We start from the raw sequence: 118,211 nt of genomic DNA, 5'->3' as shown, positions 1-118,211 counted from the left end.
GCACCAATGATGCCCTCATCAGTAAGTTCACACAGGCAATATCAGAATGATATTTTGCACACCTCATTGCTACAAGCTGCAGAGTCCTTAGCCAAGAGCAGGAGTCTTAGAAACTGCTTTAAAAATGAAAGCCAAGCAAGTCAGATTTGGTTTTAGATTTAGATCTTAAAACCTGTCTCATATAATGTCTTACTAATAATCCGGAAAAGGGTGTGAACAGCACACTAGTGAAATTCACAGATGATAATTTGGGAGTCTAATTTGTAGATTCTAAAACCTGACAGGACACAAAGAAACGGAGCAAGGTACAGAATTAATATATAATCTACCAAGAGATATAGTGGATTCCCCATCATTTGGTGTCTTTAAAATCAAGATTGGATGTCTTTGTGAAAGATACACGTCAGATTCATGAGCAGTTATGAGTTTGATGTAGGAGGTACTGGATTAAATTCTATGGCCTATATTATGCAGGTAGTCTGGCCTTAGAATGCATGGGCAGAAAACAAAATCTAGGAAGCAACTTGGAAAAATATACTCAGCTACTTCTGGGGAAAATAATCCAGCGTACATATTTAAAAGGAGGGAGACACCTGGAATTATTAATGCTGAAAGAGACCTGGGGGTGACAGCCAAGTAGCACTACATTTGTATTGTGATATAGGGACAAAAGAAAGAGCTGATACAGGTTTGGACAGCATTCAGAAAGGCAGAGCAGGTGGTAAACCTTCATTTCTGCACAGCCATGGGGCAACAATATTACACAGCAGCACAAACATGAGGGATATAACTAGTAATAATGGGAATAAGTTAAGAAAGGGCATGTTTAGGCTGAATATCGGGATGGGAAACTTTCTGACAGAGAAAACATAGGGCTGGGGAATTGCCTCCGGAGGCGAGCATTATTACTTGCAACTTTTAGAACTAGATTAGAAAATATAGCATGGAATAATGTGTATGCACTGTAGTAGCTGTGTTGGTCCTGGGATATTAGAGAGAGAGACAAGGTGGGTGAGGTCATATCTTTTATTGGACCAACTTCTGTAGGGGAGAGAGATTGAGCTTTCACGCTTACACAGAGCTCTTCAGGTCTGGGAAACTGAAGAGTCTGGGGCACTCTGAGTACATTTCCCAGACCAGAAGAGCTCTGTATGAGCTCGAAACTTCATTTCAACATTAGCTAGCTAAAGGGAGGGACATGACATCCCCTAGGTAGACACCCCAAAATAAGATTGCCAAAGGAGGTCTTTTTAAAGAAAGAAATTGGAGGATAGCGTTTCAGCACTGCAATGCCAGGAAAGGGTGTTTAAGTAAGTAATAACTGGAAGATATAGCACAAAACTTGCATTTGCAGAGGATACTGAAACCCAATTTGCAACACTCACACTAGCTACTCAAGAACACTAGAAGAAAGTTAACTAAGCCTTCATAATACATGATCACAGTGAGTATAAAATAAGGTCACCTCTAAGCACCAGAGTGAAAGCTCATCTCTAAAGAAAGATATACTTAAGTGCTTGATACCAAGATACAATTCTAAATTTGAACCCCTTTTCCGATGGAAGTCTCAATCATGCCGACCCTCCCTTCGGCACATTTAAAATATGCATTATTTTCCCAGTTTAGTCATAGGTCCCCAAAAGTCTGAAGTCTTAAATGCACAATTAAAATCCATCTAAAATATCAAACGACTCTGCTATTTCTCTCACAATAGACCACACTCAAATTAGGCCACAACCTCTTTCATACCCACAACCTAGTTCTTCTAAGAAAAGAAGAAAGAAAAAACAGCAAAGGCCGACCTGTTGCTGTTTTATACAATCCCAGTATTTAGCTAATTAACTGACTGGACTAGTAAATTAGCATGAGGGTATATGAGGAACGTCTATCAGCTTAGACTACTAGGGGATGTGGTGTTTTAAGATGTTCACAAATTTCAGTGGCTGAATTACTCATGGGTAGCTGGAAGTAGTGTTAAAAGTTCTATCTACAATTCTTTAAGAATACCAGGAAAGGTCTGAGTCTCTAAGTCATGAACAAGAAATGAAGTTCAGTGCATGGCGGTCATAAACTCAAGAAGTAAGTCTGCTATGCCACAAGAATAGTAAGTCTTGCCATAGTAATACTTGCCATAGTAAGTCTGCTATGCCACACAAGAAGATGACAAGAAGTAGTAGTGTATTACAGTGAGGAGATATTCAGCTAAAACAGCTGAGCGAGAGAAGAAATTCTGGATTTTTCAGTTTAAACAGATATTTGTTGGTAAATCCTAGTTTATTTTCTGATTTTGTGGAAGAAACACTTGAGTTTGTGAAATGGAAGTTCTAGTTATGCTAAGCCAAATTTATCTCTAAGATCATTTTACTGAAGACAATGTAACTTCAAAGTGCAAAAAAGAAGAAAAAAGTTTCTAAATCCATTAAGATTGTTGAAGGACAACTGAATGCTCAGATACTAGTGGGATGGGTATAGTATATAAACCTGAATGGAACAGAATTATCTATTGCCTCATTTACAAACCACAAGTATTTAAAAGCAAGAAATGAATAGTTAAGAATTTCTTAAATCTTACCTTATCATCATCATCACAACCACAGTCACATTCTTATTAAATACTAGAGCTACTTCTGGATTTTTTGAACCTCTTTTTGTTCAAAATGGAACCAAAAGGAAAATTCTTATTGGATAAATTATTAGAAATGTAGTTCACATACTTTGCTTACAAAAAACATTTTTGGTAAATGAAAAACTTTAATAACCACTTCAGTAAAGTTTTATTTGTTAATAAATATTTCCCAAAAACTATTGCAAAAAATGATCTTTTGAATACTAGAGAATGAAAAGTTTGAAAAAATTGCACTGAAATATTTGTAAACAGAAACATTTTACATTAATTTATTTTGAAAAAAAAATCCGAAAAAACAAACAACAACCACCACCAAAAATGTTCAACTAAAATTTTCAACAACAAACTTAACTTTGCCCCTTGGATTTGTTTTTGTTTTCTTTAGTTTTTATCTTAATTTCAGCACCTCCATATTTTCTTTTAAGGCATATGCTGTTGATTGGGAAACACTAACCAGGTAATATATCTGACAGTAGATTTTTTTAAAATTACATTAACTGTAATTTAATAGGAAAAGTAACTATCATCGTATAGTAAAATGTACACATATGAACGTGTATTTGAAAATGACCAACGCATTGTGTACTTCTGTAATTTTTCTTTTCCAGAGATGTTTTTGACCTGTTTGTATCTTGATATTCTCAATGGAAGAATAGTGTTTGTTTTGGGTCAGATTATTGCATTATAGTCAAGTATCTTTTGTACGTGATAAGCGTAACTGGGTTGATTTTCAGAGACTGAACAATTCCATAACTCATACTGACTTTGGCCCAGATCCTCAAAAGTGTCCATTGGTGCTTAAATACATTTGAGGATCTGGGCCTTTTGGCCCCAATCCTGCAAAAGCCTTCATGCCTGCTTAATTTTATGGTCAGTGAGTAAATCTTTTTGAAATCAATGAAACTACATAAAGCTAAGTAAGCACACAAGTCTTGGCAGGAGGAGGGGCCTTCTCTTGAAATGGTGCATACTCAGCACCTCTGAAAATCAGATGCAATGTCTTTCAGAAATATGAACAGATAATTTAAATGGAACTGGACTATCTAGTGTCTGGAGTGTTTTCAGTTGTGTGACAGTTTCATAATGTACAATACCAATGATGAGGGATCTCTTACTGTTTTGTAAAGCAACATGTACATTTACAACACTATGTAATTGAAGAACTGAGAACGCTTGTTAAAAGTAAGTGTCAAGGTCTAACATTTATTTGATTTTCACCACACTTACTGAAAGCTGAACTGTGCTGTGTGACAACTGGCAGCTGATCTATGTGACTGCAGCAGATGGCTCAGTTCTGGCACAGAGCTAGCACTCGGCTGTTTGATTCCCCCCCGCACCCCTAAGACGTTTCCTAGCAGTACCAAGTAGGAGTAGCAATCCAGCTATCATTGGACAGTAGCACTGAAGTCAAACTCCAGCCTCTGCTGCTGACTGTATAGTCAGGCTGTCGGCCAATACCAACGTGCATAGTGTGGATGCTTGGGTAGGTACTGCTGCTGCTGCAAAGCCAGATGTGGAACAATGCAAGTTTGCAGTGTACTGTACTAAAATCAAGGGCTTAACTTAGCGCTGAACTGAATAAAGCCTCACAAGTATTATTCCCAGCTAGTCCACGGCCACAATGTTTCCAGCAGATTGATGTTCCTGAAGCCTCTAGGTCCTACTAGCTGAGCCTAGAAAGTGAAAAAACTCTCACCTGAGAAAGCCCTACCAGTGGTGAAGAGGGATCAAATTCATGAAATAAGTGCCACACCATTGATCCTAGTGGTACAGTCCAAAGAGAAGGACGGTCTCATAACTGTGATACTGACTGTATAGGGCTTTAATGATTATCAACACCTTCAATCGCATCTACAAAGGTAAATGGCCCTAATCCTGGTTTATTTAACATTACCATTTAACAGCCAAACCACAACAGTCCTCTCCTCCAGAAAGGTGAGATGGTCCAGAAGACTCCCATGGAGATTCAACCCACAGAGCTTTCTTCAAATCACCCCCTTGGGGAAAGATTTGGGGAGGATCACAAAGGAGGCTGAGAGTGTAGTACACCAGCCCTGTAGATCTCCTGCTCCTGATCACACACACCATCAAGATCACCGTGGCCCTAGATCCCATGCTGGTATTGTATCAAGCGGCAGGTAGGCACAAGTGGGAAGGTGGTCATGGAGAAAGTAGATCCTCCTATAGATCCAGCAAAGCCCAGTCCCTACTGTACATTGAATGGGGGAGTGCAGCGGAAGGAGGGGACAGTAATTGGCATGCAGTGGTGACTAATGGATGCAACTAACTCCTCTCCCCTCGTTTGCCTGCTCATTCAGCCATTGCTTGTATCTCTACGTTCTCCAGGCTTCATGCGCCAAAAGCTTAGGCGCTCCCAGCACTAGAGGAGTCAATTAGGCACCTTTATCTTTTTTTCCTCTCACTTTTCCCCTCATAGTTGAACTACAGCAAGTTCTCTGGAGTTTCTTCCATTGGTTTAGTATTAATCATAACGGACTAAAGAGCACAAGGAAGGAAACCAAGCATTAACTCGGTGTAAACCCGTTCCCCGCCCCCTTACCATACCGGAGCCCGCCACGCTGCCGCGCTGCCCAACAGGAGTGGCAGGCCAGAACGCGGCCCGCGCAGCTGCAGGGGAGGGGGGACAGCGGGGGAAGGGCCGGGGACTAGCCTCCCCGGCCGGGAGCTCAGAGGCGGGCAGGACGGGCCCCCGGGCCGTAGTTTGCCCCCCTCTGATATAGTCTAATTTGATTAGACTGCAGGGCAAGTGGAGACCCTCAAGAGGTCAGTATTAAGAGATTTCAGCTCTCGGTCACTGATTCAAATCCAACCCAGGTGAGCAGTGAAAGCTGTTGCCAGCCAAAGGCTGTTAAGTGATCTCTATGAAATGAGGCGCTGAGCTCAGGGTGATGGCAGGCAGCCGTCCATCCCACCGAAAAAGGCATCCTCCTTGTTGGCAGGCTGCAGGGCTTGAATAGGCTATAGTGACCTTACTACTGTCAGTGCCCTACTACTACTCTCAGTGCCTTCCACGTCAGTCTCTTCGATCTATGTCTGCAGCGGGCACCAGTTATGTTAAAGTGGGGAAAGTAATTAAACTTTGACTTAACAGCTAGAACTCTACATTCATTTTTAAAAAGGATTTGAAGAGGAGAAAGGAAGAGAAAAGTGATTGATGTTGGGTGAGGAGACTCATCTCACAAGATGTAATAACGAATACTGTCTAGTTTCTCTTGACTCACCAAATAGAGGACCCTTCCAAGGCTAGAGATCCAGAACCTGATAGGGTAGAAGAAGAGACCAAGACTAACCAGACAGCTTTCTATCAAGTCCCAACTTCCTCCTCCTTCCCTCCCTTTTTCCCCAGTTGATCTAATTCAGTAAAGCAGAAGATACCTGGTACAGACATTGAACCAAACATAAAACTGCTTGTTTGCTGATTAGGTCGCCATCTGGAGGTCATTTACCAGTTTTAGCTCATATTTATAAAAATACATAGAAAAGGAAGCCTTGTTTTTATTATTCAGCCTTACAGAAAACAGAAATATACATACTTTTTACAAAACTAAAGCTATGAGAAACCCTCAAAATCTGTGCGTCTGGCAGAAAGATGGCAAGTGTGCAGGCCCCAACAGTGTGGAATACGCCACCATGTTTAGAAACCCAAAAAGTCTTTAAAAAAAAAAAAAGTGAAGTCCTTTTCCCACACAGGTGACTTTAGGTAAATCGGCGTTTGCTGGGCTCAGGTACTGACAGTGCCATCATGTCCACTTTACTGGAGAACTCAGCCTCAAGAGCATTCTAGAGGAGAAAGAAGCAAGAGAAATCAGTGGCAATGCAAATAACTTTTACATCATTGTTAGACAACTATGTCTCTAACGGTCTACCCCATTGGACATCATTTGTATGCATTAACCCAGCTGACTGAAAGAGCATTACTGGTGTGGGATGTTTATCAGTACTCAGTACAGAGCACAGTTAGTTGAGAATATAATAGCATTCAGCAGCTCTTGAACAGAGAAAAATGACTCATTATAAACAGCCAAAATTAGCATTACTAATCCAAATGATGACCCAAAAAGATATACAGTATTCTTAAATATTATGACAATGTTGCATTGTTCCCAGGACAATCTCCAAATATCAAACCCTAATAAAGCATCCATTGTTTATGGACTATAACAAGACAAACTTGTTTGTTATACTAACATCTAGAGAGCTTATTGCCAGGAACCTAAAAGGCTAAATCACAGTAATTATTTCCAAACTGACACCACTGGTCCATGCTGTGTGATCCTCATGGTCCTTGGAATGCAACATTTTTAGAACCAAGCAGCTGGTGAACAGGGGGTGAATAGAGAGACCATGACACAATCTCTTACAATGTGATGCACAGAACGTGAATGTTGGAGAACCTTGTACTCTTTGTTTTACTGAGATTAACATACAAATTTCACACGTATGCACAAATGATAGTCATATGTGGTTGGCTTCCCATCATGCTCGGAAGGATTACTAGACACAGATAGGCTACCAAAGCAAATTACTAAGGTGAAAAAACTCTCACCTGAAAAAGCCCTACCAGTGGTAAAGAAGGATCAAATTCATGAAATAAGTGCCTCACCATTGATCCTAGTGGTACAGTCCAAAGAGAAGGATGGTCTCATAACTGTGATCCTGACTGTATAGGGCTTTAATGATTATCAACACCTTCAATTGCATCTAGAAGCAGATAGGAAGCTAGTGCAAAAACTAAAGCACAGGTTTTATGTATATATTGGTCCATGACACTCAGGAGGAGGGCAGCTGCAGTCCCATGTGGACTTCAAAAGGAAGCATATACACAGCACTTAGCAGCAATCAAGCCTGCAGGAGACAAATGCATGGATGACCATTGCGCAGTCTGTTTTATATAGAAATGGCCTTACTCCTGTCCAGCAGCTGATTAAAAAATGCATTACGGGCCACAACTACCCTCTGAGAATCCAAGAGCAGTGAGTGATGTATCCAAAAGGGCCTAGAGACTGCAAACCATTTTAGCAAAAAGCACCCTCGAAAAGTGGCGCAAAACTTCCGCACAGTTCTTCAAAGCTATTTAGGGGACTAACTTCCACTGATTGCAGTGAGAATAAGGCATCTAAAGAACTCTGAAAAGCTGGGCCTTCCTTCAACATCTGTTCCTCCCTATCAACAAGAATCACTTCTATCTAATCTGAGCCACGTTTATACCCAGATCTTTATCTCTGGAGAGCATCAAGATTAGAATCTGAGGCAGATGAACCCGAACCTAACCATCAGCTACGTTGGAGTTTTAGATGATTTTTTTCAGGAAGTGACAGTGTCCATTTAAATCTCTGTAAGTAACAAAAGCTCCTACCAGCTCCCGCTTTGCTTCTTCAATCTTCACTCGAGCAAGAGAAGGATTCTAAAAGGAAGAAAAATGGCACGTTAACTGCAAGTAGCGACAGTCCTATTTCAGCTTGAAAACACAGAGTTTCTCCTCACCCAAAAGATTTTAATAAAGGGTAGGAGAGGAGTGGGGGCTAAACAAATGGTCTCCATGCATTCCCCCAAGATGCAAAAAGTGCTGCAATTAAAGATAGAAAAACCCCAAATGTAATGGATTTTGAAAGAGCTGTTACGAGGCCTAATGTTAAAAGAAACATCTCCATGAAATTTGCAAAACTGTTGATCAAGAGAGCCTGGCTTTAAACATTTCCAGCAGTGTTTGCAGCCCAGACACTGAATAGGAAGGTGCCCACATGTGCACATAGCCTGCTTGTAGGAACACTCCTCGCCCCACTCAGCATCTCAGGCACTCAGCCAGTGGTGAGAGAAGCACAAAGGCTGAGGGGCAGGGGAGGCCGAGCCTTCCACATTCACTGAAAGCAAGATAGGGAAAATGGGAAGATTAAAAGCCAATTTTGGTGTCTCGAGTCCCTTGACAGAACCAAGCAAACTGCCTCTGGGGACTAGGATAGAGCCAGGCCCCACCCCTTCCCCAGGAATGACACAGCAGGAAGCTTTCTGTTTTTGTAGCAGGGGTAGCAATGGTCATCTAAGGCCGTGGGTCTCAACCAGGGGTACACAAACCCCTGGGGGTACACAGAGGTCTTCCAGAGGGTATGTCAACTCATTTAGATGTTTGCCTAGTTTTACAAAAGGCTTCATGAGAAGCTCTAGCAAAGACAGAACAAACTAAAATTTCATACTGACAATGACTTGTTTATACTGCTCTGTATGCTATATCAGTGTTTAACAACCTGGGGGGGGGGGGGGAGATCACGATTTAGTTTATAATTACATGGTAAAAATTTGAAAGGAAGCAATTTTTCAGTCATAGTGTGCTGGGACACTTTTGCATTTTTATGTCTGATTTTTTTAAGCAGTAGTTTTTAAGTGAGGTGAAACTTGGGGGTACGCAAGACAAATCAGCCTCCTGAAAGGGGTCCAGTAGTCTGGAAAGGTTGAGAACCACTGATCTAAGGTGAGAGAGTCAGGCCTGCAGCAAGGATGTGTGTAGTGGGGAACGCACGGCAAGGAGCGGGTTGGTGAAGACAAGAAGGATGGTCTAGTGGTTAGGGCATTAGCTGAGGACCTGGACTCAGTTCCCTGTTCCAGCACAGATTCCCCATGTGACCTTGGGCAAGTCACTTAATGGCTCTGTACCTCATTTCCCCATCTGGGATAGGGGATAATAGCACTTCCCTACCTCACAGGGTGCTGTGAGGATAAATACATTAAAGATTGTGAGGCGCCCAGAGACTACAAGAATGGGGCCAGATAAATACGAGAGGTAGAACTGTGAATCAACACATAGGTTCATTTAATAAATCACAGTGCTACCCCCCAATTGTTACAGCATCTTCCTTATGTCCAAGAGGGAGAATCCCTCACTGATTTGAGAAAGGAACATGAATTGCTTCTTTCATCCACTTGCAGAGGAGCTCTGCAAGTGCTGCAGTTAGATTGTCCCCCGACCAACACATACAGGTGACCTGTCCACTTCATACAAAGCAAGGGTTTGGATACCTCTCACGTTGTGGATCTATAAACTACTGTTGGCTCTAATATCTTTGAATTACTGTACAGTTCTTTACAGAGGTTCCCTTAACTGAACTCCAACTACTACACAATGCTGTAACCATTTATACGGCTACATACATGAGTAACAGTAATGGTGGTATGTACCAGCAGATTCAAAGTTTGACGTATATACCGTTTAAAATTATTGATAATCTTTGAAAAATAACCGTGCCATAGACTTTTGTTTTCCTCTCAACTTTTCCAGATAATTCACCTGATGCCTAGCTTATCCAACCAGTTTATTTGCGTTCGATTCCCATGCATTATGGTAGGAGAGAGCAAAATCTATCTATTGAAACTATTTAAACAGCCTTCTGTTTAAGCAAAATCCTTCATCTAGACAATTCATTAAGGGACATACACAGAGTTCGGACACAGCACAACTGTCAGCCTGTCAACTCCATTGCAACAGAATTTATTTACATTTTGATGTCTGTCTACATATAAAGTATTTCAGCTACAATCACAACCTCCACCCCCTGAAGTTAATTTGACAGTGAAATTAATGCTTAAGTATAGCACCTAAAGAGAAAGTTATTCCATTTTCTTATATATGCACATACACGTTTAGGATACTAGAAGATAGTAGTAGTAGAAGAAGAAATAATTACAGGAGTTAAGTCCAAATAGGACTCCAGTTTCTTCTTCAAAGGCACAGTCTGTTGCTTTAGTTCAGTCAGTTTCTGTGAACACAGCAAAGCACCAGGTTATATTTCTGCAATCTAATTTGGTATAAGTGATGCAAATCGGTAAAACAAAGCATTTATAAATTTCCAAATGTTTTATTCTGTATAGATTTTAAGGGAGCCCATTGTTGCTGTAATTCTGATTAAGGATCTATAACTCTTCCCAGGATTTAATATTCCAACAATTTTATTTAGTCAAATCCAGTTAAGTTTTATATTGAAGTAAAAATGCAAATTTTTGTATTACCCTTATGAAAAAATACAAGGTCTTTAAACACAGTGTACCATTTGATGGCTGTTCGCTGGTCTGTGTGAAAGGAGGTGTTGATCTCAATGTAGAACCCAGTGGACAGGTGTCCACGTCACAGAAAAACAACTTCGCAATGGGTACTACCTGAGACCCTTGCTGGTGATCTCAGCACAGGCCAAGACTGAATAGATCATGAAGAAATGAGTTACACACTAACACCTAGAGGCTGCCCTGACAGAACAGGGCTGAGCCACATAGGTGGGACAGTGTGGGGAACCTTCCACCACCGCTTTTGGTGCTGTACCCATTCAGTGCACAAAGGAAAGAATTAACTCTTGAGGGTTACTGATCAAGCAACTTTCACCAGCACTAAAGCTATTTTAAAAGTCAAAGATAAACCTATGATGCATTATGATGCAGTAATTTACAACCCCTCCACCCCAAACATTTGTTCTGCACTCTGCAAAACAGATAAAAACACTGTCAAGTCAAACTTGCCCCCATATTTAGGCTCTATGAGAAAACAAAAGTTTTACAAAACCAAGACCTACACAGAAGTTTATGATTTTTTTAAATTTAAGATTTAAATGGGAACATTTTTCAACCAGCATTTCTCCTGCAACATTTTGCAATCCAAATATGCCAAACAATGCTAGTTCATGACATCCACAAAGTGAAACTGACTAGACTATATTCATCATTCAAACTAACTAACAAGCAAGAAATAAAAACAACCTAAATGGCAAAAAGCACATTTCAAGTTTGGAATTCTCTCGGTTATGGTAACACGGTGGTATTAGTGTTGTGACAGTAGAAAGAACAGACTCAGACAGACATCATGTGCAGCAGCAAAGAGCTGGACAATCCACAATTAGAAACACAGGAAACACGTTTTTAAAAAATGAAAGTATTGTGACAGTGTCCCTTTAACAAATTACACCATTATTGTCTGATGTAGTCACAATTATATCCAAAAATGTTATATTCACATAAAACTGGAGGTGGCCTCAGGATGTAAAATTTGGATCACAGATTAGATTTTGGACACCCCCACACATCAGAGGCATTTGTATGTGGGATGTTGGTTTGGGCCCATCCCTAACATACACATGTACTCAAGTATCCATATGGAGAAATGTTATTTCCTTAAACTATCCAAACAAATGCTGATTCACATGCACCACTTCAGAAATGTCCCTCTTGTCACAACACACCCACCTCTGAGAGGCTCACTAATGACTGATGTGTCAAGGAAGGATCCATCCCGCTTGCCGAAAGCTGTTCCTACAAGAGAAAAAAAACAGTTCACAGTTTGTACAGCACACCCTGCTCCTCTACTGAACAGACATTATTCATCACAAGAATTTAAACAGAAAATGCATAGAGATATTTTGATGCTTACTTGTATTTTAACATAAGCAGGCAAAAAGAAAAAAAAGTTAACTATAGCAGGAATTTAGGGCTGTTTTAAGTGCTAATCTCCAAGCAACTTTAACTGTGGAGTCAGTGGCTAATGAAACATGCATAAACAGCAATATACCTACTAGAAAACCAGCATGACTAGAGCATTCAGAGAGGACATGAGTAGGTTTACCTAGTAAAATGTCATCATACTAATAAACATTTATCCCTCAAAATTGCCAGACTATCGTACATAGTCATTCTGTCAAAGTGGCCTGTAACACTCACCCTTACTTGCATCACAAGGGGGTTGAGAAACTTTATTTCTCATATAGTGCTTAACTAGTCCAACATTGGGTTTCAGAATCAGTCAAGTAACCAATATGCAATGCACGTTACACTGTACGACTACCAAAATCATGACACTGGAAGAGAACATGCTCTCTGATATCATCTGTATAGACAAATGTGAAGAGTAATTCCAACTATAATCCATGCTTATACATTTTTAAATTTATGAAGGTTCCGCAAATTTATGAAGGTTCCTGCTTTGAGCAGGGGGTTGGATTAGATGACCTCCTGAGGTCTCTTCCAACCTGAATCTTCTATGATTCTATACCAAGGAACACTGGAAAAAATAGTTATTTTTCTGTTGAATAAGAGCAATGGGGGACCTGAATTTACTCACGTTTAACTGTTGCTTTAAGGTCCTCCAACACTTAAAGCCCACGTGTAACTTTGACTTTAGTTGGACAATTCATGTGAGTAAAAAGCTACATACTTGCTTAAGTATTTGCATTTGTCCTCCCAGTATACAACTAAGGCTACATTTTTGGCACAGCAGTGTTCATGGTAATCATTAAAGTCAATTTAATAAAGCCACCATTGTGGGGTGAGCTCATTCTTCAACCCCCACACCCCCAGACAGTAACCTTTCTGTGAGTATGGTTCCTCCTATCCTCCCCCCCCCCCCCGTTGTGAAATGACTAAATATTTGTATGACAAAATCATAGCCTTATATATGATTAGCAGGAACTTCCCTAACTTTAAAATATTGGGGCAACTACTTGCCACCCCACTCCAGCAGGGGACACATTCAACCCCTAAGGCCTCTGTTACCTTTTAAGCAAAATGATCCAACCATCACAACATCCATCCACTTATCCCCAGCTCTGCAGGAAAGGCGACTGGGGATCAGTTACAACCAGTTCCCTTCAGGGACCAACCATACTTTATTTCCAAGTGTCAGCTGTAATAGATTCCCCCTCTTGGAGGCTAAGAAGCTCCAAAGATGTCTCTAACTAGTAGCGAAACCATACATTTTGGGGCCCACTTTGACATAATCACATATTCCTTTAAGAATACTGGTAGAAGACTTTTATCATCAACCTCTGCAGCCTTGATCCTGAATTTAAAGTCCTCAGATTTATCCTTCAGGAACTTCATGTTCTGGGTTCGGCTGTCAGCTTTGGCTTTTTCTGTTGCCAGATGTTCTTCTGTTTTTTTAAGGTCCCTTTAAGAAGAAAATTGTGGTGAATATATGTGGCTTACTAACCTTCAGCCAAATTAACGCTCTCAAGTAAATACCCACAGGAAGGACAAAGTGAAGCAGAAAATGGAGTTGCACTCAGTCTCTCCACCAGCTCAGTCTATTGGTGGGATGAGATTTCCACGTGCACAGATACCCCACAGATTCCCAAGACCCTAGGATATGCCTACTGATAGCAGGGCATCTGCATGAAAACTCTAACAACCGCCTGGTGGGTCACTATACTAGATTAGTTAGTGGAGAACCTAGGAATACAACTGTTAAGTGACTTAACTAAAATCACGCAGTGCAGTAATGGCAGAGCTGGGACAAGTACACAGGAATGCTAGTTCTACAACATTAGCTATGCTGCTGCTGCTCTCAGTGCCACAATAGTTAGAGTTTACTGTAGTGCCCCTCACTGTAGTATCCAAGCACTTCAATGTAAATTAAATCTGCATGGTGAGGTCGCTGGTGGACTTAGTGGAATTTTATAATCTTTTGGTTAAAGAAGAATCTCCTTGGGAATCTTTTTTGTTCTAACCCAGTCCTTTATTTTTACCACTAAACAACACTGCTCATGCTCAGAAAAATATGCTCACTTTGAACCTATGCACAAAGCAATAAATGGGAGATGCAGGCACGTACTTATGAGCACTATTCAACCCACAATATTTAAATTACATCATTGTAGGCTTGGGATTTTTAAACCTTTTTTGACTATTTGAAGTAAATTTGCTGCAAGGACCTTGACTAGTGGTTTAAATTGCTGTGAAGTAGAGCAATATTGAACTGAATGTTCAGATATCCTGGTTACTGTTCATAGACAATAAAGTTGCTGAGAACAGGGGACCAGCAAACCCCATTCAGCTCTTTCCCTTTCTCCCCCACTACTCACTCTTTGAGATGTTTTTCCAGCACCAGAGCTGCAGTTAGCTTTTTCCTAAGGCTGGTCAATTCAAGCTCCATTTCTCTGTTTCTCGATTCTGTCGCATGTAAATCTGAGGTCAAATCATTGATAGCGGAGATGAAGCTAATGAAACAAGAGATTTCATTGATCTGTTTAGAAGTCAACTCTGCTGAAGCTCAGGGTTATATAATCACTTATTTTCTTTCACACTTTCCATAAACTTTTCTCAAATAATGGCAAATCTGATAGGTCTCTCTAAGCTATCTTACAATCCAAATAGCTATGAACTTCTCTAAGCCAGTGTTTGACAATGTACATAAAATTCAAAATAGCTTAACATTTTAATTGCTATACAGCTCCTTTTATCATGAAGCATTTCACAAGCTATAAACATGCACTAACTGAACTGCAACCACTTCTGGGACAGATGATGGCATGCAGCCTGAGCACACCCCACTGCACAACAGCTGGAGTAGGAAGGAGAGGAACAGAGGCAGAAAGGGACATTTTAGCTAAAGGCACATGGAAAACCCCTACTTTTATTAAGAGAACCAGACTGAACCTCATTTTCGTATGGTTTCACTTGAGAAATCTACGCAGGGTACACAGCTAAATACTCAATTTAAATCTCTCCAAAAGGATGAAGGGCTGGGCAGACCCTGGCAGGTTTTGGGGAATCAGATTTGAAATAATGAGGTGTCCAACCCATGGCTCTTGCGGATGACTACATTAAGGAAAAGTCTATTTAATTATGAATTGAAAATGCAACCCCTGAAACTATACCCTGCAATTCTTCAGAAGCCTCTGAATCAGCCAAACACTGCAGCTGCCCAGGGAGCAGCTACGGGTCCTTCCCTGCTGCAAGCGCTCAGCAGCGCCCCTGCTGGCCACCTGCTGCACCACAGGAGTAGGAGGTGACAGTAACATTGACTACTCCATTGCCTGCTTCTTTGCTGGCTCTGGGGGCCCCAGGAAGAGCATGACAGCAACTAGACTGGCTCCCTCTGTGCCTATGGCTAGCAAAAGATGGCTCCCACCTCCACACACTGACTCAGAGCAACCCAAGAGAGGGGGAAAAGAGGAGAAGCTGGGAATGAGCAGCCAGTTACAGCTCCCTGATTCTTTTGCTGAGTCCAGGTTAGAGTAGTCTGGGAGCTGCTGTAAATTGTGCCAGCTAGCATAAGAGCCCCCAGGGAGGGACCATATGCCAGCAGGGGATAGCTGGAGTGCAGCATCCTTCAACTACTCCCTCTCCTCACCCCTGACCTGCCACAGGGAGTATAGGGAGGGAGGAGTAGGAGATGGCCATTTCATCTCTACATCCACTGGGAACTCCTCCACCCCAGAACTGCAGGTGCTTTCCACTCCCTTTGTGCTGCATGAGTGGCACAGGGCAGAAAGTTGGCCCCAAAGTACTGATGGTGGCCTCAAGCTGAGAAGGTTGGACACCACTGACCCAGACTTCAGCAAACTGTGGAAGAATTACCTTGCTAGGGAAGTGTCCTTTGTTTCAAGCGCCATTGCACTATCTACCAATGCGTTCAAATAGCTGGTGCCTGCACTAGAGAGACTGTTGAAGGAAAGATTCACACTCTCCATGAGAAGATCCTGTAGATAGTTGACTGAAAAACCAAATAGTTACCTTCATTTAATATTCGTCACAGGTGTGCATGGGACTGTACACATTTAGAATACACAGTCTCTGCTTCAAGGTGCTTACAGTCTAATCAGACACAAAAGACACAATTTAAGGTTCAATGTGCTGTGCTCCATTCTGTAAACATAAACAATCTATTGGATGGATCTTAAAAAAAAGAGTCCTACAAAAAGTGAAAACTAGGTCAAATTACACAGGATGGATATAAAATAATAACACAGGTATGTAGGGACAAAATTAGAAAGGCCAAGGCACAAAACAAGATTGAACTAGCTAGCAACATAAAGGATAACACAAAAACATTCTACAAATGCATTTACAGCGGTTCTCAAACTGTGCATCAGGACCCCAAAGTGTGTCGCCATCCCATTTTAATGGGGTCACCAGGGGCAGCATTAGACTTGCTGGGACCCAGGGCTGAAGCTGAAGCCTGAGCTCCACCCCCACCTGGGGCGGGACGCAGGCTGCGGCCCCTTCTCCCACCCTGGGTCATAAAGTAACTTTGTTGTCAGAAGGGGGTGGCGATGCAGTAAAGTTTGAGAATCCCTGAAGCAAGAGGAAGACCAAGGACAGGTTAGGCCCTTTACTCAATTGGGGGGGGGCGGGGGTGCAGCACGGGCAATAACAGAAAATGTGGAAATAGCAGAAGTGCTAAATGACTTTTTTTGTATCAGTTTTCACCAAAAAGATTAGTAGCAATTGGATGTCTAACATAGTGAATGACAGTGAAAATGAGGTGGGATCAGAGGTAAAAATAGGGAAAGTTAAAAATTACTTAGACAAGATAGATGTCTTCAAGTCACAAGGGCCTGATGAAATGCATCCTAGAATACTCAAAGGAGATATATGAGCCATTAGCAATTATCTTTGAAAAGTCATGGAAGAAAGGAGAGATTTCAGAGGACTGGAAAAGGGCAAATATAGTGCCAATCTATAAAAAGGGAAATACAAACAACGTAGGGAATTACAGACCAGTCATCTTAACTTCAGTATCCAGAAAGATAATGCAGCAAAGAGTCCTGTGGCACCTTATAGGCTAACAGACGTATTGGAGCATAAGCATGCATCTGACGAAGTGGGTATTCGCCCACGGAAGCTTACACTCCAATACATCCGTTAGTCTATAAGGTGCCACAGGATTCTTTGCCGTTTTTACAGATCCAGACTAACACGGCTACCCCTCTCATACCAGAAAGTTAATGGAGCAAATAATTAAGCAATCAACTTGCAAACACCTAGAAGATAATAAGGTGATAAGTAACAGTCACCATAGATTTGTCAAGAACAAGTTGAACATAATAGCTTTCATTGACAGGGTAACAAACCTTCTGGATGGGCGGGGTGGGAATGGAAGTGGTAGATGTGGTATATCTTGACTTTAATAAGGCTTTTGATTCTGTCTTGCATGACCTTCTCGTGAACAAACTAAGGATGGAGCTATTATAAGGTGGGTGCATAACTGGTTGTAAAACCGATCTCAGAGAGTAGTTATCAGTGGTTCACAGTCAGGCTGGAAGGGCATATCAAGTGGGGTCCCGCAGGGATCAGTTCTGGGTCTGGTTCTGTTCAATATCTTCATCAGTGATTTAGATAATGGCATAGAGAGCACAGTTATAAAGTTTGCGAATGATACCAAAGTGTGTACGGTTGCAATTGCTTTGGAGGATAGGATTAAAATTCAAAGTGATCTGGACAAACTAGAAGTAAATAGGATGAAATTCAATAACGACAAATGCAAAGTACTCCACTTAGGAAGGAAAAATCAGTTGCACACATACAAAATGGGAAAAGAGTGCCTAGGAAAGAGTATTGCAGAAAGGGATCTGGGGGGTCACTGTGGATCCCAAACTAAATATCTGTGAGGAATGTAACACTGTTGCAAAAAAAGAAAAGGTCATTCTGGGATGTATTAGCAGGAGTGTTGTAAGCAAGACACAAGAAGTAACTCCGCTCTATTCCGTGCTGTTTAGGCCTCAGCTGGAATATTGTGTCCAGTTCTGGACATCACATTTCAGGAAAGATGTGGACAAACTGGAGAAAGTCTAGGGAAGAGCGACAAAAATGATTAAAGGTTTAGAAAGTATGACCTATGAGGGAAGATTGAAAAGATTGGATTTGTTTACTCTGGAGAAGAAAAGACAGGAGACATGATAATAGTTTTCAAGTACAAAAAAAGTTGTTACAAGGAGGTGGGAGGTAAATTGCTCTCGTTAATCTCTGAGGATAGACAAGAAGCTAGGTTGGACATTAGAAAAAACTTCCTAATTGTCAGGGTAATTGTAAGCACTGGAATAAATTGCCTAGGGAGGTTGTGGAATCTCCATAATTGGAAATTTTTAAGAGCAGGTTAGACAAACACCAGTCAGGGATGGGCTAAATAATACTTAATCCCGCCATGAGCATAGGGGACTGGACTAGATGACCTCTCGAGGATCCCTTCCAGTCCTATGATTCTATGATTCATTGGGAGACTACACAGGGAAAAAAAAAAAAAACCAAAAAAAAACCAAAAACATATTTTTTGGGAGCGATTAGGAAAGAAGAAAGAAATTCTCCTGCATACAGTATCGGAATTCTTATGATATCGTAAAATTATAGAATCCTACCTAATTAAAACCTTGCAAGTGATTTTTATTAGTATATGAAATGTTAAAATAAAAATGATTACGGTGGCCTGAGCTGTGGGGTTGCTCGAGAAATACTGATCGCTGTTCTCCATTTTATCCAATGCTCACGCCCTATGATTAGCTAAGGAGTTGCTAAATAACATAGCTGCTGTTTCAGAATCCTAAATTGCTTCCTTTAGTTAGAGATTAGCATTGGCTCAGACACTTGAGATCAATACTATCCCTGACCCCCACCCTTGCACATACAGTATCACTATTTCAGTGCTGTGCCATCTAGCTTGGCAGTGTAGGAAGTTTAGCAGCTAAGCTGCTTGTCAGTCTTTACAGCCTGCTCAAGTTGATTTAAGAAACTGTTGTGGGCCAATCTGATGTCACTTTTGGGAGAAAAGTATTTGTGTACGCAGTGTATGACAATATATAGCTGGATTTCAGGAAAACCCTAGCCTATTGCTACTTTTTTACACTTTTTATAAGATATTACAGTAAATAGAAACCCAAACCCTATAGTGTCACTTAGAAAAAGGCGTTTTTACTGTAACTGGAGTTTGAAGCTCCACACTCACCTTCTGACTCATATTCAGCAGTCTTCTGTTTCATGTCATCTATCACTAGGGAGACATCCCTGTCTCTGGTTTCATTGCATTCCGCAAGTTCATATAAAATATCAACAGTCCGTGAATTCACTTCGTACTGTGGAATGGGTTGATCCCCAAATGTCCTTTTTAGCCATAAAGTAACCTGCCAGGAAAGTGGGAGTAAAAAAGGTAAATGGTTTAATTTAAGGAACTGGAATTAAATATCAGGCAAGAGACTGGAATGTAGAGCCATCAACCACAAATCTTACTCCTGTCTGCGGGGTTTTGTCTACACTATACTTTTTGAGGAGGATCTTCCATTGTTGCACTATCATTGGTTGTAGCAATGGTAGAAGCGCAAATGTAGACTGGAAGCACAGGGTTCATCCCCAAATTTAGTCTGCTGATTGGATCATTAGCTTCCCTGGCCCTGGCCGGGTACTGATGGGGAGCACGGCATGAATGCTTATCCATGCCACCCTTGGCAACCATGAAGGAGCACATAAAGCTCACATGCAACGTGGGATAAGATTTCAGGACAACACTCTCAAGACAATGAAACAGTAGACAACATCTGGTAAAATCTAACAGTCTGGAATTTCCAGTACTATACAAAACTGTTTGGCATGCTAACACAGATAAGCCTAAACAATTTCGAAGGTACATTGTGGTTAAATGCAGTTCTTTAATTCATATTTAAAGAAATTTTTTAAAACCATAATTGGCTTTTAGGCAACCCAGTTACCTTGCCAGCAAGTGGTGTTAAATATAGTTTTTCTTCAGAATTCAACTGTAGCCTTGATTAGAAGCTGTTTGGCTCATCTGCTCTAGCCAGACAAAGAGGCAGAACACACTGTGGCTCCTGTTGCCATAGTATCTCAGCCTCCCACAATGTTTAATGTATTTACCCTCTCAACAGCCCTGTGAAATAGGGGGATGTTGTTATTCCCATTTTAAAAAAGGACCAGATCCTCACACTTCCTCCAGGGACATTAGGACCCTAAATACCTTTAAGGATCAGGGGTCTAATTGATGTGCCCAAGGTCACAAAGGAAGTCTGTGGCAGAGTAGGGATTTGAACCTAGGTCTCCCAGATCCCAAAGCAGAGCCCTAATCACTGAACTATTCTTCCTGTCAGGTTAGCCTGAAATGGTTTTATATTGAATTTAAATGTGGTATGAATCCACAGAAAAAAAGCCCAGAAAATGGGAGACTTAACATCAGCAGTGATTTCAGGTTACAAACAAACCACATGAACACCGCAGCATGAACTAGACACTTCATAAACAAAATCCTTGGAAAGAAGTGTGAGATTTTAAAAAGTCATTTCAAAATATCTTTATGAAATCTAAAACCCATTTTCATATCACCCTTGTTCACCTCAACAGACCAAGCAGAACTTGGAGAGTTCAAAAGGCACACTCTTTTTTCTGTACTCCCACCAGAGTAGAATATTGACCTTGAGCTTTGTACCTCTCACTTAATCAGTGGCCTTCATCCTAAATCATACTGGAGAAAGCAAGGTTATAGCCCTGGGGGAAAAGCCAGACCTCCTGGAAATGTACAGCAATGACGTTTTATTGTAGTGAAATATTACAAAAATTCCAGGGGTCCATCGACAGACGATGGAATGTATCTTCCTGACAGGAACCTGGCACAACATAATGTGATGCTGGCAAACCCAGTGCTAGCTCCTGACAAAGTCCCCATAAGTCTCAATGGAACACTGACAAAGATGAGCCAGACTGAATCCAGCTATGTATATGGGTTAGTATTGTTTACAAGAATTATAAGAATGTGTTTAGACTTTATTGAATGCCTGTGAGTTGCTGCCTGCATTAATTTCATTTATAACATCTGTATCCCATATTGTAAGGTAATATTTGAGCATTTGTATTGTGAGCCTCTCTGACTGTAAATAACCAGATAGTAGAAAGACATGAACCAGTGTGAAGTGCTGGTTTCCAACAGAAGGTGTTACATCCTGCCCTACATCCTACCGATGGACTATTGTGGGACATTAAAGAGGACAAAAGACGTTGGTTGTTTTGTCCCCCTCATTTTAAAGACAAGCCATGCAAGTGGATTCCGCCGATCAGCTGAGTCTGCAGCTCAGAGCACAATGGAGGAGGGGGAGAAAGACACCTAACAAGAAGGAACTGGATCTCTATGCTGCTTAAAGTCTGAAGGGCAAAGTTTTCTAAGCATAAACCAGAGGTCCACAGCCTCTTAGCCTGGTTAGCCCTAAAGCAGTAGTTTTCAACATATTTTTATTTGTGGACCCCTAAAAAATTTTGAATGGAGATGTAGACCCCTTTCGAAATTCAACCTGTAATTCGTGGACCTCTACCATAGAAGTCTTAGATTGAAAACTGACTGAACAGAATTCAACTATAAATGTTGCGTGTGCTTGGCACAGCATTTGACGTAGTGTGAGAAACGGTGCTAAACAGTGGGCTTCTATGGTAATGACAACACTTCCAGGTTTTGACATGCATGTGGGGGATTCACATACTTTTGATTGAAACTTTGTTTTCATAGTATCAGAGGGGTAGCCGTGTTTGCCGCTTTTACAGACCCAGACTAAGAGTCCTGTGGCACCTTATAGACTAACAGACGTATTGGAGCATAAGCTTTCGTGCGTGAATACCCACTTCATTGGACGCATTTCGTCGGGTATTCACCCACGAAAGCTTATGCTCCAATACGTCTGTTAGTCTATAAGGCGCCACAGGACTCTCTGAAAATAAAGCAGCAGTCACCTTTTGCAGACCCTTTAGATATAGTCTGCGGATCCCCCAGGGTCCTAAAGGACATATAGAACTTGCTGAATAGAGAAGCTTCTATTATCTTTGGAAACTTAAGACTGTAACTCATCTGGATGTGTATGTTCAACTGTTTTAATTTTATAAATAACTCTTGTTTCCTTTTCCTACTTAATATATTTTCTACAGTTTATTATAAAATTGGCTACAAGCATCATCTTTGGTGTAAGATCTAAGGGTCTTGGATGAAGAGGGGTAAGTAACTGATCCTTTGAGACTGGGTGTAACCTGAATATCACTGTGATTCTTGGTGTAAGGAACCATCTATCACAAAGGTAAGCTTACTTGGATGGCAAGATAGTGCCCAAGGGGACTGTCTGTGACTGCATGTTAAGGCTGTATAGCATCTGAGGAGCTTACACTTGATAATTGGTTGGTGTAATCTAATTATAGAACTCTCAGCCAATTTGGTGTTTGTGCTCTGCTTCCTAACAGTCTGCCCTGAGGCTGGTACTCCTGGTTTAGAATCACTGCAGGCAGCTTTACATCAGCAAATCACAATTTTCTGACACATAAGAAATACTGTTGGATCATATTAAAGAAGTTCTGTATTAAAAATCACAAATGAGTTTGATTCCCCATAGTTTAAATTCCAGGGTATTACTAATTAAGAGGTCTCTTGGTTTTTGGTCTCTTGTTTTTACTATTTCTCTCCCTCTCTGTGTGAAACTTGCAAGCTGCTAATTGTGTTAGTACATCCTAAGACAGAGTCTGTTCTCAAAGCAACACTTTGTAACAATAGAAACAGCACACAGAGACTCCCCGCCCTTTTGTTGTATTTATCTCGCTTTGTTAACAATTGTGATTAAAATAGAGATAGAGGATGGATGTTTGGTGTGGATAATAACTGAATGATCAGGGAGGTGCTAGCCTAGGAATCTAGTGTCCATCGGCCGAAGAAGGCATCAAGTGGAAATAATCAGAGGACCCCCGGACGGCAGACTGGAATCCACCTAACAGCCTCAAGGATGGGAGAACCAAAGAACAACACGGAGCCGTCAGAAATGTACCATCTGCTGATTAATTCAGCAACAGCATGATGAAGCAATTCCCATAGACTGGCATAGGAAGAAATTCCTATAAAAATGGACTCTAGAAAGTAAGAACTTTGGGGTCTGATTCTGCAAACCAACTTCCAGGAGCGTCAGATGTGCATCTAACAAGGCCCTGCTCCCTCCTCGTGTCCAGGCCACCTGGTCAGTGGCTTGGCATGAGCAACTCTAAGGCTGGTAACTATGATAACAACCTTGCAGAACCTGTATCTGTGTGTGTGTATGAATGAATGTGTGAATAAATATGAAATTGAATGGAATGTTATAGCTATAACTAACTGCTTACTATGATTCTTTCTGTATTCACAATAAATGTGGCATTTTGCCTTTTCTTCTTTAATAAGATCATGCTGGTTTTTATTTTATTGGTATAACACCATCTTAATAGTACAGTACCTTAAACCTACCAAGGCTACCAGCCCAGACATCATTTAAGGCACACTGAATTAGGGCTGACTACTTTTTTAATGGGACTTTGTTTTGTTTTAAACATTCCCCTTCCTTTCTTCTGGTTACAACCATAATAAGAAAGAAGGGTTTTTTGGTTTAATGCTCCATACAAACAGGAGACAGGAAAGCACTATCTAGGAGACAGGAAAGCACTATCTAGGATAACATAGGTGTACATCAGCCTGTGCTACTGAAGTGGGATGTGGAATCTGCATCCCCTGTTCTTCCTGAGCACATATCTATTTCTCTACAAACTTTTGTGCAAAGCACAGTGTCTAGTTAAACACAGCTCATAAGCTACAGAGTTCCTCTCCCCCAAAATAGTTGAGAAGGGTCAGGGGGCTTCAAGTAAGCCCAAGTGACCCTACCCATTAGTAAGTAATATACAGAGTATATTATGAATGTACCCCTCCACATTCCATAGGATGGATGGATATTTGTGGCACACTTGGGGGCGGGAGGAAGGAAAGGGGAGAGAAGGCCTTGAGGAGATTTGGGGCACACAGTGGGGATTTGAGGCACACACTAGGAGCAAGGGAGACCACAAGGGGAGAATATTTAGCGTACACACCAGGGAGCAGGAGAGGCCTGGGATGGGAGAATATTTGGTGGCACACACCGAAGAGAGGAGGCCCATGGCAGGGGCACAGAGTGGAGATGGAGCACGGGCTGGGGGGGGAGGCCCATTGTGAGCACATGGAGGGGACAGGGGCACAGGCTGGGGGTCCACTGAGGGCACACAATGAGGACAGGGGCACGGGCCAGGAAGGTGCCATTGGGTGCACACAGCAGGGACAGGAAGGCATTGGGAGCATATATCAAAACCAGGGCATGGGCCAGAGGACCACTGCGGGCACACAGCGGGGAACTGTGGGGAAGCTGGGGCAAACATGGGGGGGGGAGCCATCAGGAGCACATAGAGAGGAGCTGGGGGGCATGGACTTTGGGGAAGCAGAGGCAAACCCTGGGGGCCATTGAGAGCAGACAGTGGGGAGCTGGGGGGTGACAGCCTCGGGGGAAGCGGGGGAAAACACGGGGGAGGGCCATTGGGGGCACAGAGTGGGGAGCTGGGGGGGGTGACAGCCTAGGGGGAAGCAGAGGCAAACCCCATGGGGGCATTGAGAGCACACTGCGGAGAGCTGGGGGGGGGAGGGGGTGACAGCCTAGGTGTAAGCAGGGGCAAACACTGGGGGGGCATTGCGCACAGCAGGGAGATGGGGGGGTGACAGCCTAGGGGGAAGCGGGGGGCAAACACCAGGGGTCCACTGGAGGCACAGAGCGGGGAGCTGTTGGGTGACAGCCTGGGGGGAAATGGGGGCAAACATCAGGGGGGAGCATTGGCAGGGCACAGCGGGGAGCTGGGGGGAGGGTGACAGTCGGGGAGGAAGCGGGGGCAAACCCCGGGGGCCACTGAGAGCGCACAGGGGAGAGCTGTGGGGTGACAGCCTAGGGGGAAATGGGGGCAAACACCAGGGGGGAGCATTGGCAGCGCACAGCGGGGAGCTGTGTGGGGGGGGAAGCTGGGGCAAACACCGGGAGGGGGCCATTGGTAGCGCACAGCGGGGAGATGGGGGGGTGACAGTCAGGGGGGGAAGTGGGGCAAACCCCGTGGGGGGGCATTGGGACCACACAGCAGGGAGACAGGGGGAGGGGGGAAGCGGGTCAAACCCCAGGGAGGGGGGGCATTAGCAGCGCACAGCGGGGAGATGGGGGGGTGATGGTTGGGGTGGGAAGCGGGGACAAACCCCGGGGGGGGCACTGGCAGCGCACAGTGGGGAGATGGGGGGTGACAGTCAGGGGGGAAAGCGGGGGCAAACCCCCGGGGGGGGCATTGGGAGCACACAGCGGGGAGACGGGGGGAGTGGGGAAGCGGGTCAAACCCCAGGGAGGGGGGGCATTAGCAGCGTATAGCGGGGAGACGGGGGAGGATGACAGTCGGGGGGGGGGAGAAGCGGGGGCAAACCCCGGGGGGGGGCATTGGCAGCGCACAGCGGGGAGACGGGGGGGTGACAGTCGGGGGGGGAAGCGGGTCAAACCCCGGGGAGGGGGGACATTGGCAGCGCACAGTGCGGAGATGGGGGGGTGACGGTCGGGGGGGGGGGAAGCCCGGCAAACCCGGGGGGGGGCATTGGCAGCGCACAGCGAGGAGACGGGGAGGGGGTGACGGTCGGGGGGGGGAGAAGCGGGGGCAAACCCCGGTGGCGGGAAGGCCTGATGGGGGAGACCGTGGCTGCGTTGCGAGGAAGCGGCCAGGGGGCGTCGGGGGCCAGGAGCCGGGGCGGCGGGGGGAGGTGGGGGCTCGGGGACGGAGGACGATCCCGGGCGGACTCGGGCCGGACATGCTCCTCTCTGCGGGGCCCCGCGGTGACCGTTACCCGTCTGAGCTTCTCCTCCATCCCGGCCTCCGCCGCGCTGAATCCCGATTCCTCCCACCTCCTTCCCGGCCTCCTCCGCGCACGGCCCCGACCGGCGCAGCGAGCGCCCAGGCCCGCAGAGATGACCTCACGGCCGCGGGGCTTGCTGGGAGTTGTAGTTCGCAGCCGGTGTCCTTGTCTCAGGCCCCGCCCCCTCCCGAAACCACGCCCAGAAGGGACTGGCAGGCTGGTGGCAGCTCCCATTGCCCCAGAGACGGCACACGAGCTGCCTGGGCTGTGACCCGCTCTCTGTCTGCAAGGAGGGGCCTCGCCTTGCTCGGCCTGGGGCAAGAAGAATGTTGCAGAATATGCAAAAAAAAACCCATGTCACGGTACAGTAACAAGTCCCCAGCAGGGAACCTGTCACTATGTCAGCTGTAGCTCACGAAAGCTTATGCTCAAATAAATTGGTTACTCTCTAAAGTGCCACAAGTACTCCTTTTCTTTTTACAGTGTAGTCAGATTGCTAAAACGTGTTATCAGGTCACAATACAATGGAACAATGCCCTGAAAAAAGTCACCATAATATAGGATTTGGACATCTTGAAGAAAATAACATCACACCATGATATGATGTTGCCCATCTCCTCAGTACCACTAGCCGCTATGAACACATCTGTCAAGGTTCCTTCCCCACTCTGAACTCTAGAGTACAGATGTGGGGACCTGCATGAAAGACCCCCTAAGTTTATTCTTACCAGTTTAGGTTAAAAACTTCCCCAAGGTACAAACTTTGCCTTGTCCTTGAACCCTATGCTGCCACCACCAAGCGTGTTAAAGAACAGGGAAAGAGCCCACTTGGAGACGTCTTCCCCCCAAAATATCCCCCCAAACCCTACACCGTGTTTCCGGCGGAAAGCTTGATAAAAATCCTCACCAATTTGCATAGGTGAACACAGAGCCAAAACCTTGGATCTTAAGAACAATGAAAAAGCAATCAGGATCTTAAAAGAAGAATTTTAATTAAAGAAAAAGTAAAAGAATCACCTCTGTAAAATCAGGATGGTCAATACCTTATAGGGCAATCAGATTCAAAACATAGAGAATCCCTTTAGGCAAAACCTTAAGTTACAAAAAGACATAAAAACAGGAATATACATTCCATTCAGCACAGCTTATTTACCAGCCATTTAAACAAAAGGAAATATAATGCATTTCTAGCTAGATTACTTACTAACTTAACTAACTGAAGAGCATTCCTGACCTGGTCCCGGCAAAAGCATCACACAGACAGACAGACCCTTTGTTTTCCCCACCCCCCGTCCACCTTTGAAAATAACTTGTCTCCTCATTGGTCATTTTGGTCAGGTGCCAGCAAGGTTATCCTAGCTTCTTAACCCTTTACAGGTGAAAGGGTTTTGCCTCTGGCCAGGAGGGACTTTATAGTTCTGTATACAAAAAGGTGGTTACCCTTTCCTTTATATTTATGACAACATCAAACCTGTCTTCCTCTCCCTGCATTGCCTTCCCATAGACTAACAACTGAAGTTCAAGGTCAAGTCCTTCTCTTCATGATGCTCAATGGCCTGGACCAGGGTATCTGAAAGATCACCTAAAGGTCTGAGATGAAGACTGTTTTCAGCAACTTTGCTCCTCTGGTACAGAGAAACTTGACAGTGGAAAAGCTCATCTATGCAAGACACAAAGCTTTCTCTGAGGCTTGCCCAAGTCTGTGGAATGAAAGTCCCCAGCAATTAAGGACCATCATAAACCTCGCCACTTTCTGCTCTAGGTGCAAGAAGCATTTCTTTGACTTTGCCTTTTCCAACAAATGTATAACAACGTGTATATTTGTTATCAAAAAACATTTCCTAAATAAAACAGTCCACTGCATGTACTTCTCCCCATGAAGAGAGGATGAGACAACAAACCCATGACAGATGTTAGTCGTGTTGCATAATGCACTACTGGAAGGCGCTCAGATACTACCATGGTGGGTACAGTAAAGAACCTGAACAGAATATATTAGAATAGCATGTTTTACAGGTTTGGATATAATTTTATGATGGTAAAAAGATCTTTCACTATGCAAAATCGCCCCAGTAAAATCGAGACAATCCCTCTAAAATTCCAGACAGGTGGCAATCCTGGTTTAGTATCATAAAGACGGATCATAGGTAGGGCTCTGTGTCTGTCACAGTGGTCATGGAATTCATGAATTCTGTGACTTTCCGTGACCTCCTTGACTTCTCAGGGGTCCCACAGCCAGCTGCACTGGTGGTGTTCAGGTTACCCTGGGCATCTGGCAGGTGGGCAGACCCGCAACCAGCCACAACAGTGCTGCTGCAGCAGCCGAGGGCCAGCCGCACGGGCCGCTTCTCAGGTGGTCCCAGGAGGCTGACCACAATCCCTGGGGCTGTGGGAGCAGCGGCGGGTGGGCAGCCCCGGGGGCAGACGGAGCAGCCACTGCTTGGTGGCCCCCCCCAGCAGCTGGTGTCACTTGCCTTGGTGGCCCCCGGCTAGGGTTGCCAGGTATCCAGTTTTCGACCAGAATACCCAGTTAAAAAGGGACCCTGGTGGCTCGGGTCAGCACCGCTGACAGGGCCGTTAAAAGTCCAGTAGGCAGCGCAGTGGGGCTAAGGCAGGCTCCCTACATGCCGTGGCTCTGTGCGGCTCCCAGAAGCAGCGGCCTGTCCTCCCTCCGACTCCTACGCGTAGGGGCAGCCAGGGAGCTCCACACGCTGACCACGCCCCAAGCGCCGGCTCTGCAGCTCCCATTGGCCAGGAACCACAGCCGCACCTGGCCGCTCCTCTGTGTAGGAGCTGGACAGGGGAGATGCCGCTGTTTCTGGGAGCTGCTTGAGGTAAGCGGCGCCGGGAGCCTTCCACCCTGAGTCTGCTCCCATGCCCCAACCCTCTGCCCCAGCCCTGATCCCCCTGCTGCCCTCCGAACCCCTCAGTCCCAACCCGGAGCACCCTCCTGTACCCCAAACCCCTCATTCCCAGCCCCACCCCAGAGCCCACACCCCCAGCCGCAACCTTCACCCCCTCCAACACCCCAACACCCTGCCCCAGTCTGGTGAAAATGAGCAAGTGAGTGAGGGTGGGGAGAACGATCAACAGAGGGAGGCGAGATGGAGTGAGCGGGAGTGGGGCCTTGGAGAAGAGGCAGGGCAGGGGGCAGGGTAGGAGTGTTCAGTTTTGTGCGAGTAGAAAGTTGGCACCCTGCCCCCGGCCGCTGGTGCTGCTGGCCCCTGGGACCCCTCCCCCAAGAGCAGCAGCCCCTCGCCCCTCCCATAGCAGTGCCCAGCCCCAGCCCCCCAAAGCAGAGTTCCCCTCACCCCGCAGCTAGTTGGGTATATAGTAAAAGTCATTTCTGAATTTTAGTTTATTGACTGTGACCTGTCCATGACTTTTACTAAAAAGACTCATGACTAAATCGTAGCCTTAATCATAGGTACTGAGTAGGATAATAGATAGATAATACTTTGCTTTTCTGTTTAGAAGTCCTAAATTCCAAGCTTTCAAAATTCATGAGTCAGGCCACCAAAAAAACCATGAGATATCTAAGGTGCCACAAGTACTCCTTTTCTTTTTGAGAATACAGACTAACACGGCTGCTACTCTGAAACCTTAAAAATAATGACAGTCAGTATCCGCAAAAAAACCCAGGAGTACTTGTGGCACCTTAGAGACTAACCAATTTATTTGAGCATAAGCTTCCGTGAGCTACAGCTCACTTCATCGGATGCATTCAGTGGAAAATACAGTGGGGAGATTTATATACACAGAGAACATGAAACAATTTATATACCTGATCACTCTCGTTACAGTGTGTATGGTAACACCCATTGTTTCATGTTCTCTGTGTATATAAATCTCCCCACTGTATTTTCCACTGAATGCATCCGAAGAAGCTTATGCTCAAATAAATTTGTTAGTCTCTAAGGTGCCACAAGTCCTCCTTTTCTTTTTTCAGAATCCCATGACTCCAGGATCTGGAGCTTCAAGAAAACCACCAAACATAGGGATATTATTGTGAGAGCTGGTGACACTGCGTACCAGTGTGGAATGGGCACTATCATGTTGGCTATGGAACAGGGTGGCAGGGGTCACAAGTTAGCTCTACCCTCTGCCAGCCTGGACTGGCCTCACCCCTTAGACGCGGCCTGCCTGGGGGAGGGGGAGCTGCTTCTGCTTACGATGGGTGGGGCCATTTCAAGGGCAACGGACAATTTTTTTTTTAACGATTTCAAACTGTTTTTTTTTTTTTTAAACAGGAAACTGCCTAAAAACGGTGACAAAACCCAGAGATCGTGAAATAAAAGTGTAAGAGCTCACTCTACGGGAGGGGCTGCAAGAACCGCTTCCGGGTCAGGGCCCGCGCTTGCCCCGTCGCGGCGGGGCGAGGGGCGTGACCTTCCCGCAGAAGGGGCGGAGCGGAAGCGGCCATTTTGTGCGGAGTGTGTAAGGCGCCGGCGGCGGCAGCAGCTGTAGGAGACGCTCCTCACTCGCCCCTCAGCTCAGCAAGATGCTCTCGGTCCGCGTGGCTGCTGCCCTCGCCCGCTCGCTGCCCCGGCAGGCCGGCCTGGTGAGAACGCGCCGGGCGCGGGGGAGCCGGGCGCACCCGCCGCCATCTTGGAGTCCGGGCTTGGGGTGACATTGAGAGGGGCCCGCGGGGCTGCCCGGAGCCAGACCCCCCCCACCATCCTCCTCCTCTGGCTGGGCGCTGCGCGGGGCCCGGCCCCAGCGAGGGCAGGCCCGGCCCGGGTCCCTAGGGCGGGAGGAGAGGCGCGGGGGTCTGGGAGGGCAAGCGCAGGAGTGAGCTCCGGGCTGGGGTAGCCCTGGCACCCTCCCGCCCCGGAGCAGGCGCCTTGGGATCCCGGGTGGGGGCTGGGGTGGGAGCGCAGGGATCTCTGAGGCTACTCAGCCCCAGGCAGTGACCCTGGCGAAGGTGAGTGAGGAGCGGTAGGGGCGTCCCGGTCTTACTGGCCTGGCATTTGCTTGTGTTAACACTGTGGATTAGACCGTCTTCTGGAAGCCGTAGTGCTGCTTTATGTCTTGTGCAGTCTGCCTTGGTAGCGCCAGCTTCTTTGTTGTTGTCTTTTACCCAAACTCATGTTAATGGATCTCACTTATGAGGGTGAGAACTTAAGGAGGACACTCTGTGCTTAAATTTATTACATTTTTTTTAAAAAAAATCCCAGTTTCTGATAGTGCTCTTCTAAAAATCCTTAGAAGAAGAAAAATCAAACGGTCTTGTGGCTTAAAAACCGTTATAGCAAAGAAGAAAGTCATTAAACCCAAAGTGCTGTGAGTGATCACCTTGCTTAAAGCAGTTCTGGAAGATGCTCATACACTACAGTGATGAGGACAGCATAGAATCTGAATAGAAAATGCATTAAGTAAACTAAAAATTAGGAACTCTTTACTAGCTACTTTTTAATTATACTAATCTTGGGCCTGATCCTTCAAACTGTGTAGGAGGCCTTCTGTTGAAGTCAGTGGGGTTCTGCATGGGATATCCCCAGGAAGCAACTTGTGAAATTGAGGCATTAGGTATTGGGTTTCTGTAGGGAAACTTTTGTACATGCAGATGGCTTTCAAGGTGGTGGTGTCCTTTAAAATATTGTTTCTCCTGCATGTTTTTACACAGTCAGTAGAAACCCCAAAAAATTACTGACTCTTTAAACAAAATGCTTTTTGTTGTTAGGTTTCCAGAAATGCCCTGGGTGCAACATTTGTTGCTACAAGGAACATCCATGCCTCCAAAACTAGTCTTCAAAAAGTTGGTGAGTCCAAAGAAACTTCTTAACATAAGACACACGCTATTCATGCAAATGTACAGGTTCAGATTTGCTAACCAAACGGCAATATTCACAGCAGATAGAAAGATGACCTTGTGATATGAGTGCTACGTTTCAGTTTGTAACAATGTCTCCCATCTCCTTGTTTTGTGGAGATTTGTTTATATCAAACCATCTTTTAGAAGTTTCATAGATATTAAGCTGTACCTTAGTTATTTTGTTTGAATGACTTGGTCAATTGTCAATGGTATGCTCAAACTAGAGAGAATGGTGTGATAGTCTTAAGCATCAGATCTAGTTTACCTAGACTACCTGGAACTGAAGGTTGAATTTAGCCCTTCTAAAAGAGATAAAGGGAGTACCATGCAGAAGAGCTTTGAAGTGTTAAAGTTCTGGTTCCTGTTGGTTCAGTATTCGTGCTAAACTCATGGCTTTCTCCAGTGTTTGGCTTTGACCCTGTGTCCTTGGTCATAGTTTCCCTGTCCCTCCAGCAGTATGCTTTCTCTGGTTGGCTGTATTTTTCAGTGCTGCTGTAGACCACTAGTCAAGTGGTTTAATACCTTTCAGGATGAATGACGTTTTTTTTTAAAATGTAAATGTCTTAACAGCATGGGCCTAGTTTGTCTACTCTGTTGATACAAGCTTTTGACCTTAGTTTGGCAGTGTACCATAACCAAATTCTAATGGAGTGAGACACAACTCATTCGATTAAACATAAATTAAAACAAAGAACTAAACAGACTAGATTAATCCTGCTTTGGGGAAAAAAAAATTTGTTAGACTAAACAGATTGAAACAAATCATGTTTTGTGTGTGTGGTGTTTGTTTAAAAAAAAAAAAAAAAAGGCAAATTAATCTAGCCCAGGGGTGGGCAAACTTTTTGGCCTGAGGGCCGCATTAGGGTGCGAAATGGTATGGGCTGCGTAGGGAAGGCTGTGCCTCCCCAAACAGCCTGGCCCCTGCCCCCTATCCGCCCCCTCCCACTTCCTGCCCCCCTCAAAACACCTGACCCATCCAACCCCCCTTGCTCTCTGTCCCCTGACCTCCCAGAGCACTGCCTGTGCAGTGGTGTGGCTGTGGGGGAAGGAGGGGCAGCGGGGGAGGGGCTGGGGGCTAGCCTTGTGGGCCAGGAGCTCAGGGGCTTGGCAGGACAGTCCTGTGGGCCGTAGTTTGCGCTCCTCTGATCTAGTCTTAGTTCTTTGTTTTGTTTTTTTCCCTTGCTTTGCAATAATGAAAATAAACTGTTCAGTTTCTTCAATTGTACTTCCATATGCCAATGCAACACTACTACAGTCTGAGTTGTGAATTTTAGGGGAATGTTCACTTCTTAAACTATCTGCTTTTTATGGGAACACTTCTCTGGGCTTTTTTGTAAAACCTTGTTTTTGCATTTACAGAATTTTAATATTTACCCAGTCCAAGTGAATGCTATAGTAGTCTAGCCACAGTGGAACTAGGTTTAGATCCTGCAACTGGATTAGCCCAAGTGCTCCCAAGTGGAGCCCTGTACACCTTGTTACTACCTGTTCACCAGCTTCTAACCCCTCAGTGGGTCCAAATCTAATAGTTTTTTTGAGAATTAAGTGGTCGCATCTTAATACACTTTAGCCAGCATCACTCCTGAATTCATCATGCTAAGCCTGGCAGAGGCGCTGTGCTGTTATGGTGATAGCAAATTCCCATTTAGATAAGGGAGCAGATAAGGCTACCATTGGCTGTTCTCCCCAGCAAGCTGTAGTTCTAAAGAACAGTTGTGCCTAAGATCTTGCATTATGCCAGGTTTAACTTGTATTTTCTTGAATTAATGCTCCTAAATTCATACAACTGTTTCAACAAGGTACTGTTCTAGTTTAAAATTATTCGTTCTTACCAGGCACTGCTGAGGTATCCTCTATTCTTGAGGAACGTATTCTGGGCGCTGACACCTCCGTTGAGCTAGAAGAGACTGGGCGTGTGCTGTCCATTGGTGATGGTATTGCACGTGTATATGGCCTAAGGAATGTTCAAGCAGAAGAAATGGTGGAGTTCTCTTCTGGACTAAAGGTAAACTTGATACAACTAAAACTTTGTTTCAGTCTGAGTGATCCTCATGATGCTAAAAGTGTCATTGGAACTTCTGAGATTTTACTTGATGGCATACTATGTGCTGAAGCACTTATTCTCTGCTTCATATGGGAGTGCAGGGAATATTTTGAGTAACATTTGTTGTGGAGACCAGAATTTAAATTGGAATCTGAACAATGTCATGGTTTTAGCGTGTTGGTATTTAGTTTCCCTCTGATGTATCGCTGTCTTGCTGCTTTATTTCTTCACATTTTCACTTATCCAGTAAGTCTTAAGATAGAAACTAAACGGAACAGGTGAACTTGTGAGGGTCTGAAGGAGGGGCTTCCCTAGTTTCAGGGAATGGTTTTTTAGTTCAGTGAAGGAACTTTAACATGGATGAATACAGTGCACAGTAATTAGCTGGATTCTTTATTCAGGAGTCAGCAGTCCATTATGAACAAAGTAGTGAGATGAACATATTATTCTGATCCTCACAACACCTGTGAATGCTTGGTTAGTAACTTATGAGTGATTTTTGTTTTCCATATGTCTTGTCTTCAAAATAATGGGAAGGGGCTTGAACTTGATACTAGAAGCCTATGGCTACTCTGTTTCAGGGAGTGAGGTGGTTTTTAATCTAACTAGACATTAGATTGCCAAAAGTAGTACAGTGAAGGAGCTTTTAATTTAAAGATGACTTGGAAAACACACTTCTCAAAGACTACACTTCCCAGGAAAAGAGTTAATCCAGTATGTGCGCCAAAACTTTTTTAAAGGGGGCATTGTTTACCCCTTTGAACTGATATTTCAGTTGTCATAGTACTGAAATATTTACTTTGAGGGAAATTATTTATTAGTACGTCTCTTCTCAGAGCTAACTGTCAATTTTTTGCTATTCTTAAGCCAGAATTGCTTGTTTTAAGATCATAAGAATGGTCATACTGGGTCAGACCAGTGCTCCAGTGATGCATCCCCTGTTGTCAAGTCCAAGATTTTGGCAATTGGAGGTTTAGAAGCAGTCAGAGCATGGGTTTGCATCCCTGACCATCTTGGCTAATTGCCATTATGGACCTGTCCTCCATGAACTTACTAATTCATTTTTTTTAACCCACTTATACTTTTGGCCTTTACAATATCCCCCCACAAGGAACTCCGCAGGTTGACTGTGGGTTGTGTAAAGAAGCACCTTGATATTTTTTTAAACTTGCAGCCTATTAATTTCATCAGGTGACTTTTTTTGGTTCCTGTGTTATGTGAAGGGGTAAATAATACTCGCTTTCTCCACGCATCCATGATTTCATAGACTTCTGTCATATCCCACCTTAGTCACTCTTTTCTAAGCTGAACAGTCCCATTCTTTCATCTTTCCTCTTATAGGAGTTGTCCTGTATTCTAATAATTTTTGTTGCCCTTTTGTTTCTTTTCCAATTCTAATATCTTTTTAGAGGTCCAGTGACAAAAATGGATTTATGTAATAGCATTATATTTTTCTGTCTTAGTCCTTATCCCTTTCCTAATGGTTCCTAACATTTCGCTTTATTGACTGCTGCTGCACATTGATCAAATGTTTTCAGAGAACTATCCACGATGACTCTAAGATCTTTCCTCTGTGATAAGAGCTAACTTCGTCCCCATCATTTTATATGTATAGTTGTGGTTTTCCAATATGCATAACTTTGCATTGTCATAGTGTCTTGTCATTAATTTAAAACATACCTCTAGAGGTCCCTTTCCTTCTAGAACCAGCTTAACTATAGATGCACATCCTCAGTCTACCTGTTGAGGCAGCTTTATCTATGGAGAACTCAAATGTGTTTAAGCCTGTTATCATTCAGAATACCTTCATTTTTTGTAATTCTCTTAGTTCTTGCAACAGTTTAACCAGATATTAACTGAATTCCTGGCTGCATCGTGTTCCATAATGGCATCACCTCTGTTTTAGGGTATGTCCCTGAACTTGGAACCGGACAATGTTGGTGTTGTCGTGTTTGGTAACGACAGACTGATTAAGGAAGGGGATGTTGTGAAGAGGACTGGTGCCATTGTGGATGTTCCAGTTGGTGATGAGCTCTTGGGCCGTGTCGTAGATGCGCTGGGTAATGCCATTGATGGAAAGGTAAATATGGCAAACAAATTTTGCTGTATCTTAGATTATATAGTCACAAATGCTTTGTGAATAGCTACAGAATCTTTCTTTGCTTTCAAGGGTCCACTTGGTTCTAAGATACGTAGGAGAGTTGGTCTAAAGGCTCCTGGGATCATTCCCAGGATCTCTGTGCGTGAGCCCATGCAAACTGGCATCAAGGCTGTGGATAGTTTAGTACCCATTGGCCGTGGCCAACGTGAATTGATCATTGGTGACAGACAGACTGGGTAAGCAATCTGTGTCTTCTAAAGCTTACTGTCTAATGTCTAAGCTGCTAAGGAGCTGTTGCTTGATGGAAGAAAAGGGGTGACTATACAAAGCTAATTTGTACATGTGGAGGGAAGAAAACAAAGTAACTTGGACAAATTAGCCCATCTGAGTTCTCACTTTCTACTACTTTGCAGCAAAACTTCAATTGCTATTGACACAATCATCAACCAAAAACGATTTAATGATGGAACTGATGAGAAAAAGAAACTGTACTGTATATATGTCGCAATTGGTCAGAAGAGATCTACTGTTGCTCAGCTGGTGAAGAGGCTTACTGATGCAGGTATAAAGAGTTGGAGAAAACACTGGAATTCTTTAAAGTGACTTTCCAATTCAGCTTTTACACTAATAGTATTCCTTCTGTGCATTTAATAATGGGTTAACTGGTGCAACTTGATTAACTAATGTCATGGGAGTGCACAAATCTCCCCAAGAGCAAACTGTCTGCTGAATCTCTGATGCACAAGAAAAGACCCAGCTTGATTTCAGATCCCAAATTGTGTTTTGCAGTACTTCCAGTTGGCAGAAAAAGCACATTCTGTTCTTTCCATGCTTGCCTCAGCAACTTCCAGTTTGACAGTGCTCCTGTCTGGGTGGCTTTTCAGAATAGAACTACGCTATTGATTTTAATGTCTAGCCAGCCCTTCTCTTTGGCAGTAGGCTGGTAACTATACCTGACAAATTGCTGTGCATTGTACACACTTCATAAAGCAGATAAGTGAATGTCAAATAACCTGTGTCTATACTTCATGTGCAGATGAGTTTGCACAAAATAAATGGGGCATTTTAAGAGTAATGATAGCAGGTCAGGCTGAAGGAAAGACCTTAATTGTAGTCTCATGATTAGTAACTACAAATGTTGTAGGTCGGTGGTTCTCAAAGCTGGTCCGCTGCTTATTCAGGGAAAGTCCTGGCGGGCCAGACAGGTTTGTTTACCTGCTGCTTCCGCAGGTTCGGCCGATCGCGGTGCCTGGACTTTGAGATCGCGGCGGACTGGCTTTGAGAACCACTGCTCTAGGTCAAAAAGAAGGTTCTCCTTTGCTTACCTCTATTTTGAATTCAATAGTCTTTCACTGCTATTTGAAAATACCTGACACTGATCATGGAGGTGTACTGCTTTGCTTCGTGGGCAAGTGGTGTCAACTTCTGGCAGGGGGGAAAAGGTTGAACTCTGCTGCAGTACGTTCTCACTCTAACATGCTGTAGTCCCATGGAGCAAAGGGCAGTGATAACTTTGCAGAAGCTGAGAAATTGTTACCTTGGAGTCACCTGAGGAAGGAGCCCTTAAGCTTATGCATACTTAAGCAGATAATGTAATACTATAGCAGCAGCTTCATTTCAATTTAAACTATAAATGTATCTCATTAGAGGGAGACCAAAACAGTGACTGAATTAGTCACGAGACTTCATTGCGATTGTAACAGGTTTCTATGAGATTTTATTTTCCTCTATCTAGGGAAAAGTTTTTTTTGTAAGCCAAAGATTGTTTTGCTTGCTGTTCTATGCATCTTAATTTGAGATTGGCAATTTGACTAAATCTTACAGTACATGTAAACATTTATCAGATGCAGTTCTTAAAGAAACCTATCCTGATAGGGAATTTGCTGCAGAAGAATTTCTAATTGGGGAGTCAGTAACTGAATTGTCTTTGTGTTTGCCAAACAATTACTGTTTTAGTAATATGACCTCAGACGTCCATTTTTATGTCCAATGGGGTATGTAATCTAAGAGCAAGAGTCTAAAGTTGTTTTTAAACAAAACACTTATCAATAACTGTCTCAAACTCTTTTCAGATGCTATGAAGTACACTATCGTGGTTTCTGCAACAGCATCAGATGCTGCTCCTCTTCAGTATCTGGCTCCTTATTCTGGTTGCTCCATGGGAGAGTATTTCCGAGATAATGGGAAACATGCTCTGATCATTTATGATGACTTATCCAAACAGGTAAAATGAAATATTCCCTATTTCAAGAAACTGACATAGCTTTGGGAACTTAACACTGGAATTTAAACAGATGTATGATTTAGACTTGTCTTTAGAAATTTGTTACTTTTCTAAAGCATTTTTCTTTTTATACAGGCTGTTGCCTACCGTCAGATGTCTCTGCTGCTGAGACGTCCACCTGGTCGTGAGGCCTACCCTGGTGATGTGTTCTACCTACACTCTCGTCTCTTGGAGAGAGCAGCCAAAATGAATGACTCCTTTGGAGGTGGCTCCCTGACTGCCCTTCCTGTCATTGAGACTCAGGCTGGTGATGTGTCAGCCTACATTCCAACTAATGTAATCTCCATCACTGATGGACAGGTAGGATTTAAGAATCTATTCCTTGTGTGCTGGTGTAATTGAGTGATCTGATAAGTAAGTCTGTTAGTATCTAGATAGAAACTTCAGAAATCTCTCTCTTCAGATCTTCTTGGAAACTGAACTGTTCTACAAAGGCATCCGTCCAGCCATCAATGTTGGGCTGTCTGTTTCCCGCGTGGGTTCTGCTGCCCAGACCAGAGCCATGAAGCAGGTGAGCATAGAATAACTTAAATGTTACCAGAACACTTGCTGCTTAAAAACAAGGACCTCTAGGTCCTGTCCTATACTCATTTTCACTTCTTTTTGCTAGCGTTTAAGATCGTAACACACAAAGTAGCTGCACGCTTAAACTGACTTCACTATTTACATGAAGCCAGTTGTAAATAACTGTAAACTCCCAAAGACTAAACCTCAAGAAACTGGCCTCAGCTTTCTGTTTTTGTAAATATTTTTGGAGTTATAGAAATCCCCCCCCTCTCAATTTAGACATGATGAAATCAAACAGAAGTATTAAACTATTGTCTATGTTGAATCCAGACCTGAAGGTATTATCTCTGATCAGACTTGTGGTAATCTGTTTAATCAAAATATGAAGGTTATAAATGCTAACTTCAGCTTTTAATGTAAATTGCAACATTGTTCTCCACTTACAGATTTACTTCAGGATGCAACACAGCTCCACTACCTGAACTTCTGCTTACCTTCTCTCTGTTCTTGACAGTCTGTTTTTCTTTCTTCTCATCCTTACACCCATTATGGTGCTCTTTTATGCTTAAGTGAATTTAATACCCATCATATGGACCTGAAATGAATCCATGTTGCTCTGATAGCTTTCTAAGGAAAATAAGTTAGAGGGGATTTTAGCTGCTTGCAAAATGGAGCATAAAACCAAACCCAATAATTTTTCTTGTATTTTAGGTGGCCGGTACCATGAAGCTAGAATTGGCTCAGTATCGTGAAGTAGCTGCTTTTGCTCAATTTGGATCTGATCTGGATGCTGCTACTCAACAGCTGCTGAATCGTGGTGTGCGTCTGACTGAGCTTCTCAAACAAGGACAGTATTGTGAGTTCCCTGTCTTTTTTTTTATCTAATACTTAACTAGCTGGGGAAGAAACAAGTCTGGGTCCATAGCAAGGTCGGACCGGCTGCAGCCAATGGGAAACATTTCAGTCCTTTTGGGTGACTTCTGGTTCTGATATGGTGTTGCTAGGCCACTAGAACTTTCTGACTACTAATCATTAGGTCAGCTTGATAGTACAGCTACAATAACATAAAGCTGAGTAGTTGTGAACAAGTTATGTGCAGAATGCAGTCTTCATTATTTTTGAATCATCTTGTTGCACATACACAATGAGCTTTCCAGGGACTCCTGCACAACTCTGAGCTATGTTCTGAGGCCAGAAATACAGGTTGGCTAACACTACCCTCTTCTGTGCAGCCCCCATGGCTATTGAGGAACAGGTTGCAGTCATCTATGCTGGTGTAAGAGGTTACTTGGACAAACTGGAGCCCAGCAAAATCACCAGATTTGAGAGTGCTTTCCTAGCCCACATTCTGAGCCAGCAACAGACCCTTTTAGGCACCATCAGGTATGTGTGTCATCAGTGTTCCCACTTTTATTTTAAAGGTGATGTATGCGTAAATACTTCAAACACAAAGATTAAGATTCTTATTGGTATGTAACAGTGAAGTCTTGAGCATTGAAATTGGATTTTTAAATTGTGTAAGTAGAGAAGGAAGGGATGAACTATTTGAAGGATAGCAATGGAGGGCACATGACCTGGTCTCTAAAACTTATCTGAAGCATATTGGATTATCTTGAAGTAAAGGTCACTGGCAACAAACAGAACCTCATTTAACCTAGATACTGAACTTTGTGCCAGAAGTGTACTTTCCTTGTCACCACAACTGAAGTCTTACTGTTTTTTCCACAAAATAGTATATTAACTTCAGTAGTACACTCTAAAGTACAACTCGATGCATTACCCTTGCATTCCTGTTCACTCACTTGCTAGCCTGCCACAGACCTCCCACTTACTAGTTAGCAAGATTCTAGATCGCAGTGGTGGTGGTGGTTTTTTTGTCAAGGGGGAGAGGTTAAGGAATGACCTTTCGGGTCTGAAGTGTAATTTGTGCCTGTCTTTTTTCTAATAGGACTGATGGGAAGATCTCTGAACAAACAGATGCCAAGCTGAAAGAAATAGTCACAAACTTCCTGGCTACTTTTGAAGCATAAACGCTTAACTGTTCTAATATGCCACACTGTTTGTCACTGAGAATTCTAGGGCTCTAACTCCATTCTTCAGAAGTTTGTGTGACTTGACTGTACAGATATCTCACTGAGAATAAAAGGTCCCATGTAAAAAAGCTCTAGACGTTCATTATAAACTGACACCTTTCTATCCAGGGATTCTAGGTGTGTATACATAAACTACTAAAACAACACAAATTTAAAATTTTAACTGACAAAACTCCCTGAAACTTTCCCTACTCATTGAAGTGCTGTTTAGAATTCTGGAAAGCATGTGGAAAATACAAGGCTCAAATTTTGTCACAATACTCGGATCAAATTTTGCTTAATGTAAACCTGTTTGTCCAGGGATGGCATTGAGAATCTAAAGTCTGGGTCCTTTCTGGGTCACTTATCAATAGGAATAGATTCTGTAGCTGAAATGAACAGCTCAGATACATGGTGGGCTGGTAGCAGGTGCCCAGATCATAATGATAGGTACTAGAAACCACTTAAATCACATTCTCCTATGGCTGTACTGGCCCTGCAGCATAAAATATCTGCTCAGTGCATGTATTTGGAACCTGGTGAAGCATGCATTGAGTTAGGACTGTCTAGGAACCTTGAGTATGGAGCTGTCAGTCTCCTGATCACAATCCCACTTTACAGTCTTCCCTTCTCCCCCCTAGTAACCAAGAGCCTGTATAAATGGAGTTTGTAGCAAGTCATGAACTTGAATTGAGGCTGAGAATTCTATCCGCATTTCTACCTAACACTTTTTGGGACACTTCCTAGAACAAATGGTTTCTGAATATGTTCAATTCCCTAATGTAGAAAACTCAAGAGGGGTAAAGGACCATTCTAAAACTCATGCATATGAAAGGCCCAGGTACTACTTGCCCCCATAACGCTAATTTCAGTTTGGGGTGGGGGGCGGGAGTGGAATGTAGCTATTTGGGGAGAGCAGGGAAATATTTAGTAATTTTCACTAAGTCTCTTAAGGGAACTAAGTTTACTGTAAACTTGCTATTTCATTCTTAATTGCTTTCAGCTCTGGCACTAGCCGTTTCTATTGCTTGAGGTACAATACACACAGCATGTGCCAGTAGCCTGTCTCAGCTTTCAAATCTGTATGTATATCTCCCACTTTTGACATGTTTCAAATAGCAACTCTTAGAAAACTAAACAGAAACTCCCTTGGCTGCAGGAAGCTCTGCATCGTGGGGTGGGGGCCTGATGGGGTCTGAGGCTCTGCAGAGGGGTTTGGGTCTTGGGGGGGGGGGGGGGTGTCTAGTGCACAGGGGTTGGACAGACAGGGGCAGCAGCTCAGTGGACAGTGACCCCCTCCCCCCACTTGCCCCATGGCTCCTTCGCTGCAAGGAGCAGGGTCACTGTATGGGGAGCTGTTCCCCATATCTGCCCAACCCCTATGCATCCAGGCCCCACCCAGCTGCACTCTGACCCCCCCCCCCATCCCAAGTCTCCCCTTTCCCAGCCCCCAGACTCTCAGCTGAGCTCCCCCCGCCACACACACATTGAGCCCTAGCCACCTTTACCTGGACTTTGCTGTGGAGTCCCATTCCCCCTGCATCCAGAACCCCCCCCCCCCCCCCCCCCCAAGAAGCTCCTGTGCATCCAGATCTCCACTGTTCCCAGACCCCGCACTGACCTGCTTGTACCCATATTGTGCCACACAGTACCCTGGTACTCCCTGGGGGAATTCTGCACCAAAAAATTAAAAACCTGCATACAATATTTTAAAATTCTGCACATTGTATTTGTCAAACATCACCCTATAAATTACACCACTTTCAAATATTTTGAAATAAATTACTAAAATATTTGAAAGCATAAATAACCCTCAACACTTTTCTCCAGGCATTGGTTCTGGATCACTGAGCACCCTTCAGCTTTAATTTACAGTGGTATTTTAAGTGCCTAAATAGGCAGATAAGTATGCAGACATCTAGTGGAATTTACAGTAACCACCTTATCTGCTTGTGTGCACACCTGCTTCTGGAGGTGCTTAGTGTAACTTAAGTGCTTAAATATGTTATGTAAAGTTGCTAAGTAACAGCAGTCCAACTCTTACTAATATGTGATTGTGGAGCAAATTGCAGTAGAAGCAATCGGTGTTCTCTCTAATTTTTTCCATCCATATGTGGAATGAATTTTATGTGCACCATCTTGAGGTAATGTGTGGATGTGCACCACCAGTAGAAACAAAAACCTAGATATATATTTAAAAAGTTACCATAGGGATAATTACTTCAGCCAGGACAGGTTAGGCATTTTAGAACTTACACTTAAATTTAATTCTGAGTAGTAAGAGAAATAATTATGGAAGGCATAGACCAGTCAAAGAACTAAAGGAGTACTTGTGGCTGCTACTCTGAAACCTGTCAAACTAAATATATGTTGAAAAGTGTCAGGTAACAATAATACAAACTTGTGTTGGGAGGTGAGTGAAAGACAACATGTGGCTGAGAGACGGACCCATGCTGCCCTTTTAAGGAGATCTGCACTCAACAGTCTGAAGCCTGCTTGTTTAGACACAGCAGCAGCTGTCAGCAAGCTCCCTCCCTCCTGAGTCGTGTCATGTCCTGTCCCCCTCTCCGACCCCATCTCCGCAGAGCAGTGGAGGGAGGGGGACACCCTGACATCAGTGACCCCCTCCTCCATTCCCTCCCGCCTGCTCTGCACAGAGAGCAGGAGGCTCCTGGGAGCAGCTGGCCAGGGGCTCCAAGGCAGAGGGCAGGAGCAGCCTGGCAGTGGGGAGAGGGACACCTGAAGTGCAAGGCACTTGATAGCCTGCTGAGCGGCTGCCTGGCCACACAGGTTAGTGGGAACTTAGGAAGCAGTACTCTATCCATAAAATCATTACATAAAATTACCACCTGTTTATAATAGGATGGCTATAATGAACAATGCTCTCAAACCAGCTTATCAATATGTAACTTCGGGGGGAGGGATAGCTCAGTGGTTTGAGCATTGGCCTGCTAAACCCAGGGTTGTCAGTTTAATCCTTGAGGGGGCCATTTAGGGATCTGGGGCAAAAATTGAGGATTGGTCCTGTTTTGAGCAGGGGATTGGACAAGATGATCTCCTGAGGTCCCTTCCAACTCTGATATTCTATGAACTTTCAGATATACTGTGCTTTCCTTGCATGTTATAAAAATGTAAGGGTCAGCTACCAGTACCATCTTAGTCCACATTCTTCAAACTCTGGGGAAAAATATAACTTACCTGCTTTTGAGAGTTTTAGGTATTAACCACCAGGAATTTAATTTGTGCTGTTGAAATAAATCATCTTACAAAAGAACCCTATTACAGTTAAGACAAAACTACAGACTTTAGCATGTGCATGAATAAAATAGCTATCTTTGCTTTTATTTTTTTATTAAATAATGAGCTCTAAGTTCCTCGGAGTCTGGTGGGTCAAATATTCAGAATTTGCTCCATAATATTCAGCTGCTTCATCCTTTTGCAAGGCTAAAATAGCACCACTGGTGCTAATTCATTGTTAAAGTTCTGTATGGAGCAATACTCCACTATCTAAGCATGCTGGGATTCACAGCTGAAAGGTCTTACAAGTGGGAAGATGTGACTATTTAGCATGGTGAAGTCATAACACAAACTACTAGGATTCTGTAGTTGACAGCAAAAACCGACTGTTGTATGTTAGCACAATATGAATGTTTAGTCCATTGCAGGAAAATGCACTGGCACTGAATATTCCATAGGTCCTCACTACACAGCAAGTGTCAATACCTGCCATATGTAGCACTTGTCTTCAGAGTGCTTCACAAACACTAATCAATACGATATTACCTACTTGTCTTCCAGGAATATCCCCTTTTATACAGGTAAGTGTCTGAGGCTCATTTTAATTGAACAGATTTGCCCAAGTGCTAGGGTTAGGATGTTCCTAGCTCCCAGATCTGTTCTCAGACTGCCAGACTTTCCAGTTTCCACATTCTACAGGGACTAGTTGCAGAGCAAGTAAGTATAATTTTTTTTGTTACTGTAGGGTCTGTAGATGTGACAGGATTTACTGACATTTTTTCACTATGAGCATTGGAGTATGTTGAGGGGTGTGCATATTGTATATACAGTCTGGTGCACTGGTTCTCAACCTATTTACTGTTGTGGGCCACATATGCAGCTCTCTGTTACGTGGGCCGCATCCACATATATACACTACCTGTATGGCCTTGAGGATGTTACATGGGCCGGAGCTGTGTGCTGATTGGGCCGTGGGTTGAGAACCACTGGTCTGGTGTGTAGTAAGATTGGGGGCTAAGGTAAGAGTTCGACAGCCTCTTAAATTCTGTCTACCATTGGTATGCCTTTGGACAAGTGTAAATTCTGTTTCCTCGTGGTGATGGAAAGCACCCCATATAAAGTAGGTACTAAGAGGCATACAAAAATGTAAGTTAGGACTTCCGAAAGGTTAGCTGAAAGTGAAGTGACATGCTTTGACCACAGGATGGTGCTAGATTAACAATGCTGTTATCATGGAGTACTGGGCGTGGATAAACTGTTAGAACGCAATATGGTGACAGCTTTGATTCACAGGGTGTTCATACTCTCTCTGGATACTGGTGTATATAAAAGGGGTGCTAGCAGACATACAAAAAATAAGGAACACTTCTGAGAGCTTATCCATAAAGCCCTGTACAAGTATTAAACAAGACTCAACCCTGGAAATCAAATACTGCTGAAAAGCAAACTTTTTTATCTCTGCAGTGGACTCAAGATTTCTGCAGTGTGGTGAAATCTAGAAGTGCCCTAGAGGAGACTGCTGGAACCTCCCCAGCTGTCTAAGACCTTGAACGCTGTCCAACTACCACTCTGAAAGGGGTAGTAACTGCTGTCAATAAGGTTGCAGAGCCATTTCCGTTACAAACTCCTATTGTTTTCAGCACAGTTCTCAAGAACAAAGTATAAATGTCCTCAGCAAATGCACTGTTTGCCGAATGGTGTCATCTTGGTTACAGTTGAGCAGCTTTGTTTCAGTAAAGGGGAAGATAAATAGGCCTTCAGCCCTCCTCTGTGTGAACATGCATTCATTGCCCCACGGGGGTTTATCTCAGACTGGATGACATGTTTTTAGGAGCCCTTTGTTAAAGTATTGACAGCACATCACGGCCGAGTTCAAGTGACAGGGACGAGGAACTGTCAGGAATAGATCAGCTGAACACAATGCGGTGACTCTAACCTCATGAAAATTTAATGGCTTTGATTCACTGATGACCGACCAAGCATCATGTGCCTTCTCCCTTCCTTATAGGGGAGAACTGATTTCTGAAATACCCAGCTGGAATTTCATATAGTTGCTGATGATGACAGAGGTGAATTAGTCCTCAAACTTACCATAGTTGCACAACAGAGCACACCTTACCCATCACTGCCTACAAGCTTGCTCAGTTTGGCTAATTTCGTTCCGCCTGCTGAAATTCCCCTTCCGTTCCAAAGGGCAGTTGTGGTTTTCAGTTTCTGTCCTTGACTGTGTGCTGTGGGCAAACAGCTGTCATGTTCCACTTGAGAGGTGGCTGCATCTCACTAGTGGGTGAAATAATTCTCAGCAGTGAATGGCATGCTCTACATCTGCTATTTTTATTAAACCTAGTTAACTGTGCTCTTTCTGGAGTTAGTGGCCTAAAAAAGGATTGCGTGGCAATTCAAAGCTCTGTATCTTAAAAGAAGCTTTGCTTTCCTCAGTTTCTCCATATGGAACTGCCCTTGGACCATACTGGAAACCCAGGTGCATATGGTTATCAATTCCCCCAATGCTGAGGCATTCGTGTCCTCTCTCAAGGTTAGGGATTGAAAGAATGACTGGAAACTTATTGGAGAAGAAGTGGAGATCTCAGCACAGTCAACACTATAGAGAGGAACAAGCAAAAGTGACACATCATAGACACAAGATCCAGAGGAGACAGAGTGGAAAAGACCCAGCAGGTCATAAAGTTCATCCACTCTGCAAAGGCAGGACATGTGCATTCCATTCATGGCCATGATAACCTAGTCAGTATTTCCTTCATGAGCCTCGCCCTGTATCTCTACAAGACGTCACATGCTCTGAGAAGCAGCTTTTGGCTCTCAACTGCATCCTGGCTTGTAGAAACAGAATCCAAGTCTGTTGGCATCTTTTTAGTTGTCTGTGAAAGAGGAGGAAGAGAGGACTAGATCTTAGCTAATGGTTTGGAACATGCCAAATGGAGGTTTTGATGGGATGACCCACATTTTCTCAGTTAAACCAGCAATGTGAAATGTCATGCTAATTAGCAAGAACCATATTGGGTCAGAAATTCAGGCTGCTTTAGAGTATGCTGCGCAGAAAGGACACTGGTTTCAAATTGGGTTTGGATAGCATTTAAATTTTTTTTGACTGCGGCATACAGTTATTCTATTTATGTTGTGACTTCCACCCCGAAGTGGATCTTTACAAACTTAAACGTAACACACACACCACTTCGTTCATGCTCTTCGGAGCTGTTGTTCCCAGAGAGCAGCAGAGGTAGGGAAGGAGAGCACTTGGCAAAGGGCGGGCAATGCAGGTAGGCAACTTCCATAAGCTTCACATAGAGGCGCTGTGCACAAGTATCTGCAGGGGGGCCCAGGCCCTACATGTATTAAGGGGGATTAAGGGCAGCTTTTGAGACTGAAAGTCAGTTCTGAACCACCCTAGCCATCTTCGGGGAGTCTGAACAGAGCTGATTATCCCCCCCTCACCTATGCCCCGCACAGCTGGCTAGGAGGTGCCTGCTTGGCCCCTGGCCATGCTGAGCACATTGTAATGGACTATTTCACTAAAACAGTAACAGATGAGGGCAACACAGTGAGGGCAATAGAGGCCTAGCAGCCGGAGGCTTGGCTCCAATGGATTCCCATGTGAAGTGATAGAGTAAAGCAGAGGAGCAGTTCCTGTAGCAAAATTTGGCTGTCCGTGATAAAATCACTGCTGGCTGTAGAAGGCTGCGTTACACACGTACACGTATAAATGTGGTGCTTCTCTTAAAAGCAATGTAGTGAATTCTCCATTTCCTGGACCCCCTGAGAATCCGGCAGTGGAGCACCGCACAGCTCTGAAGTCAAGGGAAAGACATTTTGCAACCCAATAGCTGCTTCCCTTCTGGAAAAGTACTTTGAATTCACAACCCAGTGCAAGGAAACAGGTTGCACAAATGCCTGGAGCATGGGGTATATTTGTTGCTTTCATCAGTCTCATGTACGAACATTCAGGTTTCTGGCAGGCCTGCAGATAGGATTATTATTTGTATTGTGGTAGCGCTAAGGAGCCTCAGTCATGAACCAGGACCCTGCTGTGCTAGCAGCTGCACAAACACAAGAAAAAGCCAGTCCTTGCCTCAAAGAGCTTACAGTCTAAGAGCGAGGGGATGATCCCTTATAGGGAGGCTTTTTAAGACTTGTTTTTATTGTCGTATGTTCAGTGCAACTCACAAAAGAAAGATCTGAACAACATTCTCAACTCCCTGACCTAAATATACCGTGGGGGGGAAAAAACCTGAGTGTCAGTATAGATTCGCTATATGTTGTATTTCCTTGCTCAATAATAATCTATCAGTGGTTTGCACTTCTGTGGAGTCGTTCATCTGAGGCTCTCTCAGCACTTCACATACACTAAGCAAGCCTCACAATACCCCTTTTAGGTATAAAAGGATACAGAGAGGTCACTTTACCCACAATGGAAATGCAGCCACCTCTGGGGTGGAACATGGCAGCATCCACATTATTTCATCTTATCGTTTAAACTGGTTTCTTATGTGAATAAGTAAACCTCCTCAAGATACCACCTCTATTAAGAATGTACTGGTTATGCTCATGAAGAAAATAATTGTAGGCCAGGCCTTTTCTAATGTGTCTGGTGTGTTCCACCCCTTTCCAGTTAATGAGTTATAAGCACCCAAAATATACTAGAACCTTTACAGACCAATATACAAACAAGGCTGCTTCCCCAAAGTGTTTACAATCTATGGCCTTGGTCCTGCATTCTCATCTTTGTCAGCAGATCTGCAGAGAAGTCACTAAGTCAACAATCATCCCTCCTGCCGCTGCAGCTCCCTGGGGCCTAAATAGTTGTGAATGATCTAATGGAAGTGGCTGAGTGATGAAATTAGCGCACAGCTATAGTGGGCAGGAGAAACCATACCCCACAGAAGTCAATGACAAAATTAATTGACTTCAAGAGGGCCAGGATTTCACACTCTCATGGTTTTTTGTTGAAGTGGGGTTTTTTTTTTTCTAATTTTAACTTGATTCTCAGATACTCGTTTCCATGCTGAGTGATGGATGAAAGTGCCTGTACCTAAATAACTTCTGTAAATTTCACTGATTTTTTTAAAATCAGTGAAAATAGTGAATGGTAATGGAGTGGAGGTATTTCAAGATTGACTGTGTTACTGATAAAAATTCCCCACACAGATCTTCAATTTACTTTAATTTTATTTAACAATTGTTTTAGAAGCATTAACAAATATACTCTCCTGTGCAGTAGCTTGCTTTATAGCTCAGGAAAATGAGCACATAGTGGTTAAGAGACTTGCACAAAGCCACAGAGATAATCCATGTCAGAGCTGGAGCAGTTCTCAGCTCCCCATCATGGGTTCAGCTGACCAGAGAAGGGTTTCTTGCAATAAACAGTACTGATTATAATAATTAGAGACATAACACTATTTCAGGACTGAGAAATCTGGGGAAACAAAGCACCGAAAAGAAAACAGGACAGTGGCTCTTTAAAAATATGAAAAGTGGAAGTTTGCAATAGCTAAGGATCATAATTGCAAAACTAGGAAAGGACCAGACTGAGATTGCTTCATATGCGCTAGCTGTTACAGTGACCTGAATCTCCCAATGGGGAAGGCATGCCTGTGACCTCACTTTGTGTTTTGATCAGCCCAGACTGGTTTCAGGTTGGCAGCATGAACGTTCTGTTTTGGAATCCGCAGGCCACCTTTTCTAGTTAACTTTTTTGTTGCCAGGCTGGACAGAAACCTCACATCCAGCTGAAATGTCAGGGTTTGTTGTTTGTTTTTGAGGTCAGTATATTGCTGCAGGGATTAAAAAGAGGTGATCTTTTAAAAAGGATTAAAAGCCTTCTAAAATAAGTTTGTCCTATTATATTGAACATTTTATTTTCATAGCGTTTCTTCATTTTCGTTCATCTATTCCTAAGCTTGCTTTTACTTGCTCACTCACTAGCATTAATTTCTGGACAATAATTTTTAGGTTTAGTGCATTGTGACGGCTAGATGAATTTCAAGGCAAGGATTGTCTGTGGGGGGATTCGGGCACTATTGTTCTATAAATATTTATTTATGCTATTACCAATGTGTGACGTTCCCCTGTGGTGTTATCTGGACCGGTGATCTGCTAGGTCACGCCAATCCTTGACTCTGGGAGCCAGCCTTACCCTGCTCTGCTGTGAGAACCCCCACTCCTGGGCTGTTTACGCACGTCGTCTGGCATGTAAGCTGCTCCTTGGATTGTGCAACCAAATGACACTAGCCAATATCTCTGGTCCCAGCCACAACTCTAGGAACCTCCGTCTTGCAGTGTCTAGTTATGCCTGCTGGACACTGCAAGCTTATATGAGTTCATGAATTTAACAAAGAAATTGATATTCACCAGGCTTGTTATCCCAAGGGGAGTCTCTGACATGCTTCAAACCAAACAGATTTATTAAGTACAAAAGATAGATTTTAAATGATAAGTCAAAAACAACAAATCGGATTTGGTCAAATGAAATAAACGCAAAACGCATTCTAAGCTGCTCTTAACACTTGCAGTTCCCTTACAAACTTAGATGCCTCTCACCACAGGCTGGCTGGTTGCCCTTCAGCCAGGCTCTCCCCTTTGATCAGTGCTTCAGTCGCTTTGTGGTGATGTCTGTAGATGGAGGTGGAAGAGAGAGGTAGAGCATGGAAAATGTCTCTCCCTTTTATCATGTTCTTTCTTCCCTCTGGCTTTGCCCCTCTGCCCCCTTCAGGGGCAGGTGAGCATTACCTCATCATAGTCCCTGAGTGACCAAGGGAAGGGGGGTGACTTACTCGAGAGTCCAACAGATCCTTTGCTGCTGCCTAGGCCAGTGTCCTTTGTTCCTGTGAGGGTGGGCTGGGTTTGTCCCATACGTGTCCTGATGAGGTGTGAACTGCCCCTCTGTTCCTGGAGAGTTTTGCCTAGGCTTATTTTAAGTCATGAGGGCACATTTTCAGCCTCATAACTATATACATGAAATTACAACCTATAACATTACTGTAACAACAATGCTCAGTGCATCATGAGCCTTCCGAAGACACCCGACATGACAAACTGCATTGGATACCACACAATCATATTATAAGGATGAACATGGGGGTGCAGGGTGTTCCCCCGAGATACATAGTGTCACACAATGGATATGACTTATTTTCTGCCCTGAAAAACTTGCATTGTCAATAAGGCAAGACAAGTCTCCGGTGAGCAGAGCTGATTTAAAAATGAAAATAAAATAAAAAAAGTTTGTGACCATTTTTTAACTAGACGTTATTTTTTGTTTCACAGGGATTGAAAAGGGCAAGTTTTTCGTGAGATTTCTCTCCCCCCAACTCACATTTCTTTTATCAAAAATTCTGTTGAAAGCATTATTGGCATTCTAAATAATTCAGTTACCATTTTGAAACATTCTTGTTTACCAAAAAAACCAGGGGTTTTGGTAAACAAACCATTTTGATAAAAAAAGATTTCAAAAATATTTTTAAAAATTCCAAACAAAAATGATGTCAGTGCTATTTTTTGCAAATATTTTGATTGAAAAAGAACTGTTTTTTAATTAAAAAAAAAAAAAAGTCATGAAAAATTTCAAGCCGTTCCATCCGCGAAGCACTTTGTGGGGATTGCTTACCAGGCTGGATACTGGCAGGGTTCTGAAGGTGCAGAGAGTAACTGGTAAATGAAGATAGGTGTTTTGGGAAGCGTGACAACAGAAAGGGGGAAAAGCAGTGAAGTTCCAGTCCATGTTGGTATGAATGACTCTTGACTGATTATTTTTTCCACACCCCCCCGTTAGCACATTTCCGTTCAGTGACACTTCTTGCAGATGGCTCAAAAGGGAGCATGAGCTGTGCAGTCAGTTTCCATGCAGAAGCAATGCACAATCCTGGCTCTGTTTAACAGTAAACATTCAAGGTCCATTTCCCTGACAGGTGGATATAGCTGAAACAAGAAGTACTGTCAAGGTGGGAAACTGAGCAGAAATGCTAAAGAGGCCTGTCCTACATGATGAAAAAGAGGCCGTGTATTTCCCCACCCATGGTAGCAATGGTGGAAGCTTCATAGTGTAGTCAAAGTAGGGTTAGATAACCCAGTGCTAAAAACACCTGTGCTCTATCTGGACTACAGCTTCTCCCACTGTGACCACTAGTAGAGCTGTGCCATTGGAGAATTGCAGGTGTGAATTTTGACTGTGCAGATGCGGCCAGGTCGGTAGTTACAAATTGCCACCCAAGGTCAGACCAATGGCCCAGCTAGTCTCCAGCAGTAGCCATTGCTGCTGCTTCAGAGCAAGGTAAATTCCCCCAAAATGCTCCTAATTTTGCAAGGCTCTCCCTTGGATATTTTGACCAAGAATCTCAATGCACCTTAGACGCATTGATTAAAGCTTTTGGAAGTTATCAAAGTATTTCTGTTCTCATCTGATAGGTAGGTCAGCTAAGGTTAAGTGACTTGTCCAAGGTGAAACAGTAAGCCAATGGTAGCATAGAGATAGGGTGACCAGACTTCGTGATATTGGGGGCTTTGTCTTATATATGTAACTATACTCACCCTCCGCCCCCCCCCCCCAAAAAGAAAAAGAAAGATGTGTCCTGATTTTTCACACTTGCTGTCTGGTCACCCTACTAGAGGTTGACTAGAACCAGGAGTCCTGATTTCCTATCTATAGTACTACCCTGCCTCCTTAACAGAGAATATTGTATTAACTGTTCCATATTAATAGCCTGATCTAGGTCCCACTAGCAGGAGGGTACATACCCACTGCTACACCCTTCAGAGGATTCTTCATAGTTCCCCCACATGCTGGTTCTGCTCCAATGCCATTGATTTTAATGGTGGTTGGATCAGGGCCTAACGGAGGATAAGCAATTTTTGCTTGAAACTGCAAGTACTTAACAGTGTAGCAATGTACAGGAAGGGTGACCAGAAAATACACTATTACAGTAGTAATCCTCCCCATCAGCACAGACCACATGGCCCAGTGGTTTGGGCACTAGCCAATGACCTGAGTTCAGTTCCCTGCTCTGCTACAGACTTCCTGTATGACCTTGGGGCAAATCACTTAATCTCTCTGTTCCTCAGTTCCATGGGGACAGTAATACTTACCTGCCTCCTGGGGATGTTCTAAAGATAAATACATTAAAGATTGTAAAGTGCTTTGAGGTCTAGTGATAACACGGGCTATATCAGAGCTACATAATATTACTTTAGGAACATGCTTGCTTGACTAGAAAAATATGATTAGGTCAGAAATACAATACAATCTGGAGAGTAGGTCTTGCGGCATGTACTGCATAAGCAAATTCTGATCTGTCTGGCTCTCTAGTGTTCTGAGACAGTTAAAGAAAATGAACACTCTTGTCATGTTGATCTCAGATGGAAAAATGATATACAGTAGGTGGGTGAATATGAGCCATTCACTGGGTTAGCCTCACAACAGAACATACTCCAGAAAGGACCACTAATCCACCTGGTGTCCCTGTGCAACGGATTTAGCCTTTGGAGTTGGAGCTGGCTGCCGGATGTCATGTCTGAGAGGTGTCTACACACAAAGTTGGCACAAGTTGGCACAAGAACAAATTGGTATAAACTGGCCATGGATCAGTTTAGGCTGGAAATTAGAAGAAGGTTTCTAACATCAGAGGAGTGAGATTTTGGATCAGCCTCCCAATAGGAGTAGTGGGGGGCAAACAACCTAACTAGTTTTAAAATGAAACTTGATACATTTATGAATGGGATTGTATGACGGGATTGTCTGCAGTGGCAGAGGACTGGACTTGATGACCCAGAAGGTCCTGTCTAGGGTGACCATATTTTCCCAAAGGGAAAAAAAAGACACTACACTGGGCTGGCCCAAGGCCTGCCTCCCGTGAGCCCCCTCCTTCCAGCCCTCCATGCCTCCTACCCATGCGGGGCTGGCCCAAGGCCCACCTCTACCCCCTGCTCACTTGGGACCAGCCTGAGGCCCCCATACCCTCTGCATGCAGGGCCAGCCCAAGACCCCCTGCTGCCAACCTGTGCAGGGCTGGCCCAGCCTGAGCCGCTCTCCTGAACCCTCCCTCCTCTGTAGGTCTGGCGTTGCCACTTGCCCCTCTCCCGTACATGTTCCTCTGCACCCCACTACAGGTCACACCCCCCCCAAGGGTTGCACCCTGCTTTTTGGGCAAAACTGGGCATTTGTCCAGTTTGCTCTTGTCAACTGACCATCAGTTGGCAAGAGCAAAAGGGACAAATGCCCAGTTTTGCCGACAAAGTCAGGATGGCTGGGATAGGGCTTAAAAAAAGGACTGTCCTACCCAAATTGGGACACATGGTCACCCTAGTCCTGTCCTATGTCCCTGTGCAGCCACATGGCTCTCTATTAGTATTGCGTCTAAGCAGGCTCTGATGGCAGTTATTTGAACTACAGATCCACAGTTACCTATGCTCCTCCAGGAGGTGCACACCTACTGCTGAGGCGTGAGCGAGGAGTTGAGAAGAAGCAGCATGGTCCTGCCCCTTTGGGGTACTGCATGCTCATCAGGGTGTATGGAGGACGCGGTCCTTGCACTCAGGGACTGCAATGTGTCTGGCTCTTACATGGGCTGCACAAGGACAGGAAGGTTCATCCATCCTCCCCATGTGTACAAGGGCCAGGCCCAGATCAGCTACTAAATGAAAGACATTATCTAGTGCACTGAGGGCCTTTGACACCTGGATCCCCCGATCACTGACTCTCTCTGTGGCCTGGGGATAACGCTGCTTCCACACCTCACAGACAGGGCTGGCCTTACCATGGGGCGAACTGAGGCGGTCGCCTCAGGTGCCAGACTGTGGGGGGTGCCACTAAGACCCAGTGTGTAGAAAATTGTGTCTGCTGCTCGTGCACCTGTATTCTTTCTGCTCTAGATGCACAGAGATGGTGGAGCGCTGTGCTGGAGGAAGGAGGGCACAAGAGACATAACAAGCAGGCAGGAGAAAAGGTGAGAGGGAATAACAGAAAGCAGCAGGAGCTGCAGGGAGAGAGAGAGGAGGAGGAGCCTCTTATGTACCTCTCTAGCACCCCCAGGGCCTGGACTGATTAACCCCAGCTTCTCAGGGAGCTTCCTGTTTCCTGCTGCTTCCCTGAACCCACCTGAGGAGAACAGGCAGTCAACTGAAGTAGTAGGAGCCAGTTAGGCCCTTAAGACGTTGATATCTTCCCTCACTCAGGCCCTGCTACCAGCCTGCTTATTTGTCCCCTTCAACTGAGTGTTGAGAGCCACTATAGCTGGCACAGAACAGCAGTCATGAGCGAAAGGAGAAAACGCCCCTCCTAGGCAGCATTCAGAAAAAGAAAGAAAGCAAAGGAAGCTTTTCTATCTAAACAGGAAGGAGCTCTCCTGAGATACAGAGACACAAATGTTCACGGTGAGACTTCCGGCCCCAGTGAAGATGTGAGTGGTGAGGAGATGCCTGATCTTCCAGTTAGTCAGATTGCAGGTGACCTGGCAGCTACTGCAGCATCCATATCTCCATCTCAAATGGATGTAACCATGCACATTCCTCAAGAAAAGTGTAGATCAGAGAAGAGTGTGGTGGAGGCGCAAGAAACAGCTGCTGCTGAGTTTAGTTCCTTAGGTCTAGATGATCCAGGACTGTGGACCCACTTGAGCAGTGGTCTGAGGGACTTCCTTATACTGCATGGGCCACAGTAAATTAAAAACTTCATGTTCCCCAAAGACAATGAAAATAGAAGTTTCCATCCAACACATTACTGGCTTGAAATCCCCAATGGTGACAAAGTGGAGAGAGCATGGTTTATGTACTCAAAAACCCAGAATGCTGCATACTGTTTTTGTTGCAAACTCTTCCAGTCTAATGTTCCAGCCACATTGGGTTCTACAGGAACAAAGGACTGGAAAAATCTGGCTAGAAATCTGGCATGCTATGAGAAGGCAGCAAATCACCAGAGAGCAGTCCACAGGTGGAAAGAGCTTGAGATGAGACTAAGGTTAAAGGCCACCATAGATGATCAGCATCAAGAGAAGATTGCATCAGAGTCTCTTTACTGGCAAAATGTTCTGAAAAGGCTCATTGCCATTGTGAGAATGCTGGCTACCCAAAACCAAGCACTACGTGGCACTTCAGATCAGCTGTATGTGCCAAACAATGGAAAGTTCCTTAAAATTGTGGAGCTGATGGCTGAGTTTGATGCTGTACTCCAGGAGCATCTAAGAAGAGTCACCACCCAATAAATGTACACACATCACTACCTTGGAAAAACAATTCAAAATGAGATCATACAGTTACTGGCAACAAAAGTCAAACAGAAGATTGTGGCAGATCTGAAGTCAGCAAGATATTATTCTGTTATTCTGGACTGCACACCTGACATACGGAACAAATGACTTTAACGGTGCGTTTTGTAACAACAACAGCTAGAATTTATTGACATTGATGATACTACAGAAGCTCGTATGACAAATGTGTTCCTTAAAAAGCTGGAAGATATGGGAATTGCGATAGGTGACATGAGAGGTCAGGGCTACGATAATGGTGCCAACATGAGAGGAAAGAACAGAGGAGTGCAGACACGGATCCGAGAGTTAGACCCGTGAGCTTTTTATGTCCCATGCAGTTCTCATTCATTGAACTTGGTGGTCAGTGATGCAGCATCAGCTTCTAGTGAGGCTGCTGAATTTTTTTATATAATTCAAAGCATCTATGTATTTTTATCTGCATCAACTCATCGATGGCAAATTTTGAAGCAACATCTGGGAACATCCTCTCTGACACTGAAACCACTGAGTGCCACACGATGGGAAAGTCGAGTGGAGGTGATAAAGCCTATCAAACACCAATTTGGGAAGATAGATGATGCCATAGTTGCCATTATGGAGGATAATGCTATGACAGGAACGGTTCGTGGGAGAACAGCGGCAGAGGGAAATGGAATCACCAGAAACATACATAACTTCAAATTTCTGTATGGCTTAGTGTTGTGGCATGACATACTGTTTGAAATAAATGTTACAAGCAAGAGACTCCAGGGTGTTGACCTTGATATATCTGGAGCAATGGAACAACTGGACAAAGCAAAGTCATACCTAGAGTCTTACCGGTCAGATGAGGGATTTCAAAACGTTCTGAAGAGTGCATAGAAGTTGGCAGAGGAACTTCACACTGATGACATTTTCCCACCCATTCAAGAATACAAGGGTCACCAAAGAAGAAGACGACATTTTGATTATGAGGCACGGGATAATCCCATAAGAGACCCCAAACAACAATTCAAAGTTGAATTCTTTAACCAGGTGCTAGATTATGCAATACAGTCAGTTGAAGAACATTTCATGCAGCTCAAGGAACACAGCAGCATATTTGGGATGTTGTATGATATTCCAAAACTCCTCACTATACCTGAAGAAGACCTACACCAGCAATGCAGGGCACTAGAGACAGTGTGGACACATGATGACATGCGCGATATTGATGCGAGTGATTTAGGTGATGAACTGAAAGCCCTTTCAAGATACATTTCAGCACGATCAACTCCAAAGGCTGTTCTGGAATATATGTGCCACTTCCTGTAACAGTTGCCGGTGGAGAATGCAGCTTCTCCAAGCTGAAGTTAATAAAAACACATCTACGCTCCACAATGACACAGGAGAGGCTGGTCGGCCTTGCAGGCATCTCAATAGAGCATGAGCTGGCCCAGACTGTGGACCTTCAGGAAGCAGTTCAAATCTTTGCAACCAAGGAGGCACAGAAAGCACCACTTTGATTATTCAAACAGATAAAAATGCCAGTGTTTACTATGGAGACAAGAAAAGTTACATTTGCTATTCAGGCGTTTGAAAGTTTAGTGTTATTTAAAATTTTTGAACAAGGAATTTTAAGTTGTTAGTTCTCCTTTATTGGGGTAGGTAGCAGAGCAGTACCATGAGAGGAGTAGAACAGGAAGAAGGCAGAATTGAGACCTTTCAAAGTTTTGGCCCAAGCAAGGGGGCATGGGGGCATCATTTGAGCTCCCCGCCTCAGGTGCCAAAGTGTTGTGGGCCGGCCCTGCTCACAGAGGTGGTGAGAATGAATTAGCTGGGTTTGTGAAAGCACAGAGCTGCTCCATGGTGAGTGCTGAAGCTACTTCTCTGTAGCTACCCCGTGCCCGAATATCTCCTTCCCCCACCAGCTTTCCCAAGAATTAACCAATTCCCCTGGGATGTCACATGTGCCCTGCATTTTCCAGGAAGCTGGGGATGCCAGACAGTCAGTAAGTCCTGATTTTGGTCAAATAAGTTCAAAGTCTGCAATGTTGGAGGTGGGAAAGGGGTTATTTATTGACAGAAAGCAAACTAGAAATTCTAATGAACCAATAATAGCCCAGAGATTAACTTCAGGAACCACAAAGCCAAGGCTTTCAGCAGGGGACACCTCTGACCCTGAGGCTGAGCTGTGACTAGCTGGTTCTCCACCCATTCGACCCTCTCCTAGCTTCTGGAGTGCTCTGGGCAACACAGCTCTCTCCAGGGGAGATTTCCCTCACATGCTGCACTTGGTAAATAGCCTGTTAAACAAGGTCCTACCCAACGCCTACAGACTTTTGGGCAGGGGTGTCATTTCAGAAAAATTTAGGGAGCAGTCGGGGGAGTTTGCTTACCTAGTGACTGCTTCCAAAGTCGCTGAGTGGAGTGAAAGCATGGAGCATATAGACCTATGAAAAGTCAGGGTGGGGGAGAGCTGCTCCTCTTGCCCCATAGCAAATGACATGCCTGCTTTTGGGAAGCTAATGGGGTGGGGGTAGAAAAAGGGGTCTCACCTGTCTCCATGGGAACTCTGCCCTCAGGGACTCTCGGACTGAGGCACAACGACAACAGAGTCCCACCTCTCTCTTTCAAACTAGACCCCCTGAGGACTAGGGAATACATTCTACCCAAGCATTTCAGCCCTGCTGGAGAGTGGGTATGTGCATGTGCATGCAGAGGACCAGGAGAAACACAGGGGGACATGGTTGGAATGAGGAGGGGAACCATGTCATAGATTATAAAGCCAGAAGGGACCATTCAATCATCTAGTCAGACCTCCTTTATATCACAAGCCAGAGAATTTCACCCAGTTACTCCAGTACTGAGCCCAAGAACTGGTAAGGCGGAGGGTAATGGAGGGAGATGAATAAATACATGCCAAAGGATAGAAGTTCTAAAATATTTGTAAGGAGAGTGTCATTTTGGGCAGGACAGGGGCAAGGGGCGGAGGAGGCTCTGGGTTATTAGCTGGACTCCATTGATTAACTTCAGTGGGATTTGTGGATGCTCAGCACTTCTGAAAATCAGGTTTCAACCCATAGCCTCACTCTCCCCCCATCCCCATCCTGCCCAAAATGACACTTCCCTTACAAATATTGAACTTTAAAACTCAAGCCAAGCTGAGCAGCTATGTAGTGTAGACTCCTTGGTCCCTGTTGGCACATGTAAGTAAAGAACCCTTTCAACTGGTGACCTTTTTTTCACAACGACTTTCACATTCAGTTGTTACAGAAAACAATACAGGCTGGAGCTTCTTACCCACATACAGGCCAGAATGTGTAAACCAGGTGCCTCAATAAAAGTGGGGCCCCATCTGCAGTGGTGCTGAGCACCCCCTGCTCCCCTGGACTTCAGTGGGATTTGTGGATGCTCAGCACTTCCAGGGTTACAATATTTGAACATTCAAAAAAGAGGATGCTCCACGGGGGAGGGGGGTATTTGCACCAGTATCTACCAACTCGTGTTGTATTAATGTGTTATTATACTGTTGTATGCTGTGTGCTACATGTTGTCTATATTGAGTATATATAAGAAAAAGTGATATGACCTCAAAAGTGAAGTTTAATTATTTAAAGTTTACTGTACTTCTTTATAATGTAGTGAGTCCTTTCCTTTCACCAGTTCTTCAGTTTTCTTTCTCCTCATGTGCCCACACATACTTCTCTGCAGATCGCATTTTTCTCAGCAGTGGTTGATTGCTCTTTAAGAAGGCATGAAAGCCTTTACAAGAAATTTGTCTGAAGTTGTACTGTACAAGTAGAATTCCTTTCAGTGACTCAACATTCAAGTTGTTCCTTTCCTTTGTCCACTGGCTTTGCATCAGTGGAAAAATTTGCTCTACATTTGCATTGTGAGAAGGAATAGCAAAGAAGAACTGTGCAATCTTTAACAGTTTTGAATGACACTCAGATGCTTTTGGATTTCTCAAAATATTTGGTCCACTTCTGGTGTGCTAGCAAATTACTGAACTCTTCATCACTGTTGCAACTTTCCGTAAACTTCTTCAGGTTGCTGACCTGATCAAAACACTTCACATCATCAATTTGAACCCCCTTATCGATCAGGTACTTGATGCAAGGTTCCACATCACTCCAATTTGGTGTCTCATTCAGGGTAATCTACCTGAAACAAGAGAAGTCTTCCAGGGGTCTAAGCCACTTCTCCAAATATTCTAAGCATCTGCTGTACATATTATCTACTTCAGCACAGAATTTGTCATGCTCTTCATCAATTCCTTCCATGCGCTTTTGTGCCAGTAATCTCCTAACTTTCAGGGACATAAAGTTGTGAGCCTTGCGTTCAAGAAGGATAGTGTGAACCGAGTTCAAACTTTTCAGCACTTCCACGGCAGAATTGCTTTCCCTTTCGATTTCTTGGATGTAAGTTTGGAATACACTCATAAGTGAATACATGTGCCAGAGGTAAATCTCACTTAATTCATACTCAAAAAATGTCTTAAGCACTGTGGGTGGTTTGTCCTGTGACAGAAAGAATGACTTCTGTATCAGCCTTGAAATGCCTGGAAATAATGACTGCTGTTGTGTCTTGCTTGAAAGCAGCTTTCTGTATTCAACATCAACAAACTCAAAGTACTCCTTCAGCCACTCAGTTTGGACAGTGTAGTTATGAAAGTACTGGTAAATTTTAAAAATAATGTTCTCAATGTCACCGTTCATTCTTTCATGGTGAACACAGTTGTTCAAAATGTGTGCTGGGCAACCCACACCAATTAATGTTCTCTTCTGCAACAACTTCTTTAAGTTTGCAAACACATTCTTTCCATCTTCATCATGCCGGAGTCCTCCAAACATTGTATTGCCGTTGTCACCTGTAAATGCAATACACTTCTTGAACAAACCATTTTTTTCAAGCGTTTCTTTTACGTAATGAGCAATCGTGTCGGCAGTCTCATTAGGTGTGTTCTGGACCTCAATCAATTTTGACTGCAAACCGCCAGTCTTCCAGTCGAAATACTGAATAATTACTGGGAATATTTTCACTGAACCATGATTGCTTCCATCTGTAGCAACTCCACAGTAAGCGATGTCATTTTCTTCACACATTTTCAGAAGAACATCAGCAGAATGCGGTGCAAGCACAGAGATAACAGTTTGCTTCTGTCTTGGTTCGAGCGCTTGAAAATTTCCGTGCAACGTCAGAATCAGGGAGCGTCTTCTTCAACAAGACAGATGTGCAATCCATTGACGTAAAGCGATCGTGATGCTTAGCGGTGTGAAATGCAAAAGCACCCTCTGCTGCAGTAACAGCATCCTCTGATTCGCTGCCTGGTTTTACAAACTAATCTGTCAATTTTGTTGATGAGCTCTCTTCTCAAACTGCTTTTTTGTGCTTGTCGGAGTCCACCTGAGTTTGTAAATCATTAGTGCCTTTATTTTTCACAGAGACGTAAGTACCAGGTCTACCGACCAAGCATTCAGCTTCCCACTCTTCTCTATCACTTCGAAAACACAGGAATTTCGTCTTTAGTTCTGCAGTGAATTTACACTTTCGTTTTGGCTTTGTGTTTGGGGGCAGTAAAATAAAATATCAAATAAAGAGCTCTTGAGGAAACACTACCGTACACGGCACGAACTCAGAAGAGACACTGTACTTGTCGACGTTGCGCTGTCGCCACAATGGAAAAATGTTCAGACCTGTCTGGAACCAAAGGCTCCAACTTTCCCCGGCACTGGAGGGTGCTCGTGCCCCCCTGTCCCCAGCCCCGCCCCTTCCCCGCCCCCATTCCAACCCCTTCCCCAAAGTCCCCACCCCAATTCCATCCCCTCCCTGCCTCATTGGACCCCTTCCCCAAATCCCCACCCTGGCCCCACCTCCTCCCCTGAGTGTGCCACGTTCCCCCTCCTCCCTCCCAGCCACGTGAAACAGCTGTTTCGCAGCGTAAACGCTGGGAGCTGGGGGAAAAAGCGGGCATGCGGCACACTCAGGGGAGGAGGTGGAGTGGAGGTGGAGGTTAGCTGGGCGGGGGGGCGGGGAGCTGCTGGTGGGTGCAGAGCACCCACCAATTTTTCCCTGTGGGTGCTTCAGCCCCAGAGCACCCATGGAGTCGGCACCTATGGATCAACATTCACTCTCTTTCTTGAATGATCAACTCTTCTTTGGGGAAAAATAATAATGGCAAAATCCCGGACATTTTTAGATATTTAAAAATTCCTCCCAGATGGCAATTTAAGAACCAAAAAGCCAGATATGTCCGGGAAAATACGGTCGTATGGTAACCCAAAGCACTTCTGAAAAATGGGGTTTCTTTACTTATGTGTCCAAATAGGGACTGAGGAGCCTAAGTTACGTAGCTGTTAGGCTTGGCTTGATTTTTAAATCTCAATGAGATCTTATTTATGGTCCTGATCCAAAGTTTATTGAAATTAATGGAAAGATTCCTGTTGACTTCAATGGCTTTGGATCAAGTCATACGTACCTATCTTTCTAATCTAGAGTTTATTTTGCCACGCCCATAACTGAGCACATTACGACCTTGTCTACACACAAAAATTGTCGTGCTTTATCTACACCAGTATAGTGAAAGCAGTACAACCCTCCAAGTGTGGGCACAATTATACCAGCATAGAAGTGGTGTATTTCATTCCCACGTGGTATATACCAGAATATAAACACTTCTATATTAGTCCATCCTTGAGGTTAGAATAATAGAAATATAGGGTGGGAAGGGACCTCAAGAGGTCATCTAGTCCAGCCCCCTGTGCTGAGGCAGGACCAAGTATATCTAGTTCATCCCTGACAGGTGTTTGTCCAAACTCTTCTTGAAAACCTCCAATGATAGGGATGCCAGAACCTCATTTCAAAGCCTGTTCCAGTGCTTAACTATCCTTATAAATTAGAAGGGTTTTCCTAATATCTAACCTAAAATCTCCCTTGCTGAAGATTAAGCCCATTACTAATTGTCATGTGTTCAGAAGACAGTTGACCACCGTCTCCTTTATAACAGCCCTTAACATATTTGAAGACTCTTATCGGGTCTACCCTCAGTCTTCTTTATAATTCAAGGCTGTGGATGCAACCCAGGATTTCTAGGAATCCAGATATTTCTCTCCTTTCTGACTAGAAAGTTATTGGGGAAGATTATCAGCTGGTGTAAATTGTGGCGCTATGACAAATTACACCATCTGATAATCTGCTCCCTCTACTTTTCTATCTTAGAGTTTTCATGCTGGTGCCTGTCACTGTAGAATCAGAGCACCATCCACGTAAAATCAATATCAACAGCAATGTCTCTGTTGGATTCCCTGGGGTCTTTGGTACTTCTCTTTTGGATTACAAAGTTTGCTAGAGGTAAGGCTTTTGGTTTTTTTAAATTTTATTTATTTGTGGCTGGTGGGGTTTGTTGGGCAGAAGGATGCCAGTGGTGTGAGTATTGTTCTTATGGTGGAAAGGCCTTTTCAAAGAGGAAGGAAGACTTTAGGATGCCATTGCTGCCTTTGCAGGAACTGATCTGGTTTGAAGGTAACAGAAAGGCTTCTTTCTGAAGCTTGTATCATCATCATCATAACCCTAAGGACATATAAAGTGTCTTCAAAATGTTTAAGAAACATTAATTAAGTTTTACAATCCTCTTATGAGGTAAGGAAGTATTATCACCTCTGTTTTACTGTTGGGGAACTGAGGCACAGAAAGATTTAAGTAGTGTAGTGTACTCAAGGCTACACAATTAACCAGTGTCAGAGGCAGGGTTGGAACTCAGAAGTTCCTGGTTTCCAATTTTACTCTGAATGGAGTAGCCTAATTTCTCCTATGTCCCTTCATGTATGTTTTCCATGCAACTTTTGGACTTAACTATGTTTGAGCCAAATTCTTCAACAAAAAAACTTCAAAAACAGACTCCAATGAGAAACTGCAGAACTGGAATTAATTTGCAAACTGGACACTATCAAATTAGGCCTGAATAAAGACTGGGAGTGGATGGGTCACTACAAAAAGTAATTTTCCCCTCTGCTAATACTCGCACCTTCTTGTCAACTGTTGGAAATGCGCCATGTCCACCTTGATTGCATTGGCCTCATTAGCACTACAAAAGTAATTTTCCTCCTTTGATATTCACCCCTTCTTGTCAACTGTTGAAAATAGGCCACTTCCACCTTAATTGAATCAGCCTCATTAGCACTGACCCCCTCACTTGGTAAGGGAACACCCATCTTTTCATGTGCTGTAATATTTATACTGGTCACTGTATTTTTCACTCCATGCATCTGATGAAGTGGGTTTTAGCCCACGGAAGCTTATGCCCAGATACATTTGTTCGTCTCTAAGGTGCCACAAGGATTCCTCGTTGTTTTTGATTTTGTATTTTTCTGCATAACATGCAACTATATAAATCTGTGGAGACATTTCCCATGGGCTCACATGTCCCCAAACACCATCCCGTGCTGGTGTTTGCCCTGCAGTGCCCCGCCTACATTTGTGCTCCACAGACTGCTCTGTTCTAGAACTCCAGAACAGCTGCTCCTTCCTGGTACCTATGTTCATACCTGTTGCACTGGCTCTGCTAGTTGGGATGGTGCATCAGAGCTGGCAGGTGCTGAGAGAAGGAGAGACATGGAATTCTTGTGCCTCAATAGAAATTCTATGCCTCAATAGAAAAACCTATCTTCAAGGTGATGGCACCGCAGATGCAGGTAAGAATCTTTGGTTGTGTTTGGGGTGGGCGGGGGAAAAGTGAAATGCCCCCCCCCCCGCAGCAAAATGAGTGAATGCCGGGGATAGTGATTGACTGATGGTTTTCCAAATGCATTGGTCACCTGTGTCTGGCATGTATCTGAATAATAAAAGGAATGTGCAAAATTAGCCAGTTCAGAACAAGAGACAAAAGTGTCACAAATAGCTACAGGCAGAGGTTCTGGTGGGAGAGTGATTTTGTTGTTATGACGCAGGACTTGGAGTTAGGCGATGGGGGTTCTGCTTCTGGCTCTGCTATGTGACCTCAGTCAAATCACTCACCAATTATATGCCTCAGTTTCCCTACCTGTTCTGAGAGGGTGATAATACTTCTCTACCTCTCAGGGGCAGAGGCAGGTTTTAGGACACATGCAGACCACGGGATCCCACTGCTTTTAGAGACCAAGAAATATCGAGCTATATTTCAGCCCCTCTCCTTGTGGAACCCTGACAGCTAAACCAATAGGAACTGATCATTTATGATGTTTCTGTGGTTTTCCCTGTAGATCCCATATAAGTTACTGAGAGCAAAGGACTGCAATGGGCTAATCTCAGCTCAATCACTGACTCCCTCTGTGGCTTTAGTAAAGTCACTTAGCATCTTTGCCTCAGTTTCCCCATATTTAAACCTGTGATGTGGATACTTTACTTTATCTGCCTGTGACAATTAACTAGTTAGTGATTGTATAACACTAGTCATATATGTGCTCAAATTCACCAGAATGCATCCACATTCTCCAGTACCTAGCACACAGCCTCAGTTCATTTGAAGGACGGTCCCTCAACTAACCTTTCTGAGAGCTGGAAATGATGGGCCATCTCCAGCTTGTAGCTAGGCTTTACGTAGGCTCGGAAGCTGATGATGATGATTATTGTTTTATGGTGGTGCCTAGAGACGGCAATTGAGATCAGGACCCCATTGTGCCCAGCACTGTACATGCGCATAGAGAGAGGCAGACCCCACCCCGGCAAGCTGACAATATGCATAGTTAAGACAATTGGAGTGGGAGAAAAGAAGTACTTAGACTGTAAGCTCTTTGGGGCAGGAATCATCCTTCTATTGTGTGTTTGTACAGCATCTAGCACAATGGGGCTCTGATCCCAGCCAGGGGCTCCTAGGCACTATGGTAACAAAAATGAGTAATAATATTGTTATCCCCGTTTTACACTGAGACACTAAGTGACTTGGCCAAGGTCACACAGGACGTCTGTGGCTGAACAGGGAACTGAATCCAGGTCTCCTGAGTCCCAGGCCAGTCCTTTAAGCACAAGACCATCCCTTCCAGGAAGGGTGTTTCTACTCTGTTTGATAAACAATAAGTCAGTTAAGTTTTGAGAAGCCCTAAAGGCTTCTCTGGACACGATAAGTACAGAAATCTATTTCAGGTTCTCCTCTTCCTGGCAGCAGAGGGAGCTCTGCCTGTGATCATGGTTCCCAAGAACCACTGGCTTTGTGCATCTGTGTGAAAAATTGTTCTGTGTGCCTAAGGCTGGCTTTGCAAACTCTGCAAGCAGTGAGGCTAAGTCCATGAATACTCCCGGAGCACCAGTAGATTCTTGGATGGGTGTAATTTAGCCAAGCAGGTCAAGTGCTCTTTCATTATACACCCCCAAAGCTTGAGCCAATGTACGTGGAGAGTCATTATTCCATCAGTCTTGGGACAGGAATTAGGACGCCTAATGAGTTAATAGTTTTCATGCTGTGGTTACTGAGCATGGAATGTTGCCTCTTCAAACATACTTCATGGTGGGCAGCCTTTTGTTCTCTCAAAGAGGCCAATCATGCACCGGTATGTTAAACTGTACAAATATCCCTTCCCCAAGGATGCTGCAGACCCTCAATCTGTATCAGAGGAGAAAGAAACCCCATTAGGAGGAATTAATTAGATTGGTGCCTGCCATTGTCCCATTTAAAAACAGACAAATCTCTTTGCACGGAGGACTGACTTGACCCAAAGCTTTCCTTATCTTTACCCTGAATAGAAAGGGAGACTAATGGATTTAATTATTATTCTCAACAGCCCTGCTTCCCGTTCCGGCTCTGAATCACAGGGTTATGTGACATCCACATGTATATTACAGGGCAATAGAGCAGGAACCTGTTTTATTTTTCTCATCAGGTGGCAGAGTTATTCTTAGTAACTTGACAGGGCGGATTCATTGAAGGAACAGCCAGGTCTTTCTGCTTTTGTGGGATGTTAATGAACAAATGACATTGCTAATGGTTATGAAGCTACTTAAAGCCTGTAATGAACCACCCTGAGAGCTCATTCCTCCTTCCACATGGTGTTCTCCCTTCCCACCTCTTCATACACATTATTACCAGCATGTGACAGCTACAGCTACTGTTGCCCTGTCCAGGATGGAATGGCAAGAGCTGCTCAAGTATTTATGACTATGTCTCCTTCAAATGGCTGGCCCAGAAATCATAAGAAAGTTACAAGCTCCCCCTCCTCTTCTAGATAGAAGCCTTGGTATTTTGGGGCTGAATGGTGTTATGTCCATCTAGCATTGGGCAAATCTTGGTGGTTTCTTTTGTGTCCTGCAAAGGACTAGAGATGATCCTTTGACGTTTTCAAGTAGAAGGGCCTATTTCCTCCAGGTTTTCTACATGGGTTTAGATGGCACCTCACAACAACACAGGATGCTTATTGTCACGCTTTCATTCTGAAGGATCCAACGCACTTTGCAAGCTAAGGGCTGGATGGTTCTGTGCAGAGGAGACCCCTTACTAACGTGGAAAATGTGGATAGCTGCCTCTATAGCAGAATCTTTCCGCATCCTGGGAGCTGGTGGTGTACCCTCCAGGGCTGGGGATGTGTGCTTCATCGCCCCTTTTAACCTGCAGTCCTTTGAGAAGTAAATACAGTCTCTGCAGCCATAGTAAGTAGTTGACATGGAAGCTGGAAATGGCGAGGGTCCCTGGAGCCAATGCAGCCGCATGGGGCCTTTGCACACAGCGACATGGGCTCCAGCAGATTCTCATTTTATCTCTTGATCATTTCTCCTGGGGACAACACTGTCCTGCCATGGAGTGATTTGGGTTTACCTTGTTAGTTACAGCGTGTGATAAACCAGGTAGGCAGCTGCACGTCTACATTGCAATGTTAACCCAGGCTCTTACCCAGGTTTTAGCCCAACCCTCCCACCCACACTCAAAAACCTCCTATCTGGATTGGGAGGTGCTTTAAACCTGGGCTGATCTTATGGGTGCATAGACTAGAACCCAGACTCTACTTCAGCTTGGGCTGGAACTTGCCCGCTTTGCAGCGTGGATGTAGGCTAAATCACTTCAGTGCTGATAGTCCTCCCGTGCCTTACCATGGTGCCCTCTGAAGGATTGAGTAGTTCTCTCACTATTGAGTGGGAAAGAATCCTAGCCTAGAGTGTCTCGGCCCAAAGAACCATGGGCTGTACCCTCCAGCAACACCTGGGGGAGTGCAGAAACAGTGAGGACACAGTAATGCTGGTAGGACACTTTTTGCAGTAGGGCTGCTCAGACCCAGCCAGGCAAGGTTAAAACTCAGGTGCCAATCACACAAGTTAACTTAACCTGAGTGAGATCTACCTCCCCCTTTGCCTCTTTGTGGGAAGAAGCATTAGTAAGTGACTGACAGCAAATATTACCCTAGGATACGCTGGTTTTCTGCAGGTTTTGGTTATCCAGTGGCTGAAAAGCAGCCAAGAGACTGACTAATTCTAGGCTGTGTTTGATTAGTCAGATGTCAGTAAATGGACCTGCAGGTTCACGTCAGAAGGTTCTTGCTGGCGACAGTGCTTATTACTAAAGCAAGGCATTGGCTCTATGGAAAATAATCAGATGCATGCAAGGAAAGCAGCACTGTCTAGCGATTAGTAGGACAAAGCTTGGGTTCTCATCCTGGCAATGCTCCTAGCTCACTCTGTGACACTAGGATCAAAGGTGCCCCCAGATTGCCTGACTGAGGGGGAGAGGGGCTCTGTCCTTCCTTAAGATCAAAAGTGGGTGCTAATTTTGGGTGTCCAACTCGAGACACCGTGAAAGAGTCTGATTTTCTGGGGGGATGAGCAATCCTAGGGTGAGGTTTCCGGTCTACTGGAGGTCAGACTAGATGATACAATGAACCCTCCTGTCTTGGAATCTATTAATGATCTAATCTGAGGGGAAATTCACACACACCTGGTGGGAATGCTGCCCAGCCAGTTGCACGGAACTAATTGTGCTCTTTGCCTGTTGGCACACATGCAATGAAACTGTGCCTACATCCCAGGGATTCTTTAAAGAAACCCTGATTATTTGCTGTCTTGGTGTTTGGGAAGGTGGTTACCAGTGGGCGGTGATTACTGGTGGTGGTTCTTCCTCTTTCTCTTGGTATTTCCATTCTGCCCTTGAGTTACTCCTCACCCTCACCCCTTGATTCAGCCCTGCAAATAACTGTGTGTGTTTCAGATCATTCACTTGGAAAGGCTGAGGCCCATCCAGAGCCAGTCGTGGGCACTGAGCAATTGAAAATCTGGCCCCACATCATTCTTGACCATGTTCTTTGCCTCATAATGCTTTACACCTGCAAAGGGTTGTACATGCATTAGCGATTTAACATATGATTATTGTTAATCATAATGCCTAACTCTTACAGCTGTTTTCATCAGTAGATCTCAGAGCACTTTACAAAGGAGGTCAGTATCACTAATTATCTCCATTTTTAGATGGGGAAACTGAGGCACTAAGAGTCACTTGCCTGAGGTCACCCTGCAGTCCAGCGGCAGAGCTGAGAATAGAATCCTGGTCTCCTGAGCCCCAGCCCAGTGCTCACTCCACTAGGCCACACTGATTAGGGGCAGGGACGTGACCCGTGATTTTGTAATCTGCTGCAGTCATTAACTAGCCCAGGGAGGAAACTTCCAGCCAGGTGTGCGCTCGCTGGGCCCTTCACTCCTAAAACCCAGACTCTCTCTATTCCTTGCCCTTCTTCCTCAAGAAAAGAGCCACTAAAAAGGAAACAAGCCCAGAAAGGAAAGGGGAAAGTCCTGCAATCCCATGCAGATAATCGCTGCTTTGGCAGGGAGGAGAGGCGAAAGCAGGGTGGCTGGTTGCTGGCTTTGGGGTTTAGGACCCAGAGGAGCCAGTGGCAGGCGCCAGGGATTGAGGAGGAACTAAAAAGTTCTCAGTTCTCGGTGTGGCTCAGACTCTGCAGTCTGGGGCGCTGGGGGACTCTGCTGCAGCCCTTCCTGCACCATGAAGGAGACTCTGTTCAAGGGGAACTTCTGGGTGAGAGGGGGAGCTGGCTGGGAGGTGGGGGGGGGGGAACAGCTGGCCTGGGGAAAGAAGAGCTGGAATGAAGCTAGTAGCAAATTGGGCTTTTCTTGATTCCCAAGAACCTTTAAGGAGAATGCCCTGGGCTGGAGCTGCCTGCTTGTCCCAGCCTTTCTGATCCTGCTTTCCCTCAGCTGGAGTAGGCTGGCTTCTGCTTTAATGCATGTCATCTTGGAGACCTCTGATGCACAGCAGGAGAGGAGCGCCAGGGTTTCTGTGTCTCATAAAGTAAATAATGTTCATGGTTAAAATTGCCTGCCAGGCAGTAACTGCAGCTGGCTGGTCCTCTGTGGCGTTTGGATGCCATATGCTGCAGCTTTCCTTGGACAGGGTGTTCTTCGCTTACTGTTTGTGTGGCTTTTGTTGTGTGCTGTCCAGCAGTGGCTGTGTGGCACCCCAGAAGTGGCTGCAGTTCCATGGTGAGTGACACCGTCCCTCGGTGTATGCACTTGGGGGGACATTCGGGTACCACTGAAGACAATGGGAGTTCTGCCATTAACTTTCATGGGACCAGGATTTCAACCAACATGGGGGGGGGGGGCACACAGGGTCAAATGCTCCCCCCCTCCCCCCCCCAGATTACCCAAGAGGGGCTCTGTCCTCCTGCTGTGCCTGCCCTCTGGCACCCTGGGCCCCTGTCCCTGGCAGCTGGGTCAGGCAGGGAGTGGAAGGGGTATGACCAGCCGCTATATATATAATATTATATATAGTCATATAGCACTTCTATGGCCTTGATCTCCTACAAGCTGCTCCGCAAGCCAGATCCAATCGCTCCTGTGAGCTGTCTCTCCACTGGGGACAGGATGTAGTCAGCTGGGCTCGGTGCAGGGGTCTGCCTGCATGAAGTAACTTGCCAGGATAAGGTAGATGATGGAAACTGACTTTCTGGTCCCTTGACATAGTCTAATCGCAGGGGTAGGAACTAGACATTCTGGCGTTTGATTCTCTGCTCTTACACTAAATGGCGTGTGTTCTTTAGGAAAGCCACTTGAGCCTGGATTGCTCCACTGTCTTTGAGTTCTTTAATTTTTGGGTGCCCAAGTGCTGAGTGGCTACAACTCCAGTGACAGGCAGTCAGAGCAGTGGGTATGCAGCACCTATGAAAATCCAGGTGCCTGGATCTGGACACCCTAATACTGAGGCACCCGAAATCGGTGGGCACTTCTGAAAAGGTCGTCCTTAGGGAATGGCAGCACCAAAAGGCTATCTGTAAAATGGGGCTAATGACGCCTTCCCTACGTCAGAAGGATGTTAGCCCGACTGAGAAGCACAGAGCAGCCTCCCTGAAGTCTGCGCAGGGGTTGGCTGGATTAGCTGAATGCGACTGCTGTGGTTTGCAAGGTGGGGTGTAAATGCTGAGTGTTGTAATGGGTCCATTGTCTCGGCCTATAGCATGGCACAGTCGGTACGCAAACACAAGGTATGTATTGGGAAAAAGTATGAAAATAAGCATTGGTTCATGCCTCACCTTCGTTTTTCAGCTATAAACGACACCCCTTGTTATCTTTGCTCTGTTTTGTAGATGTGCTACAGAACTTCATCGGTAGGGAAGGAGGTCTGTGAGATCCAGGGCTGGGTGTTTAAAAAAAAAAACCTCACCTCTGAAAACTAAATTCAACTAAATCCTCCTCACCCCTAGGATTTTAGAGAGGGCTGGGAAAAAGGGTGTGTGAATGAGCCATCAAGTGCATGTGTAGGGAAAGTATTAGAGAGGTTTGAAAAAACCTGCCTCTGAGCAGTTTGCCTGTCTCTGATGTCACTGTGGACTAAGGGGATGTCTTGACTCAAACTTACTTTGTGGTCATGTACAGTCAAGTTAGCTAGCTTGAGCGACAGCAACCCTACCACAAAATAACCCAGATGGGTTAGATTAGCCACACAGAGCAGCTGCATTCCTTCTGCGTTACTCGCTTGAGGCCCCCCCCTCCCCGACAGGCCAGCTACCTCAAGTTTAACGCAGCACCTAACCCAAGCTAGAGATTTTTGTGTGTGGACCGGAGTCAGGTTAGGGGCAGTGCTCAAGTTATACCTTGAGCTAGCACTGCAGTGGAGACAAGCCCTTAAGTTAAAAATGGGGGATCAGATCATCCCCTCCCATTTTGAAAAGCTGCAGGAGGGGGCTCTGTGGGAGGAAATCTCTAAATGGAGTCACTTCTGTTTCCCCCCTCCTCCCCGCAACCCTAACCCTAGTCGGAAGAGCCAGGACCATCTTCTCAGAGCCCTGTGTCTGTGGTCTTGGCTGGGCAGCCCTCTGCTTCCTGGCTCCATTAGATTGCTGATAGTGTCTGTGTCCCCAGAGGGCCTATGCAGGAAAGGCTGGGGGCTGAAATATCTTTTTCTGTTAAGGCCCTCAGAGGCCAAAGGAGAATGATGTATGTCTCTTCCCCTGCTACTCTCCCCACCCTTCGAGACTCCCCAGCATGGAGTTTCCTCGACTACAGTGACGGGGGAAGGGTATCACAGCAGGGGCTGATCCGCCCTTCTGCACGGAGAAGGGGAAATCCATGCATGGAAGGCACTCGGGCCTTCCATGCATTCATGTATTCATATATGAATATATTCAGCATTCATATAGCCCAGGGGGAGGTTTTCTGGGGCCAAGGGAAAATGCTACGTGCCTTCACACCCGAGGGAAATACAACAGAATCTCCCAAATTCCCTCCTCCCCTGGCCCGGCCACACACTGCTCGCTCTCCCTCCCCTGTCTCAGGAAGGGTTTACAAAACATCTCCACTGATGCTGGCTGAACGTTTTTAGCCAAAACTTTTTTCCCCAGAGAGCAAAGCTGCTTCGTCGACACTGGAACGTTTTTGGAATTGGTGTCTTGTTTCCGAATTGTTTAGTTACAAAGAAATATGAAAGAAAAAATCTGATATTCGCACATAGAATCATAGACTATCAGGGTTGGAAGGGACCTCAGGAGGTCATCTAGTCCAACCCCCTGCTCAACATCTCTAGTTGGGAGGCCTCAGGTCTTGGGTGTCCAGGTTGAGACCATCAAAGGCCTACTTTTCAGAGGTGCTCAGTGCTCCAAATTCCACTTGGAAACCAAGGGTGCTGTAAGTGCTGACTACCAGTGAAAACTAGGCCTGAGGGAGGGGTTGGGGGGAGTTTGTCAACTTTTGGGGGCAGCTTTTTGTTCTGTATCTGTATAGCACTTAGCACAATGGGGTCCTGGTTCAGGACTGAGGCCTCTAAGTGCTACCGCAATACACATAATAAATAATAATAATGCTGGACACTTCTGAAAATGTTGTCCCCATCTCCTTCCCCCTGTTGAGGAGTCAGAGCCCCTCAGTGATGAAAGCGCCTGCAGCACTGGTTTAGCAATGTGTTTTACATTGCCAGCTGGGGTAGAGCTCCTCCCAGATAAGTTCTCAGCAGCAACCCCACCTGGCCTCTCCCTTTCCCCTTGCATTTTCAAAGAAGGGGTCAGGGGTTTTGTGGTTAGCAGCCAAGTGCTGTAGGGGAATGGTTTTCAAACTGCGGGTCGTGACCCGGTACTGGGTCGCGGAATGTAAGGCACTCGGTCGTGGCGGTTCTGGTCAGCACCACCGACCGGACCATTAAAAGTCCCGTCGGCGGTGCTGCCCGGCTAAGGCAGGCTAGTCCCTACATGTTCTGACACAGCGCTGCGCCCCGGAAGTGGCCAGCAGCAGGTCCGGCTCCCAGGCGGTGGGGCCACGGAGCTCCGTGTACTGCCCCTGCCCTGAGCACCAGCTCTGCACTCTCATTGGCCAGTTCCCAGCCAAAGGGAGCTGGGGGGGCGGTGCCTGCAGGCGAGAGCTGCACAGAGTCACTTGTATGCCTCCGCCTAGGAGCCGGACTTCCTTCAGGCCACTTCCGGGGTGCAGTGCAGTCTGTGGTGCCAGGACAGGCGGGAAGCCTGCCTTAGCACCCCCACTGCACTGCTGACCAGGAGCTGCCGGAGGTAAGCTCATGCCCCTGCCCCAGCCCTGAGCCCACCCCAAACCTGGAGCCCCATCCTGCACCCCAAACCCGTCATCCCTGGCTCCACCCCAGAGCCTGCACTCGCAGGCCAGAGTCCTCACCCTCTCCCGCACCCCAACCCCCTGCCCCAGCCCAGAGCCCCCTCCCACACCCTGAACCCCCTAATTCCCAGCCCCACCCTGCAGCCCTCACCCCTGCACCCTAACCCTCTGCCCCAGCCCTGAGCCCCTCCCAAACCCCTTATCCCCAGCTCTGTTGGGTCACGGGCATCAACAATTTTCTTCAACTGCGTCGCCAGAAAAGAAGTTTGAAAACGATTGCTGTAGGGGTGTGTGTGTGTCTCTCATGAGTAATCTTCTGTTTCTTGGAGAAGATCTGCTGCAGTTCAGTTAGGAAATATCCTAAATGAATAAAGCTAATCAATGGAGCTGGTGGGGAAAAGAGAAATAGATTTTGTGAAATATTTTGAAAGGAATGAAAAGAATTAATTTCATTTGAAATTTCCAGTCTTTTTTTTTTAAATGAAAATTTGTCGTATTTTCGAGTTCTGAAACGAAGCTTTTTGAAATTTTCAAATACTTAAAAAAAAATAATTTTTTTTAAAAAATTTTGTTTTGTCAGCAGGGCAAAACCACCTTTTCCCCACCGTTCTCCTAGAATGATGGAGGGTGGGGTATAAAAAGTGCGTATTCTTCCCCCACCAAAACAAAACCTCCCCCCCCAAATTTCAAAACTTTTTGTTTCTATTTTTTTTTTTTTGTAAACTACACACATCTAATTTTGGTTGACATTTTGTGTGTGTGTGTGCGTGCATTCATTTTGTTCAAAAAGATAATTTTCCATTGCGGTGAAAGAAGTTCAACATAACATTTTTGATTGGTTCGACTAGCCCACACATGTCAAAATAAAAGACTATAGAACGTCTTATGGTGCACGAGCCTTGTTCATTTGTGAATCACGCAGGGCCCGATCCGGTCAGCACTTACGTCTTGTGAGTTAGTCAGATCGTGTGCGTGGTACCACGGAATTCAATGGCACTATTCACACGAGTAAAGTTACCCTCTGGCTAGGTCTACAGTGGCACAGCTGCAGCGCTTCAGTGTAGATGCTCACTATAGTGATGGGAGTGGTTCTCTCTCGTTGCTGCAATTAATCCACCTCCCTGGGATGTGGTAGCTAGGTCGACAGAAGATTCTTCCATAGACCTAGTGCTGTCTATACCGGGGGTGAGGTCAGCATAGCCCAAGGGTGGCCAACCTGAGCCTGAGAAGGAGCCAGAATTTACCAGTGTACATTGCAAAAGAGCCACAGTAATACGGTCAGCAGCCCCCCATCAGCTTCTTCACCCCGCTCCCAGTGCCTCCCACCCACCGGCAGCGCTGCCGATCAACACCTCCCTCTCTGTCCCTGCACCTGCCGATCAGCTGTTTCGCGGCGTGCAGGAGGCTCTGGGTTGGGGGGAGGAGCGAGGGCACGGCAGGCTCAGGGGAGGGGGCGGGAAGGGGTGGAGTGGGGGCACGGCCTGTGGCAGAGCCAGGGGTTGAGCAGTGAGCACCCCCCGGCACATTGGAAAGTTGGCACCTGTAGCTCCAGCCCCGGAGTCGGTGCCTGTACAAGGGGCCGCATCTTAACTTCTGAAGAGCCGCATGGGGCTCCGGAGCCACCGGTTGGCCACCCCTGGCATAGCTAGAGCTCTCAGGGGTGTGGATTTTTCACACCGTCGAGAGACACAGCTTTGCCAATTTTCAGAGTAGCAATGGTGTTAGTCTGTATCAGCAAAAAGAACGGGAGGACTTGTGCCACCTTAGAGACTAACAAATTTATTTGAGCATAAGCTTTTGTGGGCTACAGCCTACTTCATCGGATGCATAGAATTGAACGTATAGTAAGAAGATATACGTACAGAGAACATGAAACGGTGGACGTACCCATACCAACTGTAAGAGGCTAATGTCAGTTTTCAGTGTAGATCGGCCTTCAGTCCTATGTGTTGACAGGATTTGATTGCAGTAGTACCTGCGATTATTAGTCCATTCCACCCTCCTCATGCCCCTCCTTTTTCAAAATGCTCCAGTTCCAGTATATTGCTGTCCCCTTTCAGCCTGGTGGGAAGTTTTATTGTGGATTCTGAACACTGGAATGTCAAGGCTTGTAATGGACATGCAGCTAGATTCTTAATCCTGCTATATATGGCACTTTACGAACAGACTGGAAGAGATGGCTTTTACCCGAGCATGATTACAGTCTAATCTGCAGGGATTTTGTTGTTGATGTGTTTTGGTTTGGTTTGGCTTTTTAACCATTTCTATATTTAGGAAGTTTTAACAGGTTTGCTTATCCTAGCCATGTAAATATCAGAGCCAATACAATAAACATTACAACAGTGAGCTCTTGTTTAGAGAAACATTATACAGTACTGTAATCACTGGATCTCTTTATCTGACGGGGTGTTAGCATGCTACAGAGTGAGCATCTTTACACTTTTCAGAGAAGCAGCCGTGTTAGTCTGTATCAGCAAAAAGAAAAGGAGTACTTGTGGCACCTTAGAGACTAACACATTTATTTGAGCATAAGCTTTTGTGGGCTACAGCTCACTTCATCGGATGCATAGAATGGAACATAGAGTAAGAAGATATATGTATACACATACAGAGAACATGAAAAGGTAGAGTAAGAGACTGACTAAGATGAGCTATTATCAGCAGGAGAAAAAAAAACTTTTGTAGTGATAATCAAGATGTCCCATTTAGAGTTCTAGTGATTTGGTTAAATTGAGTGAAACCTCTGATGACATGTATTTAACAAAGGAGGCACATCTCTCAACTGTTAATATTCAAACAAATCAGACGGGTGCGCTGGGTTTTTTTTGCCAACCGTGGTTTGAATATTGAATAAATAGTAACTAAATATCTAAGTATCTATTTGTTCTCTGTCTGTTTTGCAGGGTACATAATTGATGCATTAATTTTTCAGTGACAGCCACCTTTGTTTGAACCATTCCTCTAGAGTTGGACTATTTTTCTTTTTCCAACAGAGGCTATCAGAAGCTTATCAGCTACTAGCAGATAAGAGATTAATTCCTCATTTCATTGTGTGTGACCATTTCTGGTGGGAAGCCCCAGTAGATTGCCAAAGGATCATTTGGTAATTAATATCCATTAATTTGTGATAGTTGGTTATAAATTGCATTCAGTACCCTCTAATGACTGCAGATGTCTACCATATATGTATAAAATCTCCTCATTTTCCCAACATTTATCCCCTTAATTTGCAGTTTTTCATTTAGCAAAACTCTCAGTGTAATAAAGATGACAGCACTGAGCCAAGGATTAAAGGGTTACAGTGCATTATTATTTATTTTGATTTGTGTTGTGATAGTAACCAGAAGTGTCATTCAAGGATCAGGGCCCCTTTGTGCTAGGCTCACAGGAGGAAAAGACAGTCTGTGCCTCAAAGAGCTTATGATCTAAGTACTAATGACTGTTGATTGGCCAGGACTGCTTGGTGGGGGGTGCAGATGGGTGTGGGAGGGGAATGAGTGATGGAAGGAGAAGCCAACGAAGTAAGTTTAAAGAGGGATTTGGTTTGAGGTTCTCAGGTCGTTGGCTTCGACAGGTTATCTGTGTATCATTGCTGTGCTAGCTGTTGCATGCAGCGTTAGAGCTCCAACTTCCTCCTTTCATTTTTTCCTCTTCGTTTACTGAAAAAAAGCAAGAGGAAGAAGAGCTTTTCTCCACTAAACCTACTGACCTTGTGTGAACGATGAGGACAATACCATGGGAGAGTAAGAACTTCTCTGTAAGGCTGTGTCTGCACTGGGAAATTTGGTAGCTATACTTCTCCACCGGTGTTAGCAAGGGTGGACTCTGTAGGGTAGACCAGCATCATGGCTGGTGGGTAGGAAAGGGTTAACTGTGCGATTGGGCTAGGCAACACATTGGCTAAAAATAACAAAACCAAAGGCTGAGTCCTGTTCCTACTGGAGTCGCATTGATGGTAAATTATGACTACAGAGTTTCTTAGTTTAGACCAGTCTGAACTGTCACCACTGAATGACAGCAGGTACAAAAGAGTATCCATTAAAGTACAGCTGTGGATGCTGACTGTCCAAAGCCACATTCTGATTGGCTGGTGGGGCCTTCTTGATGTCACAGGTGCTCACCAATTTCCAGCTGTACTCAGCTAGGACCTTCTGGTTAACTTATTCAAAAAGTCTCATAGACTATCAGAGTTGGAAGGGACCTCAGGAGATCATTTAGTCCAGCCCCCTGCTCAAAGTAGGGCCAATCCCCAATTTTTTTTTCCCCCAGATCCCTAAATGGCCCCCTCAAGGATTGAGCTCAGAACCGTGGCTTTAGCAGGCCAATGCTCAAACCACTGAGCTATCCCTGCCCCCCAGTGAGTGTTGTGGTAAAGGAAGGAACTGTTGTGATGCTTCACTGATAAAGCACAGAAGGACAGTGAGTCCTTCAAAGTCATTACCTTGTTAACCAAGCCAACCAACTTCCACTTGATTTTGATGTGAACTGCTTATTTTGTATCCCCATCTGTCTGTCTGCACTGATCCTCTTGCGTGACATTAGAATTCAAAGAGCTGCCACAGAAAGCTGTTTATGTATTGTTTTCATCTGAAAAATAGTAGCTTGAGGTTTCAGATTAGGTGGAGACTATACATTTACTAGTAAACATAGTTCAGATGGTGCAACCATCCCTTGTTACCTGGCCTCACAGTCCCCTTCTGTTTCCAGTCTCATCCACTTGCTCCACTGTCCATATGCTTTTCTTCTCTTCCCCTTTGTTCTTCATGCTTTTTTCTTCACCTCTGTTCTCACAACTTTTCTCCAAGTATTGTCACTGTAGCTTATAAACAAACATTTTAAGAGTGCAGCTCCTTCAATATGCATGAACAACAAACCAACTTGAAAGATGCTGGCTCAGTGCGTGTGATGTGCCCCTCTTGTCACTGACTTATAGAGGATAAGAGTCTACTACTGCTACCAGCTAATGAAGGCACTCCTTTAGGTCCAGTGCTAGAGGTCCGTGCTTTGAGGGTGAATGTCTCAGGCTCACTCCTTGCTGGTGGACTTGTGGAGGGGATTGTTGCAAAACCAACCACATGATGTTATTTTCATTACCCTTTCCTTCACTCCACCTTGTTTCTCACTTGTCCTGTTAGGTCTAAACTCTATAGGGTAGAGAGGTCTCTTGTCTCTAAATCACCATATTCACTGCAGGCATTGTAGACATAAGCTGTGTCAGGGATTCTTAGTTACGCCCTTCACTGAGTGACACTCCAAGTCCAGAAGCAAAAGATCAGTTATTAATGTAAAGCTGCCTCTACAAATGGAACATAAATGGAAAAGAAACCTGCTGAAGACAATCTTTTCCCCATTCTTCTCTTTTCCGTTGGCCTTTCCTGAAGCAATTGCTGCCAACTGAACAAGCAAAGTTTTTGCAACTTGTCATTTTTATCTCATATTGTTAGGCCTGTTCTTTTATTTTTTTTTTTATCACTTCCTGAATTTCTGTGCCTGCTTCTCCCCAAACCAGTTTCTTTCCTCCCACACCCCGAACATTTCAGGTAATTTGGCAGGCAAAACCCTTGGCTCGTTTTTTTTTGCTGACCGTGGTTTGAGTATTGAATAAATAGTAACCAAATATCTAAGTATCTATTTGTCCTCTGTCTGTTTTGCAGGGCACATAACTGGTGCATTAATTATTAATGTCCACTAACTGGACATTAATTATTGTCTTGGATGCCTGTAAATCAAACCAGCAATAACAACGATTTAATTGCTATAAAACAGACAAAGGATGACCTAGTGGAATGCAATCCTGAACTTTGAAAGCAGGGTTTTCATCCTCATGCTTTGCATGTACGGGAAAATGCTTCAGGAGGAGATGTCTGGTAAAATTTTCATATGTGCATAAGTGATTTAGGCGTCTAACTTTCGAAACAGCTCTGTACACGTGGAATATAGCAGACCTGGATGCTAGGTGCCCTCCACTTGTATTGGTAAATGGCTCCTTGCAGCTTGGAGCTCTGAGCGTGTTTTTTGGAAATGGCTGAAATATTAGTTTCCATTTGTTTGGAATCCTGTGTATCTTTTGCAGAATCTGGAAACATCAGCTGCTGATTTGTCACCTTGAAATTGTTTTTAGCGTTTCCGTGGATAAGGCTGTAAAGCATTTCTGGGTTTCTGTTAATAGCTCTAGCCGAGAGCTAAGAAGGTGGGTGAGGGATGAGAACTGAACTTGTGCTATATTAAGGCTCCCTGTATATACCCTACAAGATTTTGTGAACAAAAACATTTCCCGTCACGTGCTTGTTAGTTTACTTAGGAATTCATGTTTTCTCTGCCCTTGAAGCCTTGCGGCTGGGAAACTAGTAAAATTGTGTCAAACCAAGGGGCTGAGGGTGAAATCCTGGCCCTATTGAACTCTATGACAAATGTCCTATTGACTTGAATAGGGCTAGGTTGAATGATTGAGGGTGGAAGGGATGCATAGTCATGCTTTTTAAAACTGATTTTTCGTACCCATTAAATTCCAGTGCATAACAAACATTAGGGAGAAAGAACATCATAGTTAAAGATGTATCATCTCTGCCCCTTATTGAGGTGCCAGAGCTCCCAGTACTCATCTCTGAGAGCCCCAAGAGGTCCTTTAGTAGAACTAGGGAAGACCAGACTGGACTTCCCTGATAGTTGTAAAGTTTACAAATAACCAAAAAATTCTCCTGTGCCCCCCACCACAAACAACAAAAAGCCTTTCAGGGTTCCTTTGTTCATCGAACCCCCCCTCATCCACAAATCCACCTCCTCTTCTGTCTTCCTTTGCTGTGACACCTTCCGAAACTTGACTGTTAGGCACCTGCTGGGCTGAGACCACTGCCTATCCCCTTTGTCTCATGGTTTCCTTGTGCTCCCCATCTCTCTGTTTGTCTGCACCTGCTCTCTTGTCTTTGGGTTTGTCTTCGCGCAGACCTGCCCTGGTTAAGTTAAATTAGTTAAATCAGTGCAAAGCCCATGGGGGCCTCTCTTAGTTCAGTTGAGTGGCTGGTTTTGCTTTAACTTAAACCTATTCATAACTAACTCCAGATCAGATGGAAACAACCCCACTCTTATAATGGAACAGGAGTGTCCTACCCAGGGATTTACACCAGTTTAACGATACTGGTTTAAATTCACATTTTTAGGCTATTATATTTTAGGCACATTTACTGGCAAAGTCTTATACTTACCCTGGGGCAGGGGCCATCTTTTTGTTCTGTGTTTGCACTGCACCTAGCACAGTGGGATTATTGCAATACAAATAATAAGAATCAGGTAAAAATCAAAGGCAGAGTCACCCTTTGCATGTTACCTTTAAAATAATCATGAGCGACCATAAGAACGGCCCTACTGGGTCAGACCAATCGCCATCTAGCCCAGTATCCTGTCTGCCGACAGTGGCCAACTCCAGATGGGATTGCCATGATGGGACTGCTTACAATGGCATGTGGCCCCTCAGTGACTGCCAATAGCAAAAATCCCCAACTGCTGGAGACGGGACGCTAGATGGGGAGGGCTCTGAGTTACTACAGAGAATTATTCCAGATAGTGGTGGGTCTTGCCCACAGGCTCGGGGTCTAACATATTTGGGGTCAGGAAGGAATTTCCCCCGGTTCAGATTGGCAGAGACCCTCAGGGGTTTTCGCCTTCTAATGCGGCATGAGTCATTTGCAGGTTTAAACTAGTGTCAATGGTGAATTCCTGTAACTTGGTCTTTAAAGCATGATTTGAGGACTTCAGTAACTCAGCCAGAGGTTATGGGTCTATTACAGGAGTGGGTGAGGTTCTGTGGCCTGCGATGTGCAGGAGGTCAGACTAGATGATCACAATGGTCTCTTCTGACCTTAAAGTCTATGAGTCTATAACAGAACAGGCAATCACTGAGTGATCTGTCCCCTGTTTTCCACTCCCAGCTTCTGGCAGTAAAGGGTGGAGTCCCCACTCTCTGCCTTTCTTCATTTTATGTGCACCTGTGACTCTTAACTTTGACCCCCTTAAGGTTTTCAGAGGGGTCGGATTCCTGGATCTGAGCCTGAACTTGCAGCTTTGATTCTGGGTTGGATACAAAACCAGACAGAGCTTTTTTTGTTGGTTTGGTTCAGAAGCAGCCAAACTATCCTGCCAAAGAGCTCAGGAGACTTTAATGCAGTCTGCACCTGAATTCAGATCCCTAGCGCTAACCTAGTCTGCATCGGAGTGCTGTTACTGTCTTGCTTCTCATTCCAATATCCAGGGTGTTTTAATCCCTCTAAATGGCTCTATTATATTTTTACAACATACAAAACAGAGTACAGAGCTGGTGGTGATTGGGGGAGGGGTGGGAATGTGTCATAACGAACCTTTCAGGCAGTCAGAGGAAAATATTTTGAGCCCTGGTGTCAAATCCTCTTTGAAATGACATACATTATTCATCTGACTTTGCTTCTGCAGATCTCTGAATTCAGCTTGTGAGAAGGGGAATTCTGTGGCTCTCTGCCCTATATAAGGGATGCAGTGGACAGAGCATTGGGCTGGGAACCAGAAGACCTAAGTTCTATTCCTACCTCTGCCACTGGCAAACACCCAGATATCAAATATACATCACCTGCTGTGGCAAAAATCCTGCTGTCCTGAGCTGAACAGTGCTGGAGAGACAGAAACCAGGCCTGAATAGGGGGACCTTCCTATTTCGGTATCATGTCTCTGTAACTTGCACTGCTGAGTGGAGCTGCTGATAGGTGCTTACTGTTATGTTTCTGGCATACATACAGAGAAGTCAGATAAAAACATAAATCACTCTTGCTGGAAGGTTCCAGCATAATACTATGTTTGAGAATCCAGAACGAACACACACCATAACCAAAAACCAGAGAGAGACAAAGCAGGCTACTCCCTAAGGCAGAGACACACCGTTCACCCCACTGTTTTAGGCTAGCTCTTTCCAGACTGACTTTGATTGTGTGCTTTCCTACAGAGCCCCCCTCACTGGCAAGCAGGACCAGTAAACTCCTTACCAATTAAGATGACAGCCTACAATTCCAACATAGTTTTCAAATATACCACACCTACATTGCGACTCCAGTCACTCAAAGGAGAGTTCTGGAGACCATCTGTGTCCTAGCCTCAAGGAAGATATTGCAGCCCTTAAAAATAGTGGACTATTATGTTTCCAGTGGGTTAGAAATACTAGCTCCACTGCATTCTAGCCCCACTGGTTGAACCCACATTGCTTTCAGTGAACTCTGCACTCAGCACAAACGTGCAAAACCTCTATCTGCAAAGCCAGAGATGACTTGATCTTATTTAAGTGCAAACAGAGCTCAGCACTGAATGAGCTCGTGCTCTGCAGAGAAACACAATTTCTGTGTAACTTGCTGAACACCTACGGAGCTCGGCCTGGAACCGGGATCCTTTTAGCTATACCCTCCCCCAACCTCTACTATTTGAGCTTGAGAGAACTCCTCTATAGCAGGTCAACTGGAGGGCTGGCCAGCCACTGGAGGGCTGGCCAGCCCTCACAAACCTAGTACGTTACAAGGGGACCATGCTTCAGGCATGCTGTCTTTCAGTCCAAGAAGCAGCGACTGGTTTTACTTTTCTTACTCCTACCATAAGGGATGTGTCTTAACCAGAAACTGCTGAGGCAAATGCCAGGTCACTGTGAAATAGGAAGCACTCGCTAGTGGGGCTGGCTGCTGTCACACAGGCCTGCAATGACACTTGCATGTGAGTCAGGGATGTGGGCAACTTGTTTTGCCAGATTTAGAGTTCACTTGAAAAATCAGTCTTTCCAAGTTTAGAACGGCACTTTGGAGATTCTGAGGGTCGGGATTTTGTGTTTGGCACAAGGCAAGTTCCGGGCTGCTGCCGTTTTTGAATGTATCTTATTTCCCTGGAGTTCTAGGAGCAGTGACTTTCAACCAAGAATCTTTGCTTGCATAATACAGGCTTCTCTTTTGTTAGATGTTTAAAAAAATGTAGCCTGCCCTTGGAAAGTAGCGTCTTTACATGAAGTGTGTATGGGGGTAGGGAATGTTTTTATCACCTCCCAACCCCACTCCTGCTTCCCTGCTTCTCGCATCTCTGAATCAGATATCCACCTTGGGAGAGCCCAGCTGCCGTCCCCAGTTAGTTACATCAGTGTAAACCCTGAGTAACTTGGGAGTCAACAGTTGCCGGGGGTTGAGATGGACGTAAACTGAGGCCAGATTTTTATCCGAGTCCATCACTGGCCTGTAATTAGAATGTGCCTGGCCACACTCTGCATACTCTCTCTCTTAGCTAGCAGGATACTTTGAAGATGAGTACACCAGAGGCTGACACACTGCCCCTGCAGGTAACTATTATACAGACTGTAGGCAACCTCTAGACTTCCACAGGTGCTCAGCAAAGCTGCATCCTCAATGTGCTTTTTAGCAAGTTCATAAGGAAATATATTAAAAAAACAAAAAAAACCCACCCCTTTTTGTAAATAAGTAAAAAATGACAAGAAATCTCTCTCTAATCTCCTTGTGGCTGTGGATTGTCCCTGCTAAGCCTCCAACCACAGGTGTACCACAGACAGTAATGTTTCCAAGTCCTTCAAACTGCTTCTGAGCATGTTGTCACAGTGAAACCCTGTCTCGATGGTTTTCTAACGCATGTCCTTTTCTGGCTGCCGGCCCTTGGTGGTCATTCAGTTTGGTGCTTAGAATTTTGTGTTGGTATGGTTAAAAAGCTGGCAGTGCTCCTCCTTGGTGGCTGTGTTCTGGTTAATAAGTACATCTTCTCTGGGGCAAGTCCTTTGGTTATTGACGAATCGATTCAAAATCCTCGCTGTAGCAAATCCTTCTCTGCAGGAGAGATTTTACACAACAGGAGAGCTCAACCCACGTGGCTCTGAAAAGCGATTGCCCAGATCCCCAAACAGGAGAGGCAAATGGATCTCAGATGCAGATGATGAGGATTCCCGAGCTCGCTGGCATTAACGAGGCCAGTAGCAGCGTGAGCTGAGTAACTCCATTGGAAGCCGACAGTTACTCTGGATTTACCCCAGCGTAACCGGACTTTTATCTGACTGCCCCTGGTGGCAGTGTGATCAGGATATGCTGGGCATATCGTGCAATCTTCTTATAGGAGCTTACCATCTCAATTGTCACAGCATTCCAATTGCCTTCAATAATATAGACCTTATGATGTGCCAGTGAAAGTGTTTCCAGCCTAACTTTTAGTCAGCACACACAGCATGTCCCTTACATGCCTGAGTCCATCCCAAGACCTTAGGAGGAATTTGGCTTCACTAACCTTTGATTAGAACCCAAACTCATCTGGGTCTTGCATGAAACCATCAACTGTGATATTTTATTAGTGTGTAGTGGCAATAATGGCTCCTGATGCAGGGCCTTTAAGTTCTGTACCTCAAATCGAGTATCTGTTATAACCTTTCTGAGTCCCCTTGGGCTAGTCGCTAGCACAAACAGCCTCTCAAGATGGGAAGGGAAGGTGTATGGATTTGTGTTTGTGGGCACACCGGGCCTTTCCTGAGAACTAATTGTGGGCATGTTGATCTGGATTGTTGTGATGGGTTGTATGCATCTAGTGGATCTGTCCTGTGTCTAGTTCCAGTCAATATTTTCATTAATGACTTGGATAATGGAGTGGAGAGTACGCTTATAATATTTGTGGATGACACCAAGCTGGGAGGGGTTGCAAGCACTTTGGAGGACAGGATTGGAATTCAAAATGACCGCGACATGTTAGAGAATTGGTCTGAAATCAACAAGATGAAATGTAGTAAAGATAAGTGTGAAGTATTAGACTTAGGAAGGAAAAATCAAATGCACAGCAACAAATGGGGAATAACCAGCTAGGTGGCAGTACTGCTGGAAAGGTTCGGGGGGTTATAGTGGATCACAAATTAACTAAGAGTCAACAGTGTGATGCAGTTGCAAAAAAAAAAGCTAATATCATATGTCATATGTAGAACACAGTAGGTGGTTGTACTCGGCACTGGTAAGGCCTCAGCTGTGTCTAGTCGTGGGCACCACAGTTTAGGAAGGATGTGGACTGGAGAGAGTTCCGAGGAGAGCCACAAAAATGATAAAAGATTTAGCAAACCTGACTGACATCCTGCTGGTACACAGGACTGAGATAAAAGGCTGAAGAGAGGAACTTATTTCCAAATGAAGCTTTAGACCACAATCCCTCTCTTTAAAAAAAAAACAACATTTTCAATTTTTAAAAAATGGCCCTTGTGAAAAAATATATTTTTGTGAATGTTAATTTGTTTTTAATGTCGGGCCTTTACTATTTTTATGTTCCTACCTGACATTCTACTGAAAGCTATTTAGACACACCACACAGTTTTACTGCCAACCAGTCCCAATGAAACCCGCCCTGAACTTGCGACTTTGCTGAGTGTCTCTGGCCGAAGCTGGAGCCATCACTTGCAGAAGTGGTGTCTTCTCACAACTGGAAGTTCCCCTTTTGCGTTTGGAGGTTTTTAAGAACAGATGACACAATGATGGAAATTCCACTATGGCCCCAGGAAGCCTCGTCCAATGCTTAACTATCCTTATAATTCAAAGTTTTTCCTAATATCTAACCTAAAACTCCCCTGCTACAGATTAAGCCCATTGCTGCTTCTTCTATCTTCAGTGGACTTGGAGGACAATTGATCCCCATCCCCTTTATCAGAGCCCTTAACAGATTTGAAGAGTCTTCTCAGGTCCCCCCTCAGTCTTCTTTTCTCAGGACTACACATGCCCCGTTTTTTTAACCTTTCCTCATTGGTCAGTGGGACAGAATACACCCCTGTAGTCACACCCTACACCATTGTAATAATCTTTGTACAATGTACGCCTTTTAAGGTATCACCTGAAAGCTCATAATTTGTTGGTCAGTATTGTCATGGTAAAATGTATGCGGCAACATTGTATGTGAAGTTATAAGATTCCCTGGATAATGTTATTAACACGTGCCAAACCCCACAGCCCTGCCCAAACTAAGGTTGACAAACAGGTCTCTCCTAAACAGCAGAACATGTGCTCTGCTTAACTTGCATTTAAGTAGTAAACATAGTCATCAAGCAGGAAAGAAAACAAAAAAGGTTCAAACAGGTGAGGAAAAGCCAGCAGGGAATATCCTTCCACATAGATTCCATCTCCTAGTGCACATCTGGAAATGTTTTCAAGAGGCGGACTGAAACTATAAAAAGGACGGACAAAACACCCCAAGGCCCCCCTCCTCCCCTGCCCGTCACATTCACTGCACCTGAAAGGACAAAGAAAGCATTCATTGGACAACATGGGGAGCGGTCCTGACCTACATGAAAGCATGTGGTGAGAAACTCTGCTTGAATCTAATACAGTTTGTTAAGTCAGGTATTAGTAAACGTTTTATCTTTATTTTCCTTGTTACCATTTCTGATTTCCATGCCTCGTTACTTGTACTCATTTAAAATCTCTCTTTTTGTAGTTAATAAACTTGTTTTATTGTTTTATCTAATCCAATGTGTTCAAGTTGAAGTGTCTCCATTTGGGGTGACAAGCTGTGTGCATATTATTCCCTTAAAGGAATAACAGACTCAAAAGATTTGTACTGTTCAGGAGAGGGCTGGGCAATACAGGACATACATTGCTTGGAGGAAAGTCTAAGACTGGGGGTATGTTGGGAATCACTCTGCAGTATGACCCAGGCTGGTGAGAACCCAGAGTGTAACCCAAGTGTGGCTTGCAGGCTGCAGTTACACACAGACACTCAGGATGTGGCTTGGCATGCTGTTAGGCTGTTTGTGAGCAGCCCAGATGGGAGCTACTTCAGCAACGCATTGTAAGGCTCCCAAAGTTGCAGGGCAGGGATGACACAGCTGCTCATTAGTCTTGAAACAGGGATTTGCCCAGAATGTTAAGTTTTTTTTTTTTTTTTAATTGAAAAAGTTTGCTCATCTCAGCTCTAGCCCCTGCAGCAAATATCTGGTCTCTTGAGTTTGTGCTGAGAAACTCACATGCTCACATGGCTGGAATAGGAGCAGACGGGGCCACACGGACCACTGAAGTTTACATCGGGGATGGGTCTGGTTCACTGATTGTATATTATATGGAAGACAGGGATGGCAGAACAGGGGTGGCCAGGGGGCTTTGGCCCCATCACTTTTTACCAGCCATAAGGGCTAGGGTCCGGGGAGGGGGCGGGGGGAGAAGACCGAACGGGGAGTGATGTCTTGGGGGAGAAGGAACGGCGTAGGGGCGGAACCTTGAGGGAAGGAGCGGCGGTGGTCTTCCCACCTGCTCCTGATGGCTGAGGAATTTGCTGCTTATTTTTGGGTTTAAAGTCAGTTTATCAACACTTGCTGTAATTCACTCATCCTCTGATTGTGTAACCAAAGGGCCTAATAGATTTGAAAACACTTGATAACCCTTTTGTTGCTGGCTGTTGCTAGCTCAACATTTTATTCATAAGAATGGCCATATTGGGTCAAGCCAATGGTCCATCTATTACGCTAGCTTCTGACAGTGGCTAGTGCCAGACGCTTCAGAGGGAATGGATGGAACAGGGCAATTCCAAGTGATTCATCTTGTCATCCAGTTCCAGCTTCTGGCAGTCAGAGGTTTAGGGATAGCCAGAGTATAGGGTGCATCCCTGACTATCTTGGTTAATAGCTATTGGTGGAGCTATCCTCCATGAATGTATCTAATTCTTTTTTGATCCCGGTTATACTTTTAGCCTTCACAACAAGCCCCAGCAACAAGTTCCACAAGTTGACTGTGTGCTGGGTGAAGAAGTATTTCCTTATGTTTCTTTTAAACCTGCTGCCTATTAATTTAATCAAGTGACCCTTAGTTCTTGTTATGTGAAGGGGTAAACAACACTTTCTTATTCACTTTCTCCATGCCATTCCCGACTTTATAGATTTCTATCACATCCCCCTTAGTAGTCTCTTTTCTAAGATGAACAGTCCAAGTCCTGGACTCCTCCAATGCCACCGGACTCCTCCAATGCCACCGGACTCCTCGTTTTTGTGGATACAGACTAACCCGATTACCCCTCTGATACTTGAATCCAAGTCCTTTATATTCTCATATGGAAGGTGTTCCACACACTAATAATTTTTGTTACCCATCTTTGTACCTTTTCCAATTCTAATATCTTTTTTGAGATGGGGTGACCAGAACTGCACACAGTATTTAAGGTGTGGGCATATCCTGGATTTATTTGGTGTCATCTGTTTTATCTCCTTTTCCTAATTATTCCTTGCATTTTGTTAGCTTTTTTGACTGCTGTTGCACATTGAGGTGCTGGAGTGTAATGTGATGAGTGGGATAAGAAAAAAAACAGGTTTGGTTTCAGGTGGAAATGGTTTGGTGTGACATGAGGGGCTCAGGAATGCAAGCTGGTGGCCAGGCTGCTACTGGACAAACACGCCTCTCAGCATTTAGCACAGGCCACTATGCATGGTCAATAAAGACTTTTCTTACAACTCTGCCTGCCTGTCACAACTCTTAGTGCTAATGAAACTGAATACTAGTAATATCAAAAAAATTAGTGATATTAAGTCCTGTTCACAAGAGCATATAATGGGGACTCTTTTAAAAATTCTTCTCTAGGATACTGACAAAAGAATGTCAGATCATACAGGTTTGATCATGCCCATTCATCACACAATAAAATTAATGCCAACTCCCAATTTGCCTATTGGCTTGATGGGAAATCTGTGTGTTTAAAGAAGGCAGTTGTGTTTATGTCTCATCTATCAGCTGTTCTAATACTTATCTCACAGTTGTATCTCAGGATTTGATCTTGGGGCTACTTGGTTCCCAGATCTTTGGAGCTTCATTATATTAGAGGTGGCTGGGAAATGGAAATCCCTCCCTGCAAAAAAACAAAAAACCCCCCACATTTTGGGTGGAAATGATCATTCTGAATTGGGACAAAAAATCCAAAATTGTTCACAGGAAGGGATTTCCAGAAATATTGTGCTTTGGGAAAACCCAAGTCGAATTTTTTTTTCCTTCACAGCTGCCTGTCTGAAAGGCTCTCATCAATTTCACCTTTTCCTGGCAGGCAGAGATTGAAATTGACAAGAGCTTTCCAGGGAGGCCATCATTTTGATCTTCTTGATGGAAAAATCAAAAAATTTGTGAAAAGAGCATTTTTTGTTGGACCAATGGCAAATTCCTGACCAGCTCTAGAAGTGACTGGGGGAAAGGAAGTCTTAGTTGCATACAACATGAATGTTTCTTGCCAGCTAACTTGTAGTGCAATATTTGTGCTGGTCTTTGTAGATGGTTGCTCACCTCCCTTCTGTGCTAAAGAGACAGTAACTGCACTGAGGCCATTTGAATGGTATCTACATAATCACTATTGGTATGAGAGGAATTGGTTTATATCCCCGTGTGTCATTTCCTAAATAAGTGTAATGAGATGAAATGTAGGCTGAATAGAACTGGGTGGGAAATATCTCCCCTCCCCCCATTCCACATTAGGATAAAATAGACCTTTTAAAGTTTTTCAAGGTAGAGACACAAAGCATAAATCCAGAACAGCCCAGTAGCTTGGTGCCTACTCACTTGGGAAGTGGGAAGCCTGGCTTTAAATTCCTGTTCTGCCTGGTCTGGAGCAGAGACTTGAGCCCAGGTCTGTCATACCCCAGGTAAGTAGCCAACAGCTTGGTGAATAGGACAACCTGGGGTAGATCTCTTTTCCTCTGTACCTTAGAAATCTCTTCACAAATCAAAGTTTTCCAACAAAAATCTGTTTTCATTGGAAAATTCCCAAACAGCTCTAAGGCTGACTCCCACGGCTTCAGCGAGTATGATCTTTTAGGGTGTGAAATGGTGTCTCCAAAAGGTAGTGGTGGAAACTCTGTCTCTTGGGACATCTAATGACTGGACAAAACACAAGAGAATGTGCTGGAGAGAGCAAATCTGCAGCGGCAGGGAGATGGGTTGGATAATCTAGTGGGGCGTTGCCATCTCTAACATCTAAGATTCTGAACCATGAGAGTACTGGCTGACTGGTGTGCTTGAGCACAGTGATGTGCTGGCTTTGGCAGTGGGGTAGAGTGCTGGAGGGAGAGCCGTTTTCCCGAACTGGAGAGTGGGTGGCTGGCAGAGGATGTATCTGACTGAAAATTGGCTCCAGAGCATGTGGAGACCATTTCACCTCCATTAGGTTTGTACAAAGGGGCAGCTGTATTAAACAGTGTGTGTGGGGGTGTACATATGTATTATTGGTTTGTATTACCATAATGCCTGGAAGCCCTAGTCGCAGACCAGAACAAGAAGACCATCTCTGCTCCCAAGGGGCTTACAATCTAAGTATAAGGCACAAGGCAACAGATAAAGACAGACCGACGGGGGAGTAACAGTAAGACAATATTTTTTAAGCCACTGGCTGTGTTGGGGGGTAGGGTGGAGTGAGGAGAAGCCAAGCAGACACAGGAGTCTGTAAAGGAATAGCCAGAATTGCTCTGCGGGGAAGACTAGGCCTGAGTAGGTGCTAGACCAGGCTGCAGTGAGGGCTCCTCCATGCTGGACCCACTCTGCTGGTGCATGCTGATGGCGATGTTGATCTAAAGCGTCCCCCGTCCTTTGCTGAGGCCTGCCTAGTACCGGGCCTGGGATCTCCAGGTGAGGTCAGAAGGAGCCTTGCTCCCTTTGTTCCTCTTCCCTGCCCCTTCTCTTGTACGTCCCCTGTAAATATAAACCTGGGAGGGAGATTTCTGGGATTGAAACTTTCAGAGAGTTGCCTGGGACCCCTGAGTGCTGCCCCCCCCGCCCCATCTAATACCTATTGGAACTGGGAAAGGTTCAGAGACGGGTAACAAAGGTGACCAAGGGGATGGAGCAGCTTCCATACAGGGAGAGACTAAAAAGGCTGGGGAAAAGAGACGACTGAGAAGGGATCTGAGGGAGGGCTAGAACATCACGCCTGGTGGGGAGAAAGTGAATAGGGCCGTGTTGTTTACCCTTTGCCAGGATACAAAAACTAGGGGTCACCTAATTAAGTTAGCAGGCAGCAGATTTAATACAAAATAAGGCAGTTCTTCACACAATGCTCCGCTAACCTGTGGAACTCATTGCCAGGGGATGTTGTGATGGCCAAAAGTATAACTGGGTTCTAAAAAGAATGAGGTAAGTTCCTGGAGGTTAAGTCCATCAATGGTTATTAATTAAGATGGTCAGAGAGACAACCCCATGCTTGAGGTGACCTTAAACCTCTGATACCCACAAGCCAGGAGGCGAAGATGGGTGGATCACTCTAGTTGCCCTGATCTGTATACTCCCCCTGAAGTCTGATACTGACTGCTGTCAGAAGACAGGATACTGAGATACATGAACCATTGATTTGACCCAGTATAGCAGATCTTATGTCCTTAATCTAGGCTCCATGTGCTTTTGCATGGTTTTTGCTAGCTGGATACAAACGCTATTTTACTGGCCAGAATCGACTGGGTAGAAACCTATCTATAGGGTCTTATAAAAGCATGGTTTTGTAAAATGGCTTTTTGATAGGGTGTGCAAACCCCAGACGAGTCAGGAAAGGGTTAATGGGCTGCTCGGGGCCCAGGCAGTCCCACCCTACACCACCTCAAGGTGTCAAGCTTGAGAGAGGAGCTAAAAAGATAGAGCCCAGTCCAGTTGCTGTCTGGTGGGGATAGGGAGCAGAGCTTGTACTCTGACTGTGGGAGAGATGGCTGGCTGGGGCCAGGAACTGGGGAAGGCTGCTGCCTAACGGGGCCTCCCTCAGTGAAGGGAAAAACTTATGTTTCTTTGTGATTATTTTAGCCTGTGGGTAGCTGGGGAGGGATAGAACTGTTACATGATCTAGCTGGAGGGTAAGGTGTTGGAGGCAGGGTGGAACAACGAAAGACTCGGAGGGAAACAGAGGCAGAGTTATTGCTGCCATGCCATCTGGGGTGGGCAGCCACAGGCTTATAAACCTGCTTTGTCCACACTGGTGCTGGCCATAGGCACTGTGCAGTCTTAGCACTCATGTAGCCAGGACCATGTTGAAATACCGCTCTTGTGAAGGCTCTCCCTCTGCATGACGAGTCTCGTTGCGTCCGCTTACAGTTGCCTGGCACAGTTAGGGGATATTTGCATTCCAAGGAGTGCCTGTAGATGGCACAGAGCAGGACAGCTGGGGATCTGCCTCTGGTTGCAGGCCACTTTAAACTCATACAGAATCTCATGGGCCTCCTGCTGTTTCAGCTCTGGGGTTCACCAGATCTACATGGGATTCCTTGCTCTCTAGCCATCACTGACTTTCACTTCCTTGACATACAGCAGTTAAGTCTGCAGTGCTGAAATCCTTGCTGTGTGCAGACAGCGCTGCTGCAACTTCTCGTATGTACTTGTGTACAAATCCTCTAGAAATCCCCCTCCCCTCCAATGACTACCTTGGTTTTGAACCATTTCCTGAATCTTAGTCCTGACATTATTCCTCTTTTCACTTTAGGCTTCCTGTTAGCTGTCAGATTGTGGCTTCTAGTTCTTTTCTGCAAGCTGCATACCCATCCCTACCACTGCTTCCTTTTCCTACCACTTGTGTCGCTATACTGTCTGCCCATATGTTTGTCTCTTCTCAACCAGCTTAAACTCTCATGCACACAACACAGAGCTATCCTCTTCAGCTTGGGACATCTTCCATTCAGATGTGGCTTGCAGCATCTGCTTCAGGCTTCTTATATAGAGGAAAGACAGTTTGGTGCTTAGATCACTAACCTGGGCCATGGGAAAGTCTGGTTCAATGCCTGCTCTGCCACTAACTTTTTGTGTGACCTTGGGCAAGTTCCTTAGTCTGCTTGAGCCTCAGGTTCTTAAATGTAAAAAGGGGTATAATAGCACTACTCTCCTTTAATGTATATGCCCTCACAAGACCCTGGTAAAGAGCATGAGGCACTGAGATAGGAATGTGATGGTGGCCCTATAATTACCTTAGATAACCATTGTGCATTGAGACTGTTTCGATTATTTATACTCCAGGAGCGCCTACAAATCTCAGTCAAGATCAGGGCCCCATTGTGCAAAACTCTGCACTAGATCTCTGTAGTATTTAAGCCTGGCTGTTATGTTTTCCTGAAAGTCAGCATAGATCCATTGTCCTAGGTTCTCAGACTGAGACCTCCTCCAGTCCAGAATAAAGGGATCTCATTTTATATAATCTTCAGATACAGGAGACAAAAATGTTAGTTTCCTTTCCAAGTATTAGAAATGGCTAAACTGTGAGCATCTTAAACTCCAAGTGGAGGTGGGGAATATTGACAATGATCTGTCTTGATGCCCATGTGACATGTTTTTTATTTGTGCTTGCAGAGTACCGATTTAACAAGCACAGCTGGCTACGACAACATCATTCAACATCTGAATGATGGCAGGAAGAACTGCAAGGAATTTGAAGACTTTCTGAAGGAAAGGTACAGAGCTTTCTCTAACCACCTAGTGTGACAAAGCTCTGTCCTTGTCTCCATGGGTCCCACGTTTCCTGGCAGATTTTGCTAGCCTCAGAGTTCTCACTGTGACCCTCCACATAACCCTTCTCTCTCTAGGGACAAGGGTCACAGTCTACTGAGCCATTTTCATCATAAGCCAGCAAGGGAGGTGAGGAGAAGCTATCCTCCCTTGCAGTCTCTGTTGTCTCCCAGTCTCAGTAATTAATCGGGGGGGGGGGCAAAGGGGGGAGCCCAGGCCCACCCTCTACTCCAGGCTCCAGCCCAGGGGCCCTAATAGTATCAGCTATGTTAGCTGACCTTTTAGAAACATGACACATACAATTCACTGGGCTACTTCCCCACAGCAGCCCCCACTTCCTCAGGCTCCACTTCCCCTTACCTCAGGGCCTCCTTCCTTGTGCCTGATCTGGTGTGTACTGCTCAGTCTCTCCAACAGCACAACTTCCTTCCACAGCTAACTGGGAGGCTTTTAACTCGTTTCAGCCAGTCCCTGATTGGCTTCAGGTGTCCCAATCAACCTAGAGTTCTCCCTGCCTTCTGGAAAGTTCTTAATTGACCTGGAACAGCTGCCATTTAACTTATCCTGGTACCAGGGATTTGTTTAGACTGGAGCTAATATATCTATCTCCCGCTACTTTTCTATAGCCATCTGGCCTTGCCCCATCACACTAGTTAGTCATGACTAGGAAATGGGTTAGTAATATTTTGATCTGCTGTTCCACATCTGGTTTTTCTGTCTTTCACCGTCCACAGATAATGTAAAAATCTTCCATGTTGAACTATATGGAACATGCATTTTTATGCTTTCTCTGGTTTGAGGCTGGTGCCGTGTGTGTAGGGTGACCAGATGTCCCGAATTTATAGGGTCAGTCCCGATATTCGGGGCTTTGTCTTATATAGGTGCCTATTAACCCCCGCCCTGCCTTTCCTGATTTTTCACACTTGCTATCTGGTCACCTTATGTGTGTGTTGTGCTTGAAATCCTGTGCCAATGAAATTTAATGTCAGTTCCCAAGCCTTGTGTTCGATTCTGCAGCCATTACGTGCCCATAACTCCTATTGAAGTCAATGGGAGGTTTCTCTGGGCATAGGGAGTTCAATCTGTGGTTCTTATGTGGCCCCCATTGTGAGGTGCTCAGATACTGCAGTGATTGTTAGCTGTTTTTTCCTGAGATCTGCTTTATGAAGTATTCCGGCAGTTCTAGAGCCTGTGTTACACAGGAGGTCAGACTAGATGGTCACATCTTATGGCCTTGGAATCTATGACTTTTCAATGTGTGTAGCCCCCCAACATTCTTGTAAAGCGAGGAGGGGCTGTTATCTCTATTTTACATGTTCCCCCTGGGGAACGGAGGCGACTTCTCAGGGTCCCACAGGAAGCATGTGGTGGAGCAAGGAATTGAACCCAGGTCTTGGAATGATGCCCTAACCACTAGACCATCCTTCCTCTAGGCCAGTTAGGCAGCTGGCATTTTATGGAAAACATTGGAAGGGAGAGGGGGCAAAAAAGTCTACTTGAGACTATTTCCACTATAGTCTTGCCCTGTGGCTTTGTGAAGAATTTCAACCTCGATCCACCCAACAAACTAAAAGTGTTTCTTACGCCAGCAGCTCAAGAGTACTTTGAACGTGTAATCTGGATTTATGGCCATTATTGTTTTGTTGACTTACATGATGGAATCTCTGAAGCCTGGCACGTGTGCCCATAAACTGGAGGTGCGTGACTCCCAGATGGCTTCGGAGTGGTCGCTTTCTATTTTCCAGGGACTCTCATGACTTTCAAATTGGCAGTCGGGAATTTTAGGGCCAATTCTTGTGTTTTGTGTTTGACCATTTCAGTTAAAAATAAAATAAATGGGAATAGTGCCAGTAAAGATTTTTTTATTATTTCCTTAAATTCTTTGGGGGTGGGTGTTGGTACCTCTGCCTGGAGCACCCTTTACTCACTAGAGTGGGGACAGTGGTCTTATGTTTGCTGAATTAGAAGCAATTAAGGTTGTACTGAAAAGTATACATGCACTTTGTGGACATGTGTATTTTTTTTACAGGCTATTCAGCAAGCACTTCTTGGCATCATGCATCTCTGTGTCATTGCGCTCAAATGTGCAGGAGAAGCAGCATGATCTAGTGCTTAAAGCAAGGGACTAAATTAGGTCTTTATGTTTCTGTTCCTGATGCTTACTTGTGGTGTGACCTTGGGTAAATCACTTAACTCTTTCTTGTCTCATTTTCATCATTTAGAACAGAGGTGGGCAAACTACAGCCCGTGGGCCACATCTGGCCTGCAGGACCATCCTGCCCAGCCCCTGAGCTCCCCGCCGTGTAGCCCCTGGCTCCTCCCCCACCAGACTCCCTCCCCCGCAGCCATGCCGCAGCGCTCTGGGAGGCGGGGCTGCGCACTTATGCAGGGCAGAGAGGCAGCGTGTCTGGCTCTGGCTGGGCGGCGTGGCTCCCAAGCATGCTGCTCTGAGCAGCATGGTAAGGGGGCCGGAGTGTCCTGGGGGGCAGTCAGGGGACAGGGAACAGGGCGTGGTTGGATAGGGCAGAGGTTTGGGGGGGCAGGGGATGGGGAAAAGGGGGGTTGGATAGGGGGTGGGGTCCCGGGGAGTGGTTAGGGGCGGGGGTCCCAGGAGGGGGCAGTCAGGGGACAAGGAGCAGGGGGGGGGTTGGATGGGTAGGGGGGCAGTCAGGGGGCATGAAGTGGGAGGGGGTGGATAGGGGGCGGGGCCAAGCTGTTGGGGGAGGCACAGCCTTCTCCACCCAGCCCTCCATAAAGTTTCACACCCCGATGTGCCCCTCGGGCCAAAAAGTTTGCCCACCCCGATCTAGAAGATGGGTCTAACACCGCCTTCCCTGAGGTGTGAGGCTTAAATAGGCATGTTGATCTTCTTCTCTAGCCATTTAATACTAGAAGAGATTATTTTTTAATTTTTTAACTCTTTTGGCGCAAAAGGTGCTGTATGGGCAGCCCAGGAGGCCAATCTCCTCTAGTTATGCCCAGGTACAGTCGAGCTGCAAGACGAGCTTTCTCAACCCACTAATAGGTTTCAAACCTGACTTGGAGGGACCACATCTATGGAATAAGAATTAGTTCAGCCTCCATGGTCCAGTCTGAGACTGCCAGCGAAATTGCCAACTGGTGCCTTTTAGTGATGGGGACACATGTCCACTGGGAATCATAGAATCATAGAAACGTAGGTCTGGGAGGAAACTTGAAAGGTCATCTAGTTCAGCCACCTGCACGGAGGCAGGACCAAGTACCATCCCGACAGGTGTTTTTCCAGCCTGTTCTTAAAATCTTCCAATGACGGGGCTTCTACCACCTCCCTTGGAAGCCTCGTCCAGGAGCATTGGGTGACTTTTGTTTTAACAGATTTGTTTTTCACTGAAAAATGCATTTGGGGGGGGGGTGTCCGTTGAGTAAACAGCGACAATCTAATCTTAACTACTGCTCTTTTGGACTCACCACGTGCAGCCTGTCTGTAGCAGCCTGTCTGTGGCCGGAAACCTGGGAGGTAGAAGGGTGAAATTCACAATACTTCATTTCCATTTTTGGCCAAACCTCAGCTATTAGCCCTCTGGTGGTTCAGACCTGGTAGAATAGTTAGCAGTCCCTTTCATGGCCCCTTAGACCAGGTCAGGACTCTGCAAGACACCGTATGGCAGTACGAGGCAGTGCAGGTTGTGTGTAGTTGGTTTGGGACCTAGATTTCATTCTAGCACCATCTCCTTCCAGCCTTTACCCTTCTAGCAAGCACCTTGCAGACTCTACATTGCATGTGAGTTTCCCCTAACCTCCTCTCTTTCCACAACAGGGCAACTATCGAAGAAAAATATGGCAAAGAGCTTATTAACCTGGCAAAGAAGAAGCCCTGTGGGCAGACAGAATTGAAGTAAGTTTAGATCCTTGTGTATGTTCTCATTCCTATTTGTGTTCATAACAAAAGCTGCCTTGACTTGGAATGCTGATGGAGGGGGCTGTGATGTCAAATCCAAAAAGGGAGTGCAAGTTAGAAGGAGGCTGAAATTAGTATTGATATGTCTGGAAAAAGGCTGACTAAAATCAGATTCTTGTGAATGAGAGACATGCCAGTAATTGGAATCTGCTGACTTTAGCGTCCCATTAACCAACTTCCTGTTTTCAGAAATTAACACTACTTACAGGAAGTCAAGACTAGCTGTTGTGGTCTAGTGGTCAGAGTAGAGGACTGGGAGCCGTGAGAGCTGGGTTCTCTTCCTGACTTCATGGGTGGCCTTGGGCAAGTCCCTTCACTTCCTGAAGCTGCGGTGTGTGGATGTATGTGAAAGGCTGTATTCTCTATTTGCTTGCATCTTCCTGTGTCTGGGCTTTGTACAGAACGGAAATAAGATCTCCTGTACACTTCATCATTGAAATTCACTATCCACAAGATTCCAATTTCTTGGGACACATTTCAACATGTGTATGTTAGGGGTGGTGAAGGGGATGTCTAGGTTGAACCTACTATGCTCTGAAAGACACTGCAAACGCAAGAGAACATATGACCAGGTTTCTTTATGTTAATTACACTTCCTTTTCTGCTACAGCTTTCCTGTTCGGATACCCTAGGACTACACTGCAAATGAAGGTGTAGTTATATCCCAGCTAGGCATATCTGTGCTAGCCGGGTAAAAGTGGGTATGTCTCCACAGCCCACGGCAGTGAGCCGCCCAGCCCCGGTCTGCACACTTGGGCTTACACGAGTGCTGTAAAAATAGCTGCACTCTGAAGTCGTGGCTTGAGCTGGAACTCACACTCGGAAGCCTCCCCTCTGCCCCCCAACACCTTAGGCTTCTGAGCCTGAGCTCCAGCCTGAGCCCCAACCTCTGCCAGCTATGTTTAGGGCCATAGTGCAAGCCCAAGTCTGCAGACCTGGGCTGGGAGGCTTGGTGCCGTGGGCTGGGTAAGTATACTCCGGGGCAGTGTGTAGACTTGCTTGCATGGGCTTCAGTGTGGGCCAGCAACCCAAAAGCTTACCCAAGGTCCCCGATGGGTGGCTAGCCCACGCTGGCATCTGTGCCACCCTGTCTACATTGCTACTGTGACCTGTGCTAGCTAGACTACAGCCTACCCTTGCTACACTCACAGAAAAGGATGTGGAATGAGAGCAAACAAGCTAGTTTTATGTTCTTTTGAGTTTGTAATGTCCGTCAGAGCACCTCAGCTCCCCATCTCTAAAATGGGGATCATATCTCTTTCTTTGCCTGTCTTGTCTGTTTAGACAGTCCCTGCCCTAAACGTAGAAAGAGGCTGTGTTTATGTACGGTGCCTAAACCAGTGGGACCTGATCTAGGTTCTACTATAATACCAACAAATGTGAATGATGACGATAATATAAGTGTGGGTTAAAGCTGCCCCGGGTGTCACAGGAATGTCATCCTGGACTGCCCAGTTGGTTGGCATATGTAGTGATGCTAACAGTGTCTCCTGTCCCCACCGTCTGTGTGGCTGCTGCACAGGGGACTGAAATCTTGTCCTTGAATGACAGAACGGTGAAAAGCCCAAATCTCCATTTCAGCCTGACTTCAGGAGCTCACCCCCCCCCCCCCATTAGTGTACATGATCTCAAAAGATTGTCGGAGTGGATGTGAGCAGCATGTGAAAAGGATCAACTCCTGCCAGGTTAGAGCAGAGGGGGAATCTTGCCCCTGTGAGCGAAGCTGTCATTAAGCCGTCATTACATGCCATGGGGAATCTGCAAAAAGAAAAGGAGTACTTGTGGCACCTAGTCTCTAAGGTGCCACAAGTACTCCTTTTCTTATTGCAAATACAGACTAACACGGCTGCTACTCTGAAACGTGGGGAATCTGGCAATTCTCTTACCTACCCTGTAACTCTGTGCCTGTGTTTTTCAGCACGCTGAAGAGAGCTCTTGAAGTTTTTAAGCAACGTAAGTAACTGCTTAACATCGTTCTTTGTATTTGTCAAGAAATCCGGCTGCATTGGCGACTGTGGACGACAGTTTGAAAAAGCATATACAAAAGTCTGCGAACCTGTACAGTCGTTTGTCTCAGAAATAGACTGTAAAATCAGATTAGCTGGGGGTACAGTGAGCTATTCCCATTTTACATTCATTTGTTTTCGTCTCCTTAGCAGTTACTTTCACTCCATACTTTCTAGGAGCATAGTGCCATTATAGAACGCACAGCACCGTTCCCTTCAGAGCATTTTACAAACCTTAACCAATGAAGCCTCACAAAGATACCCTGTGGGCAGATCAGAGAGGGAAGTGTAATCTTTGGTTCACAGACTGGGGAGCTGTTGCAAAGAGAGAAGAAGTGACTTGCCTAAAACCCCCATCAGTTGGAAGCATTGTTAGTCACAGAACACCCCTGCAAAATGTAATTTGCATTATACTTACTGGATCCCTGGGAAGCTAACCATCTAAATAGATCAGATGAAGTAGTGGGGGGGAAGAGCAGGGATGTGACAGAAAGCAAACTGGCTTGGCAGTGTGGTTTAGCACACGCCCTGTTTGTACTTTTGATTTGTCTAATTTCTTTGATGGGAATGCTGGGATTCTAAGAAGGGATTTGGAGGAGAGGTATTGGTGCTATGTTCAAGGTGTCTCCACTTCCACCTTCTGTTCAGCTTCATGTCTCGTCCTGGTTTGGAGTATTTACATTTGTGGATGTGCTTGGTTGTTCCATTGTGGCCCAAATATTTCATGTCTTTCTCCAGCCTGCAGCTAACCCGTATCATCCTGTATGTAACAGCTCATTGTATTGCTTAGTCTGGTGGTGGAAAGAGAGAACCTGCTTACTGTGGTGGTTAATTTTTAACACTAGAGAAAAAACTGATCTGATATGAGAAGAAGAGCTCTGTGTAAGCCCCAGAGCTTGTCTCTCTCACCAGCAGACTCTGGCCCAGTAAAAGACATTACCTCACCCACCTTGTCTCTCTTCTAGCCCTGTTGGTCCCAGGACACAACAACACTGCATGCTCTGATAGGAAACATTTCTTTCGCATATCAAAGAGACTAGTTAGACTACAGTGAGGTGCTGATTGGAAATTTTCTGAGGAAACCAAAGTTTAGTTGAAAAATGACAAATCAGCAGACTGCAGTGTTTAACCAACCCTATTACAGCTTTCTACTGGAAACCTGCCTGCTTTCCTGGTGGGCTGCTGGGAAGCCCTTGTTCCAGGGCCCACAGCTCTAGGACAGTCCCACCACGCAGACTGCTCGGGGCCTACTTGGCTGCGCGCTATGCGACAGAGACTCAGGCAGCCTTGTGAGTCCTGGCTGGAGCCGGGGTCTCCAGGGTCCCCGCTGTGGAGTGGGGAGATAAGAACTCAAGAGCCTGAGCTCCAGCTGCTGCTCTGGGGCAGCCCCACCATGTCAGGCCTTCCAGCCTCCCTGCTTGGAGCCAGGAATCTGAAAACCCCTGGTGCTGTGGCTCTAGCAGCAGCGTGACTCCCAGCTCCACAGCGAGGAGCCTGGAAGCCCTGAGAACCATGGCTCTAGGTGGGGCTCATCAGGGCTCCTAGGCTTCCTGCTGCAGACCTGGGAGCCTGCAATTCCTGGAACTAACTTCCGGTGTCTGTGGCTCTGGGGCAGATGGCCCGGGCTGGGGAGCCCTGGGCTTCCAGACTCCTGGGCCAGCTGGCTCCCTGGGCTGCCCTCCCTGAATAGCAGGGGTGAAATGGACATTTTTGTATCCAAAAGGCCACATTTCAGTGTTTCCCAGATGCAGGTTTTTGTGGTTGTCAGTTAACAAAATATATCAGTAAATTTCAAATCAGAGAGAAACCAACTTCCCAAATACCAAAATTTTTTGCGAGCTAAAAACCTTGAGTTTTGGCCAGCTCTCATGCTGTATACTTTTAAGTTATTTTCCTTGTGTGTGTGTCCAATGGGCCTGTTTGGCCTTCCACTTATAATCATATAAAATCAGGGGTAACTCCGTCGACTTCAGTGATGTTAGACCAGTGGGAAAAATGGAATGACAGCGTGGAGAATGGAACAGTAAAGTGATTGGGTCCTACAGGAAGGTTTTTGGTGTACTTCATGCTGCTCTGTTCTAAGCACATGCTGACCACTACTGGAGGTCTCTTTCTAGAGACAAACTTGTCTCTTAAAAACAGTTGAGGTTAATGAGAAGTAACTGGCTTGATAGAGCCAATAATGCAGCCTTGGGGTCCTAACGTGCATTTTAAAACAGGCTGGCACCAGGTGGACAGTGCAGTTATTTTCGTGATAACTGTTTCTTTCCTGGCAGATAATCTGAAAGGGAGGAAGCTGATTGCGCAAGAATAGCAGTGCTGGGATTTCAACACCCACGCACGACATTGTTGGAAGTGAGAGAGGCTGAGAAGAATGTGACAACACAATAGCATTGCTGGAAATCTGCGGTGCTCTAGGAACAGCACCCTTGTCACTGTTCTGCACGCCGCAGTCACTCGGCGTGTCATGGCGTCTGTAGGGCTAGAACTACAAGCCAGCTGGCGTCCGTTAGAGCAGGGCAGGGAAAGGCAATTCTGTTTTGTGGGAGATTTTTGATATTTCAAAACTTGCTTCTGGATCAGAATGAAACCAAAAGAGAAATTTTGAAATTTGCTGCCAAACGGAATGGAGCCCCAGCTTCCGGGCAGTCTGCCTGGCGGGCTGCCAACCTTGGAGGCTGAGCCTACCAGCTGGGCTGCAGAGGAGCCAGATGGGGAAGCTGGCAGGAAATCAGGCAGGTTTCTGTCGTAACTTTGTTGAAATCGTTCTGTGTCTGTGAAACATTTAGCTAAATCTTCAAATTCTGATGGAAAAAAATGTTTTGTCAGCCTTTTCCTGACCAGCTCTCCTGCATAGAGACTAGGACCCTACCAAATTCAGGGTCCATTTTGATCAATTTCACAGCTGGAGGGTTTTAAAATTGGTCAATTTCACATTTTCAGATGTTTACATCTGAAATCCTGGTGTTGTAAGGGTGGGGTTCCTGACTGAAAAAGAGGTTATGGTGGGTGGTGGTCACAAAGCTTATGGGGGGGGGGTCACAGGATTGCCACCCTCACTTCTGTGCTGCCTTCAGAGCTGGGCTCAGAAGGTACAGCCACGGAGCTTCCTGCAGCCAGGGGAGGTACCCAGAGGTGGGTCTGATCTCCCCCCGAGAGTGGCCATGCAGGGGAAGAGGAAGTCCCATTCCTCTCCAGGCCGGTGGACTAGTAGCTGGAGCCTGTTGAACAGTAGGAGACCCTGGCTGGGGCGCCCCCAGGCGTGTCCCTCCTCCGCCCCTCCAATAGCTAGATTTCATGGGGGAGGTCTGATTTCACGGTCTATGACGTGTTTTTCATGGCTGTGAATTTGGTAGGGCCCTACCGCTGACACACAGATGCACAATTCCGATTACATCCAATAGAGGACAGTGGTGCACACACGCCCGAGCCAGCTCATTGTAATGTCTTGGCAGAGGCTAGTGCTGCGGTCATGGCGAGTGCTGGCCTTTCAACATTTTCCTGTTTTTTGACCTGCACAGGGCGCAAAATCTAGCAGGGCAGCAATTCACTTGAAAACATTTAAATCAAATTATGTCAGTTAAAACCCAGCCTTTGTGGTACACCCTGTGTTGTTTTATTCAGTCTAAAGCAGGGATACACAGACCTCAGTGGACCAGGAGCCAAATTAGTGATCAACATTGCCTAAAAGAGCCACAGTCGTGTGAATTCATTGTTTCATTTACTCTTGTACTATTCATATTTAAACAGTACGACAGGGAAATATTTAGTTTATATAGAGATATTTATTCTCACAGCAAATAAGTTGATAACTTAGTGCAAGTTAATAAATTAATTGGTTTAATGACATAGTAAAAGCATCCTGATTGGTTAATAATTAAATCACACAGTGATTTAATATCATATGTTGCAAAGAGCCTCAGGAGACACATTAAAGAGCCACTGGCGGCTTATGAGGCGCAGCTTGAGTATCAGTCTTCCCCTAACTTCCCACAAAACTCTGCCAGCCCACCTGGATCCTGACCCGTTGCGTCCCCTACTCTTCCAGGCCTGGAAGTCTTGAATAGAAGCTGTCAATTGTCTGAGTTCTGGGTGTAGTTCTATATAGTGCCCTGTGGGATGAAACAAAACTTTCATCTGTAAACCAGGTGGCCTCTAACCCCAGGCAAGGCCAGTACCCAGTCAAGGGGGTTCATAGGAAAATGAAACCAATCTTGAGTCTTTTCTTTTCTGATTCAGGGTCCATCAATGGGAGATGTGGGTGCTCAAAGCTTGTGAGAATCAGGTGCTAGGTGTTTCAAATTGGGCCCTCCAAATCCATGGACACCGCACTAAAGGGCTTGTGTTCGCTGCACCTTGAGGTATAACTCAAGTGTTGCCCCTAACTGGACTCCTGTTCATATACAGAAATCTCTAGCTGAGTTAGGTGGTGCCATTTAGCTGGCCTGTGAGAGGGCATGGGGTGAAGCTTGAGTAACGTAGTGGGGACACAGCTACTGGCTACAGCTCAATGTTTAGCACAGCTTATCACTCTGCTAATGCAATCGCTCTGCACTGTTAATCAGATCTCGAGTGTTGTTTCGCAGTGTGTGGGTGCTCTTGCTTGAGCTAGGCTAACTTGAGAGGTGTAACTCAAGCTAACTGTTGCCGTTATCTAAATCTAGTCCTTCACCTGTCTCTGTGCCTCCGTTTATCTATCTGGACAGTGGGCATAATAGGCTGACCTACCTCACAGGGGTGTTTTTAGGGTTTGATGCCTATGAAGCATGGTGCAGCTAGAGCTGGGCAAATAACTGATTTTCCAGTTGGTTGGCAGTTTCAAAAAAACAAAAAAAATTCAGACCAAATCTGAAAATTTCCTCCCCAAAAGTCAGCAAATCGAAAAAGTCCACAAAAATGTCACTGTGGGTTGAACTAAATGTTTTGTTCAACCCAGAATGAACTGGTTCATTTCCGGGCACCCTGTCCACATAAAAGCACAGGAAACAAAAGGTTAGATTCACCAAACAACTTGCCCGTTGGCCAGGTTGGAACAGGGATACAAACTTGGGTCTCACAGGTAAGTGCTCTAACCACCAGCTGTTGAGTTATTCTCACTTTTTCTCTCTCTCTCTCTTTCTCTGGCTGAGTGACTATTCATGTATTTTATACACAGTTACAGTTTCAACAGAGGAGACTGAGAAAGCCCCACACTAGGCTCTCCCATACCCAGTAGTTGGGGCACTCACCTACAATGTGGGAGAGCTAAATTAAAATTTCTTCTCCACATCAGACAGAGGGGGGAATTTGAACCTGTCTCCCACATCCCAGGTGATTGCCATTTGCCTGAAGAACTTCGCCTGGCTCTAGTTGAAACTCTCAGAGAAGGTGTTTTAGAATTGCTGACTAGAGTTATGAGTTAGATAACACAAGTGACTCCAGTCAAGACGGTCTTTGTGAGCATGTGGGTTTTGTTTGTTTTTTTTCACTTGCAGAGGTAGATGGTGTAGGGCAGAGTCACATCCAGCTGGCCCAGACCCTCCGGGAAGAGGCTAGGAAGATGGAGGACTTCAGGGAAAAGCAAAAACTTCATCGGAAAAAGGTTGGGAATTTGGGAAGGCGTCACGTAGTTCTGTGAGCTGGAATCTGGCCAGAATGCCAGGATTAAAATCTTGACTTCTGCAAATGGCGCTGTGGGATCTGTGATGACCCCAAACGGCCAGCTCTTTAGCTTTGGGCCTGGGCCTGGGAGCTGTGAAAGAGCCCAGGCTTTACTGGAAGTCTGCAAGTGTGCTAAGTTTCCTGTTCAGTGTATATGCTGGCTGCTGGGGTAAGGGTTTTCTTTCTCTGTCCTGCCCTTTCCCTCGCCCATGAACTCCCTGCTGCTCCGGGAAGTCCAGAGTTCATTCCTAAATCTGTAACTGCACCAGACTGCATCAGTGCAGTGATTTACAACTTCCTTATTCAAGCTGCCTGTGTTTGCCTTTGGGTTCCTACACTTCTTTTTAGGAAAAATAGATCATTTTCGTATTTTCTTCCCATCGAAAGCTGCGCCCGGGGCCTTTCTGCTCCCTGAACTTCACATCTTGACAAGTGATCTTTACAACATACAATTGCTTTTAATGGGGCAGCTGTGGTCTATGCCCAGGTTTTCAGACACACACAGTACCCCGTAGTTGCCTTTGTTCTCACTGTGGGCTGGATTGCATCTGAAAATCAAGCTCTTACTGGGTTGTCTTATGTACAGGATCCAGGAAAGCTGGGTTCTATTCCTGACTCTTTCCTGTTGGACTTTGGGCCAAGCCACTTAACTCCTCTGTGCTGTAGTTTGCCCTCTGTCTGTAAAAGGAAGGGTAATGATAGTCCATCAGTAGTTAAAGTTGTACAGTTTATACCAAACAGGAAGGAGAGGACTCACCGATGTTGCCAGACCTCATGGATAGGGCCCTACCAAATTCACGGTCCATTTTGGTCAATTTCATGATCACAGGATTTAAAAAATCATAAATCTATTGATTTTTTTTTAGCTATTTAAATCTGAAATTTCATGCTGCTGTAATTGCAGGGAACCTGACCCAAAAAGGAGTTGGGCGGGGGGTTGCAAGGCTATTGCCGGGGGGAGGGAGAGGGTTGAAGTACAGTTACCCTTATTTCTGCGCAGCTGCTGGCTGCAGTGCTGCCTTCAGAGCTGTGCAGCTGGAGAGTGGCGGCTGCTGGCCAGGAGCCCAGCTCTGAAGGCAGCTCAGAAGTAAGGGTGGCAATACCCCGTGACCCCCCTCAAATAACCTTGTGACCCCCCCCGCAACTCCTTGTGAAATCCTTATAGTATAGGGTAAAAGCACACAAAAGACCAGATTTCACGGGGGTGAGACCAGATTTCATGGTCTGTGACACATTTTTCCTGGCCGTGAATTTGGTAGGGCCCTAGTCATGAAGAGTGTCGGTCGTGTGATGCAACATATCGTTATGAGATTTGCTGGTCTTGCATTGCTGAGATGATGTCACACACACACAAGACAGGACTTGAACTGGGAACCTATCAAGGTGACTGTCTTAGTTGCTAAGCTCCTTGGCAACTTTCATCCTTGCAGCGCTCCTGGCGTGGATGGTGCACTAATGCAGGTGTTGTTCCCTTCACAGATAGAGCTTGTAATGGAGGCTATTCATAAAAACAGGAATTTGCAGTATAAGAAAACAGTGGAGGTAAGTGGCCCCTACCATCTGGTTCTTACCGGCCATAGATCTGTAACATGCAGTCACATTAGAAATATAATACTGTCCATGTTACCTACCATTACCACTGTTTAACCATTCAAATACAAAACTATTGTATTTGCATGAGCACATGCCCTGTGTCCAAGCACTGAAGCTGACTAAGCCACCAAATCTTTTCATTGTCTTTGTATTTACTGTATTTTTGTTCTGCACCTGGCGAGTGGCATCCAGACCAGGAGCTACAGAGCAAATGCAAAGAATGTGGGAGGAAATGAATGTGGGACCAGCTGTGTTATGCAGGCTGTGATGAGGGTGATCAAATCTCATGCTTCAGGACATAAACTGATTTCGGGTCAGGAAGGAAAGGTGTCCTTACATATGCAGCATTGCACAGTTGGCTGCCTTCATTTGAGGGGCTTGTCTTCCTCTGAAGCATCAGATGTTGGTGGACACCAGAGGCAGGATACTGAACTGAAGTTCCAATAATGTATGTGGCAGATCCTATAGAATCCTTAACGTGCGTGCAGGATTTGATCCAACAGTTGAGTGTGTGTGTGTGTGTTGTGTTGCATTTCCAACTGGCTTACATACCCACCTCTCTCCTAGGCAAAGAGGCTGTACGAGCAGCGATGCAGGGATAAAGATGAAGCGGAACAGGCCGTGCACCGCAATGCAAATCTTGTAACACAAAGGCAACAAGAAAAGGTAACACAGGGAGGGTGAAAGGAAGACAGTTTTCCTGTTCTGCTTTAGGTACTGTTCAACAACTAAATCACCTCCAGGAAAAAATACCATTAAGAACATAAAACAGCCATACTGGGTCAGACCAATGGTCCATCTAGCCCAGTGTCCTGTCTTCCGACAGTGGCCAATGCCAGGTGCCCCAGAGGGAATGAACAGCACAGGTAATCATCAAGTGATCCCTTCGCTCATTCCCAGGCTCTTGCAAACAGAGGCTAGGGACACCATCCCTGCCCATCCTGGCTAATAGCCATTGATGGACCTATCCTCTACTAATTTATCTAGTTCTTTTTTTAACCATGTTATAGTAATTTTAAAACTAAAGATAGTGGCTACAGTTTCTAAGAAACCTGCCAAACCGGGACCCTGACCCTGCTGTTGGATTTACACAGGAGAGCCTCCTTTCACTGCCCGGAGGCTCTGGTAGTGGAATCGCCAGGAGTTCAGAGGTGGTTCTGGCTACTTGGTAGCTGGCTGGAGGCCTGTCAGTTGACAGCCAGCATGGAAGACTTGAACCACTAGTGAGGAATCATTGACACAGAGCTTGGGGGGAAAAAAATCTGGGTTGGTGGTTTGACTTCACCCTCTGGTTAAGGATGGATTTGCAGGATAGAAATGAGGTCCAACCTTACTTTCTCTGCAGTGTTTTTAGGTTGAGCTGCTGTCTCACAATGACCCCTTTATCTTTCTGTTTTTCAGCTGTTTGTAAAGCTGGCTCAGAGCAAGTCAGTTCTGGAAGATTCTGGTGAGTGCTGATAACGTGGAGTATCTGTTACATTTGGAGGGGCTGGGACATGCTGGGGGCGGCAGGTAGGGGATGGGATGGAGGGGAACCCATTACACAAGTGCTCTATTCGGGGTGACTGGCATAGACCTCCCTTTCCTAAAACAGTGGGTTGCACAGTTATACGCTGGATAAATTTGCCCCAGGGAGTCGAATGTTATGTCTTGATGGCTCATTGTCTCCTTGTGATGAGACAATGTCCCAGCTAGAGCTGGTTGGAAATGTTTAGTTGAAACTTTTTTTGATGGAAAATGCCTTTTTTGTCATACTGGGAATAATTTTGGAATAACAGTTGTATTTGACTGAGACAAATATTTCAGCAGAAAAAAATATTTTGAAATAAAAATATTTCCATTTTGGAATATGCTTGTCTTGGAAAATGTCAAGAGTTTCTTGTTTGTGCGGTATTGTCTGGACTAGAACTGGCTGCAACTTGGAATTCCTGGTTTGCAGAACATTTCAACACCTCAGAATTTCTTTTTGTTCTGATTCAAAATGAAAACAGATATTTTTGAAATTTCCCACCAAATGGAATTTCTCAAAAGTTTCAGTTTTGGGAATTTTTTGTTTTGAAATTTTGTTATTTCATTTTGGAATTTCAAAATATCGTTTTGAATATTTTGATAGCGTTATTTCATGACACGTCAGTGAAAGTCGTGCTTAATATTCACTACAACTGCTGTCATGTCAGGATATGATATGTGATTGAAATATTCTATTTTTATTTGATTTTCTTTTAACAATTAAGAGCAGCTGCTACTTAGAACTGATTGAAATACTTCGCTTTTCAAGGTGAAAGTGTCTCTGTGTTATAATTTACAAAATTTGATCCTTTGAAATGAGTTCAAAACTCATTTCACGTGCTCTAGACCCAAGTTAAACCCAGGGTCCAAAATATTCTGATCACAGTGTTTAGAATTGTTTACCTGAGCCTTTCATGTATCCAGACCTGTGTGTTGTACATGTGATCAAATTGCTGTTGGATTTCCCTATCAGACAGGCTATATCAGCTGAATGTTGGTGCGCTTGAGAAGATCAGGGAAGAATGGCAGAATGAACACACCAAAGCCTGCGAGGTAACACACCAAAGCCTGCCATCCATCCTAGAGATAATGAAGGGTTTTAATGCTGCAACACTCTGTCTTTGAGGTTGGGATTTCATTTCCTTCACTGCCAATGCTAGAGAGGGACCACAGTTGGCGTCTTCTCTTTCCTTAGTGGTTAAACTTCAAGACACTTCCCAATTTAACTTGCATGTCCCTGACTCTTGGTTTCTGGATACAAAGCCCCAGAATTTGGCATTTAAAAGTAGGGAAATATGTTGGAAAGCCTTCAAGTGTCAGCGTGCAAAATAGTGGCAATTTTGTGCGCTGGCGTCTTTGTATGCAAAGTGCTGCCATCTACTGGACGGAACCTTAGATTATTTAATACAATAATGGACAGGCTCAGGGAGATTAAGATTTGCCTTTATTACTTTATTCCTCTGGTGTCAAGCTTCAGAGAGGTAGCCGTGTTAGTCTGGATCTGTAAAGCGGCAGAGATTCCTGCGGCACCTTATAGACTAACAGACATGTTGGAGCATAAGCTTTTGTGGGTGAATACCCACTTTGTCGAAAGCTCATGCTCCAGTACGTCTGTTAGTCTATAAGGTGCCACAGGACTCTTTAAAAAGAAAAGGAGTACTTGTGGCACCTTAGAGACTAACGAATTTATTTGAGCATAAGCTTTCGTGAGCTACAGCTCACTTCATCGGATGCATGACAGGACTCTTTGCCGCTTTTATTTCTCTGAGCAGCCCGTAAACTCTTTCCCTATTCTATTCAAAGAAATGAGCTGCGTGGTCTTATTGCTGTAACCTTTGTACTTTCCCTGAGGCTTGATGGCACTCCTTGTCAGGTCATATCTTACCTTATCCTGCAAACCCTCTCAGCCAGGGATGTTTGGCCTGTTTCTCCTCTCACTTAGACTGATATAAAATCAGGAGTAGCTCCTACACCAGCATAACACATGTGTCAATGAGAGGAGAATCAGGCCCTTTGCCTGTAAAGCACCACATGCATTTACGATGAGAGAGAGAGGGATGGCACCAGACCGAGACTCACATCTAAGTTCTACCCCCAATTCAGCCACGAACTCCGTGCACCATCTTGGGCAAATCTTGAGGTTTCCGACACACCTATGAGCCTGTCACGTTGCTTAAGCATCAGTATATTGCATTTGCTATTGGTGTCACTGCTGTTCCAGACAGAGCAGCTGGGTTCTGTTCCCTTCTCTGCCACGGGCCTGCTGGGTAACCTCGGGCACGTCATGCCATTGCCCTGTGCCTCAGTTTCCCATCTGTAAAATAGGGATGATACTCATGCCCTTTGTAAAGTGCTCTGACATCTCTGGACTAAAAAGGGCTCCAAAAGGGCGGCACTGTCATGAGTTCAGCTCAGCCCATGCCCCAGCGCTCGCCCCTTCCGAAAATATTGCTGCTCGTTCTTCCATTTTGCTTTGGTTTCTTAAAATGAAATGACCTGCCTGCGTGTGCTTTGCCCATCCAAACCTTGTCAATGGCTCTGTGTAACGAAAACCCGTCCGCTGGTGGTGAGGGGTGGGAAACAAAGATTCACTTCCTCAAGTCAGTCAGGTTGTGTTGATTAGGCGCGTCACGTATGGAAGTTCTGACGCAGGTCCATTACAAAATGTCCTGCTGATCAAATGTGTGCTCTAGGTGAGAGTTTACTTGTTCTCAGTGGAAATGTGAAAAGGGCTCTTCCTGATGGAATGAATACATATTGAAGGGCAGACTGCAGAAGGTTTGGGCTCCGAGGAGCATCCAGACAGTTCCATCCTATCGGAACGATCCAAATGTTGGTGTGCGTCTGGGTGTAGGGATGAGAGCAGTGGCCTGGGATCACTAAATCAAGGGGTGACCAAACAGTGCATTGGCTAGCTGGCTTGCCTCCCCACCGTCCGCAGGTGTCAGCTTCTGGGGTCAGTCCTCCCACCATGGTGCAGCAGGACCCAATAACCTGACTGAGCTTCCCTTTTAAGTTTTGGCCATGTGATGTGGCAGGCAGGATGATCTCACTTGAGGTGGGGTGTGTGTGGATGAGATGGGGCTGGAGGGAAAGTTGAAGACCCATTTTGAAGGAAAGGGATCCCTTCAGAAAACGTGCAAACCCTGATGGAGCAGAGTGCCGGGACCAGCTGGACCTGGTGGCTCCTGCCTTGATGCAGGCTTCTGTTTAATCTCATGTAGTGATGTAAAATACACAATAAAAAGGCATCAGTTCATTGTTGCTGGCTGTTAATCTATTTTTCTCATAAAGAATAAAGGATGGTAGCAGTTAGAGATGGAAAAGACTCATTAGACCAAGTCTAGCCCCGTACGAAGGTAGGATAGACTCCCCCAGAGAGGGGGAGATTAAGGCCAAAATGCCAAGAAGTGGTGAAGTTAGACCCAAGGTCAGGTCATTGCTTAGAACATCTGAAAACAGGACAAGCAAAGCACTAGCATGGGTCCAATATGGCTCAAACCTGTATTGGCAGGGAGGTCACCTAGGTGTTGTACGTCTTCTCCTTCTCTAACTTCCATGATTAATCCCAGCTGGCTGGGACCGTGGCCGTTAGTTATTCTGTTAACATACCCTGACTTGCCTCCCTGTATCTCTTCAGTTCTTTGAAACCCAGGAGTCTGAACGGATAAACTACTTCCGCAATGCGCTGTGGCTGCACCTTAATCAGCTCTCTCAGGAGTGCGTCCGGAGTGATGAGGTAGGCCCGAAAAAAACAAGACCCTCCAACCCTTTTATTTGCCGAGCAGAAGGGAAGGTTCCTCACATTGCACTGTCTTCACTGCTATTGTCTGTGCTTGCTCTATTCAAGCTAGCTCGAGTAGGGTGGTCTGCGCGCAGCTTTTGCTTTCTTGATATTCTCATAGATAATCCAGCAGATAGCAATAACGAACACCCCGTCAATAGTGTGGAACAGGATTTGAAACCCTGGCTCCAATGAAGTCAATGGCAAGAGCCCCCGTTGCTTTTATTGCGGCCAAGACTTTCACCCCTTGCCTCTTGTACTATTGACACTTATTTTGCTGATGCAAATTGTATCCTTTCTCCTTCAAGAAAGAGGAATGAATTTTTGTTTCTGCACTTTATGCTTTTAAAAGAAAACACCTTTTTTTTTTGTTTGTTTGTTCTTTTTATAGAGGTACGAAGAAACCCGTAGGAGTCTAGAAATGTGCAGCATCGAGAAGGATATCGAATTTTTTGTAAATTTCCGTAAAACAGGAAGTGTGCCCCCAGGTAACTGCTTGATGTATGCTTTCTAAGCAGCGTGGCCATCAGCATTCCATACAGCTTCTCGGCTCTAGCAAGGGTCTGGGTTTTATTAAACAAAGCTTGGTGCAGAAAGCAAGCATGCTTGATGGTTCTGCTTCTGTGTTGGTCTCAAAATGGAGCCTGTTTCTAGAGTGGCATCCTTGCACCAGGATAGCAGGCAATTGCCACCAGACCCTGAAGAGAACTCAAACCTCGTTTCTGTAGACTTTGGTTTCTAAAAATAGTTTTTTCAGCGTGGAAGGGATGGAGCTGAAGAAGAAATAGGATCTCCCGTTGTGCAGATGTGATGCTGTACATTGCATGCCAACCACTCACAAAAACGTTTTTTACAGCTGATTTGTATTTCCACCCCCCCAGCTCCTGTGGTCTATGAAAATTACTATAGCACACAAAGAAATGCAACTTCAGCAAGAAATCAGGCCCCAGCACCTGGGATAGGGAGGTAAGAATAAAGAAACCCAACACAAACCAAATAATAAAAGGAATGGCCTGGCTATTGGGAACCTATAGGTTAAAAATGGGTGTTGCTTCTTTAAGTCTTTCGGAACCGTTTGGCTCTTAGGCTGTTTCAGGGTCCCATAAAAGTTGGTGGGGATTGGGGTATGTGGTCAGCAGGGAGGCAGGGCAGGTTGGGAATTTTGCCTGGATTGAGTCCCCCTCTGTACTAGGAAACCCTCGGAGATCTTGGGCACTGGTTTGCCACCTCCTTTGCTCTCTAGCCCATCCCTGCTGCTGGAAACCTTCTTTCATTCCTTGCATGGCTCCCTTCTCCCCATTTTTGTCTGGGGAGAGCTGGATCATCTAAGAACACATGCCCACGTGGGCAGAGGAGAGAACCTAAATCAGCTGCACTGGGAGAGCAAGGGAATCTGCTGACCAAAGTGGGGAGTTGGACTACGGATGCGGGATGGGTCTGCTGTGGGGAGAGAAGGATTTGAGAGCACCCTTGTCATCACTGAAGCTAATGTCCATGGCTGCTATGCAGTAGGAGTCCATCACAGTAATGACTACCTGATGGCTTGCATTGGAATACTGAACTGCCTAAATGATGGCACATTTGTTTCATAATATGAAACAATCACATCATTTAGCAACAAGGAGACAAATGTTGTCTTATTTGTTTTTGTGCAGGAGGGGGCCGTTACCAGTCCCTGCAAGTGGGCCCGGTGAGTTACACCAAGTCATTCTAGAAATCACACATTTTTAAGCATTTTTATGTGCAATCTTCTTTTGTATTTCAATTTTGCAGGTGTTGCAGGTTCTGTCTGTAATTCCACTGCCATGTAAATATTGGTGGTCTTGCCTGGTTCTCATATTCCCCTGATCATTCTAGCCATTGATATGTTGTTCTTGGCACCTGTAAGCTTCTGTTAGAAATAGAGGGTGACATCATGGCTCCATTGAAGTCAATTGGAATTTTGCCACTAATTTCAATGGGGCCAGGAGTTCACCGAGCAAGAGGTTCAAACCAAAGTCCTGGTTATGGACAGTCCTGAACTTTGAGAAAGGCAAGACCTGGATCTGAAGGCTGCAGCCTGGGGTCTTCTCTACTTGGAAAGCATTGATTTTTATTATTTGCAGTGTGGCCCAGTAGATAGCGGACTTGGACTTAGAAGACCTGGGTTCTGTTCTTGGCTCTGCCACTTACTTATTGGGTGATCTAGATCAAGCATTTTATCTCTGTCTGCTTCTGTTTCCCCATTTGTAAAAATGGGGACAATGCTATCCACCTCTTTTGTAAAGTGCTCTGAGCTTTATGGATGAAAAGTGCTATGTAACAGCTACGTGTTACTATTGTGATCTCTATATTACAGGTGACCCTGATTACGCTACGATTGATGGTTACAGTTTAATACATCACTAGCATGAGCCGTAAGTATTTTCATTCTGAAAAGGAATTACTTGGGGCCTGCGTTAGTCACACGGGTGAGGTGTGGGGTCTAGTCCTCCCCGGCATGTTGCGCACTAACTGCCCTGTGGAGACCCTGCTAGTGTGCACTCCGAGGTCCCTACTGCGTGTTAATGTAGTCCGGTTTCAAACAGTACTATGTCAGTGCTCACTAGGGAACTTTTAGTGCGTGTCAGCAGGGTCCACACGGCCCAGTTAGTGCATGTCACACTAGCGCGGACTGACACGCTGCACAGAGAAAGCGCAAGAAACAGTTATATATTTAGGAGAGACCATTAGGAAAGAGAACTATAGGCTGAATATCTGGGAAAACTTCCCAAAGGTGAGATTGCATAGGTTGGGGAATAGTCTGCCATGAGAAGAATTGGAGGTCCCATCATTTGGTATTTTAAAAGCACAGTGCTGTGGTGGAACAATCCTGCATAGGTTGGGAGGGGGACTGGATGATCTAGCTGGCTACTTTTCCTCCCATCATTACATTTGATTCTGTCTACGTTTCTTTCACTGAAATATTGACTCTTATAATTCCATCCTCTTCTCCAGGGTCTCAAAGCTGCTTGCCCGGTAGTGCCACTGAGTGCAAGAAATTAGTCGTCTGATCCACCCATCAGAGACCGTGTGTTCAGTTGCAATTCCAGCATTGGGCACAGTGATACAGCATGGAACTGTTTCTTCTTTTAAAAAATATTTTGAAACTCTAGGGTAATTATTTAGAATGTTCTGAGGATCCACACAAGGTCCAACAAGGTCCCTCTTCCTTCATGGTGACAAACTACGTGGACTGATGTCCTATTTTCAAGGTCAGCAAGGAGGACATTGAATCTTTGAATAATATTCGCTGATCCAACGGAATCTCCCCTAACAATAATAGACACTTGTGTTCTGGTATTGGTGAGAGTTCTTTGTGATGTGCAAACCTCAACATCCGTGTGGAAGACTCTAAAGGATTTTAAAAAAAGGAATTTCTTCTCACGACTGAGAATTCACATGTGCCACTGCAGTGCTGCCAATGGGAATCATGTGCAGTGCGTTGGGCATGCTGGGGCGTGCGCATAGCACACAGGTCAAAGTATGGGTTTGGTCTGTTATGCTGGATTTTCACCAGGGTGATTCAGATCGTAGCCTAGCCCTAATTGTGGAGTGCTCATTAGACTGCTTACTCATGGCAACGCTGAGAGTTAGAACTCGAGAGGTATTTATATGGCTGTACTGTGCATTTGCTCCAGGCTACGCAAGTGATGTTGGGAGAAGTTGATTCATATCCTGTCTCTATCTATCATGCTTCAGGAGCCTCTATGGATTACACGAATGGTCCGTTGACTTCAATATGGGTTCTGACGAGAGGAAGGTGAACAAGTTATGGCCCTTCAGTAGTTACCTCCCTCCCTTCCCGGGTTCTGCTGTGGCATAGCAGTACAATACAGAGCCATCCTTGTAGGTCCAGGCTAGTGACCCCTCCATTCTTCTTGAATAACTGGAGGACATGAGCTGACTGTCCGGAGAGGTACATCCGCAAGGCAGGGCTTGCTGCTGTTCAGCTACCCGCCACTTAGCCTGCTCTCGACAGATTCTGCAAACTCCAATCAGGCTAATCTGTGTGACCAGCTGGACTCTTGGGTACATTTTTTGACCAGGACCCAGAGTCAGAACCTCGTGAGGTTTTGGCCATTGGAGGCAACAATTCAGGGACGTTGTCAGCTGCTTCTTCTATCTTTTGTGTTCCACTGTCCAATACGCTTGAAAATAAAAGAAATAATATTTTCTTTCGCCCCATGCATCTGAAGAAGTGAGGTTTTTACCCACGAAAGCTTATGCTCAAATAAATAAATCTGTTAGTCTTTAAGGTGCCACCGGCCTCCTTAATATTTTCTTATTGGCTTTTCCTGTCTCCATTTAGCAAACCTTCCTCCCCCCCCGCCCATTTCTTGGGGGTCTAATCCTGCTCCCATTGAAGTCAATGGCAGAATTCCCATTTGTTATAGTGTTGTGGGGTCTGGCTCTTTCGTTTCTAATAAAGCACAAACTAACTTGGTTACTGTTGTTGGCCTAGAGCTGCAAAACTCATTTCCAGACCAGAACTTCCCCAGCTTTCATGTCCATCTCCATTGGCTGTTACCTGTCAGGTGCACAGACACTAATGAAGTCTGCCCATTTGTGTGTAGCTCTCAGTGCGAGGGTGTACAGGTTTTAATGTCTTGCTTTAGAGCAACAGGGATGATTCTGCATCAAATTGTGCCTGAGCTATGTGTGATTTGTAAAAACCTAGGGAATGTCACTTTGTTCCCTTGTGTGGGAAAGACCCCAATGTGATAAGTGAGATTTGAATTCTTCCCTGCTACATTTGAATGACCTGTACGAAATGCACAATTCGAGGAATACGTTGTCTTATAAAAAAAGACCCTTAAATATCCCAATATAATTTTATATTGTAGATTATTTTTAATCTCTCTCTCTCTCAATATAGATATAGATATATATTTTAGATTTGAGGCTTGCATACTGAACATGTAATTATATATGC

General features: G+C 45.0%; 3 protein-coding genes across 5 annotated transcripts; 2 read left to right on the top strand and 1 right to left on the bottom strand.

Moving 5' to 3' along the window:
• Window positions 1-6,132: 6,132 nt before the first annotated feature.
• On the bottom strand, window positions 6,133-26,159 carry HAUS1 (HAUS augmin like complex subunit 1). Of its 3 annotated transcripts, XM_074953885.1 has the most exons (9): window positions 26,049-26,159; window positions 19,335-19,509; window positions 15,974-16,109; window positions 14,476-14,610; window positions 13,439-13,562; window positions 11,867-11,932; window positions 10,324-10,395; window positions 8,004-8,051; window positions 6,138-6,427 (listed from the first exon to the last, which is right to left on the bottom strand). In XM_074953885.1, exons 1-9 carry the CDS (start codon window positions 26,067-26,069, stop codon window positions 6,344-6,346), a joined length of 861 nt encoding a protein of 286 aa, XP_074809986.1. In that variant the 5' UTR covers window positions 26,070-26,159; the 3' UTR covers window positions 6,138-6,343. The 3 variants fall into 3 exon arrangements, with proteins under 3 accessions (XP_074809987.1, XP_074809986.1, XP_074809985.1); XM_074953886.1 differs by lacking the exon at window positions 10,324-10,395 and having other exon boundaries at window positions 6,133-6,427; XM_074953884.1 differs by lacking the exons at window positions 6,138-6,427; window positions 8,004-8,051 and adding an exon at window positions 10,033-10,048 and having other exon boundaries at window positions 10,289-10,395.
• A 4,290-nt stretch (window positions 26,160-30,449) lies between these two features.
• On the top strand, window positions 30,450-40,980 carry ATP5F1A (ATP synthase F1 subunit alpha). Its single transcript, XM_074952310.1, has 12 exons — window positions 30,450-30,618; window positions 31,741-31,819; window positions 33,708-33,877; window positions 35,823-35,996; window positions 36,087-36,253; window positions 36,431-36,579; window positions 38,090-38,241; window positions 38,377-38,601; window positions 38,705-38,812; window positions 39,520-39,664; window positions 40,041-40,191; window positions 40,757-40,980. The coding sequence occupies exons 1-12, from the start codon at window positions 30,559-30,561 to the stop codon at window positions 40,836-40,838; spliced, it is 1,662 nt and encodes a 553-aa protein (XP_074808411.1). The 5' UTR covers window positions 30,450-30,558; the 3' UTR covers window positions 40,839-40,980.
• A 29,193-nt stretch (window positions 40,981-70,173) lies between these two features.
• Window positions 70,174-117,598, top strand: PSTPIP2 (proline-serine-threonine phosphatase interacting protein 2). The gene is made up of 15 exons (XM_074953883.1): window positions 70,174-70,307; window positions 94,633-94,733; window positions 98,585-98,662; window positions 100,644-100,678; window positions 106,206-106,312; window positions 107,851-107,913; window positions 108,532-108,630; window positions 109,366-109,411; window positions 110,447-110,526; window positions 113,114-113,212; window positions 113,649-113,745; window positions 114,139-114,223; window positions 114,913-114,947; window positions 115,596-115,653; window positions 116,234-117,598. The coding sequence occupies exons 1-14, from the start codon at window positions 70,275-70,277 to the stop codon at window positions 115,643-115,645; spliced, it is 1,008 nt and encodes a 335-aa protein (XP_074809984.1). The 5' UTR covers window positions 70,174-70,274; the 3' UTR covers window positions 115,646-115,653; window positions 116,234-117,598.
• Window positions 117,599-118,211: the final 613 nt, after the last annotated feature.

This window comes from Natator depressus, chromosome 5 (assembly GCF_965152275.1).
Source record: "Natator depressus isolate rNatDep1 chromosome 5, rNatDep2.hap1, whole genome shotgun sequence".
Classification (NCBI taxonomy): domain Eukaryota; kingdom Metazoa; phylum Chordata; order Testudines; family Cheloniidae; genus Natator; species Natator depressus.
The sequence above is the reverse complement of the archived record's forward strand: the minus strand, read 5'-3'. Positions and strand labels throughout refer to the sequence as shown.

Excerpts from the sequence above, each read along its gene's own strand:
- PSTPIP2 (XM_074953883.1), top strand. The coding sequence starts at position 70,275 with ATGAAGGAGACTCTGTTCAAGGGGAACTTCTGG. Across the intron at positions 107,914-108,531 it reads AGTATAAGAAAACAGTGGAG|GCAAAGAGGCTGTACGAGCA; the intron begins GTAAGTGGCCCC and ends CCTCTCTCCTAG. Across the intron at positions 110,527-113,113 it reads AACACACCAAAGCCTGCGAG|TTCTTTGAAACCCAGGAGTC; the intron begins GTAACACACCAA and ends GTATCTCTTCAG.
- ATP5F1A (XM_074952310.1), top strand. The coding sequence starts at position 30,559 with ATGCTCTCGGTCCGCGTGGCTGCTGCCCTCGCCCGCTCGCTGCCCCGG. Across the intron at positions 38,242-38,376 it reads ATGATGACTTATCCAAACAG|GCTGTTGCCTACCGTCAGAT; the intron begins GTAAAATGAAAT and ends CTTTTTATACAG. Across the intron at positions 40,192-40,756 it reads ACCCTTTTAGGCACCATCAG|GACTGATGGGAAGATCTCTG; the intron begins GTATGTGTGTCA and ends TTTTTCTAATAG.
- HAUS1 (XM_074953885.1), bottom strand. The coding sequence starts at position 26,069 with ATGGAGGAGAAGCTCAGACGG. Across the intron at positions 19,510-26,048 it reads TGGAGGAGAAGCTCAGACGG|GTTACTTTATGGCTAAAAAG; the intron begins GTAACGGTCACC and ends CTTTCCTGGCAG. Across the intron at positions 8,052-10,323 it reads CCTATTTGGACTTAACTCCT|AATCCTTCTCTTGCTCGAGT; the intron begins GTAATTATTTCT and ends TCTTCCTTTTAG.